The sequence below is a fragment of the Sarcophilus harrisii genome, chromosome 1 (genome assembly GCF_902635505.1).
Source record: "Sarcophilus harrisii chromosome 1, mSarHar1.11, whole genome shotgun sequence".
NCBI classification, from domain to species: domain Eukaryota; kingdom Metazoa; phylum Chordata; class Mammalia; order Dasyuromorphia; family Dasyuridae; genus Sarcophilus; species Sarcophilus harrisii.
In genome coordinates this window covers 126,921,089-127,038,712 of record NC_045426.1, presented here as the reverse complement: position 1 = coordinate 127,038,712, position 117,624 = coordinate 126,921,089, and the positions used below count along the sequence as shown (strand labels likewise).

Genomic DNA, 117,624 nt, shown 5'->3' with positions numbered 1-117,624 from the left:
AATTAAAAGATCAGAAACAAAGAGTGATAATTAATGGGTTGATATCAACTTGAAGGTCTCTTATAATGATCCAGGAATCTGTACTCAATTAGTGTTTTTTGGTATTTTTTTTTTTAACCTTTAGTGATTTGAAGAGGTTCATGACATGCTTGTCAAGTCAGGTGAATTTGAAGGTTATCTAGGATGGTTAAAATTTAAAAAAATAAAAATAAAAAAAATCTTGATATGGTAGATTCTTAAGCTGAATTTAATGTAATAGAAACAAAAGTAAGATCATAAGTTAACTATAGTTAAAGTATATACTTAAATATATAAGCAAGGTATGCTTGTTTAAATTCAGTCCACTAATCTCTATTGGTACTATTTTAAAGTTACTATTATATATTTACTCACACATGCTACCCTTGCTGTTTTTCACTATTTGGGTTTTAAAATGCATAAAGAATGAGTCATTTGTGTAGAGGTTTTTTTTAAATTTTTAATTAAAAAAACAAACAAACAAAAATATGTCACTAAAATCTTGGCAAGATAGCTTATATCTGGACTTGAGTGTCAAAGGATGTGTTTTCAGAGGTTCAACGTCCACCAGACATGCTCTGGATCTCTTAAGGCTATTTACTTGTAAACAACTTTTCAAGGTATAGTTACTACTGGTAACAGCACATAAAACAGGCTAGCAGAGCAACAGTCTCTGTAAAACACCAGACCAAAGTATTTCTTTCCTGTAGTCTTAACAGCTGCCAGTGTTCTTGGTGGAGATGCAGTTCAACCTAAGGCAGACTTCACATATTAATCCCAGCTTGATTTTTTTAAGTCACTCATAGAAACAAAATAGTTTTTCCTTCATTGATGGGAAGAAGTGAAATGATTTGTTGACTCTTATTGTAAGAATATGAATAATTTTTTTTTCTGGATGCTCCATCAATTAGAAAAAGTCAAAACTGCTCCCCCACAGGTACAATCATTGCTTTCAAGTTGGGGTTCCTACTCCTAGACTGCCCTGAGTCAAGAAATTACTCCTCTTTTATAAAAGAGTATAGAAGTTTCATAGTGCTCCATGGTAATTAAAAATGCAACTGGAAAGAGATGGGCCCCTCCCCCCCAAAAAAAACTTTCAAATGCGGGATTCCAAACAATAGATGCAAAGGTTTATTTCTTCCTAATCCTACTTGATTCTAGGAAAAAAAGTTAAAATAGCCCTTTTTAGACCTCAGTGACAAGGAAGAATAGCACCTAAAATAGAAATTAGTTTGTGGAGCATCAACCATTAGAATCAAAAGCACCTTCAGCTTTAAAAAGTGAATGAGGCAACGAGTCTTTACCAATATTGATACTTGGTCATGATAAGAGATTTTATATAAAAAAGCAACACCTAATTATATTTCCACAGCTAATTTTAGAATCTAGAAAAACTTATCTTCAAGTCACCATTAAGGAAACTTTGTATAATTGGTCCAAGAAGGCTTTGAGTTCATTAGTCACAGGTACTAGCTGTCAACTTGCTCTCCCTTCTGAGGTTCCCAAACATTTTTGGTTCAAATTCATCCCCAAGTTGAAATATACGTTATTCTTTGGACTAAAAACAACACTTTTCCCCCCCAGGCTCCTGAAATACTTTTGTGGGGCTTTCCCTTCCCATGATCCTTATTACCTCAAAGTTTCGGTGATTAGCATCCAAAGCAAAGTTGGGATTTTCCCCCAACCTAAGACAGCAAGAAACTCTAGTGCTCTATTCTGTACTCAGTTCAGAAAAAAGTGATTTGGGGTTCATCCAATCCATTCTATATAAGACAGAAATAAAATGGAAAAAGCATGTATAATTGCTGCAATAGTTTCTATAAAATTATTCACTTAGCATTGATTGCATTCTGAAAATTTTTTGACAGTGAATGTGAAAGGTGGTTTGAAGTACTTACCTTGAACCACCGTTTACTATTAAGTAAAGATTTGTTTCCTTAAATTCAAAAATACTTGAAGTGTCATGGTGCTGCAGACAAACTTTTTAAGGACATTGACAAAAGTTGTGTTCCCAGTGCAAAACACTCCTAGATTTGAGTGAATAACTTGAAGTAGTCCTTTGTTAAATGAACTTCAAGCCAACAGTTGTTAAGGCAAAAGGTATAATTCCTCAGAAGAAAAATAATTGAGAAGCTCCAAGCAACAGGGCCTTTTTGACTGTTCTTCTGGGAATAGAAGTCACTTTATAAAGAAGATATCAGTGGCTATTAGGACTGGGCATCATCAGGCGACATCTGATGCCCCAGATTTCTGGGTTCTTTTTATTGCCCACTGTTGGCCTGGCAATGGTGGTGAAATGAGAACAATTGATCTTCAGATGTGGAAGTGCTTCCTTTAGCACAGGAAGGGAGTTTTCTGTTATAATTCCAAAAACTTGTAGTGTCTTCAATGAGGGGATATCTCCAAGTTCACTGGAAAGGGAAATGTATACAACTTTTAGACTAGCTAAATCCACATGATATAGTTTCCTTACCAAATAATACAAGGTTTTATGTGATCTATCACAACCCCTAGCCAACCCAAGAAATATGGGAGGAAAAATAATACAAAAATAGTAGCAAATTTGTCGCCTTGTACTGTTGCTTAAGCAGGACAAGATAATCACTATATGAAAAGTGATGTGTCTGCTTTGTTGAATGAATGTTATTGTATGAATGTGTGATGTGTTCCACAGAGAAAGCTGCTCCAATGAAAAATGAAAGACAAGAAAATTAGCAGAAAGCCATAATTATCTCTAGTTTACTTCTCTTCAGATTTAAAAGTACAAAGCAAAACAAAGATTTTACAAAGCAAAACACATTCAGGTTAATTAATGATTTCTATTCTCTTCCTCCTCCAAAATGTAACATATATGCTTATGTGTTTAGGATTGTCTTTATATATCTTCAATCCAATAGAATGTAAGCTTCTAGAAAGGATGGGTTTTTGTTAACACCATCTTGCACCTTGTACTGTGTAATTATGAGCGTGTAATTGTCGAATTGCATTATTTCATGCAGGATACCCTGCTAGAAGCTAAGAACAAAAATATCAGGAAAAAAATGACAACTTTGCTGAAATTTTGCAAAGATAAATTAGTGGGCAAATATTTCTTAAAAGTTACATGAGTGAAAAACAAAATTAAGTGATTCAGCTTGAACTACAATTTTCAACTACAATGTGAGTTTCTCTTAGCAAAATAATCACTAGCTCAAGAAAGGAGAATCTGATGTTATATAAGGGCTTAAGTTTATATTTATTTAGAGTCTATCCTTGTCCACTTCACCTCATTTCTCCATCTCTGAGTTGGGCAAAGAATCAGAGAGAGGAGGCAATGTTTATTATGTGAAAGCAAAAGGAAATTGATTTTTTTTTTTTTGTACAAATAGGAGCTGTTTGTACAAACAGGAGCTCCTATACAAATAGGAGCTCAGATATAAGTTGTAAAGCCTTAGCATTACACTAAGCATTACTTAGCATGGCCTACATGGTATGTGTAACTTTATGAACTAAGCTTCCTATTTTAAAAGGAAATGGCATCTTCACAAAGTACAATTTAACTATCGAATTTAGCCAATCTGACAAAATGAGCATATCTTAAAACTGAGCTTATCCCAGATTTAAAAACATTGCATTCCAGTCAAGAATAGATAGTTGAAAGGAAGTAGTTACCAGTGCTTATCATTAGACAATACCATGTTACAGAAAGCATTCCCAACCCCTTTTTTTTTTCTCTTAACTCATTTTTCCTCCATGGGGCAATAGATTTAGGTGAAAATGAAAAGAGAGCAAACAATTTCCTTACTATCACTATCACTGAAATCTTGATTTATAGAAAAGGGTGACTGGTTACCAAATGTCAACAGTGCTTTGGGGAAATATCTGTCTTCTCAATTCAAGACTGATAGGGCTAGGAATTCATTATCTCTAGTATCTTATTTGTTTGAAGGTACATGCCCTGTACAAAGTCTCAAAAAAAAAAAAAAAAAATTTTTGTTTTGGAACACAACTAGAAAAGGCAGAGAGATAAAAGTTCCTTTTTTTTTTTTTTGGTTTGGGGCATTTACAATAAAAAGTTATTGTAGAGAATCATTATTGAGTTTTTTTCAGTTGTGCCCAAACTCTCCATGACCCCATTTGGGTGGAAAAGGTGAAATTCACACCCAGATCTTCTCACTGATCAGGGCTCGTGCACTACCCCAGTACCATGAGGAGTAGCTGTACAAAGGTAGAGGGTGAATTTGAACATAGGTCTTTCAACTCCAGTGTTTCTATTCTTCCTATAAGCTTCTGGTAAATGGTTAGGTATCTGTCACTTAAAATGAAAATAAATAGGAAAAGCTGTCTTAGCCCAGTTGACTTCCTTCAGCCTATTGATACATTTCTGGTTTCTCCCAAGACATTTTCAAAATTCAACAATCTTTGGTTGGTTCTAAGTTTCACGGCCCTTTGGTTACTGCCAGGTTTGATAACTTTGCTATTAATGATGATGACTGGTGAATATTGCTTAATCAAATGATCATTAAAAAAGCTTTATAAGAAGAAAGCACTTACAGTAAGGTTGCTGGCACTATTTCATAACATCGGCTGAGTGACAGATGTTGGAGGTAGATGAGCTGATGAAATTCCTGGAAACAATCAGACTTCAGCAGGACACTGTCACTAAAAGAGGGTGAAAAGATGGTAACCAAAATAATTTTCTCTATCACCTAAGAAATCTTTCTGGTAGCCACTTTTTCCCTTAATAGTCACCCTTCTTCCCTTTTCTCTAAGATAATTTCATCTTTCTATGGCAAACTAACAAAGATTCATACCTTAAGTCTAAATGGACCAGATTAGGACACCTTCCAACTAATATCGTCACATCTAGAAAAGAAAAAAAAAAAAGATATATGCAATTAAACATAAATCTATACCAACTACTTTTCTCTGGGGAAAAAAAAATTCCAAATGGGGCATTCCAAACAATAGATTCAAAGATTTTATTCCTATTACTTGATTTTAGGAGAAAAACTGAAATAGCCCTATCTAGACCTCAATGATAAGGAAGAACAGGAACAAGGCCAAAATTCTACCTAGCATCTAAAATAGAAATTAGTTTGTGGAACATCAACCATTAGAAGCAAAAGCACCTTCAATATAAAAAAACAGCAAGTCTTTACCAATGTTGATACTTAGTCGTGATATGAAAACAAAACAAAACACCCTAATTATATATATTCCCCCAGTTAGTTTCAGAATCTAGAAAAACAACCTGTTCAGAACAAATTTTATTCAAAATGTGTTAGTCATATATTTTTTGTTTTGAGGTAAAGCATTATATTCCCTTTCTCTACCCTCGATAAAATCTCTCATTTAGAAGTTAAGTGGAACACTGATTAAACATGTATATCACCCACATTTCCTCTAATACCTTGTAGCAACCATTTTGCAGAAGGATCAATTTATTATTATCTAAGAGCTACTGTTAACCTGCTTTCTTGTGTTTCAGCTTCCTTGGGTGATCAATAAGCTTTTCCCTCATTTCTCCTAATACTTAGAGATCATATGGGCCTGTCTGGGTCTCATTTTCTTCTTTTATGGCTGTCAAACATTTGGGACCATAGCACTGATACTTCATACTGAAATTAAGTATGTCCTTGCATGTTCCAGATTATTAAGAAAACCTGTTTGGGAAATTTTTTCTGCCTAGTATTTCTGAAATAATCCAGAGGGTTTCTAACAAACAGGACTTTTCAGTATTTTGTCCAAACGTTTAGTGTCATCAGTTAACTCCGTTCTTTCCCAAGAACTGATAAGAGTCCCAGATATAGGGCACTTTGCCCCCCTTTTATAAAGTGATAATGATGTGCTTTGATTTTTTTTCTTCTGATATATGGGGCATGGAAGAAATGGGATACAAGCTGAATGGATAGGATAGGTGTAATAGAAGATATGGAAGAAGATAACTTCGGGTAAGGAAGAGAAATCAAGAACTGACTTCTTCCTCTAAGCAGATGAAACAAATTTTCTTATGTTTGAATATGGGGCATCTGAAAATAAATGGTAATGATCTTAGGGTATAACTGGTGCTAATTCTCACGTGTGTTCCAGGAAAAATTGACTCACTTTAAAAAAGCTCTGATTATGTGTAGGGATGTCAGGGGAAGGGAAAGTAAGGTCTTCCTCAAGTGCATTTGGTAACTTAATTTTGCTCACTTACAACTAGGTGGTCCCTTCTCATTTACCTGATCTCTGCAGATTCTGTCGGTACCCACTGAGATTCAATTGTGTCACGCTTTTTGTAACAGAGTTGACAGCAACTTGGATGTGTTCTGCTGTGAAATCAGAGCACCAGGAAAGGTTCAGCTCATCCAAGCTGTGGAAAAGACAGAAATCACAGATGGGTCTGAGACAGACAGTAACTGAGAATAGGTTCCAAGGAAAGTATTCTTTGCATGGTAAAATAGTCCCCAAATCAGACTAAGTCACCTGATCCTAACAGGAGAGGTCAGCATTGCTCAGGACAATAACAAAAATGTTCAGTCATTTCAGTTCTGTCCAGCTCTCTGCGACCCCATTTATTTTTTTTATTATTATTTTTTTTTTTTGCAAAGATACTGGAATGGTTTTCTATTTCCTTCTCCAGCTCGTTTTTACAAATGAACCAAGGAAATTAGGGTTAATTTAATCGCCCAGAGTCACACAGCTAGGAAGTATCTGAAGCAAGATGTGAATTCATATCTTCCTGACTCCAGGTGCAGCACCCTATCCGTGCCACCTCCCTGCCACAGTACTTGAAATACTTGAAAATTTAAATCCAGTGAACTCATATATAACTACCAAATACTTTTACATTCTGGGAAAGAAAATTTTATCCTTATTGCTCCCCACACCCAATGGTTGAAAAAATGATGGAGGATTTTTTTTTTTAAGTAACTATTCTCTGAAGAAAAGATGCTACTAATGGTGAGCTGATAATTTTTTTTTAAAAAGAGAACTATGCAATGACTACAATAACCTAAATGAAAATGACACTGACAGGAAGTCAAATTGATTAATTTTAAGCCCAATTTTAGTCCTAGAGAACAGTATGATTACAAACACCTCTTTCCTCCTTTCAGCAGACAGGTAGAGAACTACAGATACAGATCACTACCTTCATTATCAGATGACTGAAATTATTGTCAGTTTTATGAACTGATTTTTTTGAAGAAGGGTGGAATCACAAAGGGTTTTTAAATATATAAAAAAGTAAACCCTGCTTTAAAGAAAAAAGTAAGGCGTTTGTAATCCAACACCCTTTTTCAAACCAAGGCAGTCATGATTATTACATAAACTGATTATATCATTATAGTTCTTCTGTATAAAAATGATGGCAGAAAAAATTACTTATACATCCACCTTTACCTCAGTTTCTCATTCTGGAATTCAAAGCCTGAATTGTTTGGTCTCACAAGGGAATAGTTTTGGTTGTTTTTTCCCCCTGGCAGTGCTTCTTAAACACAGCACCTGAGACCTAATGAATTACCTCACTCCCAAATAATCCATTTTGAATAGGTTTATCAGGGTATTATTTTTTATCCTGAAATCCCACAAAGACTCTTTAAGAGGCACATTGGAAATACAGTATACCAGTGATTATATAAGCTATAAGCTTCTATCATTCCTTTTCTAAGTAACATTTATCAAATATCTGAGATCTAGTAAACATGGGAAAAAGACATTTACAAAAAATAAACCTGAACCACCATAAAAATTTAGGTTTATTTTGATGGTATGTAGTATCTCCCTAGTTTGGCAAAGTCAATCTACTTAAGTGAAAAGTTATTGTAGAAGAAAGACAAGTCTGGAAGATTGAGTTCTACATTTCACATCTGCTATTTTTTCAATCACATGGACTTGAAACCCTAACAAGTTTTCTTAATTTTTAAAAAATGGATGAACAAATATTTTAAATTAGTCTGACAGCTTTATGACAAAGCGATTCCTACCAAGTGCAGCTGCTCAGTAGAGTCCCCAGTGCAGAGGCTGAGAATCCGGAACAACCAGAGAGATTTAATCGCACTAAGTCAGAATTCTGAGCCAGATTTCTGAAAGAAAAGTCAGAAATATACAAATAGCAACATTCAGCATTTACTCTGTGTGTGTGTATGTGTGTACATGTATGTTATGGGTAAGAAGGAGAGTAAGGAACTTAAATGTGGAAAACAATATATACCTCAAAAGGAAAATCAGTTTGAGAAAATGACACACGATATACACAAAATAAGTAGAGAAGATTTCCAAGGTAACCCAAGTGTAAGATAGCATTATACAGACCCTATGCTTAAAGGATGAAGAAATTGAAAGAATAGGGTAAAATTTAACAAAATCAATCTTAACCTAAGTCCTGATAGAAAGGAAGGATAGATTAATAGGGAAAAAGGAAGGGATAAGATGTCATTAAAGGAGTTAAAAAAAGGGCAATAGAAACATTTCAGGATGTGTTAAGATCAGAAGGCAGAAGACAGGGTTCCAAACTCAAATCAAAAACCAGAAACCCATAAAAAGATTAGATGGTGTATAAGGCTGGTCCTAAATGGAATAAATTCTGCTTTTTAAAAAAAGTTTCTATGTGCTGCAGACAGCAGTTTTAGGGACAGTTCAATAAGGGTGCAAGAGCAGGAAAGAATATATTCCCAGATTTTTTAAAGTATTGCCAATGCTGGAGATGTCCTAGCACTCCTGAAGCAATCCATTTTCATTTACATGACATGGTGCTTAAGAAGAGATTGGCATAACAAATCCAATTACTGCCACATTGTCTGCTCTAGGATCACAGGCCTCCCCAGCCATATTATGCAGCAGATGTGTTTCTTAGTTAGGGCTGGTGACCATGACCCACCTGACAATGGCATCTGAAAGCCTCAGTCCTTCCAAGCTCAGGTTCTGTAGTCTGCAGCAGCGAGACACAATGCTCTGGAGGGCGGCTTCCTCTATTATACAGTTAGACAGGTCCATGTGCTGCACCCGAAGTGGCCTGTGTGTAAACAAGGCAATCCCTTACTTATACAACAATGGAACAAAAGGTGCCATTATTACCATCCTTTGCCCACCCACTATTTTGTCAGACAAGATCTTTCTTGACCCTCACAACAGGATGAGGAAAAAGGTATAAGCACTGTCAGCATAGCTTTACAGATAAGGAAACTGAGAGTGGAAAGTTTATATGTCCCCCCCTTCCCCTCCCAGGTCAACAATCTGGTCTTGTGATTCCAAGTCCCATGCTCTTATCACTATTGTGTAAACCTGAAATGACTTCTGCAGCTTTTCTGCTGAGATAACATTTTTAAATGAATGCATGAATATGAATAGATACTGTGGATTTGATTTAATAGTAAAAATAAGCACTGCTAATGAGAGGCAGAGTAGACTTAATGATGTCCACAGAAATCTCATCCTAAAAGATGCAATCAGATTTGGTATTCTTCCTTCATCAGTTCCCTTTACCTCTGGGACTCTGAATGGAGTGGGGAAAATTTCCATTTAACTAATGCTTATCTCTTCATGTCCCACTTGATTGAACTACTTGATATTTCATCAAGACCCTAACTGATATCTTTCTTTCCTCCCTCTCCCCTCCTTTTATCAGATTCCTTTTGTAGAATGTTTCCCCCTATTAGATTTGTAAGCTCTCTGAGGGCAGTATTTTTGTTTTTAGTATTTTTATCTCAGAGCTTACTTAATACTTATTGCTTTCTTAATGTTTTTTGACTGAGAGACTGGTAATGGATAACAGGATCAGCCCTGAAGATAGGAAGACACTGAGAAGTTTATTACCTGTGGGACATAAAACTCTGTAACTTAACACTTAACCTTCTACTAGCTAGAGCAGCTCACTAAAACTACATACAAATTACTAATGAGCAGTCAGTTGGAAGGCACTTATACCTTCAACACCAATGTCCTAAAGATGTAATTAAAAATTAAAAGGATGCTCATTTGAGGCTTAATGTGCTTAACATGAGATTAGATAGGGAGGTGTGGGCCTAGGAGAGGAACATATTAAAGAATAACAGCTGAACTCAAGTTCTCAGATGTTCCCTAGGGTCTTAGCTCTTGTATTCCATTGACACTGGGAAGCATTAGATTAATTCTGAAATATATTTTTGCTGAGGAGGAACTCTCTCCTAAAGTCCTCATCTTGTCATACAGAGGAGAATTAGATTTTCAAGTACTCATAGTACAAGACAGCTCCCCACCATGGTTCAAAGACTCACTTTTAGTATGGGCCCAATAATAATTATGTGTCCACCACCTGTGATTCAATATACATCTAGATAAGCTTCCCCTCAGATCAGTGGTAGGGGATTAGGTTTCTTTTGGCCACAGTATATCACTTAACTGAGTCTCCGTAAGTACTAAGAGGACCTCAGTCTCCTTCAGTGGAATGAATATCTGCAACTAATAAAATCATGTAGGAAGTTAACAATTCCAGTTGTTCAGAAGTAGAGCACACTGTCTCACGAGGTTATGAGCTTTGTGCTGCTACAGGACAACCGCCTGCTAGTGATGCTGTTGAGCAGGGTGGGGGAAAGTCCAGCTCATGGCCATAGAAGGCTCACAAAATCATCTGCTAAGTGATCACAGGCGACAAGCTAAAAGCTAGAGACAACATCCCACTGCTTGAGTTCTACAAGCCGATAATTTTATATGGCCTATGAATGATGTTATAAATATCCAAAAGGCCCTTGACAGAAAAAAAAAGGTTCCCATCCTTGCTGTAGAGGTTTCAGGTGAAGGCTGGATGGCAGAGCCTTCCAGCTCCAAAAATCTACCATTTCCTTTTGTTAGTCATATAATTATCATCTCCACCCCCTCCGCCCTAGCAGGGACAATCTTACCTGAGATTTTGAAACAGTGGTGCATCCACATGTGATCTTGGGCAACGAAATGCAACCACCCCTACAGAGAGCAACTGCCCAATTACCCCTGGCAGTAAATGTTTTCCCGTTAGGTCTAAGGTCTGCCACAGCGATTCATCAAATCTGGAAGAGAGATAAAGTTGTTTTGGAAAGTTAAACACTAGAAAATCTCACCAAATCTTTCAGCCAAAAAATGATGAATGAACTAGCCTGGGTCTGATTTGAGACTTCCCTGTCTGATTTGCATTTGTCCATTAGCAGAAAAGTTTTCCAAAATCCCAAATTCCAAAAGTAATAATCACTCAAATGCTTGCTGAGGTTGAAGTTAATCATGAAGGGCATCTCAAAACATTTTAGAGCATGGGATGGCTTTCTGGGAGAAAAAGTGATACTTGGAATAACTACAGTAATGTAAGAAATAGACAATATGAATAAAAACCTATTTTTAAAAAAATACCTCTTTATAGCAAATTTTAAGGGACTATTCAAATTCTTTAAAATTAAAAAAAATAGTAATTTATCATATTATAGTCAGATTTTTTTATATATTAATTACCTGGGCTACTGCATGAGGCTGTTCAATCCTTTTTTTCATATTAGAATTATTTTTTCTAAAAGGATTTCTTCTGTTTTTACTGAAAACTGTTGGGCTGATAATATAGGAACCTTAGATGCTAGGAGGGATCACTTTTCTTTTCTTAGAACTGGTCATTTTAGGTTCTGAGAAGAAGATGCAAAAGGTTTGGGACTTCAGCTTTTGAAACTCCATTAATAGTTGCCATCAGCCTTTCCCAAGGAGATGAACTTATCTATTTCAAATGGTTTTCCAGTTTTGTCCAGTTACCACATTTCAGGTCAATATTTCAAATTAGGAAATAAAAATTTTGCAACCCAGTGATTAGTACTTATTCTTTTTTCTACCTTTCTATTAATTATCTTTTCACAAAATCGTAAAAAAAAAAAAAAAAAAAACCTTGTAACCATAAGGTAGGTGTAGAATTCAGGAACAACTCTAGTCTAAGTATTCACATAACCAGGCAACTGGATACTTTATTTGCTTGGCTAGTGGAGAAACAAATTCACAATTGCTCATCTCAGGAGCAGGATTCTTTCTAGAAGCCCTGGGTAAGGAGCCTTCCTATGTTCTCAGCCCTATACTCAGCTTTTATATGGAAAAAGCAGCTCCCACTTACTTTCAGAAGTGCACATATTCCCTTTGGAGGAAACCTCTTTAAGAAAAAAATTAGAGAAAACAGCCAGAAATAAAAATGATAACTGAAAAATGAAATTTTTATATAACCGCTGAGGGTCTCTTCCAAAGCTGATTGCCCTGTGATTTTTTTTTTTTTGAAAACTATTCTAATGGAGTAATGCAAATAAGACAGAAGAGCTCAAAATCCGAGCAAGACTAGCTCTAGGATTTGTGTCATCATTTCTGGCTGAAAGGATTGGTGAAAAAAACACTAGTAGCAGATGGTTCAGACTATGAGACAAGAACACTGTGAATATTAACAGATCTGGGAACAAAAAAAGAAAGCTTACACGTAAGCTGGGAGTTAAAAAAAAAAAAGGCACAAAAACAATGTACAGTAGTTTAAGGGATCACCTACCTTCCTTTTCTTGGCTTCAGAAAGCATAGATTATTGATAACCATTGATGATTAACCATTGATCACCATTCTGATGAATTGTATTACTGAATTTTTGAAACTAACCAGCAAATACTGAAAGCAAAAAAGCAAAACAGTAAAATACTCACGAGAGGCGATGCCACCTCTTACAAATCCTGGATACTCTTACAAGGTCGGGAAGAGATAAATAAGAAAAGATTCCGAGGAGCAATTCGTCTGGAAGCATATCCCAAGAAATTCCTTGAATAAAACAAAAACAGAGCAGGTTTGTTTCCTCAAAATTCTGATTTGCATAATAGAAAATTATCAAATCCTTTTGGTACACTATTAAAAAAAGTATATGTGGAAGGGGTAGAAAGAGCACTGGATTTGGAGTTAGATGAATTAGACTTGAATCTAGGATTTGCCAATTAATATAAGGGTGATCAGAAGAAAGTCATTCTGCTTCCTCGGAACTCAGTTTCCTTATCTGTGAAGGGGATAGGAATAAATTATAAAAAAAATGGAAGAGCCTCTACCCCTCAAGAAAGGTTTATTTTTTTTGGAGAAAATAATAGTAAATACACACATATCTATATTTATGTAAGTATAAATATGAAATAAATACAGAGTATTGAAATAAATCCAAGTTTCAAAAGGGAGGTCATAGCTGCCTGGGAGAAGATTTTAGCCAAGTTTTAAAGGAAGAAGTGCTTTCAAAGCATTGGGGATGGCCAAAGAATGCAGATCAGAGACATGTATTGTAGAAGGAGGTAGACTGAGAAGGCTAGTTCAGCTGTATTGTAGAGGGCACAAAGCAGAATGATTATATAATGAGGCTAGAAAGATGGTAGAGCCCACATGTCAGGGAGCTGTGTGAGTGAATCTATATTAATATGTATATGTGTGTGTATATATTTTTTAAAACAGACTGAGGCTCAGAGTATTGAAGTTCACCTTAGCCTGTGACAATTGTTAATCAATAATCCGAAAGACAAAAGAGAGTTCCCACTCTCAAGAAGCTCAGAGGCTAAGGGAGGAGGAGATAACATGCAAAGAATTATGTACAAACAAGCTATAATATTAGATAAACTGGAAATACTCAAGAGAGGGAATACACTAGAATTTAGGATGATCAGGGAAGCTCTCCAAAGAGTTGGGAGATGAATAGGAAAGACATTCCAGGATTAGAAGACAGTGAATGAAAATGCCCAGAGTTGGGAGATGGAGTGTTTTGTTTAAGAAGCAGCCAGTGTCACTGATCCAGTCTCTGAGTGTGTTCAGGGGGTGGGGGAAGAAAGGGGAGAATTGTAGTAGTAATATAATGTGAAGTGTAGGGAGGCCAGAAAGGTAGGGGAGGAGAGGAAACAAGTCATGAAAGGCCAAAGAATTCTAAAATCAATAAAGCACTAATTATTTATGGGGTACTTATCAATTATTAGCTCACACATACAATGAACTTTGTACTGTTACATTTCTCATGATGCTGCAGAATATTAACTTCAGTCTAAAACAGAAAAAACACAAAAAAACATCCTAGCCTGCATTTCCTCTTACAATACCTGAAGAACTTGTTTTCAAAAAGCTCTCCCTCTCCCACCAAAATTATAATTTATACTAGAGATAATGATGTGCTACTGGACTTTACTGAGAGACAGGGTTAGGCTGATTCCATCAATCTCCCCTTCCACCTCCCAACCTTCTGCAACACATTTTTCTATTCAGTTTTGAAACTATGTGAACAGTTTTTTGCTTACTCCTATTACATCTATAACTTCTTTTCATGTGATATGGGTTTCGTAGGAAAACAAGGACATAAGACACAACCCCCACCCACAATAAAATGGAAGGGTGACAAATGTGGGGTGGCAAAGACCAAAGAAATACCTCCAAAACACAATTTCAACAGCCTTGGAAATAATTATTTGCTTTTATTTTTTTCAAAGATGAGTCATTTGTTTATTGTGGACCTATTGAATTCATATTCAAAAAGGCTAAAAAAGCCTTATTGTGGAGGCTTGATGAGAAATAAACTTGATATGATCTAGTAAGAGAACACAACACAATCCATTTTGGGTGAAATAAATATGTCGCAGTGATTTGTCCAGGTGACATATAAATATATAAAATAAATAGACACAACTTGGATTTACATAACCCTCTAATGTTTACAAAGGGTATCCCTTTTTTACTTCCCCACCCCTTATCCACCTTATGGGGTTACCATGCAGGTGTTGATTAAACATGTATGTTGTGTCTAAGTTTGTGCATATTCATACCCATGTGATATGTGTGAATCTATGTGAAATAGAATAAGAACTTGGTAAATCTTTTGTAAATTCCAGGACTCTCTTGGGCTAATATAGATATTCCACAAAAATATGCCCTACTTCAAAAACTAGGAAATACACATCTTCAGGTTTCTACTGGCAGTCATGTTCTGAGACTAGCTCCTACCTCAGAAAGAGCTGTATGATAAACAGCTTCAATACTTGGCTACAAATTTCAGTATCTCTGTTGCTGTTTTTATGGAACCCATGTACACTATTCGGACATGTCTTTGGCTGCAAAATGTTTGACTGGGCTGTTAAGAATTTCAATAAGGTGGAAAATTCCACTATTACTCAGAATATTTCAGGAAAAAGTATAATTTTGAAGTTGAAAAAGAATTCAAAGCTTATCTAATCCTACCTACAGTAAGCAATTCTGCCCTTTCCTCCCCAATACATCCCAGTCAAGTGGTCATACCAGACTTAGTTTGAAGAGATTCAAGGATGTGGAACTCATTATCTTGATAAGGCAGGTTGTTTTAAGTGATTACACAGTAAGTTTCAGCTTCTTTTGCCCTCCTTCTTTCCATAAATGTACAGATAAAGTATTGTTTCTTGTACATCACATTCTACCTGTCTTAACACTGGTTGTTCCTTGGGCCTAGAAGACTCCCTACCTTAAATCTCTTAGAATATATAGCTTCCTTCAAGACTTAGCTTAAATGCCACCTTCTGCAGGGTACCTGTCTTGTCCCTTACCTCTCCCTCCTCCCCAGCTCCCAGCAACTAAAGCTTCTAAACTCATCTTTCATCTATTCTGCATGTATCTTTTATGTACTTAATTATTTCCAAGCATTGACTAGAACATAAGATCATTCTATTCTTTGTAGCCAGACCTCATAATGTAAGCACTTAATAAATATTTGATTTATAGGAGAAGGAATGTTTTGGAAGGGTGAAAAATTGCCCAGTTTACTTAGCATATTGGCAACCTTAATAATTTCTGCTTAAGGAAGGAGGCAAGACTTAGTGTCAAATTTATAACAATCAATTCCTATGCTTACAAATCACTTACAGGAGAGGGTGTGAAGGAGAAAGGAGGATGAGGAAGGAAAATTAGATATCTTTTTTGCTCTATCTCAGCCAGACCTTTTAAAGAGTACATGAAGTCAATTTCCTGAACATAAGCAACCCAAGAATACTAACAAGATCTGTGACCATCACTTTTCCCTTATCTGGGTTATCTTTAAAACAAGAGGTTTGAAAGGTCCCATCTGGCTTTAATCTTCTATGAATAAAATGCTCAGGCCAAACAAGATGAATTTGTTAAGAAGCTATTGCCAACTGTACTTATAACATAAGGAAGTTCAATTTCACATACCTGCCTAAATCTTATCCCTCAAGTCTAGCTACTTTGGGCAAAGTTTGTTCAGAGGAAGTAGTTTATGCTTACTCACAAAGATAATAAAATTAATAAAAATGGAAATAAAATTAGTCTGGAAGGAGCTTGCCTTTCCACCCAAGATGTACAGAGAAAAGACATCTTAGCTCGTTACTTGCTGTGCTTTCAGGTTTCTGATCCTAGGCAGGTACAGTTCTTTCTGTAGGTTAAGTAAATAATGTCCTTTCTTGATCTTATCCCAGAGAAATGGCTCCTTAGTGTCTAACAATGGTTAAGTGGGCATTGCTCCACATGATATCATGTTTCTATTAAAGGATACCTTGAAATGGAGCAAACACTGCAATCAGAACTTGGGTTGGAATCCTAGCTCTTACACTTATAAGCTGTGTGATATTGGACAATCACTTCATTGCTTGAGATGTTTTCTCATCTGTAAAATGAGGGGGCTGGCCTGGACCAAAATATCTAATGGCTCCCTACTGAATTCCTAACCTGGCATTTAAAACCCTTTAAAAATCTGACTCCTCCCTAACCTTTCCCACTTTTTTCCTTTCTGGTCAAAGTGGACAAGAACGGGGAAAAATAGTGTGGTGAGAGTCCCATTCCAGAGAGGGCTGAACTTCTGGGTAGTTTAAATAGCCACAGCCATCTTGACAAATAAAAGGCACAATTCCCTTTTTTGTTATCTCCTATATAAGGTCAGGGGGGTGTAGCCAGGATTATAAACAGGTGATTAAATAAAGCTCTCCCACAGGTATCTGACTCAGCTGCGAGGCCCAAGCTTTGAATTGTTTCCCTTGCCAGAAGGGGCTGGGGGTAATTCTCCAAGACGGAGTGCTTCACACACACAACTTGTCCTTAAGATGTCTTGGTAGGGGACTGTTTTTTAAAAACATGTAATATTTATTACATTAAATCAGAGATGAGAAGTAGTTTGTGAAAATTACTTCAGTACACTTGGGTTTGAATGCAATTTCTAATGCTGACAATCAGTGTGATATTGGGCATTTTCCTTAACCTCTCAAGTCTTTTTCCTCATCTGTAAAGGGGTTGGATCAGATGGCCTGAACTTCCTCCTAGCTTAAGGTATTTAAGCACTTCCTTGGAGTTCCACATGACTCATCCTCTTTAAACAGAGGCTGGTGGAAGGCCTGCACAAAAAAAGGTAAAATGCCTCAGCCCCATGCTCTTTTCATCCAATATAGAAACCTACAGGGACAATTAGCAATGCATCCTCCACTGGGGCAGTCCTCATTATGCAAGAGCAAATGACTGATGTACAGGAGAGTTTCCTCATTTGTAATATGGAATGGAATATATCTTCATATTTACTTATAGACTCATCCATGGGGAAAAAAAAAAAAAACAAAACAACTCCCTGTTATGCTGATACTGACACGCTGCTGGAAGTAGTGCCTTGACTTTTCAAGGTGTTCCAGGGGAGTTCTCTCTCAACTGGGGTCACTGAGCTCAAGGATGCATCCAATATAGTCCTGCTTGATTGATACTCCCTCATGACACAGGGTTAGCTTTTTTGAATGATGAGATTGGGAGTAAAGATCTCAATCTGTGGTCCATGGATTTTCAGGAAGTCCATAAACTAGAAAGGGGGAGGGGGGGAAAGAAGAGAAGAGGAGGAAGAGAAAGAAAAAGGGAGGGGGATCATGAGTGAGGGAGGGAGGAAAGGAAAAAGAGAAAGAAGGAGGAAGGAGTGAAAAATGAGAGAGGAGGAAGGAATGAAAAATGAGAGAGAAGGAAGGAAGAGAAGAGGTAGGAAGAAATTATTTGAGTAACAGCTGGTAAGTGTTATGAGGTTGGATTTGAACTCTGTGCTTTCTGATTCAAGTTCTAGTACTCTATCTACTGTGCCACCCAAACACCACATTTTGAGGGAGGGAATCCTATCTTTATTTCAATATAATTTTTTTAAGTAAATCTGCATATTTTATTATTACATATTATATATTTATTCAGAGAAAGGATCTCCAGCTTCATTCGATCAACACACACAAAAATTAAGAAATATTCTGGGCCAGAATGATAGGCAAAGTCTAATAAGATGAAGTTTACCCTGAAATCCTATCCTAAGGTTCAATGGGCAACTGTACCTGTACAGAATGAGGAATGATCTGTAAAGGGTCTGGCGTTTTTAACAAAATGCCAGCTTAGGAGGAGGCAATGTTGACACAGTGGCCAGAAAAGCTCCTTCAAGGCGGCTACCTTAAAAAAGTCTGGCATTATATTTTAAACTAAACTGAAGCTGGATTATGTCCAGAGAAGATGCTAAGAGGACTAAAAAACAAAGAACTGTTTCATAAGAATAACTAGAAAAAGCAGGGGATGTTCAGACTGAAGAAGGAAAAATAAGAGGGGATGGATAGATGAAGTATCTATTTAACATTTGAAAGACTGTGGAACAATTAGAAGACTTGTTGAATTGTGGCACTTCCTCCCTCTTAATTATTTCTTATCAATCCCATATATAGCTTGTTTGTACTTTTTTTTGTTTTTTTTTTTGTTTTTTTTTTTTTTGCATGTTGTCTGCTCCTTTGATTGGGAACTTTTTGAGGGTAGGGAATATCTTTTGACTAACCCTAACCCTAACCCCAGCACATTGCACAGAGCCTGGCCCATAGTAGGTGTTTATTAACTGTTTCCAGAGGGTAATATTAGGGCAATGGATGCAAGTTGTAAGTGACAGGTCTGTGCTGCATAAATGAAAACATTTCCTAAAGACCAGATAACTTAAAGTAGAATGGGCTGCCTCAGTAAGTAGTAAGTTGTTCATCTCTGAAGACCTATACGATCATCAAAGTAAAGCTAGAAATAGCCTCTTTACAGATGAGCAAACTGAAATCCCCCAAAGAGGTTTAACTTGCTGCTGGTCACACAGGTATTAAGGGGAAGGGCCTGGATTCCAATATGGGTTGTCCTGTCTCCAAATGTAGGTCTCTTTCAATGACCAATTGGCTTCCATGGCACTAGGCTGAAAGATCAATTATTGCTAAGATTTTTATGGCTCCATGTTCTTGGTAGACTATGCCCTCTTCTCTCATTCCCCCACATCTGTTCTTCTACAGAAGTACCTCTCATAATAAAGCCAAAGATTCTTGCACAAATTACCCGTAAATAACATTCTTACAAAATGTTTTCTCATATATCAATGTGTCATCCCTGCTCCTCATCTTTCCATTTTAATTGTCTGGTACATCATCTCTTCTACAATGGTTCTTTCCTCTTCTACTACCCCTGGAAAACAACCAGGGTAGAAGACAAAATGAGAATTTATTGCTTTTCAATTTTCTTGTTCGAACACTTTGCCTTTATTTGCAGGGAAATTACTTCTTTGAGAAACAGCTTACCAAGGTGAGTGGTAGGACTTGGGAGCAAAGATGGACTCACATCTCATCCCCAACACTTACTACCTGATCATTTACAAGACACTGAACTTTTAGAAACTGTTAAGAACATATATCCTTGTTTCTCTCTAGAAAAAGAATTGGATTTAGACAAGTGGAAATTAATAGGAGAAAAACTGGGTGAATACTACAGATGTAGATTGACCCAGAGAAATGAGGGGCAGGACCTAACTCCTAAATATCAATCAAAGGACAGGTGGGACATAATAGCAGCTGAGGTTACACCCAGAGAGTCTTTAGAAATTCAGGACTCTGATGTCATCAACCAACAGAAAAGCAATCAAGATCACAGCTGGGGAGAATACAGGCCTTTTAAACTCCCTGAAACTCAGTTTCTTCATTTGTAAAGTAAGGCTAATAATACGTGGAGTACTACCCTCCCCAGGTTATTAGGAAGCTTTTTGTGCTAAATATCTGATATTATTAGAAAAATTACAATATATAAAGTAGATAATTTTGGTTATATCAAATTAAAAAGTTTTTTTATTCAAACAAAACTAATACAACCCAAATTAGAAGGAAAGCAGAAAACTGGGGGAAAATTTTGCAACAAGTATCTCTCACAAAGATTTCATTTCTCAAATATGGAGAGAAACTTATAAAAATACAAGTCATCCCCTAATTGACAAATGGTCAAAGGATATGAACAGGTAGTTTTCAGACAAATAAAAGTTATCTATAGTCATTATGGAAAAAAATGCCCTAACCACTACGAACTAAAAAATTGTAAATTAAAACAGTTCTGGGCTACCACCACACACTTATCAGATTGGTTAATATGACAAAAAAGGAAAATGATAAATGTTGAAAGGGATTTGGGAAAACTGGGACCCTAATGCACTGATTCAATCATTCTGGTGTGCAATTTGGAACTATGCCCAAAGCACAATAAAATTATGCCTAATGATCCAGCAATACCTCTGCTAAAGCTATCCCAAAGAGATCAAAAAAGGGCAGAAAGGACTTAGTTGTACCAAAAAAAAAAATTTGTAACCCTTCTTTCTGTGATGACAAAAAACTGGAAATTGAGGGGACTGCCCTTCAACTGGTGAATGGCTTAACAAGCTGGAGAATATGATAGTGATAGAATAAAATTATACTATATGAGATGACAAGTAGGATTTCAGGGAAACCAGGAAAGGCTTACATGAACTGATGCAAAGTGAAGTGAGCAGAAGTAGAACACTGTACTCTGTAACAGCAAAACTGTATGATGAATTGTGAATGATTTAGCTATTCTGAGTAATACAATGATCCAAGAAAATTAATGCCAAAGGGCTCATGACGAAACATGTTATCCACCTCCAAAGAAAGAACTGATGTTCTATAAATAAAGAGTGAAATAAACTATTTTTCACTATTTTTTGTTTTTGTTATTTGAATCTTCTTGTACAAAATGAATAATATGGCAATATTTTATATATTATTGCATATATATATATATATATATATATATATATATATATACACATACATATATATATATACACATTGTACTGCTTACTGTCTGGGGCAGGGAAAGAGGAAGAAATAAAATTTGAAACTCAAAACTTTAAAAATCAAAAATTATTTTAACATGTAATTGGAGAAAAAAATAAAAAATATATACTTTTAAGAGGTAGATAATCAACAGGTAAAGAAAAGGAGAGCATGCCAGCCATAGAAAAGAACATGGAATAGCAAGGCACACATTACATTCTTGGATTTTTGAGGATCTTCTATTCGAGGGGAAGGAGTTTATATTTTGATACATGATATCTGAATATAACCATACTCATACAAGGTTCATTTGGAAACAGCAAGACAGATTAAAAATGGAGAGAAGATTTTGTCCAGTCGGGTGATAATTATTCCTGTACCAAGGTGATACCAATGGGGATTGATAAAAGGGATCAGGTGACCAGGATATTGTAGAGACAAAATAGACAGTAATATACATCTAGAGCTGGAAGGACTCTTCTAGGTTTTCATTTAATAGATAAGGAAACTAAGGTCCAGATATTAAGACCTACCCAGGGTCACATAGTTAGTAAGTGCCACAGATGGGATATAAGCTTGGCCCAAGATTCTTCAGTACACAATGCTACCTCCTATCCTTATTCCAGTTTTTGTTGTTGTTCAGTCATATCAGACTTTTTGTGACCCTATCTGAGGTTTTCTTGGCAGAGATACTGGGATGTTCCTTCTCCAACTCATTTTACAGATGAGGAAACTGAGGCAAACTATTGATACAGCTATTAAGTGTCTGAGGATGGACTTGAATTTAGTTCTTTCTGCCTGCCTTCCTCCAGGACCAACTCTTTATCCATTGTACCACCCACTTGCCTAGTTTCAATGTTTTTTTTCCCTACTTTAAATCTCAGCCCAAGAAATAAAGATGCATGAGACATTCCCACTTCCTGATTCTAGATTCTATGATGAAGTATATGTCATTAAAAAAAAAATTCATGGACCAAGATTTGTTGGCTGATTAGCTACATGAAGTGAGAAGAATGAATAAAAGATAACACCATTGTTTTAAACATAGAAGACAAAATGAAAATTGGTATCACTGATAGAAATAACCAAGTTGGGCATTTTGTGAAAGACATTTAAATTCAATAGGTAAAGGAGCATGGAAGAGCACAGGAGTCCCAAGGAAGAACACAGAACATAGGGGGCAGTTCTGCTGGAACAAGGCACACATTCCATTGTAGGAATATTAAGTAGTTCAGTAAGGTATATGTTGGATTTGAGGTGCTTGAGGAAGATCCAAGTTGTTCTTGAAGTAGCTAACATTCAGAAGAAAGGTCAGGGCTAGAGATCTCCAGATAAGAGTAGTAGATGAAATCCTAAGAGGAGTACCAAGGGAGAAATTAATGCTGGCTAAATTCAGAATCCTGCTCAATATCAACTTAAGGGATGAGGAAGAGAATGCAAGAGGGAATCTATGAAATATTAAAGACTTCAAGAAAGAACTAAAAAGTCATTGGATTTGGCAATTAGAGGTTAATGGTTACTTTTGAGAATACTTTCAGCAGAGTAGACAATAGACTCCAAGACAGTATGAATAAGAAAATAGAATCTTTAGGGAATGAGTTACTTCTTCAAAAAGTGTTACTGAGAAGAGAAAGAAATGGAGCAAGAGAAGTTAAGGGAAAGCTTTTTTTTGGTGTTTTGATGTTAGAATTAATAATGTCTGTGAGGGCAGTTGTGTATAGAATTCCAGATCTGGAGTCATGAAGACTCATCTTCCAGATTTCAAATCTGGCCTCAGTTGCTTATGAGCTGGGTAACTATGGGCAAGTCCCTTAATCCTATTTGCCTCAGTTTCTTCATCTGGAAAATGAGCTGGAGAAGGAAAGGGCAAACCACTCTAGTATCTTTGCCAAGAAAACCACAAATGAGGTCATAAAGAGTGGGACACAACTAAAATGACTGAAAAATAACAATATACATCATTGTCCTTAGGCCTATGAAAAGGAGTAGAAAAAGAGAAAAGGTCAAGATCCTCAAGCTGGACAAATCTGTGAGAAGCTGAGGTTGGAAGGAATAGGTGTGTGGTTGAAAAGTAGAGAAGGGAGCTGGTTATGAACTCAGAAGTTGAGAGGCCAGAAATAAATAATGAATCATTGTGATACTGTTCAATGCTTTCCACCACGGCTCAAAAAAAGTATCCACCTTTCTGCTTTAAAAATCAGGGAGAGATGGAGTAACTGTTCTAACAGGCTCACTAAACCCCAGGAGAGGGGCAGCTAGGTGGTGCCACAGTGGATAAAAGGCCATGCAGTGTCTCAGACACTTATTTAGCTATGTGACCCTCGACAAGCCACTTAACTGTGTTTGCCTCAGTTTCCCAATCTGTAAAATAAGCTGGACAAGAAATGGCAAAACTAATTTTGCCTAGAAACCTCCCCTTTCCCCCCCACAATGGGATCATGAAGCTGGACACCACTCAAAAGGACAGAACAACAAAAAGCTTTAGGAGACTTTGTCAGCAGTATTTTCTGAAAGGGACAAGCTCTTCTAAGAGCTGCAATGTTGTTCTAATTCTCTAAATCTGTGCTGTATAAAACCTAAATGCAGTTATTTTCCAGGATAATTTAGTTATTATTTTCCTTTCAAAAGGATCTTAATGAAGGATGGCATATTTGAAGACTTACCTATAGCTAGAAATTTATCTACGTTTACCTCCCAATTATAGCTGGTTTGGGGTTGAGGAGCTTTAATAATCTACCCAATACAACCACCTAGAGAAATGAAGTGTTTTGCTTAGATTGCACAGCTTTACCACCACAAAAGATAACAACTTTTGTATTTCAGCCAGTCTTGGGTAAACAAACATCCACCAAACATTGATAGAAATGTCAAAACAATAGACACTGGGCCTTGGACATTCCTTTCTTCCTAAGGGATAACCTAAAATTGTTTGTGCCAGTTCTAAATGTCAGTAGCCTTGGAAACCAGACTAGGGGCAGCTTCTCTGTCAGAACTTCATAGTCAGGACAACTATTTTGGGCCCTCTTCCTATTTCTTAGCCAAAGTCAACACTTAATCCAATTAACATTTACTTGGCTTCTTAGCTCTGAGGATTAAGTTTTTTGTAGCTATTCAGCCTTTTTCAGTGTATCTTATTTTCTCAGATCCCATTTAGCAACCTTGGCACCATCTAGGCAAAGATACCAGAGTGGTTTGCCATTTCCTGATCCAGCTCATGTTATAGATGAGGAAAGTGAGGTAAGCAGGGCAGTGACCTATCCAGGTTCATAAAGCTAATATCTCAGTCTGGATGTGAACACAGGAAGATGAGTCTTTCTGACTCCCTGCCTGGCACTCTATCCTAGGAATAATCCTATAGTCCTTAACTAACCAGTGGGCTTTATGCCAATTTCATGCTCAAATACTTATCCAAAGGCAAGTGTAAAGACTATGGGGGAAATGGCCTGTGAATAAGTACAGGTTAAGATTATACACTATAAACCAAAGTTTAAATCTGTAAGATCTTCATCTTACAAGCTCTTCTCCATAGTTTATTCATTCACTTCTGCATGTCACAAATCTAGAAGCTCAGTTTGACCTAATGAAAAAGCAGAAATGTGTAATTACCAGCTACATCTTCAAGCAGATCAAGCCCAGAAGATATAAATATTAAATATTCCTGGACAAGACTGAAAACAGTGACTAAAGTAATCTCTTCTTTTTTTGGGGGGGAAGGTCGATAAGAGGAGGGGTACCTGAGAGGGGCCTGTTACAGTGGTTTAATCAATTTAGAAAACTACAGCCCTCTACCAATACAAGTATATGAAGTACTGTGACTAGCCAAATATCACAAGGCCAGTATGGATTAAAAATGAGAGAACCCAAGTTCTTCTAGCTCTGCCCCCACGCCACATAATAATTAAATGACTCAATATTGAAATCCTTAACTAGAATAGATCTGGAAAGATTTAGTTAGAAGACCTTTATTCTGCCATATACTTACCTGTGTTGCCTTGAGACCTGGACTTGATGGGCCCCTTCTACCTCTGAAGCTATGACCTCGTGCTTAATAGTTATCCCTAAAAGATTTCTTTTTTTTTTTTATTTTTTTTAATTTAATAGCCTTTTATGTACAGGTTATATGCATGGGTAACTTTACAGCATTAACAATTGCCAAACCTCTTGTTCCAATTTTTCACCTCTTACCTCCCACCCCCTCCCCTAGATGGCAGGATGACCAGTAGATGTTAAGTACATTAAAATATAACTTAGATACACAATAAGTATACATGACCAAAACGTTATTTTGCTGTACAAAAAGAATCAGACTCTGAAATATTGTACAATTAGCTTGTGAAGGCAATCAAAAATGCAGGTGGGCATAAATATAGGGATTGGGAGTTCAATGTAATGGTTTCCTAAAAGATTTCTATGAGCTCCTGGAACAGTTCTGCAGTAAAATAAGGAGACTTTCCAGTCTTTCAGACTTCTACCTCTGCCCCAAAACATACCTGAACTGTTTTCTTTGGATTGCCTCGACCTGCGGGCAATCACAAAGTCCTTTTCCTTCGCTTTCACCTTCTGCCTTTTTGGCGGCGGGGCTTGAGTTAAGAGCAGCTCCTGGGGGATGTTTTCACTGTCCACCTTTTCCTTCTCCAGAACTGCGACCCCCATTCCCGAGAGCAACTCTGACGTCTTGTTAAGATCCCATCCCCAAGTGAAGGTGATATTGACATTGCTGTTAGAATCGGGAATCTCCTGGAGATGTTTCCTGCAGGAAATGGACAAGCTGCATCCTCATGGCTTTCTATTAACTAAGCAATCCCAAAACCGGATGCGTCCAAGCCAAATCGAAAAATTAAGGGCTTGCCAAAGCACCTCTTGGATGCAGATGATTACTTGCATCCCACGGCGGGAAGGGGAGAGGGAGGATTTATGTGCATTTATCAAAAACCACTTCTTCATGCAGACAGACTAGGGAGCCAAAAAGGGAGGGAGGGAAACGGGCGGATAAAGGGAACCATCCATGCATTTAACACCCACGTTCAGGCAGCGAAGCAAAATAAAAGCTTCCAGAGCCACGAGACGATAACCCCATTCACAAACCACAATGACCCAAAGCAATTAAACGGAAACGGAGAAAAAGGAAAGATAATGCACAGCGTCCACATCCTCCCTCTCCATGCGTCCGCTGTTCCACAACGCGAGTGGGTTTGGTTACCTGTGCATGATGGGCAAGCCGGAGCAGAGTAGGGGATTTAAGTCCTTGCATTAATTGCTCAGCTCCGGGTCCCCAAACTTCCCGCGTACCCGACCAGCAGCCGCAACACCACGCCCAGCAGCAGCAGGAGATCCAAGCGAGTATTTCCATTCAACCCGCGCGCGGAACCTTTTCCCTCTCCCTGGTAGGCGGCCTCGGGGCAGAAGCACTGCCTGCTGGGAGTTGTAGTCCTTGAAATGGCCATCCTTTGGTCCTTCCTCCTGCCAAATCATCCGCCTGCGTCAGTCCCTTCATTCCACGGTCGTAATTCTCGCGCGCTCTTTCGTTGCTCTCCTCCCGCCCCCATCCTGGCCCGGCCTACGATAACCCAGAAGCCCCCGCGGGGCGGAATGCCAGCCGGGACCCGAGAGCAGTGACGTACGCATCAGGAAGCGGAAAGGAAGGAGGGGGCCGGCGGAGAAATGTCACCGGCTTAAAGGCAGCCGGTGTTGCTGCGCTGCCTCGGCGCTCCCGCTCCGTGCTCACCCCGAGACGGCGGAGGCTCCCTCGGGTACTCACGGAGCCCCGGGCGGGACCGTCAAACAGGGGCCCCGGGAACACGCGGTGGATGAGGGCCGAGGTGGGGATGGCGATCCCGGGGGCTTGCTGCGCCTGCTGAAGGGAGCACAGTCGCCTCGGTGAGTGGAGGCGGCAACCCCCGGAGGGGGCGGTTCAGTCTGCGCTTGCTCCGGCCCTCGGGATGTTGGCCTGGAGGAGATCGCTGCGTGGCCCGGGAACGAAGCAGCGGCTCCTGGGGAGGAGGCGACGGAGGCCGAGACGCTCCCAACCTCGGGCAGGGGTGGGAGGCGGACCCCGGTGCCGCGGAGGGCCCCGAGAACGAGGATGCTTCTCCACAGAATGACGAGCCTTCTTAAGGAAGCAGCACTACGCTGCAGCAGGGAGTGGGCGGGGGATGCAAAGGAACGAGGGGTCCTGAGCTCGCCGACGGAGGGTGGGGCAGGGCAGGGCGCCCAAAACTGCGGATTTACGGGCCCGACGTCCGACGCCTGCCGTGTGGTGAGGGGGTGGGAAGGGCTCTGCATCGCCCCCTGGATGGCTGAGCGCATTCCTGGGCTGTCGGAGCACCTGCCGCTGGCGCGCCCAGTGGAGGGGGCGGGGAGGATGCTCTGTTGATGGGAGAGGTTTTGTGGGTTTCGCTTCCTCTCCTTCCCCCGGCCAAAATGCGGCATTCACCCTTAAGCTTTGGGTTACTTTTCTGGTTTTCCCCGGAAAAATGGAAAGCTCAAAAAGCTACTCGTGGAATTAAAGCTCCACGCTCCGGCATATTTACTTGTTTTTGATAAAAAGGTTTCTAAAGCGGATGTGGATGGATGGGTGTTTGGGGGAGGGGTCATCGCTTTTATTTTGAGAAAATTTTTGATCCCTGAGGCCATTATTTTGTCTGTAACCGAGAAAATAAATGATTGGTGTGATGATAGGAAAACAAAAGGAATTGTGAATGACAATTATGTTGATGACCAATACTTGTTGAGTTAGCTATTTTTATTTTAAGCTAGGTAAAAGACATGCATAGTTGATGAAACTAAAAGTGGTTATATTAAGTAGATTATCTTTATTTGCTCATGCAATTAACTTTATTTTGTTGAAACTACCCCCTTACTCCTAACCCTCCCCTTTTTGTTTATGGGTTTGGGGGATTGGGGGTTTATTCCAGAAGATTTGACTACTCCTTCACTCAACTGGGTTCTCCAGGAAAAGTTTATTTGGGTTCTACAAAATACATGTCCAAACTAAGTGCAAATTAATTTTTTTTCTTTATCCATTTCCTTATCCTTTTTCTTTGCCCTGATGGTTGATTATTAACTAATTTTTCCTGGTCTTAAAATCTTGAAGTAAGGGAGGGATTCTATTCTGTAAAACTGTGTTATCTATCTTTGATTCCAGGTTTTCTTTTTGCTATTTAAAAACCATAGAATTTTTTTCTTCTAGTATTTTTAATGTTGTTGTAATTTTATGATTAGAAATGTCTTGTGTGCATTCTGTCTCTCATTCAGACCCTAAAACTTTTCCCACTTAATACGAATGCTGATGTACAGATTAGTAGAGAACTTCTAAACACCTTGAATGACAGCTTTAGAGAACAAAGTCCTGAAATACTGGAACAGGTGTGTTGCAGACTGCAGTGTTAGCATTATTACATTGATAAACCAATGCTTCCTGGGTTAATTTATTATGCATTATATTGGGTCCTGACCCTTTGTTCTAACTTTTTTCAATTTATTTAAGTTATTGTTACCTAATACCTTTTATCCATTTTGAACTCAGAACTATCAGCCCATCACTTTTCAGTAGATGGTTTCCACAAGCTTTAATTGTTCCTGACTTAGATTTACCATCTGAGTAATACTTGATAAATTTTAGGGTTTTTTTTGTATTTAATCTCTCTTCTTTAATACCTCATTTTGTATTTAGGCAGAGATATAATTCTTATTTCTATAGCAGGATTGTTATAAAAGTACTCATGTGTGACCTCAAGGAGTGAGTTAATAGTATGCAAATTACATTTAATGCCCATGTGCCTGGGTCTGCCTATCCCTTGGAACCTTGAAATAGAATTCAAAGTGACAGTAAATAAGACTAGTTTCTTTTGGAATTCATTCTATTGGAATATGTAAAGTGTAAGGTATTTTGAGACAAAAACAGATAAACCCATATCTGGAAGCAAGGCCGAGCACAAATGTAACAGAATAAGAATGGGCAATCACAGCTGACCACAAGAAAAATGAATTAAAGAAATATGGGTAGCATATTAATATCAAAAAATCAAATATAATAAGAATTCATTTAAATAGAAATATTGGCACTGCTGTCAGGCTGAGATTGTGGGTTTAGTAGATAGAGAAAGCTGTCAAAACGGATTGGTGCTGATTTACATTGGACTGACCCTGCTCAATTCACTTTATGTCCAGTTCTCCAAGCATCTGGTTTCAAAAGTTTACACTTAGAGAATTCTATATACGTTCACCACTTACCCTTTCCCCATTAGCTTTGATAATGTCATGGTGATATCATCTCTATTAATACTAGGATATAATCCTTTTAAATTCTCTCTTGGTTTTTATATGAAGAGGCAAAGGTAGTGATATTATTTGTTTAGCTTGTAGATAAATGGCCAGTCACAATGTTGTATAATCTTAAATTTGGGGTGCCTAAACAGAATATTACGGAAAGAGTCCCTTACTTTTTGTTAAAAATTAAACATTCTCAAAGCAGGTAGAACTTACTTGATTATTTAAAGGATAAAATAATTATATACCCTACCGAGTATATTTAATTAAAATTGGCTATCCTTTGGCTTTCTACTTTATTCTCACATGATGTTCACCTTAGCCACTTTAAACAGTTAATCTTCAACTAATTCAGAAAGTTTAGGACTTCTTGAAAGTTTAATAGTGTTCTTTAGACTTCTGAATTCTTTTATCTTAATATTCTAATACTTAGGTTACTATTTTATCTTTTTTCTTAGTTACTCTAGTTTGGGTTTTTTTAAACTTCTTTAGCTTCTGGAGCCCCCCCTGTATTTTAGCAATTTTTTAGGCAGTTGATGGATGAAACAAATAGTAATTATTTAATGTTTATGAAGAGCTTTGGTGAAGGTTACTAATCAGTTTTTTTAAAATTATGAAGTAGTAAACAAAAGAAATAAATTGGAGAATTCTTTTAGTTAATTTTTATTATAAAATGCCATTTTTCCCTTTATTATCTGTCTCTCCCAAACCTATTTAAATCAAATTAAGGGAAAAAAAAGAAACCTAATAAATGGAAGCCCTCATTAAAACAATTTTATTACTTATAAAACAAATTCCCTCTTTGACTGTGTCTGAAAATACATGTCTTCTGTATTTTGATTTATCATCGCATTGTCAAAAAGTATCATATTTTCATCATTTTCTGGATTTGTGGTTTATCATTGTGTTGATTAGAAGTCTAAAGTTTTCCAAAGTTGTTTTAACTGTACAATTTTTGATATTAGGAAAATTGTTTCCCTAGTTGTCTCTATATACGCCATCATTTTTTTCCCAAGTCTTTCTGGAACTGCCTCCTTTAAAAAAATTTCTTTTGGCTAAGTAATGTTCAGTTGCTTTTGAACACCACATTTTCATAAACCATTCTTCAATGGGAAGATAACCTTCCCATTGGAGTAGTTTCCAATTTGGTAAAGTTTATGTTTTGGAGTTCCCATAAAAAATGCTGCTATAAATATTTTTGTACATATAGCTCTTCTTTTTCTCTTTCTTTAATTTTCTTGGACTGTAGACGTAGTATGGTTTAACTGGGTTAATAAGAATGTACATTTTCATAATTTCGGGGACAAAGTTTAAAATTACTTTCCAGAATGGCCAATTAAATCATAGTTCCTCCAACAATGCACTAGTATGCCTGTTTTCCCATAGCCCCTCCAACATTTGTTATTTTTCTCTTTTGTTACCTGCTAGTCTGGTGAGCTGGTTTGAAACATGAAGTTGCTTTAATTTGCATTTCTCTAGTTATTACTAATATAGAGGGTTTTTTGTTTGTTTTGTTGTGTTTTGTTTTTACATATAGTTGATGGTCACTTAAATTTCTTACTTTGAAAACTGCCTGTTTATATCCTTTGACCATTTAGCTAGAATTAGTTCCTTGTAAATCTTGTTTATAAGACTTTTAGAGAGAAATTATTTAGACATAACAATAGGCTTCAAATTCTCAATTATAATTATTATTATTGCAATTATTTATTTGGAACTTTGATTTTAATGAAGTAGGGAATTCTGTTTATCAATACACATTAACAGCTATTCTGAAATTTGTAGCTTTAGTTTTCTAGGAAAAAGATTCTTGCCCAGGGTTGTATAGCTAGTGTATATCAAAAGATGGACTTGAACCTAATTCTGGTTCTTCAACCACATGCCTTTTCACCTTTATAGATAAGGAGGAACTCCACTTGGCTCTGTGAATAGAGTACCAGGCCTGATGTCAGGCAGATTCATCTTCCTGAGGTCAAATACAGCCTCAAACACTTACTAGCTGGGTAACTCTGGGCAAGTCACTTAAATCCTGTTTGCCTCAGTTTCCTCATATATAAAATGAGTTGGAGAAGAAAATGGTAAATCATTGTAGTATTTTTGCCAAGAAAATCCCAAATGGATCACATTAAAGGCAAGAAAGATTTAAAGCCATTTTGAAAGTGCCACTGATCTATCTTTGAAACAAGGCAATGATTTAGCTGTGGTATTAAATGCAAATAGAAAAGGGGGCCAGTAATCTATACTTAAGGATTCCTTCAAGCCACATATTGACTTAGTTTTAAAGTGTTGTGTTATGTTTTACTTATTTTGGTAACTATTTTTCAATTACATTTTAAATCTGGTTTAGGAATTATTGCTGGTGCTTGGGTAGGTTTCACATCTCTGATTTAGATGATTACTTAAAGTTCAAACTTCTAAAGTAATTTTTTCCCCTTAGTCTCTGTTTCTTCCCCAAAATCATCCTATGACCTTAGCTATCCCTCTGAACTAAGCTGCCTCCAAGAATGACATCCTGACTCTCTTACCTTTGATACAAACTGGCCCATGTGCTTTCCCTCTTCTCCTTTGCCTCAAATCAAATGTTACCTCCATGTGGAAGCCCATACCAATACCTAGATTTTTGATTCCCACCTTGTGCTATCACTGTACATAAGTAAATACTGTGGTGCCCATAGCTGTGGATATGTAATATACTCGAACCATTCCTTTCTTTTGGAGTAGGAGCTTTCTTATTTTTGCTTTGTATGTCAACAGTTAGCACAGGGCAGCTGTTGGGGCAGTGTGGGAAATGCTGGTTCGATTTAGGTTGAGCAGAGTTCAAATTTGGCCTCACATGCTTATTAGCTGTGTGATCTTGGGCTAGTTACTTAATTTCTTCCTTAGGTTTTTCAACAGTAAAATGGTTTTTACATCTAACATGTTTTTTGTGAGGGTCAAATGAGATAATACTTATAAATTGTAAAAACATTTAGCACAGTGTCTGACCTATAGTAGGCATTTAATAAGTATTCTCTTACTCTTCTTGTGCTTGATAATTCTGATTGAATATGTTTTGTAGTATTCCTGGTCCTTGGTTGATCCTTCTATGTGATCCTGATAAAATTACTTCACTTTTCTGAAGATATTTCCCATTCTGTAAAATAAGGGAGTTGGAGCAGATAAGAATCTGAATTACTTACTCTCACCACATACCATTTCTACAGATGGTTTAGAGCAAGAGATTAGTAATAATTTTAAATGAGGTTCCAGGAGCATCTTGATGGTATACAAAGGAAAAAGTATGGATAAACATCTAGAGCCAAGTAAAAGAAGCATATTGGTTTCATTTTTATCAAGATGAACACAGTTTCTTTAGTAGCAGAGAGCTGCAGGAATGTCTAAACTTGTAAACTTGGTAGGCTTTATAAGTAAAACTTGGCAAAAGCAATTTCAAGGCTGTGATATCTGGGAGTTCACTTTTTGGGGTAAGGTATATGAGAAGCCTAAGCTAGAAGAACAGGATTAGAAGTAATGTTAGGAAATTTTAATTCAAGGCAAGGCTTTTTTGCTCTGTTGTTAAATTTTATTGAAATTTTTTTTTTCTATTTTTTTCCCTTAAGGAATATCTGTTATGAGGATGGCTCTCTGGAAGAGCAAAGGGGAAGTACAAGAAAACATTCTGGTTGTGTTTAAAAAAAAAAAGAAAGAAAGAAAGAAAGAAAGAAAGAAAGAAAGAAAGAAATCAATAAACATGTAAAGGATTAACATTTAAGTTAAAAATAATAAATTTGAGAAGTTCTATGACTATCTTTTTTCCCTTTTCATATAACAAATATATGAGACATAAGAATGGAAATAATTTAACCATACAAGTAATTTTGCTACAGTGATATTTTGGTATATTAGTCTTAACATTTCCTTAAATTCTTAGCTGTAATTTAATAGAAAAAAACTAGGATTAAATTTAAGCATAATTGAAAATGTATTTTATTTTATATAGGCAGCTAGCTGCCACAGTGGAGACAGCTTTAGTCCTATGATTAGGTCCTTGAGTTCAAATTTGCCTTAGATACTTAGTAGATATGTGAACCTTGGCAAGTCATTTAACCTCTTTCTGCCTTAGTTTTCTCAAATATAAAATGAGAGTAATAACACCTGTCTTGTGGACTTGTAAGAATCAAATGAAATTTTTTTTAATAAATTGCTTCGCAATAACTGACATAGTATTTATTCCCTTACATGTATCTGTTTATACCCTATATAAGTGTACTTATGTACATGTAATATCCTTGCATACTTTCTCTTTTGTCTTTATAGCTAGTCCTTAACAGAGTGCCTGGTATATTGGAAATATTTAAGAAATGATTTTAAAATGACCTAATTCGTGAATATGTAATTTTTCTGACATGACTGCTAATTCTCAGTATTTTTTAACTTGAGAGACAAATTTCAGTAATCATTTGAAATAAGATTCAGTTAATATCTTTGATCTCAATGGCCTCAAACTGATTTTCTAGAAACCTGTAATATGAGAGGGCTCAAAATGCATGTGCATATATATGTAGTAATATTAGTTTAACAACAAGCAAGTAACTACCGTGTTAGAAACCTTAAGCTTTTAATCTTTTGTTGGGAGAGACCTGGCTAGAAAACAGATGGAAAGAAAGATGGTTTTAGTAGACTATAGATTCCATAGTTTAACATTCAGTCCCCTCCCAAAAAATCAATATGATTTTATATTTCAAAGAAGCATATTATCAAGAAAAAAGGATTGTCTGCTCTGGTTGGACTGCTTTTCCAGTCCTGGTAGTGGACATTATGAAACATATCAATAAGCTCTTTAAGTATGCTCAAAGGGATGAATGTGATTTGAAATTATTCCATTTGAGGATCAATTGAAGGAAAGAAGATATTACACCTAGAAAAGAGAAAACAATATGAACATGATAGCTATCCTCAAATATTTGAAGGAGTACTCTCATATTAAGAATTTAGGTTTATTTTGCTTGATCTCAGAGGACAGAACTATAATTAGAACAATGGATGGAAATTGTAGAGAAGTAGATTTTGATTGTATATAAAGAGAAGCCTGTGTAAACAGAAAATGATGTTGGCAACTCCCCCTCACTGGAATTGTTACAGAGGGAATTTGTATGGGTTGGTTATGAGATTTTATCATAAAACAATAAGGTTGACTTTATTCCCCACTGAATTAGATGGTATTTCTAGTGCTGCATAGATAGTCTAAATGTTTCCATTCTTTTACCCTAATCTCCATTGTTCTAATTTTCCCACCACTGGCCCTTTTAACTATGTAGATTTCCAGTGTAAACACTTAAAATTCAATTTTGTACTGTACACAATATAGCTGAAATTATTCTAAGTCTCTAATGAAACAATTGAAAATTATTTACCAAAATATTTATTTTATTGTTTATATTCTGTTCAGTTTTGCTGTATCTGAATTTTTTTTAGTGGCAGTGTTTATTGTTTGGAGAAACATGAGTCAAATGAAAATGAAAAATCATTATCTAATTCATTCTTATTCCAAAGGATCATCCTGAGTTGATCATTTCCTTACTTTTACATTTGTTCTTCTTTATTCCTAACTCTGGTTGAAAAAATATTTATATAGGTTTTCTTCTGTCTTTAATAGCATGCTATTTGATGCTTAATAGTAGCAGTTATTTTAAAATTTTCATGTCTGAAGAATGTTCTAGCACATGTTGACAATGATTTGGGGGCTTGTTTTATAGAGATATATGAGGTTGGACAAAATGAGCTCTAAGGTCCTTTCTAACTCTTAGTATTTTTTTGAGTATTTGTGTTTAGTATGGTTTGAAGTACTTTTAATAAGACTTAATTATGGGAGGGAGAGAATCACAAATATGATTCCAGTTATGATTCCAACTGTGGTTAATTGTTTTAAAGTTCTAATAGTTCTATTTTCTGACTATTAAATTGAAATTAGTAGAATTGTTGTAAGAAGATTCCGAAGATCACCTGGCAAAGAGATAAAGTACTGGACACTGAGGTTCTTTCTTGAGATGAATTGCCAATCATTCAAACACTACAACAGAGTGAAACTTCAGTGGACTGGCCATGTTCAAAAGTCAAATATATGTTAGCCTCAAAAACTCAAAACAAGAAGAGTACTCATACTCACACAGAATAAAAAGGAGGATACAATTACAGTTTCAAGGTGTCCCTGAAGAACTTTTATATTGATTATGATATGTGGGAGAGAGTAGCACAGAGCTATTCTCAAATCAAAGAAGATATTGTGTAATCTTATGACCAAAAAAAATTGTAGTTGCTCAAAAGAAACGTAAAGTACACAAATAGTTCCAATATGTGGTAGAGCCTTCCAAGCCCATATTGATTTGATCATCCACATTTGGGCATACTGTATATTGACCCTGACATCTTAATTTCATTTTGGGTCCTTTTCAAGTACAAAGAACAGTAGTGAGTGAAAGTATGAATGTGATGACCCTTTTTTTTTTTTCTTTTTCTTTTTTTAAATATAGCTTTTTATTTACAAAATATATGCATGAGTAATTTTTCAGCATTGACAATTGCAAAACTTTTTGTTCCAACTTTTCCCTTCCTTCCCTCCACCCCTTCTCCCCGATGGCAGGTTGACTATTACATGTTAAATATGTTAGAGTATAAGTTAAATACAATATATGTATACATGTCCATAGAGTTATTTGCTGTACAAAAAGAATTGGATTTTGAAATAAAAAAAGTACAATTAGCCTGTGAAGGAAATAAAAAATGCAGGCGGACAAAAATAGAGGGATTGGAAATTCGATGTGTGGTTTATAGTCATCTCCCAGAGTTCTTTTGCTGGGTGTAGCTGGTTCAATTCATTACTACTCTATTGGAATCAATTTGGTTCATCTCATTGTTGAAGAGGGCCACGTCCATCAGAATTGATCATCGTATAGTATTGTTGTTGAAGTATATAATGATCTCCTGGTCCTGCTCATTTCACTCAGCGTCAGTTCATGTAAGTCTCTCCAGGCCTTTCTGAAATCATCCTACTGGTCATTTCTTACAGAACAATAATATTCCATAATATTCATATACCACAATGTAATGGGCTGAGGCTTGAGTTGATGCACTGAGGTCCCAAGCATGTGAGGCTAAATAATAATTGGACTATACTCTTATTAATATACATGATTGGATAAAGAATGACCCCCGCCCACTCTCTGTGCAAGTCCTGATGTGTTGTATAGGAAATGACAATTTTGGTGGGTGGAGGCAGGGAGACAGAAGAGAGGCTGGGAGAGATTGAGCCTGGGTTCTATGCTGGTAGCTGCTGGTCGAGTGGCTGCTGGTCTAGCTAGCTTCTTGACTCAGCTTCACACATTGCTATCGCCGATTCCCTTCCACCTTCGATCTTTCTTCACTGAGAATAAAGATTGATGATTTCCCCCTAACCTGAATTCCTGACTCCGGCTGATTTTAAAATACACGGTCTTCACACCACAATTTATTCAGCCATTTTCCAATTGATGGGCATCTACTCAGTTTCCAGTTTCTGGCCACTAAAAAGAGGGCTGCTACAAACATTCTTGCACATACAGGTCCCTTTCCCTTCTTTAAAATCTCTTTGGAATATAAGCCCAGTAGTAACACTGCTGGATCAAAGGGTATGCAGAGTTTGATAACTTTTTGAGCATAGTTCCAAATCATTCTCCAGAATGGCTAGAGTGATGACCCTTTGCTAAATCATTGTGTATACTACTTTTGATTGTTGTTTTCTTGAAGATGTAGTTTGTGGCATCTAGGCCAAATAACACTGGATTAGAAAAGAGCAATACAAGTCTCAATCCTAAAGAAGGACAATCCCAAGAATTATTCAAATTACCTCATAATTGCATTCATTTCATGTGCCAACAAAGTTATGCTTAAGAGTCTGCAAGTCTGGCTCAATATGTGAATTAAGAATTACTGCAAGAGCACTCTGGTTTACAAAGAGTTAGAAGAACTAAAAACCAAATTGCTAAATATTTGCTGAATTGTGGAGAAAGCAAGGTAGTTATAGAAAAAAAAAAACATCTACTTCTGTTTCATTGACTACACTAATGACTTTGACTGTATGGATCATAACAAAAAGTAGCAAGTCCTCAAAGATGGGAGTACCAAGATCATCTTACTTGTCTTCTGAGGAGTCTGTATGTGGGCCAAGTAGCATCAGTTAGAGCTGAACGTGGAACGATGATTAGTTTAAGATTGGAAAAGGAGTCCAACAAAGCTGTATAGCCTGTATGTTGTCACCTTATTTATTTATCTTATATGGAGAATGCAACATGTGAAATACCAGGCTGAATAAATCAAAAGCTGGAATTAACTTTTCTGGGGAAAAATAATCAGATGTGCAGATGACGCTACTCTGATGGCAGAAAGAGAATAAGAATTAAGAAGCCTCTGGATGGTCATGAAAGAGGAAAGTTAAAGTGATTTGAAGCGTAACATAAAAATAAAAAATTAAGATCTTGGTAACTAGGCCTATTACTTCCTGGGAAATAGAGGGAGAAGATTTAATATTGTTGGACTCAAAAATTTCTGTAAACAGCCACAAAAGATGCTTACTTCAGGAAGGAAAGCTATGGCAAATCTGGACAACATACTAAAAAGCAGAGACGTTGCCTTGCTCACAAAGATCTGTACTGTGAAAGATGTACAGTAATTTTTTTTTTTTCGGTAGTAATTGCATGACCATGATAGTTGGATTATAAGGAAAGTTGAATACCACATAACCAATATTTTAGAATTATGGTTCTAAAGTTTTTTTGAGTAAAGAAATCAAATCAGATGATCCTTAAAGAAATTGATTCAGGCTGTTCACTATAAGGTCAAAACTAAAGCTTTGATCACAAAATGAGAAGATAATTGGAAGAGACTGATATTGAGAAAGATTGAAATTAAAAGGAGAAGATAATGACAGAGAATGAGATGAAAACATTGAACATGAACTTAGATTTTGATAGTGCAGAATAGAAAGACCTAGAGTGTTATGGTCCATGGGATCACTAAGAGTGCACACAACTAAATAACTTTCTGACTCCAGGGAGGGAGCATAATCCTCTTCTCCATCTACCTTTCTTAGGTGCTATTATCTAAAGAGATTAAGAAAAGTTGAAGATCATGTCCTAAGACTCAGGGGTCCTTAAACTTTTTAAATAGGGGGCCAGTTCACTGTCCCTCAGACTGTTGAAGGGCCGGACTATAGTAAAAACAAAAACTTTGTTTTGTGAGCCTTTGAATAAAGAAACTTCATAGCCCTGGGTGAGGGGGATAAATGTCCTCAGCTGCTGCATCTGGCCTGTGGTCTGTAATTTGAGGACCCCTGTCTAAGTCATAGAACTAGTTAGTATATGAAGCAGGTTTTCTTTATTTCCAGTTAGTGCTATATCTGCTGTACTATAGTATGCCAACAGATAAGGAAATTCAAAGTAATTTCTGAGATGGGGTTCTGAAGTGAATGTATTCTGAGATGAGATGATTTATTGTTGGATAAATTAGAAAGACACTTGATTTGTGCTTGCAAGGGAACTGAGATAGAAAAGAGTCTGGAAATCAGAGAGGAGTAATTTCTTCTAAGGAATGGAGATGGGAGAAAGCCTAATTTGGCTATAATGTAGAATATGTTTAACTTTGAAGGATAGGATGGAGCTTAAAAGACTTAAGACTATGAAAGACTTAAAAAGTGTTAAACAAAGGAGTTTTTATTTTAGACTAAGGGCAAAATGGGGAACTACCTTGCTTCTTGAGCCCAGGAGTAATATATAAATTAAAATTTTCTAAAGGCTTGAATTTGAAATCTTTTTAATTGGATTTTCTTTCAGTAACAATGCAAATTCAGTTAGGGAAAGTGATCTGTGCTCTATTATGGAACACACATTTATGTCTGAATCATCTACAGATATTTTCATTCTCTATCCATAAGGCATATAGAATGATGAGTAAAGGAATCATAGGGATTTTGGTTGTTGTTCTTCAGTTGTTTCAGTCTTATCCCCTTATATTCAAGGGTTCTGATAAGGATCTCATTTCTAAAATACATAGAGAATTGACTCAAATTTATAAGAATTCAAACCATTCTCTAATTGGTAAATGGTCAATGGAAATGAACAATTTTCAGATGAAGAAATTGAATCTATTTCTAGTTATATGAAAAGGTGCTCCAAATCACTGTTGATCAAAGAAATACTAAGACAGACAACTCTGAGGTATATACCTATGTACCTATATACTATATACCTCTCAGATTGGCTAAGATGACAGGAAAAGATAATGATGAATGTTGGAGAGGTTATGGGAAAACTGGGATAATACATTATTGGTGGAGTTGTAAAATGATCCAACTATTTTGGAGAGCAATGTGGAACTATACCGAAAGGGCTGTCAAACTGTGCATACCCTTTGATCCAGCAGTGTTTCTATTGGGTCTGTATCCCAAAGAGATCATAAAGGAAGGAAACGACTCATCCCTTTTTGTAGTGACAAGAAACTGGAACCTGAATGGCTGCCTGCCTATCAGGCTGCCTGATGGGCAGGTGGAGAATGGCTGAATAAGTTATGGTATATGAATATTATAGAATATTATTGTTCTATAAGAAATGATTAGCAGGATAATTTCAGAAAGGCCTGGAGAGATTTACATGAATTGATGCTAAATGAAGTGAGCAGAACCAGGAGTTCATTGTATATGGCAACAGCAAGATTCTATAATGATCAATTCTGATGGACGTGGGTCTTTTCAACAATGATCCAGGCCAGTTCCATTGGTCTTGTGATGAAGAGAGCCATCTATACCCAGAGAGGAGGACTATGGGAAGTAAGGGTGTATCACAGCATAGCATTTTCACTCTTTTTGTTGTTGTTTGCTTGCATTTTGTTTCTTTCTCATTGTTTTCCTTTTTGGTCTTTATTGTGCAGCATGATAATTGTGGAAATATGTGTAGAAGAATTCCACGTGTTTAACATATATTGAATTACTTGCTGTCTAGGGGAGGAAGTGAAGGAAAGGAAGGGAAAAAAAATTCAAAGGCACTTGATTTTTACACAAGGTTTTTCAAGGGTGAATGTTGAAAATTATCCATGGATATGTTTTGAAAATAAAAAAGCTTTAATAAAAAAATAGTTTTTTTAGATTTAGAGCATTTTTTCATATGACTATAAGATAACCTTAATTTCATTATCTGAAAAAATTCCTCCTGTACCAGTTGATGAATGACTTCATTACATATTTGACACTGTTCTTTATATATTTTAGAAATGAGACCTTTATCAGAAACTGGCTGTAAAAAAAAAAAAAAAAAAATTTCCCTGCTTTTTACTTGCCTTTTAATTTTTTTCCTTTTGGTTTTGTTTGTGCAAAAACTTTAATGTAATCAAAGTTGTCTATTTTGTCTTTTATAATGTTCTCTAGTTCTTCTTTGGTCATAAATTCTTCCCTTCTCCAAAGATCCATTGGGTAAATTATCCTTTGTTCTCCTAATTTGTTTATGGTATCATTCTTTATGCCCCAATCGTGTACCTATTTTGATCTTATTTTGGTGTGGGTTGTGAGAGGTAGGTCTATGGGACTTGGCTGTTTTCAACCATGAGGTGATTCAAGGAAATTCCAAAATAGACTTGTGATGGGAAAGTGTCATTCACATTCAGAGAACAATTGTAGAGACTGAATGTGTATCAAAACATAGTATTTTCATCTTTTGTTGTTGTTGTTTGTTTGCTTGTTTTTTTTCTCCTTTTTTTTCTCTTTTGATCTGATTTTTCTTGTACAGCATAATGAATATGGAAATATGTTTAGAAGAATTACATGTTTAACCTTTATCAAATTTCTTGGTATCTTGGGGAGCAGAGCAGGAGGGAGAGAAGAGGAAAATTTGGAACACAAGGTTTTGCAAAACTAAAGGTTGAAAACTCTTTGCATATATTTGGAAAAATAAAATATTATTAAAAAATAACCTGAGTTCTTCTATCTGAGAATTCTGCCCACAAGAAAACCATAAATGGCAAGGAATGGCTTCTGTGACCCTAAGAAGAACCCAGCCTTTAGAAGAAATTGTTGGGAGGGTCACTGCTCCGTAGGAAAGAGAAAGCACATCTGCCCTGTCTCCAGCTTTTCACAGGGATTGTGATGAAGAGAGAGATGGAATAGTGAAATAGCCGTGAGTCAGCTAGAATTAGAGACTTCATTCTCTTAGATTTTCCATATACCATAGGGAACTATAGAAGTGGTACCTATTCTACCTTCCCTGGAGACAGAAACTGTGTAACCAGTACTTCTCCTTTCCTCCTTTCCTCCTCCTCTTTATAATCCAAGAAGGGCCACAGTCAGAGGAGAGAAGAATGGCCATCATCCTTTCCACCACTGCTACTGTCTTAGCCATCTAGGAGAGGCTGTGTGGAATCACACAGCCATCTGGTGTGGTTCAGAAGAGTAAAGAGGCTACCTCCAACAGAATAAGGCCTTCATACCATACATTCTGATAGCTATTACCAGCGATCCTTATCACTCCCTACAAGAATTGTGAAGGAGAGGGATAGACAAGTGATTATTGGAGTTTTCAGTACTTTACTTTACCAGCTACTTACTTATCAGCCAAGCTCTGATCAATTTACCCTGGCCTATGAGTATCTCACAAATGTTTATATCTGGGTTCTCAGTCCCTCTGATTCAGAGTTTGTCAGTGGAAAAGTCCCCTTTGACCTACTTTCTCTGTCCGGCTTAACTCGACGCCCTCCCCAGCCATCAGTCTCCTCACTCCCAGAAACACTGAATTTATTTTCCATCATCAGTTTCCCATCATTCTAGATCTCTTCATCTTTCACTTTCCATTTTGTAATTTACAGAAAACTGGCTTTCGAGAAGATAATTCACTCCTTGCCATCCTCTCCAGTCCTCACCACTCCCTAACACACTGAGCCAGCAATCATCATTATTATCCTTGTTCTCCACTGGTACTTTAGGACTATCTGTTGCCAGTTCTTGGCAGTATCTCATTCTTTCAGGTTTGATAGATCCTTTTTATTACCTTGTCCTATATCCTTCTTGCTGTTGTATATCAGCTTCTGGGTCATAAGGCTTTTATTTTTTCCTAAAGAAATTCAGTACTGGCTGATCTTCACCACAGACATAACATAATTAATGCATTTTGACAGGTGGTAAGTTTAAAGAGGAGAGATTTGTATGTTTAGACTATGGCAGAACCAAGCTAAGAAAAACTAAAGCATTTTTCAATTGGAAGTATTTATGATTATATCTAGTTTCAAAAAATATTTGATTCCCTAATGTTTTATTCAGATGGTATTAAGATGAATTTTATTTATAGTTTTTATATTAAAGTTTTATTTGTGACTTTTGTCCTTCCCCCCTCTTCCCCCAATATACCCAGTAAATTTTTCCTTTTTTTTTAATTAAAGCTTTTTCTTTTTAAAGCATATGCATGTTTTCACTCTTTTTGTTGTTGTTTGCTAGCATTTTGGTTTCTTTCCCAATTTTTTTTTCCTTGATTCAATTTTTCTTGTGTAGCAAGATAACTGTATAAATATGTATACATATATTGGATTTAGCAAATATTTTTAAATGTTTAACATATATTGGATTAACAGATATTAGATATCCATCAAGAGGAGGAGGTGAGGGGAAAAAGAGGAAGAAATTATCCATACAGAAGGTTTTTTTATTTTAACTAAAGCATTTTATTTACAAAACACATGCATGGGAAATTTTTCAGTATTGACCCTTGCAAAACCTTGTGTTCCAGATTTTCTCCCCTTCCCCCTACCTTCTCCCCTAGATGGCAGATAATCTAATACATGTTAAATATGTTTTTTAAAAAATGTTAAATCTAATGTATGTATACATATTTCTACAATTATCATACTGCACAAGAAATATCAGATCAAAAAGGAAGAAAAATGAGAAAGAAAACAAAATGCAAGCAAAAAAACAACAAAAAGGAAAAATGTTATGTTGCAAGAATTTCTTAGTGTAATTCCAAATTAGTTTTCAGAGAGGCTGAACCAATGCATAGTTCCACAACAGCATATTAGTCTTTCTGTCTCCATCATATAGACTATTTCCACCTTTTATCATCTTTGCTAAGTGTGAAATGAAACTTCACAGTTGTTTTTATTGGTGATCAGAAATAATCTTTCATATGGTTGTTAATAATTTGTAGGGTTTGTTTTTGTTTTTGAAAACTATTGTCTTTTGCCCATGCATCTTTTGGGTAATGGCTCAGTCACATATTAAATGGCATGTTTTTAATAATAGGTGGCTTTACATAGCATTTAAAAGTTTTCACTACTTTATCTCGTTGAGCCTCACAACCCTGCAATAGTAGGTATTACAGATGTCATTTGTGAGATTCTTTTTTGCGGATGAGCAAACTGAAGCTCAGAGACCTTAAGTGATTTAGTGGATTCCACAGAATAAGTATGGGAGATGGGATTCAGACCCAGGGCTCTCTTGCTTCCCAAATCCAACATTTTTTCACTGTTGCCTTCTGCCTTCAAAAAATAAGATTAGTTATTATCTATCTTATAGGCTTCTTGTGAGGATCAAATGAGATAATGGGTGAAAAGTACTTTGCCAAACCTTTAACCCAAATAATTGAGGGATTGGCATTAGAATGTAGTAGTTGAGAAGAAAAACTTAATCATTTATCACGTATAGATTAGATACTTTGCATTTTATTTTAAAGTTTGTAATTCATCATTGGAATTTAGATGGAATTGATCTATCAAAAAGATATTGTTTTGAATTTTCCTGGGCAAACAAATATTGAAATGATTTTCTTTTATTAGGTTTTAAAACAGTAAAGGTCTCAGTTCTATCAGGAAGGCTGGTGGGCTCTATTTTGCATTAATGTTCTTAAAAATGAAAATATTAAAATATTTTTCAATGTTCTTAAAAGTAAGAGCTGATAATTAAGAATATTTTACATGCTGATATTGCCCTTTGTTTTCCCTCCTTTTTACAGTTATGATCATTATCTTCAGATGAGTAGCTTTGCTTGACCCGAGTGAGCATATAATAATGAGTGGTGCAGCTTTGGGACTTGAGATTGTTTTTGTCTTTTTTCTGGCTTTATTAATACTTCATCGATATGGAGACTTTAAGAAACAGCATAGACTTGTAATTGTTGCAACACTGCTTGCTTGGTATCTCTGCTTTCTCATCGTCTTCATCCTGCCCTTGGATGTCAGTACGGTAAGAGTTCACATTTTCCTTGTGTCTCAGTTTTGTACACTTTGACAAATCTATTTAAGGTATACATATTTAAAAACCCAGCTAAATTGTTTGATGTTTTACATAAGTTTTAATGAAATATTTTGAATTTGATTATTTTCTAAAATATAAGCAGATTTGTATAACTTGTCCTCATTTTTACATATGTATTTTCAATATTTTAGACAATATACAACCGATGCAAACAAGCTGCCAATTCTAGCCCTTCAGAAAATAACAACATTACTGGATCTTACTCTGCAGCTGCTCCTGTTACAGGGTAATACTTTTGAATTTTAAATCTAAAAATGGCTTACCCATTTTAAAAATTATCATGTCATCTAATTTTTTTCATAGTAAAAGTTGTTTTTCTCCATAAAGAGAGCTATAGATATGTTTTTTATTTGAGTGTGCCAGGTACTATTTTGGCATTAGATACTTGTCTATTCAGTATATTAGTATATTCAGTATATTAGTATATTCAGTATATTAGAGTGAACCAGGGCATTATAAACAAATTAATTGAATTTCTAGAAAACTTCCAAATGAAACAATTTATATTTTTTTAGTCCAAAAAATATATCTTGCCATATATCTGTGTATTTTTAAAAATAGTTTTATTTATTAAAAAGTACCTGAAACTCAATATTTTAAAGCTACTCCACCATTGTCTCCAATATTCTGACCATGAGGCTCTTTTTAAAAGTGTATAAGTAATACTTTTTCAAAAGTATTATTCAGCCAGGCACTTCAGGTTGAAACTATGTTCTTTTCTAGAACAAAAATCTTTGGTTTTGTGCTATTTTTAGTCAGCTTTCAGCCACTGTCATTGAATATGAAGTCAAAGCAAGATTGTGAAATGCTCCTGTAATAGAATTTATAGTAGAAAATTCTGTTTTTATTAACATAAAATGAAATTCATGACTTAAGTTGTGAGCAGCTTTTAACTGTTTTGTTTGGGCCCTGGGGGTGGTGTTTAATGGTGTCATTAAAACAGAAAACATCCGTGTTTCAAGCCATGGAGCTATATCCCTGATGGAATCATGCCAATTTTCTGGCGTGTTGTATATTGGACATCACAGTTTTTAACATGGTAGGTGATGAATGTTTTTACTTTTGTCTTCTTCCCTCTCCAGTATTCAATAAGATTTTCCTTTTTAGGATTTAGCCAAGTGCCAATGGCATGGCAGAAGTTATTTCTTTATTAGATATATGCCTAGAATTTTCCAGTTTATTATTTTTGATTTGAGCACAGTGATTGTAGCTGCTACTCCATCCTAGCATCCAGATGTGTCTCAGTTTTTCTTTTTGGAGTGCTAGATCTATTACTTTGGTGGTGTGGGGAACTAGCAGTGTGTAAACTCCTGCTTATACAGATATGTAACTTAGTTCTTTAACTTAAAGCCTTAATGGAATTACGAAAAGGATAAGAAGTTGAGTCACTTGCTCGTCACAAAACTAGTACGTAATCAGATGTTAAGCTGGAATCCAGATCATCCCAACTCTAATGGTGGATGTTTATGTTATACTGCATTGCCTCTCCTTATGTGTAGCATTTATTGTTAAAATAACATTTTATGAGAGGAATTATAATATTTCTAAGGCCTTAAATGTGCTGAAATACAGATTAGTATGTAAGCATAAGCATATAGTATATGAGCAAAATTACATATCTGCTATTAATTAAAAATACTCAAAAAAAAAATGAAACTTGGAATATATTAAGTGCATTTTCTCCAAAAAACAACATTCCATTGGCTAGTATAGTTATGCCATCCCATTATTGTTTTTGTTTTTTGTTGTTGTTCTTGTTCACATTTAATAATATCTTACTTTCATATGATACTTTGTCATTTTCAGTTGATCACATTATATTTGCTTTTATTTTTTTATATATTATATTATATAATTATATATTTTAGATAGGTAGGCTAGATAGGAATTTTCACATTTAAAAATGAGGAAACTGAAGTTCAAAAGAAGTTAATTGACTTGCTCAAGGTCATAGAGCTAGTATTGGCAGAGACAAGGGTGTAAAGCCTTCTAGATATGCTCTTAAATTCTTAATTTGAGAATATGATAATTATTTTATTATAGTAACAAACTTATCCAGTAGATGAAATTAAGTAATGTTGTACTCTTTGGTTTTTTTTCCCCCTTTTATTTTAGGATCCTGTTACCCTTTATGCAATCATATGCAAGATCAGGAGGATTTTCCATTACTGGAAAGATCAAAACCGCACTGATTGAGAATGCAATTTATTATGGCACCTATTTGCTGATTTTTGGAGCATTTTTAATTTACGTGGCTGTAAATCCAAATTTGCACTTAGAATGGTAAGAATACCACTTATTAAGAAAAGAAATAAAAGTATTCTTAGGTTTGTGTTTCTTTTTCCCCCAAACTTCCTTGTGTTCTAGGCATCAGATAAATACAGATTTCATAGAAAAAACACAAAATTGTGGTTTTCAGTGATTTTTAAAGAAAAGTCTATATAAAATATGTTGTTAATTTAAAAACATACATTTCATCTTAAAACATATGTTTTTAACTGTGCTTTTTAAATTATTAGGTTCATTTTCCTGGTTGTTAATATTTTTTTTATTATTCCAGTTTAATTTTTTACATTTTACATTTACACTTTTGTGTAACACATGTACACATTTACATTTTGTACCAGTTACATTTGGTCATGTGACCATTTACATTTGGACCAGTTACATTTACATGTGACATTTACATTTACATTTAAATCATATTAATGTTAATTTACAAATATGCTTGATGTTATAAAAGTTCTTCAGTCAAATTTGTCCAAAATAGACATGTCCATTCACTTGAATGATGTTTGGAACTTTCTTGCAGAAGAATTAGAAGAGCAAAGGAAGTAAAGGCTCTTAAAAATAGATGAATTTCTCAAGGAGTTTAATTAACTCAGAAAGGGAAGAGAAAGATGGGATAATAACTTGAAATGATAGAATTAAGTGAAGGTTTTTGGAGAATGGATGAGATATGATTATATTTATAGGCAGCAGGGAAGGAACTAAGAGATAGGGAGAAATTGAAGATTGAGAGAGAGAGAGTGAGTGAAGATTATAATAGGGGAAATCTTTAAGAAAAGGGAGGAGGTTTGATCAAAGGTGCATGTAGAGTAGTTGGCCTTTAAGTATAAGAGCAACCTCTTTATCTGAGAGGAGAGAAAAAAGAAGAGATCATGGGAAAGATGTCTGAGCAATGGAAGGTGAGAAGGACAGAAATAAGATCTTATAGCATATAATATTAAATTTTTTTTCAATAGAATGTATAGAAAAGTCCTCTATAGAGAGTTTAAGGTAAGGCTGCTGTTTAAGGCTTGAGCAGAACACAGGGTTTGAAATAGCCAGTGTAGAAAGTGGAATAATGAATCAATTATGTAGTAAAATGATTGCATTTCTGCAGCAAGAGTCCAGTTGAGATCAGGTAACATAAATGTTTGCTGAATGGCTTTAAAAAATTTTTTTTCACATTTTGAGTTCCAAATTCTCTTCCTCTTCAGCCCTTCCCTCACCCATTGAGCTGTGACATGATGAGCAATTTGATACCAGTCATACAGTATGAAGTTATGTAAAATATATTCTCACATTAGCTTTGTTGCCAAAAATAAAGTGAAAAAATATTATTGTGTGGATCTCAGACAAATGGTGTTTTTGGTTCAATGTTTAAAAAAAAATATTAGAAGCAGTCTGAAATAAAGAAACAACCTTTTTTTGATAAAAAAAAATATTAGAAGCAGTCTGAAATAAAGAAACAACCTTTTTTTGAAAGAGGGAGCAAGTTCTGGCATAGGTGGTATTCAAACCTATGTTGAGTGGTTTAACATATATTCAAATATATGTTAATTCATTCATCTGTCATAGTCAAGTAGTGAAATTATAGAAATAATTATTTGGTCATGATTTCTTTTTCTTAGGAATCAACTTCAGACAATTGGGATAGCTGCTGCCAATACGTGGGGCCTGTTTCTCCTTGTTTTATTGTTAGGGTATGGTTTGGTGGAAATTCCTAGGTCCCATTGGAATGGAGCTAAGAGAGGGTACCTACTTATGAAGACATATTTCAAGGCTGCCAAACTGATGACTGAGAAAGCCGATGCTGAAGAGAATTTAGAGGATATAATGGAAGTAAGTAGATATTCTTGAATCGTAGTAAGCATTGAGAAAATTGCTTTTAATATGTCAGGCTTTTTTGAATTTATATGCTGGGGAGTTTAGAATTCTGAAAATTAGGCGGTAGGAAATATTTCAAGATACCTTGTCCCTGGCTCTCTAGTTGTATGTTCATATTGGCCACTGAATTTTATCAGACAAAACAACCAATAAATTCTCTCTAATGGAAAGCTCATCCTTATAATTGAAGATAGGAAAAGGTATAGGGAAAAAAAAGCTCATATCAGACATTTTAAAGATCATTTGTCCAATGCTGTGTTGGTAAATAATTATGAAAATAGTGATATTTATGTAGTGCTTTAAGATTTATGAAACACACTTGCTCTATTTGCTCCTCACAGAAATCTGAAAGATATCAGATAATTAAGGTAATATATGTCATTGAGTATTCCCGCCCATATATTTCTTGAATTTTTTTGAACTTCAATTTTGCTTTATTTCAGTTAATAGTTTTTTATTTGTATCTTTCCCACCTCCTCCTTTCCAAATCCTGGGAGACATACATAGCCTGGCAAAACAAATTACATTAATCATGTCCAAAACCTACATTTTAGGTCTATCACCTCTCTTTCGAGAGCATTTTTTCATCATCTGTTCTCTGGAGTTATGGCTGGTTATTGAGTAGTAGATCAGAGTTCTTATATCTTTCCTGAGTGTTTTTATAAATTTATTCTGGTTTAAAATCTTCTCATGTTTCTCTGAAACCGTCTTACTCCTCTGCGACTCCTCACATGTTGCATATTCTCCTTAATTTCCTATTCTTTGCCACTACCAAAAGAGTTGTCATATTTTTATATACATATATAAAAGTACCTTTCCTCTTTTTTAATCTCGTCGGGTTATACGCCTGGTAGGATCACTCACTGGGCCCAAAGAATATTCAGTTCAGTGATTTTGGGGGGCAGAATTACAAATTGTTTTCAAGTATGACTACAGCTCCAACAACAGTATGTCAAATGTGCCTGTTTTCCCAGAGCAACATTTTCTCTTTTTGGTTTTCTTTGCCAGGAATTGTTTTAATTTTAGTTTTTCTGATTATTTAGTGATTTGAAGTATAGTTTTCCTTTGAAAACTGCTTATTTGTATCTTTGGACCTTTTGTTTATTGACAAGTGGCTTTGGTTCTTATAATTTAAATCATACATACCTTATACACACCTTGGAAGTGAGAGCTTTATCAAAGAAACTTGCAGCAAGGAATTTTACACAGTTAAATAACTCTTTCCCTTTTAATTTTAACTGCATTTGTTTTGTTAGTGCAAAATCTTAGCAAAATTGTTGGGGGGTTTTCCATGATGCTATGTCTAATTAATTCTACTTCTTGCCTGCAAGTCATAGACAATAATGTACTGAAACCTGTTCATATATAGCATTCATTTTTCTGGCTTTAGGTTTTCACTTAAAATTTTGCATATTCTCAGATAAGTTTGCATAATTTGCAAATATCTGGTATTAAGCAAAAATCACTAGTATTAAGCAGTAATTCACATTTTTGTAGCATAAAAGGATTTATGTAGTGCTTTCCTTGGATTACCTATTTTACAAGGCTGTTGTATTATTATTAAACGAAATGGATTTAATTTCATTTAATTTGGCAGTGAACTGCTAAGGTTAGGGAGTTTTAGTGAACTTTATACTCAGAATCAGCAAATAGGAAAGTTAATGCTCTGATAAGTTTCATTGACATAAGACATAATGTCAAGAGATGATTGAGATAATGGTTTCATTGAGTTCAAAGAATCAATTAAAAGGGAAGTTATATCTGATGTAGTTCAGTTAGTCAGCTTTTTGTTGATGAGACCTCTACTGAGGGTGGCAGATTCTGTCTTTCTTAATGTAGCCTGATTCTATTAGCTTTCTTGTCTGTCATGTTACACTGCTAAGATGACAGTATTTATCTTGCAGTCTACATTAAAAAAAAAAATTTATGGACTAATTGTGGAGGCTAGTGATCTTCTATCTTATACTTGCCATGTCAGGCAATCTGATCTTTAGTCCTCTGGAACTCTGTGTGGTTGGTCCTTATACTGATAAGATTTCAGCACAATAATATTGTCATATTTGTATACTATGTAATGTACCCACTCTCTCGGATTCTCATTCTTTGCAACCTCAAAAAAGCTACATATATAGTATTTTAAAATATCCTTAGAATTTGTTTTACTTAGGGCTAATCTCTCCCTTAATCTACCCTTCTTCTACTTGTTCCTCACCTTTTCTCTCCTTTTCCATTTCTCTTTTGAGTAAACTTTCTCTTTTCAACTGTGTGTGTGCGTTTCTGTGTGTTTGTTCCCTCTTTTAACTACGTCAGAACAGTATGTGATCCAAGTGTCAGCTGCTTCCTTCAACTCTCTCTTCCTTGTTTTTATAGATGTCTACTTGTGCCACTCTTTGATATGATATGATTTGTCCCTAACTTTCTTTCCCTTATTGCCACATGTGTTCCTCTTTCCTTCTCTTACCATTCTTTTCTTAAGATCAAAGCATTGGGAGCAAGCCAAGATGATAAAATAAAGGCAAGGACACACCTGAACTCTCCCCCAAACCTCTCCAAATTCTTTTAAATAATGACTAAACAATTTTAAAGCATCAGAAGCCACAAATTTCAAGGTCAGAATGGAATGATTTTCCAGCCTAAGACAACTTAGAAGGTCAGCAGGAAAGGTCTGTTTTACCAAGGGAAGTCTAGTGCAGTCCTAGTGTAAGCTGCACTAGCCAGTCCTAGTTGTAGTAAATCAGAAATAACGGCACCACTGGTGATTTCCATACCTCTCATCATAGAGACACCAAAGACAACTTGGAAGGTCAGCAGGAAAGATTTGTCTCACTAGGATGAGAGGGCCTTGGGAAACCAGCAAACCAGGAGGGGGCTTTGGGAGCTGCTGAATCAGCAGTGGCAACAATGGCAGCAGCAGAGGTGGTGGCAGCAATAGTGGAGTGGCAGTGGTAGCAGCATTTTCCAGAGGCCTTATCCCATAGATGGTAAGATGGTCAAACTGGTCAGAAGGAGGTCTCTACTTGCAGTGAGAAAGGATTCTGTTGCATTTGCACACTAGAACCACAGTAGAGCAGAAACCTTCCTCATAGTTCCAGGACTGAAAAAAGGCTTGTAGAGACTCAAAAACACACTTCTTCTTGGATCATGACACCTTGGAAAAACTGAAAACAGGTTGCTAGAAGGATCTCTGAGAACAGCTGCACAAAACTCTTGAAGTTTGGGACATTATGCCCTCCACTCTGAAAGTAGTGCCCTACTTTAACAAAGAGTTAAAAGCCAAATAATAGGCTGGGACAATGAGCAAACAACAGAAAAGGATTCTGACCTTAGAAAGTTACTATGGTGACAAGAAAGATCAAAATATACTCAGAAGAAGATTACAAAGTCAAAACTCCTATATCCAAAGCTTCCAAGAAAAATAAGAATTGGTCTTCTCAGGCCATGAAAAAGCCCAAAAGTGATTTTGAATATCAAGTAAGAAAGGTAGAGAAGAAATTGGGAAGAGAAATGAGAATGATGCAAAAGGAAATACAAAAAGCTAATGAGGAGAAGAATGATTAAAAAAAAATTGGCCAAATGGGAAAGGGAAATATAAAAGCTCACGGAGGAAAATAATTCCTTAAAAATTAAATTTGAGCAAATAGAAGTTGATGCGAAATCAGAAAACAATAAAATGAAACCAAATGAATGAAAAAATAGAAAACTGTTAACAATCTCATTGGAAAAACAACTCAGCTAGATAATCAAATGTGATGGACTTGGCCCTTTTCAACAATAAGGTGATTCAGGCCAATTCCATTAGACTTGTGATGCAGAGAGACATCTGCATTCAGAGAGAGGACTTTTGGAAATTGACTGTAGATTACATCGTTGTGTGTTCTCCTTTGTTGTGCTTGCTTGTTTTTTTCTTTCTCATTTTTCCCCCCTTTTTATCTGATTTTTGTGCAGAATGATAAACCTGGAAATACGTTTAGAAGAATTACACGTTTAAACCTATATTTGGATTACTTGCTGTCTGGGGAAGGAGGGAGGGAGAAAAATTTAGAACACAGGGTTTTGCAAGGGTGACTTTTGAAAATTCTTTGCATGTATTTTTGAAAAATAAAGAGCTCTATTAAATATATATATATTTAAAAAATTTTTTAAACTGAGCTAGAAAATAGATCCTGGAGAAATACCTTAAAAATTATTGGTCTGCTTGAAAGCCATGATAAAAAAAAAGAGCCAGCCTAGACATCATCTTTCAAGAAATTATCAAAAAAAAACTGTCCTCATATTTTAGAACTAGAGGGTAAAATAGAAATTGAAAAAATCCATCAATCACCTCCTTCAAGATAACAAGGAATATTATAGCCAAGTCCTGGGACTCCTGGGTCAAGGAGAAAATATTGTAAGCATCCAGAAAGAAACAGGTATAATGGAACCACAGTTGGGATAACACAATATTTAAAGGATTGGAGTGCTTATAATATGATATTCCAAAGAGCAAAGGAGCTAGGATCACTTGCCCAATAAAACTGAATATAATCCTTTAGGGGGAAAGTTGGGTATTCAGTGAAGTAGAGATCTTTCAAGCATCCATGTTAAGATCAGAATTGAATATAAAATTTGATTTTCAAGTGTAGGACTCAGGAGAAGCATAAGGGGATGCTCATCAAATGGGGAATAGCTAAATAAATTGTGGTATGTGATTATGATGGAATACTATTGTTCTCTGGGAAATGATGAGCTGTATGCTCTCAAAAAAAACCTGGAAATTCCTCTATGAACTCAAGCAAAGTGAAATGTATTATGTAAAAAGTAATAGCAGTGCTGTGGATCATTATTTGGGAATGACCTTGCTGTTCTCAGCAATACAATGATTTAAAATTACTTTGAAGGACTTAAATTGAAAAGTCCATCTCTAGAGAAAGAACTAATTGTGTCTGAAGACATATTAAAGCATACCTTTTTTTTTCTTTTATTTTCCTTGAAGGGTTGTTTTTTTGGTAGGGAGCTCTATGTTTACTTTTGCAATATGACTTCAATGGAAATGTTCGCCTTACTTTGCATATGCTTTCTCATTTGGGTCTTAGGGAGGAAGGGAGAGAATCTGGAACTTAAAAGTTTTGCAAACAAATGTAAAAAAGTTGTTTGACATGTAATTAAGGAAAATAACATGAATTTTAAAAAATTAGAATATAATAAAACTCTTAGATCTCATCTAATTGGATCTCCTTATCACCTGCTAATTTTTCATTAGTGGCTTCCAAAGCATTCCTATAAAGGGCAAAACCATGATTACTGCCTTACCCTACTCTGAACTTTTCAAATTCCTACTCTGTGTTTGAGTCTGAGCAATAATAGATGCTGCTGAAATTACAAAAAACTTTCCACACAAATAAAGTCAGATCTAACCAACTGGAAAAATATTAAGTGTTCTTGGATAAGTCAAGAAATATAATAAAGATGACAATACTACCTAACCTAATCTATTTATTTAGTGTTATACCATTCAGACTCCAGAAAAACTATGTTAATGACCTAGAAAAAATAACAACAAAATTCATATGGAAGAACAAAAGATCAGGACTTTCAAGGGAACTGATGAAAAAAATATCAAATGAAGGTGGCCTAACTGTACCAGATCTAAAACTATATTATAAAGCAGTGGTTACCAAAACCATTTGGTATTGGCTAAGAAATAGACTAGTTGATCAGTGGAATAATTTAGGCTCAAAGGACAAAATAGTCAATAACCTTAATAATCTAGTGTTTGACAAACCTAAAGGCCCCAGCTTTTGGGATAAGAATTCACTGTTTGACAAAAACTGCTGGGAAAATTGGAAATTAGCATGGCAGAAACTAGGCATTGACCTACACTTAACACCATACAACAAGATATGGTCAAAATGGGTTCATGATTTAGGCATAAAGAATGAGATTATAAATAAATTAGAAGAACATAGGATAGTTTACCTATCAGACCTGTGGAGGAGGAAGGAATTTGTGACCAAAGGAGAATTAGAGATCATAATGCGGAATGTTGGAGGGGATGTGGGAAAACTGGGACATTGATACATTGTTGGTGGAATTGTGAATACATCCAGCCATTCTGAAGAACGATTTGGAACTATGCTCAAAAAATTATCAAATTGTGCATACTCTTTGATCCAGCAGTGTTTCTTCTGGGCTTATATCCCAAAGAGATCTTAAAGAAGGGAAAGGGACCTGTATGTTCATGAATGTTTGTGGCAGCCCTCTTTGTAGTGGGTAGAAACTGGAAAATGAATGAATGCCCATCAATTGGAGAATGGTGGTAAATTGTGGTATATGAATGTGATGGAATATTATTGTTCTGTAAGAAATGACCAGCAGGATGAATACAGAGAGGCTTGGAGAGACTTACATGAACTGATGCTAAGTGAAATGAGCAGAACCAGGAGATCATTATATACTAAAACAACGATATTGTATGAGGATGTATTCTGATGGAAGTGGATTTCTTTGACAAAGAGAAGATCTAACTCAGTTTCAATTGATCAAGGATGGACAGAAGCAGCTACACCCAAAGAAAGAACACTGGGAAATGAGTGTAAACTGCATTTTTATTTTTCTTCCTGGGTTATTTTTACCTTCTGAATCCAACTCTTCCTGTGCAACAAGAGAACTGTTCGGTTCTGCACACATATATTGTTTCTAGAATATACTGTGAACATATTTAACATGTATAGGACTGCTTGCCATCTGGGGGAGGGGGTGGAGGGAGGGAGGGGAAAAATCGGAACAGAAGTGAGTGCAAGGGATAATGTTGTAAAAAATTACCCTGGCATGGGTTCTGTCAATAAAAAGTTATAATTATTAAAAATAATAATAATAAATTAAAATTTAAAAAAAAGAGAGAGAGAAATGACCAGCAGAATGATTTCAGAAAGGCCTGGAGAGACTTACATGAACTGATGCTGAGTAAAATGAGTAGGACCAGGAGATCATTATATACTTCAACAACAATACTGTATGATGATCAATTCTGATGAACGTGGCTCTCTTCAACAATAAGATGAACCAAATCAGTTCCATTTGTTCAATAATGAATAGAACCAGCTACACCCAGCGAAAGAACTATGGGAAATGAATGTGAATCACCACATAGCATTTCCAATCCCTCTGTTTTTGTCCACTTGCATTTTTGATTTCCTTCTCAGGTTAATTTTACCTTATTTCAAAGTCTGATTCTTCTTGTGCTGCAAAATAACTATATGGATATGTATACATATATTGTATTTAACGTATTTAACACGTAATGGCTTACCTGCCATCTGGGGGAGGGGGTGGAGGAAAGGAGGGGAAATATTGGAACAAAAGGTTTTGCAGTTGTCAATGCTGAAAAATTACCTATGCATATTTCTTGTAAATAAAAAGCTATAATAATAATAAAAAAAAATAGATGCTGCTGGACTCCACCTCATTAGACAACTGGAAAATTTTTTTTGTTCAGAGTAGTATAATTGTAGGTTCCCCCTGAGATTTCCGACTTAGGTATTTTTCTATAGGATGGGCCAAATGCTGCTGGAAAGGAGAACCTAACCTAATATGAGCTTGGGTTCTAAACTTCATCACCATTGTTACTGTCAACTTCCAAACTTCTTCCTTTTGTTGGTGTAGCACCCCAGGCTTCATTACTTGGGAACACCATCACTGAATCCCCTTCCATTTTGCCTTAGAACTGAGTACTGGGCAGCAAAGCTGCCAGTTAGCATCTATCCTCATTACAGTCACCTGGTGTGGATCTGGGGTCCTCTTTTGCCCCAGTTTATATAATCTTCCCCTGAAAACTGGAGTGCTCAATGCATCTGTGTTCTTGGTATAATACAGTGTGTGCAGAACTTCCTCTCTATCTCCCTGTGACTATCTCTGCTAAACAAAGGACTAATTGATTCTTTTTGGGATTCTCCATCCAGATTTAGTCTGATGCATGTTTTAAATTTGTTTGCAAGAATTTCCAGAGGGGGAACTTTCTATACTGTTTGCTATTTTGGCTCTGAACCCTCAGTGACCTCTCAGAGTTCATTGATTGATGCATCAGGATCATCTACCAATTCTTTTAGTAATTTGGGGTATATAATTCATTTAGTCTTTTTGACTTGATTTATTAAAGGCAGGTCAGTTGTAGGCTCTTACCTTGAGTATCAGCTCTTTATTACTTGGCGTTTTTCTTTTTAGTCCAAAGGTCTTTCTTGACAGAAAGCTAAAATAAAACAAGAATTGACAGCAGTGTGCTTGCTTTCTTTAACCATTTACTTTGAGCTTCTATTTTTCTTTAAATTAGCTAACAAATACTTTTTTGTTGTCTTAAACTTTCTTCAACAACCTTGGCTATTTAAAAAATTTAAACACTTGACACTCTCTTGAATGAATTTTTCTACACTTTGGTAAAGATCTTATTCTCTTCATGATTTGTCCCTATTTTCATCTTCTGTACCGGTCTTTTTGAAATCTAAGTTGTTGAAAATTGAATGTAGCAAAATTATGATCCAGAGAAGAAATATGAAAAGGGCACCTATTTCTGTTTCTTCACTGAGGTGAGAGGATTATGGACACTTCATGAAGTGTTATATTTTCTTGATATATTGGTTAGTTTAGCTGAACCACATTCTCTCCTCCTTTCCCCTCCCCCCATCTTTTTTTTATTCATTGTTACAAAAGATGGTTCTAATAGAAAGTAAGGGGAGATGGAAACAATGGAAAATGTAGATGATGGCATGGCATGGCATGGTAATAGATATCTGCAATACCAGCTACTAGGGAGGCTCGTAGAGTCCTGAAGAACTGAGAAGGGAATATAATCCAGACATGGATTATGAGTTTGAGTCTATATATGTAGGACAAATATGAAATTTCAAATGCAGGAAACAATCTATTCCATTTTCTCTAAAACATAGAATATGTGAAGCATACTAATGCAGAAGAAATGAGACTGGAATAGAAATTTGGCTACATGTCACAGAGGGCCTTAATCACCAAGCTATGGTGGTTTCTGATGGAGAGTAGAGGAGTACTCAGGAAATTTTGAGAAGTGGCCAGGTCAAATCAGGGCCTTAGGAAGATTACTTTGTTGTATGAAGAATGACTTAAAAAGAGAAGATACATCTTTGCTATTTTTTTTTTTTAAAGAAATCTCTTTGCAAACTCTGTTGGACAATGGGGGAAAAAATGGGATTGTGTAAACTATAACATTTTAGGAGTGATGACTAGACCTGGCCAGATATGGAAGTAAACCTATTCATTAAAAAATGTACCTCTGTAGTAAGACAGTTATGGTTTGTAATCTATACCAGTAAATACAGTGAGAATGGATACCTGTAAATCATGGAATCGTCAAAACATTCAATTTTTATATTGGTGATGCTTGCATATCTATCAGAGTATGTTTATAATGAGAAATCAGTATCTTATAAAGTTTTTTAAATACATGTGTAATTCATAGTTGAAGACTAGAAGATGTAATTTATTTTAAACAACATACAAGAATTATTTGACTATTCTATGTGCCAGATATGAAAGTGGACAAGATACCGAAAGGGAGGTGTGTAATACATACAAGATGTGAAATACTTACAAGATATTTAATACATACATGTTAAATAGAGATCATTGTTTTATAGATATGCATCAGGAATGCAAAAAAACAGGGATCATTTTCAACTATGGTGCCTAGGGAAGATATGGAAAGGTAATATTTCAGCTGTGTTTTGAAAGATGAGTTAGGATAAGTAGGTATAGAAGCAATAGTATCATACACAGAGAAAATGGCTTAAACATAGCTGAGGTGAATTCTTGTTGTGAAGTAGTGGGAGCTGAGAGTAGAATAGATAAGGTTTTAAGATTAGAGAATGGACTCTGCATAAAAATGGTATTTGAAGCATGAGAACCAAATGAGATCATGGAGGAAGGTGAAATAAAGGACAAGATACTAACACTTATATAAATAATAATTTTTAAAAGGGTGAGAAAAAGTTGAGAAGCCAGCAAAAGAGTCAGAAAAGGAGTGATTAGAGTCATAGGAAGAGAAGTAGAAGGTGCACTGGCCAAGAAGTTAAGGGAGAGAAGAATATTAAGAATAAAAAAATTGGTGTACTGCTCTATTTGTAGAATCCTCAGAAGATGGAGGTGGGGAGGGTTGGATTTTTGGAGGTAATTGTTTCTGTAAACTGCTAGGGTTTGATACCTAGATTACAAGAGGTTTTGAGATCATATAAGCAACAAGTATAAGCTGCTCTTTAAATTTTATTTTTTTACAATTTTCAAACTTTTTCCTCTCTCCCACTCCCTGCCTTCTTACCTCTTGGGGAAATAAAAACGCATACATAAACCTTGTAACAAAGATCCAAGGGTATTGTTATACTAGTAAAGGTCTACTTGTTAGGATAGATAATATGTATTTTTTATGATCCTAGTTAACTTGGTTTCATGATATCTTCTAGGATAGAAGGTGGTAATAAAAATTAATTGAAGATTGGAGAGAGGGCAAGTGGGCAAGGAATTTAAGAGTGGAAGGACATTCTGGAAGTAGGTGATTATAAGATTGAGGCTTTATAAAGCCGAAAATGAGGGAAGAACAAAGTTCATAAATCAGTGTAATAGTGAGCAAACTGGTGAGTAGGAGAAAGAAAATTTTAGAGTGAGAGAGATGGAAGGGCAAGAAATTGAAATTTCCTTAATAGTATAGTATTTTGGATATGTTTCAGATGATATCAATATACTGGACATGATGATCCTGAAGAATCAGTGAGTATAGCTAGAGCTCATTGAAGTTGAGGAAATTATGCTTTATATTAGGAAGTTCTGACTTCTGAAGCATAGCTCTCGCTAATTTTCCATTTCTAAAAACATGCTGGTATAAACAAGAATTTTAAACAAGATTATATTATTTTTGGAAGATAGCTGCTTTTATAGGTTTCCAGGCATGAAAAATAGGTTAACAAAGAGCAGAGTGTCCTGTTGTCAAGAAATGGGATCATAAATTTTCTCATTTGCTTGATGGAAGTAGTTCATACTGTTTATCAAGCAAGATTATCAGTTATCCATTAATGCTAAAACACAAAAGTATTTTATTTCCTATGCTGAAATAAGCTGATCTTTCAAAACTTCTCCAGTTTTGAAAAGTCTTGTTAGTGAGATGTTTGAAGTTACCTAATTATATAATGGGAGGGTTTTTACTGCATTAGGTAACACAGTTAAAAATTGAGAATGGAGGCAGTTCAAAGGTTCCCTAAAAATGTTGTAGCCTTTTTTTATTGTATATTTGTCTTTGTGGTCTAGTTGTGGCAATTACAAACTTTTCTAAGTTTTTGCTTGATCCTGATATAGAAGATGATGAAAATAAAGTATGAAGGTATAAGAGGCTTGCATAATAAAAAAAATCTTGTTGGTTTTCATTTTTGGTCTCTTTAATCAATAATGATATTCAGATAAAGGAACTTTTTCTATTGTATTATAATACAATTATATAATTACAATACAAAAGCTGATGCAAACTTAGACTTCAAAACATAGTGTCCAAAATAAGCATAGTAATTTTAAAAAACTAAGAAATTTTGACCTAAGAAATAATTTGTGTGTGTATATAATCTATGTTTTATCTGCCTTGGAAGTTTAACCTACTATTCTAAAGGAATTGAAATATTTGGATTGTTATTGTTTTATAGGAGGTTCGAAAAGTGAATGAAAGCATCAAATATAACCACCCTTTGAGGAAATGTGTTGATACAATATTAAAAAAGGTAATTAAATGATTATCATAGCAGTTTTATTTATTTTCTATCTTAATATATATTTTAAGATTCTTCATTTTTGGAAGTAATCATAATTTTTTCAGAATTTTTCAAAAATTTGGTTTTTTTAATTGTTAATTTGTTTTAATTAAAAATAATGTTTTAATCATATGATTGTGATTTTAGATAGCCGATCTTAAGCATAGGTAACTAGAAAACATAAAAAGTATTCTTTTTCTTTTAATAATTTTGGAAAGAATTTCATTTACTTGAATTTTTTGTTAGTTGTTTTCACGGGAAATTGTTTTCTTTTGTTATAATATGCTCTACACAAAACATTTTACATTACTGTTATAAGCAAGAAAAGGGATGCCATAACCAAAGTGATAATGTATCCTGCTACATGTGAGTAGCAATTGTTTCTTGTGCTCCCACAATACTCTTACATACAGTTAAAATACCTCTTCTCTTGATTTCTCAACTTCCCCTTTGTCATCTCACATTGTTTGTAGAAGCATATAGCAAGAAATAAATGAAAAAAATAGTAAGTAATACTGTGATGCTTCAGTATTGCGAGCAAGTATGTCTAGGTATTTCTAAAAATTGAATTATCTGAAGATTTTATTAAATTTATCTCCAGTGTATTTATTTAGGAACATCCTCCCTTTTTCCCTCCATGTTGTAAACTCTCTGTCTTGCTACTTATACAGTTATGTTGACTTTGGTAAAGGTGAAAGATTGTGATATGGCTTAACTCTAGCCATTTTCTTTTTTATAAGTATCTTAAGCCTCTAGTATTTCTGTCAGTTCTGTTGAACACATCTCCATGGTTACTTAAATCGATGGATTAATTGATCTTCTACATTACTCTACTATTGTTTGAAATGAACCATTTAGAAGTAGTACACCTTGGATGCTCATGATTAAATAATTAATATGTTAGATTTGTCCACATGCCTAAATTTTAATTATTGATGAGTTCATCATGTACCTACTTTTTAGAACCATAATATTAGCTTTGTTAATAAGGATTCTTAAAACTCTTTACATGCATTTAGAAATGTGCTTGTCATTCTTCTCACCTCTGTCTTTTTATACTTTCTTAGAAGTGTTTTGTGGTTCTTTTACACTGGCTTATGTGTTTTTTCCTTGACCATCTCTGGACAGCTCCATCTCTGACTATACTTCACTCCTGGAAGACTTGGTCTCATCAATTACCTCTTAGCTTTTTTTCTTCCTTCAAGATTCAGCTAAAATCCCACCTTCTGTGGGAGGCCTTTCCCAGTCCTGTATTCACTCTGGGAGATACAGAAGCCCACAAGCCCACTCTCAGAGGTGAAGTCATATTCATTCCAACTTTCACCTTGGTGCTGGCTGAAGACATTCGGAGTTGAGCTAGAGGAATCAGATTCATTCCATCTTCCACCTTTGTGCTTCAAGGGAGCAGAGGCAAATGACTAGTGGCAAGAGCTCTTGGAACCAAGGAGAAGAGAGAAGGCCTCTAGAAAACTAGCCGAGCCCCAAGTGAAGGAGATAAGATTTTGGAAGAGACAATAAAAGACTGTACTTTAATCCCTGGCTGCATTTGGGGTGATTATTGATCTGAATTGATACTAGGGCTACCTCCCCAAGAAACCTGCTCCTAGAGAGAACCATTATATTTTAAAGAACTCTTTAAAATATAATGGTTCTCTCTGGGAGCAGGCTTCTCGGGGAGGTTTTCTGGAGGCAGCCTTAGTTTCAGTTAAAAGCAATAATCACTTCAAAATACAGCCAGCTGATAAAATGCAAATGTTTGTTTTCTCCTTCCTTGAGCCCGGGTAGCTTTCTTAGAGGCCTATCTCTCTGCTTGGTTCCAAGAGCTCCCTCCGAATGTCTCCAAATCCCAAGGTTTGTCCTTCAGTCTCCAGCCAGCACCAAGGTGAAAGTTGGAATGAATCTGTCTCCACCTTCGAGAGTGGGCTTGTGGGCTTCCTCCCAGAGTGCTCCTCTCCTACCTCTGGCAATGTTCTGAAGTAACTAACTTGAGAGCTTCTATATATATGATCTCCCAAAGGTTGACTCTTCCTTCTGGAGGCAAGGATTAAGGGAGGTGTGAATTCACCAAGTTACAAAGTTAACTTTGTGAATCTCCCATACTTGTGAACTCCAATGAGTACTTAAATACTTCTTAATTATATAAACTCTCTAAAGGTGTGAACACAAGCATTGTATCAATTCCATTGAGTTAACACTAGGATTCTAACATCTCCCTTGAGTTATCACCTTGTTTCAAATTGAGTTAATACTAGGATTCCAACAATTTCCCCAGGTATATAGATATGCTTATCTTCTTTAAAAAATCTTCCAAGAAGCCTGCAAATCTTCACAGTTTTTCCAAATGTCTCTTTCTTTCATTATTAATAATAGATTTGGAGTCATAGAAGCTGGTTCTAATCTGCTCCTCCTCTATGCCTTTGGGCTTGTTACTTTGACCCCTTCGAACTCCAGTTTGCTTACTGGTAAAATGAAAGGGATTGGCCTCGATGACCTTGGAGTTCCCTTCAGCTCTAAATCTATGGTCTTGTGATCCTGGACAGTCTTCATAGTTATTGCTTCTACTTCCACATCCTTTTCATTCTTTTTTAGATTCTGCTGTTCTACAGGACAGGCTTCTTTCAGAGGTCAGCAGTAGTCTCTCGATTACTAAAGTTCATGCCCTTTTTGTTAGTCCTCATCTGCCTTGACTTTTTTTTCTGTAGAATTCGACTAGCCATTTCTCCTGTCTAACTTCTCTACATCCCTTCCTTTTTCCCTCTTTTCCTCTCTTCCTCCCTCCATTCCTCCTTTTCTCCCTTCCTTTCTTCCTTCCTCCCCTCCTTCCTATTTTCCTTCCTTTCTTTCTTCATTCTCTTCCCTTCCCTCTGTCCACATATGGTATCATACCCTTACCTGTGGGTTCTCTGCTCAAATAAATGTAAATTTTGTTCCCTAAAACACCTCCCAAGATATCTTGAGTTTTATGGATTAGATTTCTTTTTGGGTTTTTGATTTTGTTTTTTTGAGAGGCAGTTGGAGTTTTAAGTGACTTGTGCAGGATCACACAACTAGTAAGTGTTAAGTATCTGAAGTCAGATTTGAACTCAGCTTCTCCCTTGACTCCAGGCTCAATGCTTTATCCACTGCACCATCTAGCTGCCCTCTCCATATTTAACTTCTACCTTTTGGCTTCCCCTTTGCTGATTCATTTGACCTTTTCTAACTCCTATGTATAGGTTCTATGTAGGTTTTTGTCTTAAGTTGTCTTCTCTGTTCACTGTCTTCCCTAAGGATCTTGCCTATTCCCATGGTGGTTATTTACTTCTCTACAGACAGTTCTCAAATCTATATATGGATCTAAATCGTTTCTGAATTCCAGCCCCAGATCTCTGACATCAGAGACAGGGTCTCTGCCCAAGTGTTCAGCTGACACTTTAAATTCAAGGTGCCCCTACTACTCGTCATCCTCTTTCTCCCTATATTTTCAACATTCAGGTTCAAACTATCACTCATTTTTCATTCTTCACTTTTCCTCTTCCACTCCAATCATTTGCCAAGTACTGCTGATTTCACTTCAACAACTTGATCATGTTAAGTTCTTTTTTTTTCTACTCACACTGCCATAACTCTGTTACAGCTACTTAGCCCTCTTTCAGCTTTTATAATATCATCATTCTTTCCTTTCCATTCATTTTAATTCACAGATCTATATAGCCTAATACATTTAAATCCAGCTTTTAGGATATATTTTGACACCAATCTGTCTTTTTAGTCCTTTTTAAATATTCTTCATCAGTGTTTCCAATTAACCTACTTACTTTTTTTTTTGTCCATTATACCTTTTGCTTCCATTTAGTTGTACAAAACTTCCACTGTACTTGAAATGCATTCTCTTACTTCATAATCTATCTCTTTCTTTAAAACTTACTGCAAGTGACTGTCCTCCATGAAACCTCCCTGATTCTCCTCTTTCCCTCACTAGCTAAAGTGTTCATTCTAGATTTTCTTTGTCTTGAATATTTCTCCTTTGTCCCCATTCTTTCAACCTTCTCTTTTATACTTTGTGTTCTACTTGTCAGATCTTTCAATAGTAGAATAAATGGGGAAGTTGAAAGCAGAAACTGATACCTTTTCAATATATCCTCCATACTTAGCACAGTGTTTGATACAAAATAAGTGTATAATAAAAGTTTATTGTTATTGAATTGAATCCAAAATGCCAATCACAAAACAAAAGTTTTAAGAAAGTTAGCTATGATGAAAAATGGAGATGTTTTCATTAAGTTGAGAAACTTATTTTCTGTATGTTTAAAAGTACTCATTATGTTAAAATATATGTATACATTTATATATCTTCCTAATAGTGTCCTACAGAATACCAAGAAAAAATGGGCAGAAATATGGATGATTATGAAGACTTTGATGAAAAACATAATACTTACCCGAGTGAAAAAAGTTTGGTTAAACTTCATAAGCAGGTAAAAGAAATTAGTTTAACTATTTCATTTATTAAAGATTGTAGCTATTGCCCACAAATGTAGAATTTTTAGTTAAGTGTGATTCATAAGCTTGATTAGATTATGCTCTTGTCTTTTGTACATTTCACTGGTTATATATTATTCTGCAAGATTTGCTTAGATACCATCTTCATTCTATCTTCAAACAAGATCATTTATTTTATAACCTTCCTAACAATTTTTGTATTAAACATTCCACATCATTAAAGTGCCTTAGGTTTAACTGGTTACTCCCTGTTCTCTTACCCTAGGTCATTTATTCAGTTCAGAGACATCGTCGTACACAAGTACAGTGGCGAATTCTTTTGGAACAAGCATTTTATCTTGAAGATGTGGCAAAAAATGAAACCAGTGCTACCCGCCAATTTGTTCATACTTTTCAACCCCAAGAGCCAGAAAACAGATTTATCCAGTATTTCTACAGTCCAACAATTGGTATGTGCTAAACTATAAATTAGAAATTTAACTTAGAAAGTTAACTAATATTAACTCCCTTTTTTCCTGTTCTTATATATTTATTATTCTCAATTATGCATATATTTTATAATTATTTCTTTTTAACATTTATTTCCATTTGTGTTATAAGTAATTATCAGTGTTAAGCCAAAAAAAAAAAAAGCCTTCACAACTACAGTAGTATTTTTCATTTAATATACTAATCTTCATAATTCTGCATTACATATTTAACTCTGTACATGAAAATATTCCCAAATAGCCTAGACTTTTTCTTTTTGCCATATTAGCTATAGTTTCAGTAATTAAAACTTGAGACGATTGATTCTACTAGTTTGGAGGGGTTTTTTTGTTCTTATTTTAAACTACACAAAAGAGTTAACCCTTTTTAGTTTGTGGTATAGTTTTGGGACATGCTAAGGTGCCATTTATTCATTTATCTTTTTTTATTCATAGATTCCAATTTTCATACATAATGTTCTTTGTTCTTGCTACTGTGTATGCTACTACACCCCCTTCCCCTACTCTCAACTCTACAAGCCTCTTGCCAATCCCACTGTTACACCCATATAGATATATGCCTCTGTGTTGGGGGAGTGGGGTGGGGGGGGTCGCGGCATTTCTGGCTGAGAAGGGAACTTTAGTATTAGATGATTTTAAAAAAAAGAATGCTGTCAGATAATTTGGAGAATGAAAATCAAAACTATATAATCAGAAAATAATTTTCTCGTACCTATAATTTCTTGAGTTTTAGGTATTTAACCAAATGGTGTAAACTTAAATATATTTTTCCTTGTCATCCAAAACAAATTCATTTCTTGCTGTCTTGTATTTATTACAACAGCAATCTAGTTTAATCATCTATCTAATGATGAATACATTTCAGGGACATTTTAGTTTCATATGTTGTATTATTTTCCTTTATATCATTTATAATCTCACATAAAACTTTATAAATTATTAATATCATGTGACTGTAGGATTCATAAAATCTAGGCCTTCTCACTTTTGATTGTTTTGGGCAGGAAGGAAATTTCCCTTTTCCTCATTAACTGAATTAGTTATCCTTTCTTTTCTGCTATAATTAGCCTCCATTTAGGGACGTACTTTTTGAATACATAACTCTCCTTGATGTTAAGGTGGTTGTATTTTGCTATGGCCTCTTTGGCAAATAAGAGAACTCTGCCTTCTTCTTCTGCCCCTTTATGATCTTTGTAGCCTGTGTTATAAAACATTTTGTAAGAGCTCAAAAACATTTTAATTTACCTTTTTCTTTGTCTTTTTATAAATTCTTTTAATCTTTTATTTTTCTTTTGTTTTCCAGAATGGTATTGGGAATGTCTCTTGAGGCCCTGGTTTTATAGGATTCTTGCTGTTGTTTTGGCTATCTTCTCTGTGATTGTCGTGTGGTCAGAATGTACATTCTTTAGCACTAAGCCTGTCTTATCCCTATTTGCAGTCTTCATACAGCTGGCAGAAAGAACATACAATTATATATATATTGAAGTGAGTTTGACATCTGTCTGTTGTACTGTAGTGCTTTTAGTATATAATAGTAACTTGTTTATGTAGCATTTGATATAATAGTAACTTGTTTATTATGTAGCATTTGATGGTTTGCTAAGCACTTTCCTCACAATAACTGTGCAGTCTTTTAAATGCATTTTTATTCATTTATTTTTCCTTTTATCAAGTAATAAAGAAAGGGCAAGAAAATTTTTAATATGTTATTTGAAAATAAGTTATAAGTAATCTAAAATAATTATAGGTAGTCTGCAGAGAACGTAAAAATATTTAAGCTAAAATTTACTTGAGTATTTCTACATTTGGAGCTAATGTAATCAATATGAGGAATCACCAAAGAAACAGGAACCTTCTTTTGCTTTGGTGGCTAAATGCAAAGTGTTATGATTATAAATAGATATTGACTAATTGAAATGTGTTCCCTTTGTAATTTTAATTTCCTCGTAATATCTATGCTGATTTTTAAATCTGTAATACAGAGAATACTTTTAATCTAATTGATGGGTGACATATATATTTGTATTTTATTATGTAGTATATGAAATATTAAGTCCATGTTTTTTATTGATATTTTGTTTTGACATAGTTCTTCCCAACAAAAAACATTATGAAACCTACAAATTGTGCTGAAGATGATTAGGCAAAAGTTACTTAATATTGTGATTGTGTAAGTCAGTTTATAAATACAATAATTTTTCCTTTGCTTTCAGATTGCATGTTTTCTTTCCATCTTCTTCTTAAGTATCTGTGTTTATTCTACTGTCTTCAGGATTCGTGTATTTAACTATTATTATTTAGCATCACATCACCAGACTGATGCTTACAGTCTTCTCTTTAGTGGCATGTAAGTATATAGTGATTACAAATCATCACAAAAATATCCTCATTGTACATATTGTTGTATAGATCTTCCTAATATGTTATTGTCTGGGATACCCTGCAAATAAGTGAAGTAGTATGAAGATGAATTTGTTGGTAGAGAAATTCTTATTGATAGTGATGATAAGACAAAATTAAATGCACAGTACAAAAATATCACATCACTGCCTGAGATGGAATTGAATCTGAATTGAGGTACAAATTTGAATGACTTGTTTTCTCAAAGACTAAAAAATCAATATTGTTAGTGTTTGATAAATGTTTGTTGACTTAAACTGAGGATTGATGATCCTAACCTTGAACTATGCCTAGATATAGATGGAAAATAAGACAGTAAGAACCAAATGGGAATAATCCACTGTAGGAGATGGCAAGTTTCCCATTACTTAGCAGTGTTCAAGGAAAGACCAAGTGATTACTTGTCAAAAAAGAGAAATATCTGTAAGATATTTAAGGGGTAAGAAATTAAATTAGATGATCTCTAATCTTTGCCACCATGAAATTTCTTCTGTTAGTTGAGATTTCTTAGGCATATAAAAAAAAGATGGAGATTAGGAAAGACTTAGACTTAGAAAGAAGATAGAGAGATCAGAACTGAAGAACTAATATTATTTCTCTCTTAATCTGCGTCTGGACATTGTAGTTATTGTATCCCTTTAAAAAATGACCAAAGTAGTTTTTGTGCATTCAACACAAGTGACCCTGTGAATATATTTCAATGGATGTTGCTGCAAGGAGGTGTAGACAGGCGAATCAGAGGGTACAAGGTTACATTCCTGAACCTACACCTCCCTCTCTGCAGTGCCCCATCTGCACATCTCAACTAGTACAAGAAGCACTAGCAGAAGCAAGCAAGCCTTTGAGAATTGTGACTACTGACTTTCAAAATGATCCTTAGATAAGTAAGGAAAGCTTATGTTCAAAATCTAGAATAAATACAGATAGATACTTTCGTCAATAAATTATTTTTAAGTGATTAAGATTTGTTTGCCTAATTGTAATTCTATTTTTAAGAATCTGCTATGTTTTGTATTGGACTGCCTGCTGTCTAGGAGAGGAGGTGGGGGGAAAAAGGGGAGAAGTTGGAACAGAAGATTTTGCATGCATATGTTTTGTAAATAAAAATCTATTAAAAAAAAAAAAAAAAGATTGAGAACTTGGGAGACTAGAAGGTGCTGTTCCAAGGAGAAATAAGAAATTCTAGAAGGGTGATGAATGGAGGAAAATAAGATGATAAGTTTGGTTTAAAACATATGAAGTTTGAAATGTCTGTAAAATATCTAATTTTAAAATCTAATAAACAATTGTTGATCTATGATTGGTGCTCAAAAAAAAAAAAGAATCTGCTATGTTTTTACTTTGTTTAAAAGCTCTCTGTTACTACAGGTTATTCTGTCGTTTGACTCCTCCTTTGTGTCTAAATTTTTTGGGCTTGACACACATGGATTCAACAATCTCTCACCAGGATACTCAACCAACTGCTTATACATCAGTGAGTAAATGGAATATATCCTACTACATATTCAATTAAAAGAACTGTAATATAATATTCAGAAAGGCATCCTTGACTAATGGCTTATATGAGGCACTCTACTAGAATTTATTTCTTGTGTAGTGATAAGCAGAAACTTATCCTTGTAGTTTCTTGTTCAGAAATTATGATTTTAACTACAGAATTTCTCTTTAAGTTTACATAGTTAATGATTGTGAGCCAGTAATTAAAATTTTTAATTCTAAAATATATTTTAATTTTTAACATTTTAGTTTGATTTTTAATTTAATTGTTTGACCTCTGAAGTAAGTAGCCCAACACTGAATAGTAAAACATCTAACTTATAGTTTTAATTATTTATGTTTCTCTACTTGGGATTACTCTTTAAAGAGTGGGAAGGAGTCTTAGAGTGCTTTCCCAGAATAAGAAATCTTTCACTGCTTCTGAATTGCAACCTTATAATAAACATGCCTATATAAGTATAATATAAAGAAAATATCCAGGTTAGTAGGAAGCATACTCATAGGATGCAAGGCACAGTCACACTACAATCACTCTTCTACAAGGTTATTATTATTATTATTTTTTAATCACTAAATCATCATAACAGAAACACATATACACAAATAAAGGAAATGCTGGGATAACTGTGGCTATAATCTTCCCCAGTCTTAAATCTCACTCCTCATTCAGAAATTCTCCCAAATATCTCTGTTTTGTAGCTAGTCTGCCATATGCCAGTAAAGAGTCTTAGTTTAAATGCTATCTGGAAGACTCACTCAGAAAATAATTCCACCTATAATCTTGCTTCATTTTCTTATTTGCCATGCTAACAAGTCTAGTGTTCGGATTATCTCAGAATAATGTTTATTTTTCTTGTTTGCCATGAGGTTATTTTTTTTTAATCTCTTATTTATTTATTTAATCTTTCCCCAGTTATATCTAAAACAATTATTTTATATTTTTTTAAACTTTTGAGTTTCAGATTCTTTCCCTTATTCCCACCCTCAGCTTCTATTAAGAAATCACATATGAACATAGCTATTTTTATAGCTGATACTGACACTGCTGTAAATATTTGAATAGGGAACCTAAGGTTATATAGACAGACAAATTAATAAGAATGAAATTTAATATAATTGGAAAAAACCCTCCAAATTGGAGTCAAAGACTTCAATTTAAATCTCAATTCTGCCACTTAAGAACCTGTATAATATTCTCTGAATACCATAGAGGAAGTTGGATTTTGTTTACCTCTGAGTTCCTACCTGTTCTAAATCTGTGGTCTTAATGTTGTGTTTCTTCCTATTGAAAAGCAAATTTATTGTTGTAATTTGGCTGGCAATCAATATAGAATTTAATTTTAATGTAAAAGGGAAAAATCAAATTAAATTTTTTCTTTTATTTCAGATTATGGGTTCCATGAAAGTATTATCTTTTATTGCTGATGGATTCTATATTTACTATCCTATGTTGGTTGTTATTCTCTGTATTGCTACTTATTTTAGGTAAGATACTTAGAGCATGAACATTGATTTTCTTCCTTATGTCCTCACCCTAAACTGTATACTCACTTTCTTGGCAGTTAAGATATTCACTAGATCTACTGTGATGTCAAAGTGATGTCTTTTGGTCATCTCCAAGCACAGCATCTTCAAGCAACCAACCAGATCTATTGTTGAAAAGAACCTGCCTAACTTTATAGGAGAGAGGAATGTATAGTAGTAGCCTTGCTGGCAGTAGTTCTGTTTTTTAAAAATAAGATTTTTTTTTTTTACCCTACTTTTCCCGTCTCCTATTCTCATTTCTCAACCATTGGTTTGCAAACTATGAGAGCATTATAGGATTAGGTCAAGAAAAGTTATATTCTAGCTTCTTATATGTTTTTTCTGATAATGGTAGATTTTACATACAGGATGTGAAATATCTCCTGTGTACAACTTCTTTTTGTAAATGTACATACTAGTCTTGAGATTGCTGATTAATAAAGTATTGTTTGGTTTCTGTTTCTGACAATACAGTTCACAGTGTTAAGTTAGAGAAAGGTGACAGGAAGTTTCTTAAGTGGATTCAAGCAGATTCTAGGTATAGAGGGTCAACAATTCTGCCATTTGGGAACTGGAAATGTGGTTAAGTAATAAGTTTTTTTTTTCTCAATTACATGTGAACAAAAATTTTTGATATTTTAAAAAAAAATTTTGAGTTCCAAATTCTCTCCCTTTTCTCCTCTCTCCCCAACTTGAAAAGGCAAGCAATTTTAAATAAAGTTTAAAAAAAAAACACCTATATTCAGACTCCTAGTTTTCTCTTGAAGTAGATTATATTTTTAATCATAAATCCGTTGGAATTATATTACTAAGATTAACTCATCACAGTTATTCTTCTGTTTCTGCTCACTTTGCTTTGAATCAAATCAAGTAAGACATTTCCAGATTTTTCTAAAAGCATCCTGCTTATCATTTCTTACAGAACAAAAGTATCCCATCCCACTCATATACCATGATTTGGTCAACCATATTCTAATTGATGGACATCTCCCAAATTTCTAATTCTTTGTGAGCACGGAAAGGGCTGCTATAAATATTTTACAATAAATTCTAAATATATAAACAACCTTAATGTTAATGATGTTATAAAAAAAATTTAGAAGAAAAACATCATTAGAAGTTTAAAAAAGAGAAATTAGAAGAAGAGCTTCTCACAGTTATGGATAGGAATTGTATTCTTATTACTGTTCTGTAAGAAATGACCAACAGGATGATTTCAGAAAGGCCTGGAGAGACTCACACGAACTGATGCTGAGTGAAATGAGCAGGACCAGGAGATCATTATATACTTCAACAACAATACTATATGATGACCAGTTCTGATGGATCAGGCCATCCTCAGCAACGAGATCAACCAAATCATTTCTAATGGAGCAGTAATGAACTGAACTAGCTATACCCAGAAAAAGAACTCTGGGAGATGACTAAAAACCATTACATTGAATTCCCAATCCCTATATTTATGCCCACCTGCATTTTTGATTTCCTTCACAAGCTAATTGTACAATATTTCAGAGTCTGATTCTTTTTGTACAGCAAATTAACGTTTTGGTCATGTATACTTATTGTGTATCTGAGTTATATTTTAATATATTTAACATCTACTGGTCATCCTGCCATCTAGGGGAGGGGGTAGGGGGGTAAGAGGTGAAAAATTGGAACAAGAGGTTTGGCAATTGTTAATGCTGTAAAGTTACCCATGTATATATCCTGTAAATAAAAGGCTATTAAATTAAAAAAAAAAAAAAAAAAAAGGAATTGTATTCTTTTCCCAAGAATACATAAAGGCAATTATAAAATGATTGTTTGAAACTAAAGTTTCCACACAGACATTAATGCATGTAGGTTAAGAGAAGTGGTTATAAGGGTACAGTTTGTATAAATTTATCTATTAAGGATTCTGTATCTGAGATATGGCAACAACAGAAAGAGATAAAAATGGGGATCTATAGATGTAGCAATTCCCCAATAGATAACCAAAGGATATGAACAAGCAGCTCTCAAAAGGAAAATTATAAAACATTCATAAACACATACAAGAATGCTTAAATCACAAATAAGAGAAATGCAAATCAAAATAATGAAATTCTTTTTGTCATTTCTGCCAACTTTGAAGATGTGAGGCCTCACAAAAAATTGCAGTAATCAATGCTGTAGGTGTTAAAGGATAGTAGGCACTCTATATCATTGATAAATTTGTGAACTGCTATAAGCATTTCGAAAACAAAGTGCTACATTAATATTGGAGACTTTGTAACTATAATAAATATATGGAAGATTTGTAAATGGATTATTCTCCTTAATTCTCTCAGAAAAAATAAGAAAACTGAAAATATTTGCATATTTCAAATATTTTTGTTATCTGCCTCTAGTGTATTCTGTGACTTAGCTATTGACCTTATGTTTGGCTTTTGCAGAATTGAACAAATTGCTTGTATTTAATGAATGGTTCTTATTCCTTTTGGATTCAGGATTACATATTTAGAGTTGTAAGGAACCTTAATTATCTAGTTTTCTCTCTTCATTTTACAAAAGTCCTAAAGAGATGAAGTAACTCTCACTCAGTATCTTATAGGTAGTGACACTTATCTGACTTTATAGTGTATTGAGTATATAGTACCTCAGTGGAGGATTTATTAAAATACTTGGATGAGATATTTATTTTGGTTTGACTAAGGAGAAAGGACTTTTGTTGTCCTTCTAGTAGGGCCTTTGCTCCATTTCTTTGTGTCTGTTTTTGTCTCATTGATGAATCATGAACAATTAACAATGTAATCATATTTTTGCATGAAGCCCTTTCAGGAGTTTTTTCTTCTGTTTGAGAGATCCTGAGGCCAATAACTTAGCTGGGTAGAAAAAAATAAAATTTACATTCAGTTATTTAAATATAAATTTTACTTTATTTATTCAGTGCAGTTCTATTTGCTCTTGATACAGATTGCCCCCTTAGCCTCTTCCCAAATCTACCTTTTTATAAACAGTACTTTATGGATGATTTTAAATTTTTTCAAGGGTATTTTTTACTACGGGACATTTTCTTTCTGTCCTTATCTGATAACTTTATTTTTTTTTATTTTAATAGCCTTTTATTTACAGGTTATATGTATGGGTAACTTTACAGCATTGACAATTGCCAAACCTCTTGTTCCAATTTTTCCCCTCCTTCCCCCCACCCCCTCCCCCAGATGGCAGGATGACCAGTAGATGTTAAATATATTAAAATATAAATTTATCTGATAACTTTAAAGCTCAACCTCCACCAAGATGTGATTACAACATAGTGTAAATTTAATATATGTTTAATTCTCTTTTCTCTCTCCCTTTTTTCCAGTTTAGGAACACGTTGTCTGAATCTACTGGGTTTCCAACAGTTCATGGGAGATAATGATATGACATCGGATTTGGTTGATGAAGGAAAAGAGTTAATTAGACGAGGTAAAATATTTTTAAAATAAGTAAAAGAAAAATGTTGAATGTTAACTTTTAGTCAATATTTGATATCATATGTGAATATATTTGGTTGTATTTTCTAAAAGCTGTTCTCATTCTTATTTACATGTTAGAGGAGTAGAGAATATAACATATTCCAAGCACTGAAGTTTACACATTTTTTTAAAAAGCTTATCACAATATTGTTGTATTACAAATTTATCTATAAGAAATACTGTAGCATTAATTATTGTGCATTACTGGAAACAAACATTCATTTGTTATACTTATATGTGTCTTTAAAAATAAAAACACATCAAATTCAGTGATGCAGGAACAAACAGACCCTAGGAGATGAATTGGGGGTACACTTTTCATTTTACTATTTAGTAAATCTTTTTTGTCAGAATATTTGTTTTAGTACCTAATCAACTTTAACAAACATTTATTATATTATAAACATTAATTAGCTATTAAAGCAATGATAGTTCACATTTATTTGGAACCTTACTGCATTATAACTTTTGGGATACCCAACAAACACATGCACACAGCCTTAAACCCATATGCATGCTGACATATATGTGTGCATAATCACATTCATGCATATAGATGAATGAATTAAAAAACATTAAATGCTTACTATGTGAATTATCCTAAGTGCTAAGAATATAATATCAAGTAGAAAAGCAAAAAGTCCCTGTTCTCCAGGAGCTCATATTTTAATAAGTGGAGACAGCTCTTCTAGAAAGTTTAGGCTTCATGGATGGGAGAGATGGAAAGATCCTGCCCTAGTCATGGTTCATCAGTTGTTGCAATGAACCACTCAAAGCCCAGTGGTTCACATAATCAGTTAATAACAGTATATACAAAAACACACTCACATATACACATAAATGCATAATTTAAGTAGATTAAAAAGCAGTTTTCAGAAGTAAAAGTTACAAGCAAGAAAATGAAAAGAAATCACCAAGGAGATTCTTATCTCAGGAATATAATGCAAAAGTTCATTTTCTGCTTCTTATGTTCCCTAAGGAAAATCTACTAGAGGCTAGCAGTGATAGTTCCATCTGTGTTAGCACACATGATCTCCCATTTCTGTGGCAAAGGAGTTACCTTCCCTTTGATCTCAGACTTTCCACCTCCTGCTTTTCCTATATTTTGAAGGAAAAGAAAGAGGAAAGTCAATGAAGTATAACTTCCATTTCTTGCAGTATTCAGATTTGACTTCCATCTCCTCCTGACTGTTTTCCTGCCTAATCTTTAGCCTTCTGAAGGAAGAAAAGTAGTGAAATGGGACCTTCCATCTTGACTTTCTGGTCTTCATTTGTCTCTAGCCTCTTCTGGGAAGAGGCTTACCACACAATAATGAATATTCTAACCCTAAAGATACCTTAGATATTCTTTTAGGTCATCATCCAAACTCAATTTCCTATTGCCTGTCTCCCAATTTTTTATTACCATTCCCTCAACCCTTAAACCCACAAATCCAAACAAATTCTTTCCACGTCTTCCAGGATTCGCTCTGTAATGTTTGTTCCATTTAAAAAAAAAACAAAACAAAAAACAAAAAAAAACTTCTTTTCATCCTAAATCTCTTCTTTTCTTACTCCTTCCATCTTCTAACTTGCTGAAATGTGATTCCCCTCTGACAGTAGACTTCCTGGCATTTCTTTCAAATATTGGGTACACAAATCATTTCCAATGGAGCAGTAATGAACTGAACCAGCTACGCCCAGAGAAAGAACTCTGGGTGATGACTAAAAACCATTACATTGAATTCCCAATCCCTACATTTATGCCCACCTGCATTTTTAATTTCCTTCACAAGCTAATTGTACAATATTTCAGAGTCTGATTCTTTTTGTACAGCAAAATAACGGTTTGGTCATGTATACTTATTGTGTATCTAATTTATATTTTAATATATTTAACATCTACTGGTTATCCTGCCATCTGGGGTAAGAGGTGAAAAATTGGAACAAGAAGTTTGGCAATTGTTAATGCTGTAAAGTTACCCATGCATATAACCTGTAAATAAAAGGCTATTAAACAAAAATTTAAAAAAAACAAAACAAAACAAATATTGGGTACATTTTTGCTCATTATCCTTGGGTCACTGGTGGAGCATAATAAAATATTTCTTGCTCTCCTTTGCCATTTTCAGTTTTCCCCTTACTTCAATCACTGAGCAACTTCTCCTCCTTTGATACAATTCCTATCTACCAGACAATCAGAATCCTAGTAGCTATTCTCTGAAGACCCCCCCAGGATATTCTTCTTCCTCATTGAGTTCAGTACCTGGATCACATTTTTTTCTCTCCTCCTCAGTGCTTGCCTTCATACTTGGGGACTTTGACACACATTTTGACTCTTCCTCAAATCGCCTAACTATTTACTTCCTCAACATACTTACTGTGACCATCTCTGCTCTATCTTAGCCACACATAGAGGTGGTTCATAATTTTGATCATGCTGTCATTCACAAATGCACTATTTCTACATTCGAGAATTCTGAAAACTCCGTATCTGACAAAAATCTATTGGGTTTCCATCTCTGTTTTTTCTTACAAAACCATGTTCTTCATCCACACTGTGACTCTCTGCTCTTTCTGTCACCTTGACTCTTGACAAACCAGTTTAATTATATACTTGTTCTATACATGTGTTGCTGAATAGAGGCAGAAGAAATCACACAATTGTTCTCTTGGGTCCACTACAAATTTATGTGATAGTACTTCACCTAGGCCCTGACTACTACTGGGCAATCCTATTATATCTCCCTTATCAATCACTCTCCCACCTACCCTCCACAGTCACTCTTCCAAAGCTTTTCATCTTTTTTCAAATCTTCCATGATTCCCTCTCATCTGATCCTCTTTTCTGATAACCTTGCCTCATGTTTTCCAGAAAAAAATTGAAACTATTTATCATGAACTCATCTGTCATTCAGATGCTTTCTGCCCTCATCTTCACCTTCACTCTTGTCTTACATGATAAGATGCTTTCCTTACCAAGACTTAGGCTTCTACCTGCACAGGCAGTTGCATCCCACACCATTTCTTCCAGTAGATTGTCCTCTGTCATCCCCATTCTGAACCACTATTTTCAATTCCTTTCTACTGACTCCTTCCCTATTGTCTACTAGCATGTCTTTGTGTATCCCATCTTCAAAAAACCCTCTTGCTCCTTTCATCTCCACTTCCTGTTATCCTACAGCTTCTTTGTTCTTGGTGATTAAAATTCTTTAAAAAATCATCTATAATAGGTCCCTCCACCTTCTCTGCTCTCACTGTTTTTCCTAGTCCCTTACTTCCAATCAGCATTCCACTGAAACTGCTCTCTCCAGAGTTATCAGTGATCTACAGATTGCCAAATCTAGTGACTTTCCTCAGTCCTCATTCTCCTCAACCTCTCTGCAGCTTTTGATGCTATTGATTGATCCTTTTCTCTTTTCTTTCTCCTCTCCTTTGTGATCTCTCTTCCTAGATCCTTATTTAAATCATACTATCTAATTTTAAACTTAACATATGCAAAATGGAATTTACTATCTTAACTCTGATACCCTCCTCACCTCTAATCTTCTCTGTTATTCCCCAGGGTAGTAGGGCCCTAACATTCTAGCAGTCCCTCAGGCTCACAACCTAGGTGTCATCCTCAGCTCCTCACTATCTCTCTTCCCCTATATCCAGTCCTTTGACAAGTCCTGTTGATTTCACCTTTGCCACATCTCTTAAATGTACTGCCTTCTCTCTGATGCTGATACCGTAGTAGCATGGAACAACATTACCTCATACCTGAACTATTCAGTAACTTGCTGGCAGGTTTTCTTGCTTCAAGTTTCTCCCAGTCTCCATTCAACCATCTAATGATTTTCCTAAAACAAGTCTAACCATGTTACTCTTCCCCTAATTTCTTTTTACATTTTTTTACAGGAAGTCTTTCTTAATTCTTTTTCATTCTAGTGTCTTTTATCTGTTTATTATTTCCTTTTTATATGTATATTTTTTGTACATAAGTTATTTGTTAATTGTCTCTCTTATTAAATTATGAGCTTCTTAGGGGTAGACACTATCTTTTGCTTCTTTTTGTCTCCCTAAAAGATTACCTTAGTGCCTGGCAAGTAGTAGACATTTTATAAAATATAGATTGACTGCATTCATGGGCCTCTCTTCCCTGAATCGTGGACATTTTTGTATATTTTGTCATCTCTGTGTGTGAGATTAAACTTCAAAGTTGTTTATTACATTTCTTTTATTAGCAATTTGGAACTTTTGTCTGTGTTTTTGATAGGTTGGGTTTTTTAAAAGTCCTTGTTCACATCCTTTAATTACATCTGTTAGAAAATAACATTTGTACTCACATTTATTATTATTTTCCTGTATATCTTGTTTATCACACCCCTACTGGATAGTTTTTCTATGAAAAATTTCCCTAATTAAAGGCCACTTTTTATTTTAATAGCATTGATTTTAATTTTTTTCCTCTAACAACTGAAATGATCTATTTATAATTTCTATTTTTTGTTACTTATATAAGATATCTCCTTTTATTATGTAATGTTATTTTTTAATTTACCTTTTATTTTTAAGTTGAGTATATGATTGGAGATTATTGTGGTAATATAAATTTAATTGTGGTAAAGGTGTTAGTCTGAACCTTATTTCTACCAAACTGCTCTCTAGTCTTTTTCCAATAATTTGTGTTTAGTAGAGTCTTTGTCCTATTATTTGGAATTATGGGGTTATTTATATTGTATTGGATTGTTTGTCTCCTGTTTATCTATTAAGGAGAATGTAAGTTAATCTCTTGCTGGGAAAAGTAAACAGAGGCTAGATGGCTATTTGTCCTAGATGTCAGAAAAAATATTAAAAGATAATCATATTCAAGTGAGAAGTTGGAGTAGATGGTCTGTACTATTTAGTAAAGAATTTTATAGTCCTTTCTTTAAAAGAAGATTTAAACCACAGGTTTATTAATGTCTTTACATTTTTTAATTAGTCCTAATTAAACCACATTATTCTAAACTTGATACTTTTCTCTTTCTAGAGAAGAGAAAAAGACAAAGACAAGAAGAAGGTGAAAATCGAAGAAGAGTAAGTATAATATTGACTATTTTAGAAAGTATTAAATGAAAGGCACAGTAAGAGTGTTCATTTGAGGAAAGATGCTACATATTAATAAAACTGATTTGTTTTTTAAAATCATTAAATATGATTTTTTAAAATTATCTGTACATATAAACAGATTAAAAACTATTATGGAATAGACCTATTAAACCAGTATTTGAAATATTTAAAATAAACACATGATTAAATATAAACACATATACAGACATATATATTAGGTATAGCTTTGGGCATTAGAAAAAGCTGATGTTTTCTTATACATTAAATGTATTTGAAAAAAAAAATTTAATATCAGTTTTCTTAGCCAGACTTTTCTTTTTCTAAAATAGAAAAAGTCATTAATATTGCCCAATCACAATGATTGTTTCCTAAAGATATACACTTGTTAGAGAAAAGACTTAGAGAAAAAGTGATAGTTGTCTATATGCTCAAAGCATTGTTTAGGGAGAATTAGGACATATGGGTACAAAAATGCAAGCAAATTTCAGCTCTCTATAAGAATTTTGTAAATGCTTAGACTTGTCCAGTAATGGGATAGGCTATCTCCATAGGTAATAAAGCTTCTTTTCATATATAAGGCTGTACACCAAGCTCTCAGGAAATGTGTGAAAATTATCCCTGACCTGATTTGCAGGTTGAATTATATTGATCTTTAATCTTTCTTTCACTAAAGTTCTAATTAGTGCCCAATTAAAAGGATTTTATTATGCAGATCAAGGTTGTTCTCAGTGGCATGTGACTTTGTATTTCTAAGTGCCTTAATTTTTCTAGGGAAAATAATTTTTATATATATTTTTAATATAATTATATATTAATATAATGATTTTCTCAAAAGGTAATTTTATTTTCATTACCTCATCTATCTTAAGTTTTCATTTAGTCTTTAAGTAATGTCTCTTAACCTAAATAGGTAAGCATATAGTAAATGGTGTATGTAATATTTTCTTGGGTTTTTTTTTTTTTTTTTTTTTTTTTGAAAACATAGGAGTTGTACCATATGAGAAAATAGCTGGAAAATACTTTTAAAACTATCCTTCTTTGAGTAAGGATAAGCTATTTTCATTTACTGAAACCAAAACGAATAATACTTGAAGTAGCAATTTAGGCTTAAAGCATATGCTAGTTCTTTGTAAAGAGGGGGAAGAAATTAAGGAGGGAACGATGTGATTTCCTTGATACAGAGAATTCTTGGTTTGTGAAGTCTCTCTGCCTATGAAGGCTAGCACCTCCTTTCTTGCTTGTACAGACAATCTGGCTTCTGACATCAGGGCCACAGACCTTCGGAGAGGGCAAGGAGGTCTTCAAAACAGTCCACATATTAAGTGAGCACTAGCTAAACTATTAAAGTTAAACTCTAAACTATTAGAGCCTTTTTTCACTCCTCATCCTTTACTTTTCCTCAGCCTTTGATATTGTTAATACCCTTTTCTGTTTAATAGTCCCTTTTCTCCAAGTTTTCATGACGCTATTTTCTTCTGGTTTCTCCTTTTGTCTGTTGCATTCCTCACTCTCCTTTGCTAAGTCTTCATCTTCATCCGTAACAGTGGATGTCCCTAAGGCTCTGTTTTAGGTCCTTTTCTCATTCTTTACTATTTCATTTGGTGACTTTATTCTGCATTTGTTAGTTCCCTTATCTTCTCTCTGCTGAAGATGTCAAGAGGTGTATATCTCTTCCTAATGCCCTATTCTCTTCTGTACTCCAGTCCTATAAGTATCTCAAATTGAAAATGTCCAAAATTGAATTCATTGTCTTGACCACAAAATCCTTCCCTCTTATAGACTTCCCCATGAATATTGAAAGTAATTCATAAGCTCATTGTCATCCTTAATTCTCATCTTTGAGATCCAGTCAGTTGCAAAATTTTGTTGTTTCTAACTGTATTATTCCTTTCTCTCCACTCACAAAGCCCACTGTAATTCTAGCTCTCATGGCCTTCTAATTGCTATCCCTTTCTCTGGCTTCCCCTGTTCTAGTCCATCCCCTTAAAATGATTTTCCTAAATCTTAAGTGTGGCCATGTTGCCCCAGGAAACGCTCAGGTTTCCTGTTTCCTTCAGAATTAAAAATAAAATCCTTTGTTTGGCATTAAAAACTTTTCATAAGCTAGACCTTTCCTATCTTTCTAGTTTTGTGTGTTTTAATTCTCTCCATGAATTCTGTATTCAGTCTGACTCAGCCCTTGCACTGTCTGCATGTCGTGCCCAGACTGCTTTCCCCCAGAACCTCTCTTCAGAGTTCCTGGCTTCTTATGGTACCCTTTATAGGATACTTTTCCAAACTGCCAATGCCTGTTCTTCCAGTTACTGTCCACCTTTCCCGTATGTATCTTGTGTTTATCTGTTCTTTATCCCTTGAGAATGTTAAGTTCCTTCAGGGCCAACACTGTTTTTACCTTTCTTGGTATTTTTAATACTTGACACATAATATACACATACACTCAAAGGACAGACCAAATGCCTCTCTTGCTATGTTTATATATTTTAGTTAATTACACTTTTGATGAAACAAAATTAATTTTTATTCATATCTATTTCATTGAGTTATTTTTGCTATAGTTGTATATTTCTTTTCAAGGAATGGAAAGAGCGTTATGGAAACAATCGAGAAGAATCCACTAGGAATAGAAATTTTCATACTGACCCAAAGGAGTCAAACTACTCAGAAACCAATACCAGTAGATGTAAGTGTTCATTGCATTTGATTTGGGGAAATAAAAAATGTTTTTTGCCAATCTTGAGCTTAAGAATTGGTCTGGGCAAAGAGTTGGAAGTAGCATTTGAGAACTCTTTATTATACTCTTGTAATCATAAATTAGGGGAACTGGGCTACAGAGTAGGAGAAGCATTAGGAAGAATGATCAGAAACCATAGAATGTCAGTGTACTGGCTTACATCCACAAAGTTTGCATCTTTCCTAGGCTTTCAGGTCACTTTATTCTCATGATTAATCTGTTTGGGGTTTGAATTTTTTTTCCCTTTTGCTTCATCCTTTCATTTTCCCTTTTAACTTCGTTTTACAGCAGTTTCTAAATATACAAGATCTAATAATCGGACTGAAAGAGATAGAATTGAATTACTCCAAGATGCAGAACCTCTGGATTTTAATGCGGAAACATTCACTGATGATCCTCTTGAATCTGAATCAGGAAGGTGAGTTTGTTCCTATCTTTTGACTATAGTATTTATCCATTTCAAAGGATTTTATTAACCTTCTGATTTAACTAGATTGACTTAATTGGATTTTCTATAATATCCCAAAAATAGTTATATTTTTGAGAGTGATCAAGGAAACCACAGCAAAGCAGTACTCAATAACTACTACTTTTAAAATTATTTTTGAAATGTTACTTGCAAGTGTACAAAAAATAGTTTTGAATTTAAACAAATTTAAATAACTTTATAAACATGACCAAATTTTATTATTTGTAAATAAAGACATTGAAAAATTTTTATATTTTTATATTACCCTTGTCAAAAAAAAAGTTTAATTTTTGTGGATTTAATAGTTAAAATAAAGATGAGTTTGTTTCCTTTTTTAAATGAATTTTTGGTAGTACAGTTAGGTTAGAAAAGGAAAGGGGGGGACTTTGGGAAGTGGGGCTTTAGTAACTATTTTTATTAATATGAAGTGGAAAAGGCACTACCTCAGAGTCACTGAAAAATTTTAGATTCATTCCACTTTTTGTTCAGTCAGGAAATATACTTTGAACTTTCTGAAATGTATTATGTATATGCTTATCTTGTTAAACAGATGAAACAATATAACTGAACCCTTTTTCACTGAGAAGTGTTCTCCTATTACTATGAGTTATCATTGTGACATGGTTTAGACTTTGATGCCTCTGTTTTAGAGGAAATTACTGCTCCAATTTAGGTTATCTTAGATAATCTTCAGAGAGTCTTGCAGCCATTCCAACTTTAAAGATGAACAAATTGAGCCATGGGAAAGTGAAGGAATTTGCACGTGGTTACACAGAAACTGGGGAAAGTCAGCATTTGTCTTCTCTTTACATGAGGTCTGATGGTAATTCTTCTGTTGATTCCATCTCACTGCTTCCCATCATTCTCATTGCAGTTCCATTTTACAAGTAATCATGTATTTCTTTATAACATTTTTAATGGAATTGTCTTTTATTATTATTTAACTTTTCTTATATTTATTCTCTAATCTTTCATATAGATCATAAAATCTTTGAAGGCAAAAACTATATTATATTCCTTAATATATAACCATCTGTCATGATGCTTTATAATGGGTACTAATTAAATAATTGTTTGTTGATGGATCATTTTGTCATGTAGGCCTTATGTCAGTATAGTAATCAGTCAGCTAACATTTTATGAAAACCTAACTACATGTCAGGTATTGTTAACAATTGGGAGATACAAAGAAAGGCACAAATAAATTGTTCCTATCTTCTTAGGAACTTGCAGTGTACTAGTGCAAACTATATTCAAACAACTCTGTACAAACAGGATAAATGGGAGGAGATGAGGGGTTGGGTAACATAAGAGGGAAAACATTAAGATTAAGGAGGACTTAAAGCTTTTAATAGAGTAAGACTTGATGTGAGATTTGAGTGAAGATTGAAAAGTGAGGAGGGAGAGCATCTCTCATGGGAGAATAAGCTAGTGAAAATAAAATCTAGAGATAGATTATTGTCTCAAGAACAATGAGACCAGTGTCATCAATTTTCAGGAGCTTGTGAGTTGCATAATGTAGTATAGTAGATGTTAAATTATAGGTACTCTTTCTTGTTTATAATTCCTTGATTTTTTTTTTTTTCAAACATGATTTCTTGAAACCTTTCAGTAAACTCTTTTTTTGTTTGTTTGTTTGTTTTTTTTAGGTATCAACCTGGTGGAAGGTATCTTTCAATGTCTCGAAGCAAAATATTTGATGATGTCTAAAGCTTGAAAATATTTAAGTAACAACTAACTTTTGAAAGTCTTCATATCTAAGTCATTTCTTGTTTAAAGTATTTGTAACATTGGTGTGCCCTCAGAACTTGCTTTCAATTGTGGAAAAATAGTCAAGTTTGGGTAAAAAAAATGATATAGAACTTACAGTTTGTATAATAATTTATTTCTCATCAAGTAGTAGAGTACCATAGTCTCATGGGATTTATTGCATATGATACAACTTTTTATGTGTTCTCTCAGATTGGATAATGGAAATGTCCATTTAATTCAAATTAAAAATTAGTCCATGCAAAAATATTTGTGTGTTTCAGGGTGGTTGAAATGAATCTTTTTTTCTGAAAGTTATTCAAAAATTAATAAGTAATCTATAAGACATTTAGTACACTACAATTCTCTCCTCATTTGTGGCATATGTTTTGAAACTTAAAAAGAAAATATTCTATTAGCATTTTTCAAGGATATGTAATTGAATGGAGAAATCAAGTAATGATTATATTCACAGAACTTATGTCTCAAAATATAATGCTTGTCCATGATGTGCAGAGTAGAGTAATCCTTCAGCTTTAACTTTATATGCAAATAAATTAGGTTTTGCATGTATCATTAAGATATTTCAGTTGGCAACATTAGTAATTTTTTTAGCATGTGTGATGATCAAGAGATCTTTTTAAGATTTTGATAGTAGATGGAAGTCTTTGTATTATTTTTTTTTGGTATAGTTTTAATTTGATGGAGATGAGTTTAAAATTTTCCAATTAAGTATTTTTTTGTATTCTTAATTAACTACTGAACTTTCTGTCCAAGAAAATTATGTGCATTAATTAATGACAAATATTTTTGATATCCAAAGAACATGAAAAAGAGAACTAAGATTTTTCATTGTGCCTGTATATATCAGTACAGCTTTTACAAAAGACACATGCTTTTTCCATTCAAAGAAAAAAAATACTAATACAAAAGCTACTGTAGATTAGTACTTACATTGTGGTTTATGAAACGTATCAAACCAAAATAGATTGTAAATAATTTATTGGTTAAATATGACAATTTTAAAAATAATTTGTTTTGGTTTCATGGTTGAGCCAAAGTTGTGTTAGTTTTTAAATCATCTTTATTTTGAAAAGTGAATGTGAATGAATGAAATCCTTGAAATATTTTCCACTTACACAATTTAGTAGGATATATATTTTTAGAAAACTGAATTTCCCCCACGTCATCATATTTCAAAGGAGCTGAATGTTAAAAATAATAATAATAATATTATGTAATTTTAAAAATTTAATGTAATGCAATTACTCAAAGGATTATGGCTAACCCTGTTATCTACTTCTTTTTAGTCTGATTCTAAAAACAATGAAATTGAGTACATTCAAACTGAATGCCAGTGGGAAGATTTGCCCTACTACGATGAAGGTTTTACTCTTTTTTGAGTCACGTTCTTCCCTTTGTAAAGTGTTTGTTCATAGATCAGTAAGCAGGACATAATGATGCTTTGGTACTGAATGTAGTGCCACTATGGATTTTCCTTGGGCAAAATGGAACCTCTCAGTGCCTCAGTTTCTTCATTTATATAATGAAGATGTTTCTATCTACCTACCTCACAAGGATACTGTGAGGGTATTAGATTAATGTTTATAATAATTTGAATCAAAGAATTAGAACTGTTCTTTTATCATTATCATCATTACAAGTTATGCTTGAAAGTATTGAATGGAAAAAAATGTTCTTTACAAAATGGACTCTTGTTTTCTTACTCTTGTATGGAAACAAACTCATCTCTCCGGCAAGACCGTTAGGTATAATGTGATTTTTTTTTTTCCCCTGTCAAAATAATTTGGTGATTATTGCAAATGCTTTGTATCATATGGCTTTACTTTGGAAATTTTCCCCTCAATGTAGTGATATTTCTTTTCAGGTTTTATCATCAACTCCCCTATGGCAATGTAGACAGGGAGGAGAGAAAATTCAGAAAACCCATGGTACTAGGTAATTTGAAGTTTTACAAATAGAATTAACTGTCTCAAGGAGTTTATGATCTAATAGTATTTACTTCAGAACATTATTATTATAGTTATGCTTTTTATATGTGGGGCAAATGTGTAAAGCATGACTCACTGATAGTGATACCCTATTGTAATGAAGTCAATAATGACAGTGTCCCAAAATTGTCAGTGATGTAGGATATTAGGCTAATAATTAATAATACCCATGCTAGGAAGTAACAGATTTGTTGTTTTCATAAACAGCATTAAAGTTACTATGTATCACTTTGCTAAAGGGAAAAGAAAAACCTAGGCCATTGGTTTTTCCCCCCCACTATATCACCTTTTCTATGTAATATTTATGGTCAAAGGGACATCACTGTGAAACCTTAAAGCAAGAGATTAAGACAACTGGGCTGACAGTTAGGAGATCTACTCCCAGTTCTGCCTGCTAACTAGCTGTAAGACACTAAACAACAGACCTGAGTCATAATAAATGCTTGTTTACTGACTTATCATTCCGAAGCCTGTTTCTTTATCTTTAAATCAAAGTAGTAGGGCTAAAAGATCTTATTTCTACTTCCATGAAGACTTAGTCCTAATTATTATTTGGAATTCCATTACTAAATGAATACCTCCTCTTGGATTACTTTTAAAAAGGCACTTAATAAACAACAGTGATTAGAGCTAAATTTAAGCTTTTCAAGGATTTCTTTTGACCAAGAATTTCCCATTTTAGTTAAGAAAATTAGGAAATACAAAGCATAGAACTAAATTCTGATAATAAATATTTGAATTATATGTAATTTGATGTATTTAGTCAAATTTTCAATACCAAATCTCAGCTATTTGTGCTAATTAAATTGATTACAAATGGAAAAATTGTTTGTTCTTCCTCATTGTATTGCACCATAATGGGACATTCTTGAAAAGCTAATATATTGAAGAAAATATTTTTAAACCATTCTGCTGTAATGTAATTCAAACTGTTAAATAGTTAATGATTTTTATTTAATTGTGTCTCAGATTTAGAAAGTAGTTGGAAGAGACAAAAGCCTCCTTATCAGAATTTAAGAGATCTTAAATCCCTAAATCCTACTTAAATGATCATCATAGTAATAGATTGTATTTTGTTAAATCTCAAAGGTTAAGGAATGATTGGTTTTCTAAGTCTTTCCCTGTAATATCATTTTTAAAAACTCTAACTGTCAGTATTTTTTTAAACTTTATATTATCTTTGTCCTGTTTGCTTAGCGATGATTGTTATAGAAACTGTGTTTAGAACATTGAAGATTGTAAAACAAACAACAACAACAACAACAAAAAAAACTGGGTTCCAGCTTTCAGTTCCATTACTTGAAATAGCAGTATACATTATATTATTGGGAGACATTGTGCTAGATGACTAAAATGAGTGTTATTTAGGTACTTTAATGTCGATTTCTTCAAACTACTAGGTTACTACTATAAAATCCAATTGTTAAATTATATTATTTATATAATATGATTACTTATTGTGTTGCTACGCTTGCAAATAAAGGGAAATGACTGGTAATATATGGGTAATGATATTGAGCCTAGATTACAATCATAATGTTCCTATTTACAAAAAGAATGCTTTCTATTGATATTCTCTTCTAACAGAAATTTCATTACCCAAAGTAAAATCACCTGTGATTTAAGCAAACACATTTCAGAGCCCAGTTTCCCTGTCTGCAGCTAATTGCTGTTTCCCCTACTAATGGTCCCCCAGAATGAAGAGTAATTCTGTCTCTGTTGGAATTATCTCTAGCCAAGTGATTGGCTATAATACACCCCAAATTGATTAGGTCCTCTGTGCTCTTTTGATGGGTAGTAAGAGTCCTGGAAAGTTGACCCTCTCTTCAGAAGTATCTGAGTTCTGCTATATCCTTGAGTGATTGGCACCTGAGATTATTCCAGTATTCCCAGTGAGTCAGTGCTGAGGAGACTTAAATTTTTTTTACTCTCTTTCCATACTCAGAAAAATTTGTTGCCAGAGAATTTGTTAATTTTGATGTCAGTATTTTTATTTTGTTTTCAGGACATGTGTAGTTTATTAATAAAAACGAAGATGAGGAACACCTGCCATGTTTTATCTCATTCTAAAAGAACACATTTATTTTCAACAAAATTCTTAGATTAAATAGCTAATATATTTATCTCGGAAATTCTTTTTTATTCAGTGATTTGATAAAGTAAAACTTGATGTTATTTTTGGCATGTGGTTAGAAGGGTTTTACTTTTTTTTTTTTTTTTGGTAGTGTTTTACTTTTGCAGGATTGACATGCAATTGAGCCTATCATTTTGGCCATCTAAAGGTCAATATTTGTCAGTATGACACTAGCAAATGTCTTTGACATTTAGCATATTAAATTATAGATTTTTATGATGATTATTTATTAGTAAAACAATGAATCTGCTTTTGACCATGTTGAAAAGTATAATGGGATTTTTTTGATTAGAAAGTACAAGCTTCACGTTTAAAGTCTGGGGATGTATATAATTGCCTTTTAATTTCTTGCAGTCAGATTTACATTTATAAATTATATAATGATAAAAGTGCTCTCATGTTGATGCTCTTATTTCTGGCTGTAACTTTTCTATTCAATTTTTGTAAAAACAGTATTTTGTTGCTTTCAAATGAAATTTTGAAGTCATGATCTTTCCATCAGCAGTGTTCTGATATTAATTTTCCCTCTTGCTTATTAGATGTATTAAATTAAAACACCTTCCCCATTTCTTCTATCCATTTTAGGTTTACCAAAATAAGCTGGAAATTTAATGTGTTGAATCAATTATGTTGGTGGTACTTTTTCCATTTTAAGTTGTTCATATGAAAATCAAGTATAATTAACTTCTTTCAATTTGTAAATTAACTGATGAGTCTGAGCACATATTTTGTCAGTGAGTTAATAGTGATGTATGTGCACGATGCCAATGTTATTTTCAGTCAGTCATTAATTACTACATGAAATTTTAGTGAAAAGACCTTCTCCCACCTGATACTCTTTTGTTTGACTAATTTCATATCATCTGAAAATTTGTTGGTTGAAAATTTTAACTATTTGTGCAATTTCTGTGCTGTAAAACTTTAATATATATTCAATTATGTATTTAGTAAAGGCTGTAGAAGTGCTATTAATTAGCAGTCCAGCAAATCTTTTGCCTTATCTCTGCATAATAGCCTTCCATTTTGGTTATGACACAATAAAATCAATTTTATTTTTTCTGTACTATGTTAAATTATTGGTGATGTAATGATTTTTTTTAAAAGAATGTATATTTGATCAGTTGTTAAAATGTAGGCAATTGTAGACTTGCACGAAATAAAATACATTTCTAAAATTAAGTGGTGTGCAACTTGGATCTCAACAAATTTTACTAAATATTAATGTGCTTTTCTATTTGTGTTTTCTTTTAGGGCACACATGAGTTGTGCTTTTATGCTGACAGAGTTGGTTTTCTACATTTCCCTCATGATTTTTTTTTTTTTTTGGTTGACTATACAAATACTACCCCCTAAAAAAGAATAATCATAAGAAGATCAAAATCCAAACCAAATTTAGGGAGATGAAACCTCTAACTTCTTATTGTTTCTTAGGTTTCTAGAGAATAATGTGGTAATAAAAAAAAAAAAAAAAACCAGAAGAGGTCCATGGTATTCCAGAGAGAATTCCTATTTGGGGCAGATATCCTTTTAGACTGTTTTTACATTCCCCAAGTTCCTTTGAATCCCAGGTGACAATGAATATTTATCTCCATCTATAATTTTCTTTTTTTAAATGTGTTTATTTAAAACTTTTATGCAAAATAAGGAAAAAACAAAATAGAAAAAGACAAAAAAAAATTTATCATGTGCCCAGCAGAACATCTGAGAGAATTCAAAATATGTAACAATAAATTTCCATTTAAAGAAAACATATGATTAATAGAAGACATTGTATACTTAACTGTCCATCTTCACTTTTCTTCCTTATAAGTTTTCTTTTTTTCCCCTTTCTTCTCCCTCTCCCCCTAACAGGCAACAGTTGAATAGTGATATATTTATGCATACATATTTATATACACACACACTCACATATATGTGCATGAACATATATATGTAGTACATCTAGGACAATATAGCTAACTAGATTTCTCTTGATTTCGTCTTTAAGTTTGATTTTGTCTAAGATAAGTGATTACTATTCCTGCATCTAATCACTTCTACTCTTGATCATTGTTATTACAGTGTGTATATCTCAGTTCCTATCCCAGCTAACTCTTATACTTGTACCTGTTGACTTGCCTTGCTATTACTTAACATTCCCATGAGCCCCTACCCCCACCGTGGATCCCTCTTACTTTCCTCTACCTTTTCCTCCCTTTATCCCATTTTTATTAATATACATACCTTTTCCCTCTCTGGTTAATCTAAACACCCTTCTGTACTCCATTTTATCCTATGATCCCTTTCCTTCCCTCTTTATTCCTTGGTCGTTAATCTACACACTTTATCCCACTCCCACTGATTTATACACCCTTCTATAATCCCACCTAATCCTATTTCCTCTTCCCCTTATTTCTTTGTAGATTTTGAAATGCTATGCTCTTCTTGTATGTATGTGTATATGTAGGTACGCACATGTATGTATGTATGTATGTACATATTTCCCTTTTACTCATTTCCCATGTGAGTAGGTTTTCAGCCTCCTCCACCATCTAATTACTCTGTGTTGGTTATTGCTTGATACCTCATTTGTATAAGATAATTACTTTTTTCTTACCTTTTCCTAGACAACTTTGATTTTTAGAGTCACATCATTTTCAACTCTAGCCCAATCTTTCTTTAGAACTACCTAATTACTAATGTCAATTTTAGATATATGGCTTACATTTCCCCAAATAAAACAATTTGTCCATATTGAATCCCTTGAAATTAATTTTTGCTGTTGCTTCTTATGTGTCAAATTTTTCTATTGAATTCAAGTTTGAGACAAAATCCTAAAAATTTGACAGTTTGTTGAATGTTTTTTTTTTTTTTTTTCATTCAGTATGGTAATTTTGCTGGGTGTATTGTTTTTGGTCACAACCCTAGTTCTTTTGTTGATATGTAGTATTCCAGGACCTACAGTCTCTTATTGTAGCCACTGATAAGTCTTTTGCAATTCTTATTGTAGTTCCAGCATATTTTAATTGGTTTCTTGTTGATATTGATAATGTTGTTGCTTGTAAAATTTTCTCTTTGATCTGGGAGTTTTGAAATCTAGCAATGATATATTTTCCTTGAAGAATCTCTTAGAAGTTTGTGATGGGTGGATTTTTTCTATTTCTACTTTCCCTTCATATTCTGTCATTCTAGGACAATTTTCTTTATTTCTAGTATTAGTGTGTCAAAAGTTCTTTTTTTTTGTCATAGCTTTCAGATGGTCCAGTTATTCTTTATTTTCTCTTGATCTGTTTTCCAGATTTTTTTTTTAATGTTTCACATTCTCTTCTATTTATATTTTGTTTTATTATTTCTTGGTCTTTTGTAATTTCACTAGCTTCCCCTTGTCCAATTCTGATTTTGAGTCATTTTCTTCTTTAAGACTCTGGATCTCTTGTTTTTCCTGTACTGATCTTTTTTTCCCTTCTCAGTCTCATTTGATTTTTAAAGTCGTCTTTTTTGAGTTCTATAAATTCTTCTTGGTATAGATGACCATTTAATGTTACTCTTTGGAGTAAAGGGTTTTTTTGGTGCTTCAGTGTCCTCAGAAGATGAATTGTACTGTACAATAATGCATTGAACTGCAGGCTCCACACATTTAAAGGTCTGCAGGGGCCATTTCTAATATAGGGGGGAAGTTTGTGGTGAGCAGACTGTTTTATTTACATGGAGCTTTTTGCTGAACAGGAGTGCCATCCCCAAGACAATGATGGAGGAGCAGTAATGGGATGAGTACAAATTTTGGAGTTAGGTGATCTTTCATGGGGATTCAAGGCTATGCTGGTAACCTGCTTGTCACTTCTCACTGCACAATAATATTCCATCACACCACATATGACAACTTGTTCAGCCATTCCTCAACTGATGAGCATCCCTTTGCTTCCTGATTCTTAGCTACCACAGAAAGAACTGCTATAATTATTTTTCTACAAATAAACCCATTTCCTTTTTCTTGGGAGGGGGAGAGGAAGGATGAGGAGAGAAGATACTTTCTTTGGTATATAGACCTATTAGTGGTTTTGCTGGGTCAAAGTGTATGCACCATATTATAGTCTTTGAAGGCATGATTCCAAATTGTTCTCCAGAACCGTTGGATCAGTTCACAATACCAATAATACATTTAATGTCCCAATTTTCCCATATCCCCTCCAACATTTATCATTTTTCTTTTTTTGTCATGCTAGCTAATTCAAGAGGTATGAGGTGGTATCTTAAGAGTTGTTTTAAATTGCATTTCTCTAATCGATAGGAATGTAGAACATTTTTCATATGACTATAGGTAACTTTGGTGCAACCATTTTGAACTAGTTTTCATAATATAACCAGTAAACTGTGTGCCAAATTTTTTTGATGGTGTATGTCATTTTTCTAAAGCACAGTTTGTGTATGATCATTTTTATTGAATTATTACAGAATAAGTGGTTATTTACCTTTCTAAATTGGCAAGGAGCCAAGGATTCGGCAAAATAGAAACTAGAATGAACATTATATTCATCGCTGTTATTTTAGTGAGTCCATGACACCTTTTCTCACAAAATCTGTGCACCTACAACTTCTATGTTAGGTTTGTGCTAAGGATTCCCCTGACTTTTCCTTCCCACCTACCACATCTTATCATATCAGTTCTGAATAAAGCTAGTTTGTCACGTCATATATTTTAGTAATGGTCATCCCATAATTTGAATTTTGAAAATAGTAGTAATCAACATGGCTAAAGTCACAAAGGTAGATGGGGATCATTAAGATTAAATTCATTTCAACTAACGTGAAGCTATTATTTTTAGGACTCTGTACTAGGTGCTGCGGTTACTAAGATATGAACTCCATAGCCCTATTCAAAATGAGTTTACAGTTTAATAAAGAGGACAATTACACAGATAATTATGATACAGAAAAAAAAATTAGTACTAAACTGTTGCTTCTTACCTTAATACTTTGTTATCCATAGTAATAATCAGGCTTCTTGTAAGCTACTCTTAAATGATGCAACAAAGTAGGAAAGATTTTTATTACTGAAAAGTGTTGAGGTCTTAATGGAATATTGAAATCTTTTATTCTTTTTCTAACAGAATAAGGTCAACAGAATAAGAAAGATGTTACAGAGTAAAGTGGAAAAGAAATAGATTTGATAGGTGTATGAAGAATTGAGCAGCAAACTAGAGGAATATACACTTAAAGCAATGTGAAACATTCACAATATTTGATTATATTTCAAACACATTTGGAAGGACAGAAATATAAACACTCGTAACTGATTATAGCTTTTGTGAAACTACCCCTAATATATTCACTTTTTCTTTCTTTTTCTTTTGAATTTTGATATTTAAAAGTGTAAGAAACAAAATATCTTCCCAAGAGCTTCACTGACTCACTGATGAATGTAGGAAAGATTTATTCTTGCAAAAATGGGTACCTAGGTTAGTACTGTTTTATTTCCTATTCTGAGGCACAAGCCCCTTCCTTGATTCTCCATCAGTTGGGTCTTACAGAAGTTATAGAATATAAATAGGTACCCCTCATCACAAAGAAATCCCTGCCCCCAAGGAGCTTACATTCTTATAGAGAAAGAACCTTATAGGGTTAGATGGAAAAGTCTCTAGAATTCTTTTCAAATCTAAAAACAGCACCCCTAATTACAAAGGCTAGTCCTTGCCCCCAAGGAGCTTCCATCCATACATTCTTTTGGAATCTAACCCAAGGAAGGTTTGGGGCAAAATCCAGAGGCATCCAGTTCAAATCTAAAATCTCTACCCCTGATTACATTCTTTGATGTCCTGGTGGGTCCCAGACTCCCTTAGGTTTCAATTTTCTAATTTGTTTCCCTCTGAGTGAAAAAAGAAACTGATGATTTCTCAGAATAATAACTTTGGGTAATTCAAGGTCAGCACCAAGGCTCTGGGAAGAGCAAGGATTTACTTTTCTAGCAGAAAATGCCTGAGGTCACCCCTTGACTTGTACTCAACTGCTTAGAGAAGAACCTGACTATTTATTTAATGGCCTGGAGATAAGAGAAATCTCCAAACAGACTATCTCTATTTGTTGATTTCTCACCTGAAGTAATATAGATTGAATCTCCTCAATTATTAGCTCAAGTAATGTAGGAAACCTTTGCTCTGGTTTAATGGATTACTTAACTCTAAATTACTCTCCTTATTGTGAGGGATTGTGATTTCTCATAAAACCATTAACTAAGGTAAATTGAACCTATAACCTAAATTTTCATTTATGAAAGTCTAATGGGTTTGGGAAAAATGAAACTCTTTGTACAAACATTACAATAGAGTGCTCATATCAGCTCAAGAAAGCATTTGCAAATACTGTAACAAGCTCACTGCAATAAATTTAGGCAAACACACCTGCAATAAGTCAATTGTATCAGCTTGACTAGAATTTAGCAAGCCTTTGCTACTTCCACTTGAACAAAAATTGAGCAAGCAGTAAAAATTAGGAAGATAAGGGGAGGGGTCATGGGTTCCTATGGTCTATTATTTAATTACTTCTAATCTCTGTAAAATCAGCCTCCTCTCTTTGAGTTCTCAGGAAACGGACTGCCTGCTTCTCAAGAGAGTCTAACAAAACTTATAATCTTCACTTTGAGAGATCTGAGTAGTCATTTTTGGTCAGGGGTCACACTGTCCCACATATCTCCTCCAATTTAATTTTCATACTTGTGGAAACTAAATTCACATCCAATTTCACAGATGAAACAATTTTGGAACTATAGCTATCTAGTCCAATCTATACATGAAAGGAGGGAGAAGAAAAAAGTGCACAGCAGAAAACAAAATAAAAAACTTAGAACATAAATGGGTTTTGTTGGGAGCACTTGGACTTGTGGACACGGGTAGGATTTCCACAGAAGAAAGATTGAGCAACCTGGAGAGGGAAATCCAGTTAGACAAGGATGGACTCCAGTAGAAAAAAAGGACATGCCAGGTCCAGAGAGATTGGAGATAGAGAATAAGATGGTTGAGGAAATGTATCAAGAATGGTGTGAGAGGTCTTCAAAGGTTAATAAATAAAAGAAGGATCATGTGGAATTAACTGTGAAGGCACTCTCATGGAAGTATAGCTTTAAACTATAGCCTTAATTGTGACTTGAGACTTCATAATAACAAATAGAACTATAGTAAAATTTGCAGGTGTTTGTCCCCTCCTATTTCCCACCCCCTCCTAATTGGCATTTAAGTATTTCTTTTAAAGTTAATGATGGCTTTGAATTCTCTTATCTAAGGACATAACCTTGTATAGCAATTTTCTAGGGAAATTTAAATTGAGTTTGTTATTATTAACTTGTATTCTTTTGTTTCTGGATTAGATTTCCACAATTAGAATGTAAGCCTGGACTCCCCCAAACAATGGGAGAAAAGATGAGGCAGAGGTGAAGGCTTCTGCACTCAGGATAGTTAATCTTATGTTTTGTAGTTTATGCTTTGCCCTCTTCTTTTGCTGGCAAACACCTTGTCAGATGGGAGATGCCCTTTCACATGAGCTTTGAAAATAATGTATAGTATTTATTATACAGTTTGCCCCCCCAAAGTAAATTGAAAATTCATGGAGTTTATATTGAATCTTCTTTTTATGTTGTGTTATATACCTGCCTGAAAAAAAATTTTTTTAAGTTGAAAATAAATAAAAGCAAAAGCAAAAAAAAAGTTGCTGTATTTGAAATGAATCTCATTATGGTGAGACATGAGAAACAAAAGTAATATCACCAAACCAAGAAGATTCCAAGGATGTTTCAGCTTCTATCTCATCCAAGTCATACTGCTATTCTCTGTTAGGAAAGTAACCCTTAAGGCAAACCTAGCTGAAGATGGAATGGTAGTGTGTGGGACAGTTTTGGCCACAAAAGCAATCAGAGACTCTTAGAGTAAGAAAAAGCAAAAAGGGGTTTATTATGATCTCACAAGTCTCTAGTCATAATTAAGGCTATAGTTTAAAGCTATACTTCCATGAGAGTGCCTTCACTCAGTTAATTCCACATGATCCCTCTTATTTATTAACCTTTGAAGACCTCTCACACCATTTTTAATACATTTCCTCAACCATCTTATTCTGTCTTCAATCTCTCTGGACCTGGCTTGTCCTTTTTCTCTACTGGGGTCCATCGTTGTCTAACTGGATTTCCCTCTCCAAGTTGCTCAGTCTTTCTTCTGTGGAAATACTACTTGTGTCCACAAGTCCAAATGCTCCCAACAAAATTTATTTACATTCCATCCCATGGCTGCCATTCTCTGATCAGCCCACTACAATACTCTGCCTTGTGGTATTTTCCCTTCCTTACATGGTATCTCTCCTAATTCCACTTCTCCCTATAGCTAAGGCATGTTCCAACCTCATGGGGCACTGTCTTTCTACTGAGAAATTATGAGTTCTATCAAGGAACTTATAAAAGCCCTTAACTTGATAATTATATGCTCTCTCAAATCTATAACAAATCCAGTATCTTTGTCATCTTGTTGGTAATTATTTCAACCAGGGCCTGGAGTCTAATGAGCCTATTCGGTATACAAGTTGGGGTTCCATATCCCCGACTCATATCTGAGGCCATCTGTCACCCCAACCATTTGTGCCCCCCATAATTAGAATAGGTAACCTTTCACAAATAAAAGTGCTTATCAGCAACAACAAAATACTAAAAGAAACACAAAAATATGCATCTAACAACAGATATATGACTTGGCCAAATACTCACTTAATGACTATGTGGGACAGTAGAGTCCACAATCAGAAACTCTCAGAGAAAGAAAAAGCAAAAACAAGTTCATTATGATCTTGTGAGAAAGGGCATCTTCCAACACAAGATTAAAGAGGTCCCTGAAGGCAGAAGCTCCCCCTCCAGCCTGACCTTTTCTCCCATTGTTTGGGGGAGTCTATTCTAATCAAGGAAATCTAGTTCAGAAACAAAAGAATACAAGTAAGAAATTCTTAAGAGAATTCAAAGCCATCATCTTTAAAAGAGGTACTTAAATGCTAATTGAAGGGTGGTGGGAAACAGGAGGGGACAAACACCTGCAACTTTTTAGCTATAGCTCTGTTTGTTATCATAAAGTCTCAAGTCACGATTATAGTTTAAGGCTTTCATGAGAGTATTCAGTTAACTCCTCACAATGACCACATATTTTCAGATAGGAAACTGCAAGATCTTACATCTATTGAACACTTGCCCTAATTATAGAAAATTGCTATGAGAGGGAAAAGCAGGGATATGATTATAATAAAAAAACTGATCATTCAGGCCTCAGCCTGAGAGCACATACATATCAAGAAAAATCATCCTTAGCTCACTCATTTAATAATTCCACTTTATAGCTAGACTCAAGAATAATCAGGCAGGTTCTTACACCACTAAGAAACTGAGTCAGAAATATCCTACCTTTACTGGAGGCCAAAATTGTGCTCCCAACTCTTCCTAGATACTAACCTCCACCTGTAACAATTCAGGATCACATTCCTCTGAGTAGCTTGTGGCATATTCTTTTCAGATGCTTGATGATCCATCAGACAATCATATCTGAATTCAAAACTCCAAATAACATCAGCCTACAGTTCCAAGAGATTTTATTACAAATAGCAAGTCTCATTAATCAAAGCTTCAGGTGAATCTAGCTCTTAAGGATCACATATCTTAAATAAGTACTGACTATAATCTTACATTGATAACAATAAGAGATTATCCTAGAAAGATCACAGTTTATCTTTCTAAGTAGGTGGATTTTAAATTCAACATTACACATATCATTTTACTTTAAAATGCTCAATAACCAATCTATATCAAAACATGTTATTAACATGTTCAAAGGGACATAGACCACCGTTTTCAGAATCTCCCTAAACAATGGGAACAATTTTAAAATGACTCGATACAATCAATCAAATCTCACATATAATATAGAATATACTGTCCTAATTTCACATGAAAGAACCCTATCAGAATTAATAATTTCTTCCTGTTAAAAAAAATGTTAATCCAACTTCCTCCAGCCAAAGAGTCCTTATAAAATATAAATAACAGGGACAACATCGATATTATTAAAATTCCTCTAAGTACAAACATTCCCATCTCCCACCAAAACATTCCTAATTGCAAAGTCAATTTTAGAGGATATAAATTGTCCTTAACAGTCCATTCTTGAGGTTCCTCCAAAGATCCTTTTAAGCCTGGTGTTCTCAGCCTCCAGACTGCAGCTTCACTCACCTGTAATGTCTGATTCTTCCAGGACTAGCAAAAGCCCACTCTTCTACAAACTGCTGTTCTCTGGATCAACAATCCTTGTTTGCTGAGGGATAAAAAGGAATGAGGACACAGACAGTATACAATTTCTTAAAAATTTATCCTTTATCTGAAAGGATGGAACTGCCCTCTTCCTTGTCATTTTTATCTGTATCTGTATCTTTGTGCAGAATGTCTGTGTCATTTCTGTTCTGTGAGCTAGATCTTGTTACCTGGAAAGATTTAAAATGCAGCCAGCAAGAAGAAAAACTTCTATGCTATAGTTAGAATATGGGAAAGATTTCTTAACACACTTGACTCCCACCTTAAAAAGAAAAAAAGGCTGACTTTTTCCTGTAGACCCCAGCTTTGGCTAAGGTAGGGACTACAGAAAGAAAATTAGCTAATTTTTGAGAGCATTGATTAGGTAGTTTGGCAAGTGTTTATTTCAAGATTACAAAAGTGTTTAGCATAAAATAAATGCTATATGAATGTTAACTTTTTTATTGGACTTAATCGCTTCATATCTGATAACTTTATATAGTGTGTGTGTGTGTGTGTGTGTATGTGTGTGTGTATACAGTGCCAATGTTAAGATAATGATTTTTACCATTACATTGAATTCCCAGTCCCTATATTTATGCACACCTGCATCTTTGATTTCCTTCACAAGCTAATTGTACAATAAGTCAGAGTCTGATTCTTTTCGTACAGCAAAATAATGTTTTGGTCATGTATACTTATTGTGTATCTAAGTTATATTTTAATATATTTAACATCTACTGGTCATCCTGCCATTTAGGGGAGGGGGTGGGGGGGGTAAGAGGTGAAAAATTGGAACAAGAGGTTTGGCAATTGTTAATGCTGTAAAGTTACCCATGTATATATCCTGTAAATTAAAGGCTATTAAATAAAAAAAAAAAAAAAAAAAAAAGATAATGATTTTTGTGAGTGTGCAATTTGGAAGCAAATTCAACTCAATTAAGGCCTCCCCAGCACAATGAGGATAGTGCATAGAATAAAGAGAATCTCTTTCTCTTGATTCCTCCTTACCCCATTCCCTGACGTAGCAGGGATACATGGACAAAGGTTTGAGAGGGAGAGAAAGAAAATATACTCACTCAGTTCAGTGAGATCTGTTATTTGACATATGATAGTAAAAGCAGTTTTAAAGGAACTCTAATCAAAGCCCACTAAAGCGATATGTAAATTGTAATCTCTTTGTACCGACAGTGTTAAAAGAAGATTTAAGAGTTTGGGAATTTTAGGAAAAACAAAAAAGTGGTTGGCTGCTCTTAAAACCTGGCAGCAAACAGCTGAGTCTGCACTATCAGGCATTTAGTCTTTTCTGATTCACAGAGGAAACAAAAAAAGATTTCTATGGATTGGCAAAAACAATCAAAAGGCAATGGTTTCTTTCTAAAATTGGAGAACTGAAATTTGGCTTGTAAGTAAAGGTTTGTATCTGAGGAAAAACAAACAAACCAACCTTATCTGAATCAGGTTTGCACTTTAAAAGCCTAAAGATCTGAAAGTCTACAACTCTGAATTGGGAGAGGTAAAAGAGAACAAAGAAAGCAGATTTCATTCAAAGAAAGTAAAGAGACAGAAAGTAAAGGAGAGTCTTTTTTTTTTTTTTCCTGGAATTCCTCTTAAATTGTAAGTTTGTTAGGTTTCTTAAAACTATCTTGTGAGTAAGATTGTTATCCCTTAGAAATAACTTGAGCTATATAGGTCCCAATAAAGGAATGAGTTTACTGATCTACAACTTTGTTAAGTAAGAACAATTTCTAATGATTGGCTTTTATACCAGGAATATTGAGCTTAAGGCCACCTCTTTAGATATCATTATGAGTTGTAAATTTTATATGATCAATCTCTCATTATTAAAATTACGCGAGATGACCACTGTTAACTAATATGGGCTACAATTGTGAATTTGTTTACTTTAAGGACAAGATATTTGAAATTTGTGTGTAAATATTGAAACATTACTACTGGAAATTTAAATCTATGTTTAAGCAAAGTTCTCTCTGATAACTTACTCAACCTAATGTTAGGTCACATATTTACATAAAGTATTCTATTTCTTTCTATGTAATTTGTAAGTTTTGTTTTGTGAAGTTAAGATTTTAAAACAAAAGTAGTTTAACTAATGTGTATTAGATTATAAGAATTTGTGAAATTTCCATTAAAGAAAGAAAATACAAGTGACAATTTGGTTATCACTTCTGAAAAACTTGATTAAATTTCTTTTTGTATGTTATCTGGAATAAAAGTTTGAAAATTGCATGACTTCACAAATTAAGACAACTCTGAGGTACCACTACACACCTCTCAGATTGGCTGACAGGAAAAGATAATGATGAATGTTGAGGGGATGTGGGAAAATTGGGACACTGATACATTGTTGGTGGAGCTGTAAATGCATCCAACCATTCTGGACAGGAATTTGGAACTATGCCCAAAGGGCTATCAAACTGCATACCCTTTGATCGAGCAGTGTTTCTACTGGGCTTGCATCCCAAAGAGATCTTAAAGGAAGGAAAGGGACCCACATGTGCAAAAATGTTTGTGGCAGCCCTTTTTGTAGTGTCAAGGAACTGGAAATTGAATGGATGTCCATCAATGGAGAATGGCTGAATAAGTAATTGTTCTATAAGAAATGATCAGTAGGATGATTTCAGAAAGTCCTGGAGAGACTTACATGAACTGATACTAAGGGAAATGAGCAGAATCAGGAGATCATTGTACACAGTGGCAATAAGATTATACGATGATCAATTCTGATAGACATGGCTCTCTTCAATATTGAGATGATTGAGGCCAGTACCAATGATATTGTGATGGAGTGAGCCACCTACACCCAGAGAGAGAGCTGTGAGAACTGAGTCTAGATCACAACATAGCATTTTCACTCTTTTTGTTGTTGTTTGCTTGAATTTTATTTTCTTTCTCATTTCTTTTTCCTTTTTGATCTGATTTTTCTTGTGCAGCAAGATAATTGTGTAAATATGTATGTTTTTTACCATGTTTAACATATATTGGATTACTAGGGGATTGAAACATAAGGTTTACAAGGATCAATGTTGAAAAATTATCCTTGCATATGTTTTGAAAATAAAAAGGTTGAATTAAAAAAATAAAATTGCATGATTTCATGGTTTTACTTTAGATCAATTGGAATATGAAGGAATAATTATGGGATGCCCTGACTTAAGTCCTTTCTCCATTACCATTTACAAAATAGGTGAATTATCCAAAAATATAGCCCCTGCCCTGAACCCTCTGTGGGTTAAATGAAATTCCTTTAACATTAATTGCTTCAAAGGTTTAACAGAATGGCTTATGTATGGTGTTAATAACTAAATATTTGGTTTTTTATTTTTCAAATTTATGGCTGCTTTAAGGTAAAGTCATTTTTGATGCTGTATCAAAGATTATGCTGCTTAGCAATGCAAGAAACTTTTAAGAAGTTTGTTATAACTGCAAATTCTCTGAAAATGATTATTTCTACCAAGGTCTCCATCTGTCTTCAGCAAAATTACTTAATATTTATTTAAATGCATAATGGTCTTCTTGTTTAATGAATATAACAGATATGATTTATAGCTTTCTTGGAAGTACTTAGAGCAGAATTTTAATCTGATAACCCTGCACTAGTTTTTACTGTGTCTTGCAGGCTCATGTGATATGTTATGCACAATTTTTTTTTTTTTTTAATATATAAACCTGAAGTGTCTGATTGATGAAACTTGCTATTCAGATGAAATCTTTTGGGACTCTTAACTATTATTGTTTTTGAGTTTTGAATTTGGGTATGATTACCTGATGAATCATTAAGTTAGTAACCCACAATTTGGGAGAAATGTCATAAGTTACTCAGAGGGATACCTTTCTGAACTTTTACAGGGGAATGTCTTATCTGGGCAAGACCTGGGAAGACAACCCTAACCTCTGCTTAAGGTGGGCTCCTTCTGACTCACTTTCCTAGTTCTATTTGTTTCTCATCTGATTATTCCTGAGTCCGGCTATGAGGTGGAATTGTTACTGCATGACTGGTTGTCAAACAGAGCTAAGAATGCTTTATCCTGTCATATATGTGCCCTCAAGCTGAAACTTGAAGGACCTGTTTTGATGCTATTGCAATCATGACCCTGCTTTTTCCTCTTATAGCAAATTTCTATAATCAGAGCAAATGGTCAGTAGAAGCCATGAGCCCAATATAAGCATCCCAAGGGACACAATGGTTTTCTTCCTTAGATTTTAAGGATGCTTTCTTTTGCATACCATTGCATAAAAACTCACAATTTCTTTTTTCCTTTGAAGAGGCAAATCTAGGGAAATGTAACTCTCACCAATTAACATGCACAGTCACGTTCATAATATGCAGGTAGCTCAGGGCTTCCGTGACAGCCCCCACATTATTTGGAGAGGCATTGGCTATCTAGAATGTAAATAATATCTTGATCTACAGCCCAACCCAAATCTCTGGCTGCTGCCATAAAAACCCTTAACTTTCTTGCTTCTTGGGAGCTAGAGTTTCTTTGTCTGAAGGGTTACTTTCCCTATTAGTCTGTTAAGTATTTGGGCCAGGAATTAACTCCCACAACAGCTTCATACTTTCTTGGGCATGGCTGGATTTTGTAGAACTGGATACCTAACTTTGATTACTGCCACACCCCAGTATGTGTGTGTGGCAACCTTTTACTACTTCTCAGAAAACTTGGTGTCTTTGGGGTGACCCTGCTGCCTTAGAGCAGTGGCTGCCATACTCTTTCCTCTAAACTCACCTTAGGCCAATCATTGAGGATTCTAACTCCCCACTGAGTTCAAAGCATTTTTGCCCAAACCAAAGCTTTAGAATTGGGGAAAGGAATAAGAGTGAATATCTATGTCTTTCATGTTTTTATGCTCATATGGAAAGAAAGGGGATTTTTGACAGTCAAACATTTCCCCATTAAGTATGCAGGGAACAATTACTGCACGCTGTCTCTGGACTTAGATTGGTTTCTGTTGTTTTGTAAAGGACAGGAGAAGAAGGATTTACTTCAGGCCAAGGGAAACAGGCTTGCAGATTCATTTGCTGCTGCCCATTTGCCCCGACCATGGCACCTTTAATTCCCCAGCTGCTGTCTCCTACATTCCTTGCTAAACAAAGAGAATATACCCTTTTTCCTTTTGAGTGGTTTCAAACACATTTAAGCTGACTTCTAATGTTGTGCCAAAATTCCTTTTTGATGTCCTAATCTAGTTTCCCCATTGTCCTATTTAGTTATTCTGCCTCAGGTTATAACCTTTCCCTCTTAAAGTTTGATGAGATAAAGGTCTACTTCAGTTGCTCTGCCCCAAAACATTCCCTCTTAAATGGTTGATGAGATAAAAGTTTTATATCTTTAGATTATAGACATTCCTTCTTAATGTTTGACAGGATAAAGGTTTATCCATTTTAGATGTCATTGGAATATCAGTAACCTCCCTCCACTGTGTCATCCTAGGGGCCTCCTCCACCATTAGGTTATCCCCATCAGGTACCTTCCCCATTATGCCATTCTTCTTGTTATCCTATAAAAAAGCTTTCCCTCTGATACTCAGGGCTGGACTCTTTGAGATGATAATCTGGTCCAGCCATGGGACCAAACATGGATCCATTGGTCCCAGTATGTCTCTCCATTTAATAAACTAATTGAATTAATCTCTAATCTCTGTCTTACTCAATTTCTCTGGCATTACACTAATCCCAGAGGCCAGTGGAAACTTCTCTTTGGCCCACATCAAACTACTCATTTGAAAAATAAATGTTCTCTAATCCCTTGAGAAATCTATTTTCTCTGGTCACAAGCTAGGAGAAACAATTAGATCTGCCCAGTCTGTTTATGGTCAAGTAAATTCTGGAAGGAGAGATCCACACACATCAACTGGACAGTCCAGCCTGGTGTGTGACACATGGCAGTAACAGAGAATGGATTATATAGCAGAAAAGACATTCAGACAGCTTTTCTAGAATAAATATCAAAGAACAGTTCCCCAAAATTCTGCTTTTGTTTCCTCAAAGGAGATGAGTGGAACAGTGTGGCTTTGTACAAGTGAAAGGAGTGCTCAGGTGGATTAGGATACAAGTACACTAATGTTTAAAAGGTATTAACCACTGGGTAGAGAGAATGACATGCAGAGTGAAGATAATAATTAGTCTTAAGTGGATATGATTTCCTTTCTTACAAGGGAAGGCTTTTATCCAATTAGTAAAGGTATCAACAAAAACTAAAAGTGGTTTGAAGCCCCTGCTAAGGGACATATGTGCCAGTCCTCCTCTAAGTATGTATCCTCCTGCAGATAATTTTTTTGTTGTTGTTGTTGACAGAACATAGGCATGGGTAATTTTTCAGCACTGACCCTTGCAAAACCTTCTGTTCCAATTTTTCCCTTCCTTCCCCCCCCCCCCTCCCCTAGATGTCAGGTAGACCAATACATGTGAAATATGTTAAAGTATATGTTAAATACAGTATATGCATACATATTTATACAGTTATCTTGCTGCACAAGAAAATTGGATTTAGAAATAAGTTAAAAATAATCTAGGAAGGAAAATAAAAATGCAAGTGGAAAATAACAGAAGGAGTGGAAATGCTATATTGTGGCCCACACTCATTTCCCATAGTTCTTTCACTGAGTGTGGCTGGATCTCTTCATTACTGAATAATTGGAACTGATTTGGTTCATCTCATTGTTAAAGAGAGCTACGTCCATCAGAATTGATTGAGATACCCCTTTTTAACAGTCCTTCTTCTCCTTGCAAGGACTGAATAGATGCTTTCTGTTTGTATCTGGAGATGCCTCTGAATAGTCTATTTGGGTTAGGGGGTCTAGCATCCCTTCCCACACACCCAGATAGCTCACCCGTAACTTGGCAGAGTCTTTCCCCCACACCAGTTCTTGCCTTTATTTGGGCTGTGTTGTACAACTTTCCTTACTGATTTCAAACTTTACTTAGCTGCCTTATCTCCTTGGCCAAATTAATCCTCTATTTCTCTAGCCTACTTCTGTCTTTGCTTTCTCTGTGTGTCTCTTTGGGAGTTTACCTGATCAGAGCAGGAGTTCCTGAGCCAAATCCAAGGACCACCAGAGAACTTCCGGAAGACTCCTGCCCAAGAAATCGGTATAGGAGAGAACATTTAACAGGAAATATCCAACAAGCCCCCAAACTATGTGGGACAAAATTATCCACAAAAACAATCAGAGACTCTCAGAGTAAGAAAAAGCAAAAAAAATTTTATTATGATCTCACAAGAAAGAGCATCTTCCATCTGACAAAGTGTTTATCAGCAAAAGGAGAGTGCAAAGCATAAACTGCAAAACACAAGATTACATACCCTGAATGAAGAAGCCCCCTCTCCCGCCTGGCCTTTTCTCCCATTGTTTGTGGGGATCCAGGCTTACATTCTAATCAAGAATATCTAACTCAGAAACAAAAGAATACATGTCAATAATATTAAACTCAATTTAAATTTCTCTAAAGAACTGCGAAATAAACAAATATCCTTGGATAATTGAATTCAAAGCCATCATCACCTTTAAAAGAAATACTTAAATGCTAATTAAGAGGTAGTGAGAAGAGGTAGTAGGACAAACACCTGCAACTTTTAGGTATACCTCTATTTCTTATTATAAAGTCTTAAGTCACAATTAAGGCTATGTTCCCATGAGAGTATCTTCACTCATTTAATTCCACACAGTAGCAATTTAAGTATTCCTCATTCTTTCCCCGTAGGCATATCTGATATCTTAAGATTTTAAAGATTGAAATGAAAGATAGGAGCTACCCAAGTAGTTTGGAAGTAAATGGACTTTGCAGGTATAATTTTTACATTTACATATAAAGGCATGAAGATGGAAACTAGAGAAAAAAGCCTTTCAAAGTTTGCAGATATGCTTGGAGGAAACAGGAAATAGAGAGATTTGGCACTAGTAAAAACCTTTAGGTGGAAGAGTGTGTCTCTGGTTTCCCTTGATTCAAGTCTTGGTTTAGATTTTGATTGTTTTTTGTTTAGATTATATTGTTCACATTTTGATGTAAATGAATGTAAATATCAATTGGTTTTTTTTTTTTGTTGTTGTTGTTGTTCAGGAACAGAAAGCTTTGAGGGTCTTCCCCCATATTGATATCTTTGTAATGGTAAATTATTATTTCTTTTTTTGTTATTTCTTACTAAGCTCTAAATCATTGAATGAGTATTTCATCAGACAAACTGAGACCTGGAAAAGACCTTAATTTAGAAAGGCCAAGGTCACCACTATATCCTAAGCCATCTTCAGTTGTCTTGATTTTCATCTTGCCACTGGCCTTTGAGAATTCTGTAGCAGAGCCTGATGCTTATAGCTTTTAAATTAAAATATTTTTTTCATTTAAATCCAATTCTTGAGCCAGACAAAATGTCACTTTCATGATGTCATTGGTTCTCTTTGAAAACAAAGAAGGAAAGACAAACTGAGTATATGCTGGTGATGATATTTCATTCTGTCTTCAATATAGATCATCCCTACTCTCACTTATCTTCAGGCTCCCTATCAGTCGCTTCCCCATAGTCTACAAACATGCCCATTTCACCCCCATCCTCAAAAAAACTCTCACATGATCTGCCAATTCCTGCTAGCTATTGCCCTATATTTCTCCCTTCTTTCATGGCTAAACTCTTTGAAAGTGCCAACATCAGTGCTTCCACTTCTTGTTCTCATTTCTTCTAATGAGATCTTGTTCTAATTTCTTCTAAACTCTCTTTAATCTGGCTTCCAACTTGGTTTCTGGTAACCAGGTGGACCTTTAGGAGGAGTGTAGACCAGAGAAGGCTTTTGTGAAATTTAAGTGAGTCTTTGTTTCAGTGAGCTCTAGTTGAATTCCTTGTCAAATTCTTTGCATTGACAAAATTTTCATGACCTCGTAGTCACTGAATCCAATTCAAAGACCAACCTCTGTCAACATCTGAGGTGACTTTTCTCCTACCAAAGAACCTATTGATACTCCCACTTAATAGCTAACTCCTTTTTGGAAGTTATCTCATTTACTTAGAGTCACAACAGCTAGTTCACAAACATCACAATATCAGGTTCATTAGGAACTGCCCGTTTTATGGTATCTTGCCCCTAATTAATGACTTTCTCCTTGTTAATTGCTAACTCTATTTTAGAACTTAGCCTGCCAGTTGATGGCAAAATAATGATGCCTCTTGATTTGGAGATAGTCTAAAGTCCAGGGGTCCTCAAACTTTTTAAATAGGGGGCCAGTTCACTGTCCCTCAGACTGTTGGAAGGCCGGACTATAGTAAAAACATAAACTTTGTTTTGTGGGCCTTTCAATAAAGAAACTTCATAGCTCTGGGTGAGGGGGATAAACGTTCTCAGCTGCTGCATCTGGCCCGCAGGCTGTAGTTTGAGGACCCCTGAGCCAACCACTGTGCTCATTTCTAGGGATACAAATGCAGAAGCAATATAGTCCTTAGTCTCAGGTGGCTTATAATTCACATGGAAAGAAATAACATAAAGCTACTCCATTTTGCATCTGCTGCCCAGACTAGTTTAAATCTACAGACAAAGACCTTTCCTTGCCTGGAATCCTCTGGTGTCCTCAGTCCCCATTTTTCCTTCCCCTCTTACTTTCCAGCTTTATGTTTTCTCCTCCTTTGCATTGTAAACTTGTTGAGGGCAGGTTTTTTTTTTTTTTTTAATTATGTTTCCAGGATTTAGCATAGTGCCTGAGTCAGTGGGCACTTAATAATGTTTATGGAATTAGAATGGATCAGAAAGGTCAGCAGAAGGGACTGAGAAGTCACAAAGATGAGGAAAGGTACAACTGGACAATCTTCTCTGAAGTAATTAATTATAGTACTCCGAATAATAAGTGGGAGGCAGGTTGGGAGGACTTGCCAAGCTGCTCCATAGCAGTGGGCATATTCTTTGGAGGTCTGGCTGATAAGCTTTCCTAAATGCTGAAGAAAGATGGAGGACCAGAAAAACTTGGAATATTAGAATAAACAGATGGTCCTAACATGGGCTGGCTGCAATAGAACCAAGAGCACAGAAGGAACCTTTGGGTTCTGGTTAGTAAAGTTTGAATGAAAAGTAAAAGAGACAATTCATACCAACCCCGCAGGCCAGGATCTCAGTTTGATCCATCTCATTTCTTATCAGAGAGCCTGTGATTTTTGTGATTCTATGCTAAGAGTATTTTTACAAAAGTAAACATGGTCTCCACTCCTAAGGACATATTTAAAAACACACATAAACATGATATAAATGATGAAAAATGTCCATTTTGGGCAATGGCCTTTATAACTTATCATGTATGGAGCCATTGTACTTGCTAGTTGTTTTGTAAAAATATTCAAGCACTTATCAATAAATGAATTTTCATAAGTCAATTCAATCCAACAAATATTTATATTTCACCTCCAAACAAATGGGTATAATAGGTATGTGGAGACAAGGGAATGAGATGCTCTGAAGATCTCTCCATTACAAGGGCTTTGTATCTCCACCTACAGGGTTGGTCAAAGAGGAAAGTTCTTGGTACCCCTCACTCTTTCCTTCATTGCTGCCTTAAAAGTTAGAGAGCCACAGAAGTGAGGAAGAAGGAAGACATGAAAAATTAGAAATGATGAAGCACTATAAAGGCAATTAAAGTGTTTAGGGAATGGAGTAATAGTTTTGAAGTTTAGAAAGTCTGAATTTTAATCTTGCCCCAGACACTTTCTAACTTTGTGACTTTGGGCAAATCATTAAACCACTCTCAGTATCAGTTTTCTCATCTTTAAAAACAAGGCAATAATAGCACTGGGTTTATATGAAGATCGAATCAGAATACTCATAAAGTACTTTGCAAACTTTAAAGTGCTTATATAAATTTCATTTATAATTTTTGTTATTAAGACATCCTTTTTAATATAGTTCATTCTAGATTTACTCTGAGCTTGAGTGAAAGTTGAACTGACTGGAAATTTTTGTTAGTTTAATATCTTTTCAGTTGTGTCTGATTCTTTGTGAACTCATTTGGGGTTTTCTTGGCAAATATACTTGAGTGTCTTGCCATTTTCTTCTCCAGCTCACTTTACAGATGAGAAAACGAGGCAAACAGGATTAAGTGACCTGCCCAGAGTCACATAGCTAAGAACTGTCTGAGGTCAAGTTTGAATCATGATGATGAGTCTTCCTGACTTCAGGTCCAGCACTCTATCTACTGCACTCTCTAGGGTGGAAATATCATATGACAAAGCACCTGTCTGGAGAAAAAAAAAAAGCCCCTCTCTGAGCTAAAAGCACCAGCCATCTAACCTTCATGGGTGGTGCACATCATGTGAAGTATGAAGTATTCCTTCCATCATTCAGAGGAATAATAGTGAAATGATAATTTGTGTTTTCTATATGAAAAACAAAAACAAAACAAAAAAATTATTACCTGGCATGTAGACTCATACATTTCTGCATAATCTTGACCTATTTTAGTAAATGTTCAGGAAGAAACCAAATTATTTTAGATATATTTCTCCTTCTTTATCTTTCAAATATGAGAAAAAAAGACAAAACATCCTAAATCCCAAAATAAATAAGTTCTTTGGATATACTATATATTTTAATTACTGGGAATATCATTATCCTGCAAGTTTTATCCCATTTAAAAAGAATTCTTCAAAGTCAATAAACTGCAGTACTCCGGAAAAAAGTCCTCATTTTGAGCTGGAGCTTTGCTACTTTCTTTCTGTCACCTCTCTGAGTAGCTGTTTCCTCAACAGTGTTTACTAAATTATATTTACTAAGGCAGGAAAATGAAGCAAAGTGTATTACAATACTTTTTTTTTTTTAACTTAAAGAGTTGAAACCAAAAAATTTTTCCTTTTAGCCTTTAATCAACCATAAAAGTGAATGTATTAGAATTCAACCAGTTCCTGAGTATATTGTTTATTAAATTGTTTTTTTTTCTAGTTTACATTTGTCTTAATAGTTTTAGGTCTTTCAGTGGAATTCAATACATATTTCTTTACTCCTGCCATATGTGGATACACTGACTCCAATGGAATTTCAGTTTTAATAACCATGACTGATTGTTTTTTGAGTTCTTTAAGTCTTTAAAATCCCAAAGATTTATATTCATGGAACCTATAGAGTTAATTTAATTTTTTTAAGTCATCTTGAACTGAATCTTTTTCTTCTTTAACTTGGCTTTTGACTTTCCAAACCTAGGGATGGAAACATGATTTGTGTGTGTGTGTGTGTGTGTGTGTGTGCTCATGCATGTGTGAATATTATAAAGTCCCAAACAAACAAAATTAAATGCCTCTGTCCTTTGAATCCCATTGATATCTTGTGCTTTGTCCTCTTTCTCTCTAGTCTCTGAAAAGTTGTGGTCTTTGGCCCAAGGTCAACCCCTTTACAAGTGCATTTGATCCCATCCCTATAAATGTTTTTCAGCAGATTGCTTCTTAAATAATCTCTCTGTATCTCTGTTTCTGTCTCTTTATTCCCTTTTTTCCCCTTGTCTCTCTCAAATCTTCAGCCTCTATTAACTGGGATCTTCTCTACTGCCTTCAAAAGGCTAAGCTCTCCTTCATCCTCAAAAAATTCTTGACTGGACTATTATCTCTTCAAACTATTGCCCTATCACAATGCTTTCTTTCTCAAAGTCCTTGAAAAAATTGCCTATACCTGTTGCCTTTACTTTCTCTCTTCATATCCACTCCTCATCTCTTTCCTATTTATTTAAAGACCCTGCCATTCCACTTTAATCAGTAACTGTACCTGCTTGATCTTGTACTCTGGATCTCATGGTGGGGGACCTTCCAGCCTTGGTGTATTCTACAGCCTCTTCATGCTTCCCTATCTTGTGTGATACTTTATCACCGGATAAAATTGGATAAAAATAAAACCACAACTGTAGGACCACTTCATAGCAAAATTAGTAGGCAAAGAGAAGCTTCAAAACACTTTTCACTTCCTTTTTAAATACCTAATACCTTTGTCCTGCTCTCTTAATACATGACTTTCCCAAATCTTCATATCATAGTCTTAAATCATGAAGTCTTTAGTAGTGAAATAGACTTACTTAGAAATCATCCCCTTCTGCTTTCATGAATTCATGAATTCCATTCAAAGCCATTCTTGACAAGCAATTATCCTGGACCTTATCTCTTTTTGCCTCTCTATTAAGGCATATCTTGCTCATCTGAGAATTAAATCATGGCATTATATTCAGTTCATCCTTGAAGGAAGAGTGTAGACTCTCTATTGATCAAATAGTATTTTATTTTTATTATATCTTAATTTTTTTTCTATGTTTATGTTTTATAATATATAAGAAATCAGTACAATACATGAATATAATTTATAAATAAATAAATATATTCACACATTTGGGGGTACATGTTCAAAATCTTTTTTTTTTTTTATACAGATGGGTATATCATCAAAGAGACACTGATTCAAAAGTATGTTGGAACCCTGCATTTTCAGCTGTCTACAGTTTTTGAAACAGGAAATTTGAAAGGAAGTCCACTTGAAAGGTAACTAGGAATTGGAGTTTACCTGTGATCTCTTCTAGGATCTAGAACTTAAGGAAATCTTGGATCATTGACTTTATTTAGCATTCTCATTTTACAGATGAGGAGAAGTGACTTATTTAAGTTTGCACAGGTAAAAAACAGTAGCTCTGTATCTGAAACCAATCTATTATTTCCATTAGATATGGTTGAACAATATTTGCCCCTCCCACTCTCCTACCCTTTATACTTAATGATAGCTGATATTTGTTAAGCTTTAAAGCATACAAACTGCACTTATATTATCTTTATATATGTGCATATATATATATAAAACATTATAAATAGTTATTTTGTCCTTGATTTCTTGTTGCTTTTGTTAACAATTTTTAAAAAGTGCACTAATTTCAATATTTATAGAGAAATGACTCTTGAGAAAGAAAGTTTTTCTAATGGAGTTTTGAGTCAATTAATTGTTGAGAAAGAGATTGCAAATGAATAAGGCAACATCCCAACATACCCTCAGGTCACTATAGAGCTTGGTCGACTGCTAGCCTGCGACATTGACTAACCTATTACTTTCTTACTTTGCACAGGATGAAAAAGGATGATTATCCAGTCAGGTAACTTGATAGTGTGAGTTGGGAGAAGGTCAAGATTGAAAATGAATCATTTGTAATATTACCAGGTTACTCTGCGGTGTAGTCACACACTGTAACAAGACCTTTTCTGTGTTAAGTCACACACTGAAACGAGATAGTCTACAAAAAGTCATTTGAAGAATTGTAGAAGTCTAGACAAGGGTTGCTCGGAAGAAAGAAGTCCATTTTGCGACGTGTCATTATCTGTGTACAAAAATCATGCGGAAGAGAAGGTAGTGGAAATAGTCCTTCTAAAAGTCAAATTTCAGAATGTTCAGACTGAACAGTTCCTAGCTGCCCGGTGTAGTGAAGCAGTAGGGCGTTTTAGGCATTAGAATTGCCTAGACAACGGGTTTGTAAACTTCAGCCTCTGAAGTGGGAGGGGGAGACAGGAATTGCCTGATGAGGAATTCTTCCAATCAGTCTTCAGTGTTACCTGTGGGCTCGGATAAAGGAGTACCAAACATCCAATTGGAGCTGAGAGGGAGTACCTGGGAGGCAGGGAGGGATTGAGCAAGTGAGCCAAGGAGGAGGCGTAAGGGGATGGGTTTTCCCACATGCAAGAGGCAGCGTCCATAGTTTCAGTTTGAAGCGACTGTTCGCAACAGGTTAACATTTAAGGTAAATTAATGGCTTGGTATGTTATGCTGTTGTGGTCCAGTTTATTTGCCCCTGTTCTAAAAAGATGACAGATGTCACTGAATCTTCTGAAGGGGAAATTTTCAAACAATGAAAATATCTGTTATTGTTGCCACTGGGATGTCATCCTTAGAGGTAAACAGGTTCTGTATACTGGGAGAGGCTCTTGCAAGATTTGCAGAATGAGCTAATGCCAATAAGGTGCCACAGATCTGAGCATTTTGTATTAAAGTATTAAATTGCACAGTTAAATTACATTAATCGAAAGACATCAGACTTAACAAGACAGCAAGCACTGGAAAGAGGGCTGAACCAGGACCATAGTTTAAATCCCTGGTTTGCTGACTACTTTGAGCATGATCTTTGACAAGTTTCTTAACCTTGTTGGACATCAGTTTTCTCAACTGTAAAAAAAAGGTTTGTGCCCTCCAGTTCTAAATGCATGATACCATTAGGAAATAATTGTTAAATTCACTGCTTTTGGATCTAGGTCAAACTAGGCAGTTCATGAGGTTCTGTAATTCTTATATTGTCCTATTTTATTCAATCAAAGAATCACAATTATATTGTGAGAGGCCTTCTAGCCCATCCACCTTCTATCTGTCAGGAGCACTAGCAGACTGGAACGCATCTATTTTTAAAGGTCTTGCTTTCTCTTAAGTCTCACTGGTATAGAATATATATTCACTTTATTATTTTGAATCATGGGTTCTCTGTCAACATATCTGATACTGTTTTGTATCAGACATTACATGTTTATAGTTGTGTAGTGAAGAAAGGAGAAATAGTGGATGGTATGAGTGGGCCATCCATTTGACTCTGGCTCAGGTGTTTTTCTAAACTAGAATTTTTGAGCATCTTTCTGAATAAGACCAACACTTTATGGCAATAATGTTTTTCTTTTTTAAAAAAGGTGCTACTTCTTCTTGTCAGACTTTGTAATGGAAAATGACTATTTGGATGATCAACATCCAGAATATAATAGCAACAATAATAACAATTGCTTGCTTTTATAGAGAACTTACCTTGTGCCAGGCACTGTACTAAGCACTTTATAAATATTGTCATTATTACAAATAATATATATGATACAGAAGCAAAAGCAGTGTTTAAGAGAAGACAACTCATCCTATTTACAAAGTGATTAGATCACACAAGAGGGACAGATTCAATTTACTATGCACTTGCCATGTGGCCAGGTACTGTGGTAGTCACGGGAGATACAAAAACAAAAAACTAATCAGCTCCTATCTTCCAGGAAGTTATATTCTACTGGGGAAAAGGGTATTTATGCATTCAGATGAGTCAAAACAAAATACCCATTTATTAGTGGGATTAAGGAGTATGAACAACAGAAGAAATCAGGATATCTTCCTGCGAAGAGATAGCACTTGAGTCTTGAGGGGAACTAGGGATTCCAAGAGGTGAGGAAGGGGAATATTTCTTGAATGGGTTTCCTTCTTATCTGCATCTGTTTTCTCTGTTTGTAGTCCCCATATTGACATGCTTATAGAAAGGATGGCCATGGCAACCTGCATGGAAAATTCTCCACCTATTTCAGGTTGACATTATATTTTTTAGCTACTCCCTGGGTTTTCTTGATTTCTGGTTTGGGAATTTTCTGATGCAGATGTTCTTTATTTCCATGTTATGAACTGCCAGGGACAAGGTCAAGTCAAACAATTTTTAAAAGTGTTACCAGCTGAAAAATGTAACTGTGGGAAACAATGATTCTCTTCTGATTGGGAATATAAAGGAAGTGGTGGGCTAAAAAGAACTGTCTTGCTGCCTTTTGTTTTAACATCACAATCATTTCTGTATGGTGTTGCTTTCCTTAGCACTGAACACTTCCTTAAGCAGATATGATGACTTTATCTGACTGTTATCTACAGCATTCTGTTCTCTTTTGAGAGGAGGAAGATATGTTTTATTATCTGTTCCTAGGATCAATGTTGTCTATTGTCTACTCTTAGTCTTCCTCTTCCTTCTCCTCCTTCATTTTCAGAAAATTTACATTATTCTTGTCATTGTGTTTATTATTCTCCTAATGATACCTCCTTCACTCTTAAATCATGTTTCTCTCCTTGTATGTCTCTGAATTTTCCATTTTTTTTTCTTTGCAGTAATATTCCATTACATCACAGACTAGTTTGTTCAGCCACTAGATGTGCTAATCTTATTTGAACATCCATCTGGTATATCATCCTCAGTTGAGATCCCTCTGATTTCAGAGGAGACTCTGCCCACATAAAAGATATATGGGCGCTCAGAATGATCTCTGTTAAACACTCAAGTTAGGTGTGCACTGGATTTATTCTTGCCAACTTTGGTGGGAACTTTTACATGTTAAGAGCTACACAATAATTTCAGTGATACCTCACTTTTATGTAATAAATGTTCTTCTGAAAAACTGCCAGTTTACCTAGACGCCTAAAGATTTAAAACAGGAAAGGATTTTAGAGATAATCTATTCCAATATTTTGATTTTAAAGATAATGAATAGAGAAAACTTCACTTCTTTTCCTTCCTTCCTCCCTTCCTTTTTTCCTTCCTCCCTCTCTCCCTCCCTCTCTTCCTTCCTCCCTCTCTCCCTCCCTCTCTTCCTTCCTCTCCCTCTCCCTCCTTCCCTTCCTTCCTTTCTTCTTTCCTTCCTACCTTTTCTCTCTTCCTTCCTTATCCCCTCCCTCTCTTTCTTTCTTCTTTCCTTCCTTTTTTGAACTGGAAACTGTGATTTCATAGGTACTTTTGCTGCTAGGAAAAGTCAACATCCAGGTATAGGTTAGTAAGGGTGGTTGTGGGTAATGTTCAATGGTCCAGTTTAGAGCTGGTCTGTAGTAAATGTTAAACCACAGGAGGATGACAAAAGAGTGATGCTTACACTTATCATATAACCTGATTGCTAGTATTGAGTGTCACTGACATCAAATTATGGCATTGAATTATTTACTTTACCTCTTAATTTTTCTGGTTTCCTTGGGAAGTGTCACTTAAGGCATTTTAGCTTTGTAGATTGATGATTGAATAGCTAAATGAGTGTAAGGTAAATTTCCACAGAATGATTGATTATATTGATTATTACCTGTGTACGAGTAGCCATTAGCACAAATGTGCAGCTTTACTTACATCAATTTTTGGAGAAGACCAAAGGAAGAAATTTCAACTTGGATAGTTCTAAACATAGCTCGTGGAATGGATTTGAAAATTTGGGGCTACATCTGCCCTGATGATTGTTAGTTGATTTGTTTCAATAACCATTTATTAAAAACATATCAAATGTCAAGTGCTTTGTTAGGTCCAGGGGTCACAAAGACAAAAATGAAAAGATCCTTGTTCTTGCAGAAAGTTCAATCTACTGAAAGAGTTTACATTAATGATAGTAATTGGATGTCCTTTGCCTGCTCAACTGAGCAGTAGTTACAGTTTTTCCCTCGAACTTGTTTACTTCAGTAATCAAATATGTCCCTGCCAAATTTTTGCTCGGCTGTATGAGATTATCTCTTCAGTTTGCTAACTTTATGTCTCCTTAGGATGAAGATCTGGCAGATTGCCCTGGTTGGGAACAAACTGTTTTCCTGGCAAATGCCTTTGGGACCTAGGCCAGAAGAGAAGAGGAACACAGTGACATAGGGAGAGACATAACTACTTGAAATAGATTATACCTGCTGTGATCCCCAGTGGACAATTTAACTCTTTATTTCACAAAACTAAATCTTTTTAAAATTGGGAGTATTTTGTTGCAGTTTCTCTTTATTTTAAAGACACTAAGTTCATAGGACACAAATCCAAAAAAACCCAACAACTTTCTAAAGCTTTTACACTAAAACTTAACTATGGGAGACTAGAATTGTCTTATATAGACTGGACTTTACTGTTCTAAGGGAAATTTTAAGGGGAAACCTTATTTGGCCACATGATTTACCAGTTTCTACTGAACTCCAAATAGGTATCTTGAGTATAAGTCAGTGAGTTCTAAATCATTT

The 117,624-nt window shown here is 34.9% G+C and overlaps 2 protein-coding genes across 4 annotated transcripts; one reads left to right on the top strand and one right to left on the bottom strand.

Annotated features, from left to right (window-relative positions):
* Nucleotides 1–438: 438 nt before the first annotated feature.
* On the bottom strand, nt 439–26,608 carry SKP2 (S-phase kinase associated protein 2). Of its 2 annotated transcripts, XR_002769363.2 has the most exons (11): nt 26,263–26,608; nt 25,553–25,812; nt 12,642–12,753; nt 10,863–11,006; nt 8,864–8,998; nt 7,971–8,069; nt 6,225–6,355; nt 4,812–4,863; nt 4,552–4,659; nt 1,917–2,429; nt 439–1,781 (listed from the first exon to the last, which is right to left on the bottom strand). XR_002769363.2 is itself a non-coding variant. In XM_003759944.4 (10 exons), the coding sequence occupies exons 1-10, from the start codon at nt 26,268–26,270 to the stop codon at nt 2,216–2,218; spliced, it is 1,263 nt and encodes a 420-aa protein (XP_003759992.1). In that variant the 5' UTR covers nt 26,271–26,608; the 3' UTR covers nt 439–2,215. The 2 variants fall into 2 exon arrangements, 1 of the variants encoding a protein (XP_003759992.1); XM_003759944.4 differs by having other exon boundaries at nt 439–2,429.
* An 86-nt stretch (nt 26,609–26,694) lies between these two features.
* On the top strand, nt 26,695–89,789 carry LMBRD2 (LMBR1 domain containing 2). 2 transcript variants are annotated; one of them, XM_031964175.1, is made up of 18 exons: nt 26,695–26,939; nt 44,324–44,553; nt 44,757–44,851; nt 45,569–45,664; nt 46,741–46,908; nt 48,522–48,732; nt 60,462–60,536; nt 64,910–65,023; nt 65,314–65,497; nt 66,840–67,021; nt 67,750–67,883; nt 69,305–69,410; nt 70,821–70,918; nt 74,289–74,392; nt 79,436–79,482; nt 82,090–82,195; nt 82,538–82,664; nt 84,365–89,789. In XM_031964175.1, exons 2-18 carry the CDS (start codon nt 44,380–44,382, stop codon nt 84,423–84,425), a joined length of 2,082 nt encoding a protein of 693 aa, XP_031820035.1. In that variant the 5' UTR covers nt 26,695–26,939; nt 44,324–44,379; the 3' UTR covers nt 84,426–89,789. The 2 variants fall into 2 exon arrangements, with proteins under 2 accessions (XP_031820035.1, XP_031820034.1); XM_031964174.1 differs by having other exon boundaries at nt 82,535–82,664.
* The last annotated feature ends 27,835 nt before the right edge of the window (nt 89,790–117,624 follow it).

What these genes read in the sequence shown, in the direction of transcription:
- LMBRD2 (XM_031964174.1), top strand. Translation starts at nt 44,380, where the DNA reads ATGAGTGGTGCAGCTTTGGGACTTGAGATTGTTTTTGTCTTTTTTCTG. An exon ending in TGGTTAAACTTCATAAGCAG is followed by an intron (nt 65,024 to 65,313) that starts GTAAAAGAAATT and finishes CTCTTACCCTAG; the next exon opens with GTCATTTATTCAGTTCAGAG. An exon ending in AACCAACTGCTTATACATCA is followed by an intron (nt 69,411 to 70,820) that starts GTGAGTAAATGG and finishes CTTTTATTTCAG; the next exon opens with ATTATGGGTTCCATGAAAGT.
- SKP2 (XM_003759944.4), bottom strand. An exon ending in CTTTCAGATGCCATTGTCAG is followed by an intron (nt 8,070 to 8,863) that starts GTGGGTCATGGT and finishes CTTTTCTTTCAG; the next exon opens with AAATCTGGCTCAGAATTCTG. An exon ending in ACAGAATCTGCAGAGATCAG is followed by an intron (nt 4,864 to 6,224) that starts GTAAATGAGAAG and finishes TTTCTTTTCTAG; the next exon opens with ATGTGACGATATTAGTTGGA.